General features: G+C 41.4%; 3 protein-coding genes and 1 long non-coding RNA gene across 12 annotated transcripts; 3 read left to right on the top strand and 1 right to left on the bottom strand.

Annotated features, from left to right (window-relative positions):
• Positions 1 to 11462: 11462 nt before the first annotated feature.
• LOC113747228 (uncharacterized) lies at positions 11463 to 31907 on the top strand. The gene is made up of 3 exons (XR_003463458.1): positions 11463 to 12013; positions 13902 to 14077; positions 28649 to 31907. It is a non-coding gene; the product is annotated as an uncharacterized LOC113747228 (long non-coding RNA).
• A 29294-nt stretch (positions 31908 to 61201) lies between these two features.
• klhdc8a (kelch domain containing 8A) lies at positions 61202 to 100063 on the top strand. 7 transcript variants are annotated; one of them, XM_027286294.1, is made up of 10 exons: positions 61202 to 61563; positions 64169 to 64230; positions 64537 to 64576; positions 80353 to 80759; positions 81634 to 81844; positions 84481 to 84645; positions 84744 to 84962; positions 94035 to 94136; positions 94595 to 94743; positions 98869 to 100063. In XM_027286294.1, exons 4-10 carry the CDS (start codon positions 80595 to 80597, stop codon positions 98920 to 98922), a joined length of 1065 nt encoding a protein of 354 aa, XP_027142095.1. In that variant the 5' UTR covers positions 61202 to 61563; positions 64169 to 64230; positions 64537 to 64576; positions 80353 to 80594; the 3' UTR covers positions 98923 to 100063. The 7 variants fall into 7 exon arrangements, with proteins under 7 accessions (XP_027142095.1, XP_019122797.1, XP_027142104.1 ...); XM_027286299.1 differs by lacking the exon at positions 61202 to 61563 and adding an exon at positions 62344 to 62477; XM_019267252.2 differs by lacking the exon at positions 64537 to 64576.
• Positions 100064 to 111931: 11868 nt separating this feature from the next.
• slc41a1 (solute carrier family 41 member 1) lies at positions 111932 to 136236 on the top strand. 3 transcript variants are annotated; one of them, XR_003462931.1, is made up of 12 exons: positions 111932 to 112252; positions 114010 to 115164; positions 120508 to 120615; positions 125586 to 125657; positions 126966 to 127110; positions 128593 to 128739; positions 129783 to 129930; positions 130509 to 130588; positions 130700 to 130834; positions 131034 to 131182; positions 132036 to 132385; positions 132450 to 136236. XR_003462931.1 is itself a non-coding variant. In XM_010736779.3 (11 exons), the coding sequence occupies exons 2-11, from the start codon at positions 114676 to 114678 to the stop codon at positions 132219 to 132221; spliced, it is 1659 nt and encodes a 552-aa protein (XP_010735081.1). In that variant the 5' UTR covers positions 111932 to 112252; positions 114010 to 114675; the 3' UTR covers positions 132222 to 136236. The 3 variants fall into 3 exon arrangements, 2 of the variants coding, with proteins under 2 accessions (XP_010735081.1, XP_019122865.1); XM_010736779.3 differs by having other exon boundaries at positions 132036 to 136236; XM_019267320.2 differs by lacking the exon at positions 111932 to 112252 and adding an exon at positions 113322 to 113662 and having other exon boundaries at positions 132036 to 136236.
• A 503-nt stretch (positions 136237 to 136739) lies between these two features.
• si:ch211-112f3.4 (EF-hand and coiled-coil domain-containing protein 1) lies at positions 136740 to 143470 on the bottom strand. The gene is made up of 9 exons (XM_010736782.3): positions 141996 to 143470; positions 140737 to 141181; positions 140511 to 140645; positions 138448 to 138527; positions 138114 to 138255; positions 137866 to 138016; positions 137620 to 137715; positions 137209 to 137278; positions 136740 to 137117 (listed from the first exon to the last, which is right to left on the bottom strand). The coding sequence occupies exons 1-9, from the start codon at positions 142603 to 142605 to the stop codon at positions 136948 to 136950; spliced, it is 1899 nt and encodes a 632-aa protein (XP_010735084.2). The 5' UTR covers positions 142606 to 143470; the 3' UTR covers positions 136740 to 136947.
• Between the last annotated feature and the right edge of the window lie 709 nt (positions 143471 to 144179).

The following is a 144179-nucleotide window of genomic DNA, read 5'->3' as shown; positions in this document are numbered from 1 at the left end:
TGAATATATTGAGCTTGACTGAATAAATGTGTCGGGAGGGGGGAGCATGTGCACGAGCAGTGATTGACACTGCGTCCGATTGGTTGTTTTCATCCAGCGCAGTGGATTCTTGCAAATGCCGTTGGGAGCCAAGATGATCTGACTCAGGTACTACCGTCAGGAATATAGTGACAGCTTCAGCAAATATGCCAAAAAGTTATTTGTATAAAAGTTACCTGCTGCAGCACCGCTAATGAAGCTCCTCAAGCTCAGTGACAAACACACCACATTTCCCCATAAGTTCCTAAGTACAATAAATCCCTCTGGTAGAGTGGTGTTTAGTACATGTACTAATGAATCTTTAACAACTAAACTTTAGACTGAACTCACTCTACTGAATCACCATTGTCAATGACCAAAATCAGTAGCTACGAATGCAGTTGTCAGCCCAGCAGAACTTAACTTAACTCATTAAGACTTCAAAATCCCCAGAAACAATCATAGTCTGATAACTCTGTTGTGAACAAAAGGCTCAAACACAGGAGTGAAACTAAACTCCAAACCAGAGATTCAGGTACTGTAGAAGTCACAAAAGTATTGAGAGCTGAACTCAGGGTCTGTGGAAAAACCTTATCAATCCCCTGGAACACCATGAAGGTCACAGTTGTGGTGATGGGCAGGTGGTGGGTTGTGCCATAGTGTGTCTGAAAGACAGAATGACAGGACGGTAATGATATTTAAAGAACAGCATCCAAGGACAGACTGGATCAAGGAAGACAAGCAGAAAAGTCACTGAACTGTGAATGTAAGGGAGGACGTGGGGAAGAGGAAGTGATGGGACAGATTCAAGATCTTCCCTTGTTGAATTTTTACTAAAGCTTCATTATGAACTTCAAATGGGGCATGTATTCATGGTGGCAAATCACATTTCATTAGGAGGACAAATTATAGCATGGAGGGAATGGACAAGTGCCCAGGTCACTGCAATCAAGGGGGAACTGGCCTCAAGAATGCTTGAAGTGGAAATAAATAATGACTTTTAAGACTCAATTTACACAGGAGTACGCCAACATTTGAAAAAAAACAAACCAAAAAAACAAAACATAATTATATGCTTGTATGGGTTTTTTGTAATTACATCGCTTGCTGTGCAGAAATGAAGTAATCCTAATGTCAAGTGTTAGATGCAGTTTCAATGTGTGAAAACAGGTCGGCTCACTGTAAACTTTAAAAAGAAAGAGAAGCTAAAGATGCATGTTTGTAACTGACACACATCGTCCTCTGCTATTCCTGTTACCTACCAGACAAACATCTCTATGATTCACTGATCTGATCATTTAAGATCCTTCTCTCATCAGACCTGTTGGCTCCTTCATTGCTAAAACTAACTCTGTCCTCATGGTAGACTGTATCTGATGCTTGACAGCAGCTGGGAGGGGGAATTTTATACTTTTTTCAAATGTCAAAATGAAAAATTAAGTTTAAAATGAAGCACACAGACATGGACGTGCTGACACCATCCAGCAAGTGTGATGACTTGATCGTTGAATCCTTCTCTTCACTGAGGCCAGAAGAAGCCAGTGGTCTGGATAAAACATCTGTTTTGTTCTATGTTATGCCATGGTTCACAACCTTTTGATGTTCTGATTCCTGATAGATTACAAAGCCACGTCTAGCACAGCAAGACTTGTCAGGGTATATTTATAAGAGTGTATTAGTGTATAATCATTTCGTTGCCTTGTATTTATACATGTGTAATGACAATAAATTGAGTCTCATCTCATCTCATCTCATCTGAAAATAAGAATTGTTCTGTTTTTGTTACCTTAGAATGAGTCTTTTATATCTAGAGGTCCTTTTCCACAGAGTCCGCTGTGTTACCCCTCCACATCTCTACAGTAGCTCAGAACAGGTTAGGAAAGACGAGGTAAGGCGAGGGGGTTGCAAACAGTAGCTACACTGCTAGAATTGGACACACACTGATCCTTTAAAGCTAGACAGCCAGCTCAGTTTAAATGACTCATACATTGTTAAGGTATCAGAAGAGCAGACAAGTAGTTTTAAAATGAGTAGTTTAGTGGGAAACATTACACTTTTAGTGTAAATTGTTGAGAATATTCTGAGAAAGGAGATTTTCATTTTAGAACTAATGACATAAGAAAATTCAAAAACTACTTTGCCAACTGCCTCAAAGCATTATGGGCTCTGTTTTCAACACGCAAGTGCAACAGCCTGTGTAAAGCAGAAGGTCCTGGGTCCAATGACTGTGTGCACCTGCTGTTTTGTTCACAAATGTGCAGCAGTGCAAAGTGCAAAAGAGCTGCATGAAGCTGAGCACAGATCAGAGGGTGTGGTGATTAAGAAATACACTCTCAGTCAATCACATCACTGGGGTCAGTGTGATGGCGACAGCTCAACAAATGAAGAAACGGTTTCTCCAGGAAATCACGTTGCTGTGTCATGGAGCCGAGCAGCACGATGTGAACACACAGCACCACAAATCTACAGCCAGAGGCAGATGGTGTGTGGGTTTAAATAATAAGAAAAGAGTTTGGTGAAGCAGTTTATGAGATTGCATCAGTGTGACGTTATGCTACTGTATGTTACGTTGTAAATGGTTACATCATATCTTCAAATGTTTGCTTTATCATGCATTTCAAGAATAAAACATGAAAAAGAAAGTTGGAAATGAGGCTCCAACACACTAGACTGATGAATGTCTCAGTATGATGTGTGTGTGTGGTTCTTCTGGAGCAGCCTGTTGTCATTTGTATGTGATTTAAAGGAGGAAAAGATGGTGGACGTTGTGTGATGGCACTTTGCTCTGATGAAGCATTTCTCAAATCAGACACAGAAAATTTACCAACATATGATCAACGCTGTCCTGCTGCCTTCAGACGTCTGCCAAGATTTAATGAACTGAAGAACTCTTCATAAATCAGCTGTGAAGAACAGACACTGTCAGAATCACCGAAAGACTGAAACCATATACATTTTTATTTTTTGATGCCATCCACTGGTTGACTTTAATCACCAAAACGAGGTGATGTTGCATCAGAAACAGATGTGGTCCTTGGACGTCTATTCTCGGCTCAAAGTCTGAGACCCAATTTTCACCAACCTACCAACAACTACCATTGCGCTGCCCCATTTAAGAGAACCTCCCACATGTTTGTACCTCTTCTCCCAATTGTGCACCATGCGCTCTAAGCCAGGCACCAAAATACAGCGAAAGGCAAAAACTATTTCAATGTCAAATCTAAATAGGCCACAAAGTCTTTAATATTTAACAATTCCACATTAAAACCATCAGAAACATTAGACCTATGATTTTGTTAAGTTGTGAACTTCCGACAGTGTTTAAACAGGAGATATCTGTAATTTCATTCAGCTAGTGCGTTTCCTCCTTACCTCGAGGCAAACACAGCATACATCAGATATGTCGAAGAGTTAGGGAGGAAGTCGTGATCATGACTAATAATAATGGGAATTAAACCTCATAGGTGAAAATGAGAAATAGTGGTCGTTGAATAATGTAGACCACAACTCCCATGAGTAATAACCATTATGTAATCAAACTGCATCTTTTGTTACTGTTTTTGCACCTTAGAGATTCAGAAAATGACATACAGTATGTTTAACATATGTGTTTATATATACATACACATAACATGGTGTGCATCACTACTGCTATATCAGGAAAAGATCAAAAACAAGTCAACATTAATTATTAGTCCATGATCTCATCAAAGTCAAACTTGTCACACTCTTTTCTTCACCTGCTACATAAACACTACTTTTAGGCCACTATCCTCTGTTGGCAATGTAAATTACCATTCGATGTAAATCAGGTCCAATAATTCCTAAGGAGACGTGGCCCTCTAAATATAAATATAATATATCTATCCCCTCTGGGCTCGCTGCCAACTGCTCCCCCTTGAGTTTGCGTGTTTTTGGTCATATTCTCACTAGTAGTGCTCAAAAAGGAGCAATAACCTCATGGAAACGTGCACGACAATAGATGTCTATCAGTTGGGAAAAGCTCTCTGTGGTCTGTGACAGGTTTTATAAAAGTACAGCACGACTTGTTGTCAGACAGAGAATTAGATTTTTGCACAAGGGTCCACGTAGAGTAATTTACAGGATGACATCACTTAAACTGTACAACCAATGAGCTGGTTAGTTGCTTTCACCCATGCTACGATCCAGACCCAAACCAACCACAGCTCTACTGTAGACGTAGTAATGACATGTAGAAATGATCTCATTACGTATTGGAGGACAGAAAGGAAACTGAGTGAATTTGAAAATGGTTCAGGGGGGCCGAGAGCTGAACAGGGGTCCTGCAAGCAACGTGTCTGGAATTAAAGACTTTTTCAGTTTCAGGGCCCAGACTAAGCTGTGCTAACAGGATTCAGAATGCCTTGCAGCACCCCTGGTGTTTGTATCAAACTCTCAAAAGGTAAAAAATCCTGTAATGCACTTATTGTTGCAGTGATGGTTATGATGATCCCAAACTGCAGTATTTACCGTTATGTCAGATCTGAATGTTGGTGTAGTGTGAGTGTGTGTATCGAGGTGGTTACAGCCTTTATGAAGCATGTTATGAGCCACGTAAGTGGTTGGACGGATGGCTCGGAGCTGATTGATGCTGGCTGGAGCGTCTCTAATGCTGTCTGGCTTGTAGCATACAGAATGTGACATTGGTTTGGTCTGAAGAATATTGATCTGGAATGGTTCTTGCCGAGCGTAGATATGGAGGGCTGTATTGATGTTCACCGTGGTTCTCATTTCAAGCTCATCTCACCCCGCCTCTGTGTTTGTGTGCGTGTGGGAGAGTGTGTGTATGTGTGTATGTGTGTGTGTGCGGGGTGGCAGCAGTGCCGGAGGCTACTCAAGTGTGAAATCGTGTGACGGTTTCTCCATTGCGCTTCATTTAGCTACACATCGCCCATCTCTCATTCCTGACAAGTTGCTTAACTGCTTCAAAATGCGAGCGCCTCGGGGTGGGGTGGCGATGTAGCCCTGTCAGTGTACAATGAGGTGTGTGTGCGTTTGTGGGGGCTAAAGTGAGAGTCTAATAAAGCCAGCAGCTGCCATGGAAACCAGGGCAGAGGCTAACTCATCCTCTGTGTCTAGGGAACCATCAGGGCCTCGGCCATGGTTCAAACACATGCGTGTGCACACACACAAACACATACACAATCGTGTACCAAAAGCATGGCAAATGACTCTTAGAGGGAGGCCTCTCATTCACACTCACACGCACAAACAGCAGACGAAGGGCCGTGAAATAATCTGTGGCACCACATGAAATAGGGAAGCAAGCTGCTTGCTCAACAGACACACACACACACACACACACACACACACACACACACACACACACACACACACACACACACAGTGTACTGGTACTTCATCAGCATGACATGGGAGTCAGGATGGCTTAAGATGCTTGATATCCAGCTGTAATCCTCTCCCTTTCCTTATCAAATGTGCATGTATGTGTGCATGTATATACATTTGAGTGTGTGTGTGTGTGTGTGTGTGTGTGTAAAATAGGTAGATAAGAGTGACAGCACACACAGGTTGACACCATGACAGCAACATTCTCCATGTGACAGTTTTATTGCATTTCTAATCTCTGTTTACATAAACCCTCAACATCCACACACACACACACACACACACACACACACACACACACACACACAAACCTATGTATATGTATACATGTGTGTGTGTGTGCGCGCGCACCTCATCATTCCTGCCTGTCGCTCAGACAATGAAAAGGGCAGAGGAAGTCAATCAAAATGATCTCTAATAAGAATATTACCCATCAGGCTATAGGGTGTGGGCTTTTGGGTTAGACAGCTTGCCAAGCTTCGTCTGACATTTATAAAATGAATTGCAGTGTACACTGAGGAAATAGCGTGCGTCTACGCATTATGTGATGCGGGTTCTCCCCCGGTCTCACACTTGACAAATCTCATATCGGTGCTCCGGAGCAACACGGCAGCAGAAAATTAGACGACCGCAATTGGAAGCGTGATTGAAAGGGAGATGTGGCTGAAGCTGATGCTGATCGCCACTCTGGGTGTCACCAAGGTGTCAGGAGATGAGGAAAGATGACAACAGTTGAGGTGGGTGACTGACTTGTTTCCGCACCCGGGCTTGGAGATTCAGTTAGGTCAGACGAGATGAGACTTAAACGACCCCTATGCGGTTATCAACTTGACGCGGCGGCAGAGGAAACAGAGACGATAAGACTAAGACGAATGGCGAGTGGAGAGGACAATAAAAAATGCAGCTCACAGATTGCAGCCTAGCCGTGTTTAATGGAACATGTTGCTACTTCTTCTTTCATTTTACATTTTTGCTAAACACAACAAACACATACAAATTGCTTTGTTTAGGGGCCTTTAACTTAACACCATCGTCTGTAGCTAGAAACTGAAAGCTTTAGTCTTTAGTCAGTGTTTGCGCTAGAACAAGTAAAGCCTATTGGTATAGCTCTTACTAACTGGAGGAATCTCAGGGGGCTTTGTAACGCCTACATGATGAAACAGTAAATGAAAATGGCACCCCACAGCCCTTAACCCACAATGAGAACAAGGGAAACCACCCACCAAAGCCTTATTAAGAAAGGAAGAAACTCTAGGGCAGCATTTCAGTTTGCTATCAGTAGAGTACAAAGTATAAAAGTGCAGAGAGTGGGCAAACATGGATTAATGGCAAAATGAAACAATCACATAATAAATGTCAGCTCTGCCTTGTCATCAGCATGGACAACAACATAACATGAACTATGGCTTCAAGACAAAAGACTAACTCACAATCTAAAAGTATAATAATTTTCCCTTTGGCAGTATTCTCTCAGGGGACATCACTTAACACCACTACTAACGCTGCTGAATTTACAACAACAGGATAAGTCCCGCAAGTGCTTCTTTTTTGCTATTGAGTGACATTTTTGTTAATGAAACCTGCCCACAAATGGTGCGGAACAGGCAGCCTCATGTATAGCACTCTTTGGCAACGCTGATTATGCCAATGAATAGATCTTATGAATGCACCTACTTATGAACAGGTGGCATCCATTAGGTTGAATCTAAATCCGACATGGAGCACTTGTACATGTCTTGTACATGTATGAGCAAATGTCATGGGAAAAAGTTAAAAGTGGAAAGTTGAAGATGATAATACAAATTGTGGCCCAATTTCTTAGTGGGATTTAAAGTTCTGTAACAGTAGTCAGTAGTTGCCCTTGCACAAGAAGACAAGGATAATCTCCAAACAAAACCCTGAGTTGATAAGATAATGGAAACCCTAGGAAACCTCAGGCCCCCCTCCTCAGGCTGAGGGTACACTAGGATGTAGGGGGTGGATGGGGTGAGCGTTAGGGGCAAGGATGTGGAGGTCTAGTCCAGCTTGGTGGAACAGGAAACAGAGTGGAGGCCTGGCTTTTCTAAGAGAGAGAGAACCCAACTCATCTGAGCAGGACCAGCCATCATGACACATGACCGACAACATTTAGATGCCTGACACAATCATATGACCGACGAGAGTGTTGTGCTGGTTTTATCCTGCACTTACCTGAGATTGCTTGGCAAACAGACAAGACTGTGATGTTGTTTTTCTTGTGGGTGACCTTTGGGTTCCTGTAAATATTGGGTATTGTAGCTCACTGCACAACTCTTCTATTAATTCTAGGCACAGTCCCTGGGTCCACAAACATAAATTATATCAGTCCTTATATGCCAGTGTGCTTTTTGATCTTGTGAAAAAGATTTGACACCAGAAGTACTGCCATTTGTGTTGTTTGAAAGACCAATTATTTGCAAGTGCACCTGTTTGGTCTTTTTGTGACTCTAAAAAAATCCTGCTTGCACTGGAGTTGGTTGGCGTGGCACAGCTGCGGTTGTGTTTAGGCACATCAGCTGGTGCAGAGCAATTTTGGTACTTGTTTAATGAAATGGGTGCAAAGAAGTGCAAAGAACATTTTCTTTTGTGTTGTTCAGTTGGTTGAGACACACACAAATATTTTACATGAACCCATTCCTGTATGTTACGTTTTGCCACTTTTAAAACTTTGTTGTTGTTTTTTTGTGTCTAAGTGATTAATAGGGACAACAATGCTTGAAATTGGTCCAGTATTGAGTGAGAAAGCTGCAGCCATCAGCAGCAAAACAAGGCCGAAATGTAATCCTAGGGCAGCTCTGGTCAAAGCCACCAAAACAGCATAAATACAGCATTTTTACCTTGTAGAAAACAGGACTTTCTGGTCCAACACTGCCTGTATTAGATTAGTAGTCTTATTTTGTGACTTTAGCATTTTAACATGTTGAAATTTATATCTGTGGTGTCTCCATGTCTGGTTAAACAAGAAGGGTCTTACTATTTAACAGAAATGTTTATCTCTGTAGGGTCCTTTCCGTAAGGTTGTCAAACAGCCTGTCTGTTTAATGGACATATATTTGACAGTGCCTCAGAGGATTACAATAGCAGCCCATTTGGCAGCTGCTGTCTCCAGCTTTCTCACTCAATACTGGATCAGTTTCAAGAACTGTTGTCCTTAGTCACTTACACACAAAAACATGGGAAAATAGGCTGAAAATGGCCAAAGTTTCCCATAAACTCTACATTGCATTTCAATTCCAATAATAAAGTTTAAATAAAGGATTTCAGTTTTCTCCTGAGTGATTTGTGACCATGCCTGCTTTGAGGACTTAACCTGAATTCAAACATCATCTTGTTGGTCAGTAGTTTAGAACTACAACCGAACTATCAAAACCACTATTATCACGTAAAATATTATATCTTCATTTATTGTCTTGTCTTGAAAAATAAAGTGTGAAATGTAAGCTATTGTTGATAGATAACTGGAAGTTCAAGCTTTAGTGACTCAGACTCAAGAACCTAGAAACTAAAACTTGTCTTGGATTTAACCTTAATGGCTCATTACTGAAGACTTGGAGATTTGAAGTACTTTAAGTACTTTAGAATTAACTCATTTTCATTTACTTTATTGCACTTGTTTAGATTAGATGAGGCTTCAGTGATCCCTGTGTGGACAAAAATAATTACTGCAGCAGCAGAGAATCGTGTTCTCTGTAAGTATGCAGAAAAACTAAAGGCTCTATTATTAAAACAAATATTATCGACAAAGGCTACAGTCCTAGTTTGCATTAAACTATGTACTATTACTACTACTATGTACTACTGCCAATTGTTAAACATACAGTGCAATAATGGGAAACAAAATAATAAAAACGTCCTTAAGATTTTATGCCAGCTGTCATACAATGTGCAATTTCATCAGTGTGTTATTAAAGCTTTACTCTAATTGCAATTTACAATGGACACCTGCTGGACTGAGAGAGCCGCTGGGAGTCGATCCGCCCTTTAAACATCTGAGGCAAAAAGGAAACTTAACATCCAAAGTGAACATTGAGAACACTTTTTCAAGAAAAGGTGAAAAGCTGAAGGTGATCGCAACCATTAACAGCTTAGCCATTCTTACAGCCTTTAATAGGTGCTTAACACATGCTTGGAGAGCATATTTTGCCACCAGAATTGATTAATCCCACCTAATTGGTACTTGCCTGCCAGCTATGTAATCTCATTAAAGCAAACCCGTACAGAAAAATTACATGATTTGATTTTTCACCGCATTGGAGCTGGAGACATAAATGGAGTTAAAACGAGTACAACTACATCCCAGGGTGTTATAACAATTTAGTGACATGATTATTATTCTGACCTTTCATAATGTGCCCATAATTTTGTTGATCAGAACTCCTTCATTATGAAACCTGTTGGTCTGTCCAGGTATGCTCTCCTTAATGTTGTTGTCTGTTCTTCTAGCTACTAAAAAGATCTTGTGGTGAAACTTTCAGTCTCAGTCAACCAAAAGCAACAATATGAACTCAAGTCATTGTGACTTTAGACTGGAGACTTGACTCGAAGCAAGTTAACTTGAGTTCAGTTTAAATATTAAATGTACATTAATAAAAATGTTGTGTAACATTACCCAGTATGTGAGCACACACTGGGGATGGCATTGTCATGACTAGATGACTACCCTGTCAGTTAAATTCCTTGTGATGCTACCTGATGATCTATGGATTAGATCAGGTAAGACGGTGGGCTGACTTGACTGACTTGGGATTTGACTTGTCTTAACTAAAGACAAGACTTGACTTGACATAACCTGTGACTAAACTTGACTTGCCCAAGAAGAAATGAATTTGGACTTGCTTGACACTTGAGCCAATTTCTTCATAGAGTCATATGTCTGTCTAAATATTTCAAAAACAAAGCTTGGAGAGTACATTGCTTGTTGACAAATCTTGTAAAAAATGAAGGTAAAGTTACATGATTTGATCGGTCAAAACATAAAGAACAAAGACATATCTCGAAGCTTGCCATACCGGCCACGGTATTGTGTTGTGGCGTTTTTCTGACCTCGCATATTGTTGTATTTTTATGAAACCTTCCTGTGTGTCCAAGCCATGAATGTATGAAGGAAAACTGGACACCAGGTTCAAAGGTGGCGCCCCATTCATCCCTGTGAAAGTTACTCACTGGAAGCATATGCACTGGAGTCCTACTCCAGCCAAACTGAGCTGAGTGAATGTAGGTTTGAGACTAGTCTGGTTGAGTCATCTAACTTCCTGTTGCCACCCACTACACATAAATGGAAGAACATAACTAAATCCCCACGGACTATGACAACAGTAGTGCCTGCACCATCTACCTCCCGAATGAATACAAAATCAAATAAATCAGAATAATTCCTTGTATGTGTCTCTGAGTTCATGTTGATTTGCCTTGCTTTAACTTTGGAAAACTATGACTCGTATCGAATTCATGAAAAAATCTTGAGATGTCTGTCACGTCTCACATGACGGTTTCAATTCTGTTCCAGACACCTTCTCAACTCCCTCAGAGGGAAATTCTTGGGGAAACACTGTATCCTTGTCATACATTTCCAGTTGAAACACTTTGGCTAACGGCAGTTTGAATCCCAAAATAGAATTGGAGCTTGTAGCCGAAACGTGCACGTGTGCGTCGTTTCAGTTACTTTACCAAAAGCAAAAGCTCACATGCTCGTACTCGTGCGTACACACACACTGGAACACACACATGCTCATAGACACACACTGACGGAGAACAATAGACGTAGAGGGGACACCTGCTCGCCTGATACACCCTCCTCCTCCTCCTCCTCCTCTTCATCCTCTCTCCCTCTCCTCCATTAGGATTCAGTTCAGGGCTCGGCTCCATCTCTGTGAGTAGGTTAGCCATGCGTGTCATGGCGCAATCCAGTGAATGATAATGAACTCAGCAAATGTGTGTGTGTGTGTGTGTGTGTGTGTGTGTGTAAGGAAGGGGGTGGCGTGCTTGCTGAATCACTCCCTCTATCCATCCCTCCAACCACCTATCTATCTATCCATCTATTCCTCCTCCACCTCTTCCTCGTCGGTGGTGTGTCGGCTCGAAGGACGGCCCCCGTGCTCTGACACACTCACACACACGCGGACACACACCTCCGCGATGTGTCACTACCAATTCCACCTGCCTCTTCCCGTCATTCCACGCTCGCCGCTCCATCTACCTACACTTGCTCTTTTCCCTCCCTTTTTTTTTGTATTCTTTCTCTCTGTCTTTCTCTCCACCCCTCCTTGTCCTTACACCACCACCCCTACTCAACTCACCCCCCTACGCTGTGTGTCACCACAGCCGGGAAGAAAGTAAAAATGCTCCAGCTGACGAAAGTGAGAAGAGGAAGGAAGAAAACAGAGAGAAGAGTCAAAGAGGAGAAGACAGTGAAAGCTGGAGTGTGTTTGGAGCTCAGCGATGCCTCCATCCATCATCATGAGCCGGACTCTTCTTTGATGGAATATCCCGGACAGCGGAGGAGCAGAAGGAGGCAGAAGAAGGGAGAAGAAGAAGTAGAGGAGAAGGAGGACTGAGAGAAGAAGAAAAGGACTGAGAAGGCAGGACAGCCGGTGCAAGCCTCAGGAGGGTACGGAGACACAAAACAATAAGAACAAAAAAACATATATAACATGCTCCTGTCAGTCATTTCAGCCTCAGCTCTTATGTCCCTTTCGGCATTTTGGCATTTCTCTCTCTCTCTCTCTGTAGTTCACTCTCTAGCTCACTCACTCGCTCTCTCAGTTGAGTTGTGTCCACAGGCTCTGGTTGGGATTTGGGCTAATTGTGTAACTATTCTCCGGACCTGAGCGGAGAAGAGACTTTCTCTTCCCTCCATTTCTTTTTCATTCTAATTAACTCCCCCCTGTGCAGACCCTCAAAGAGCCTCTCTCTCTCTCTCTCTAACTCTGAGTCTGTCTCTCTCTCCCTCGCTCTGTTTTTTCCCCTCTCTCCATCTGTCTGCCTTTGAGAAGCAAATAATTGGATGTGGAGATTGGCTTTTCTGTGGCTGAGCCGGAGGATTGAGACTGCACGGCACTTCACATACAAGCACACACACACAACTACACACATACACCTGGAGCTCAGCGTGTGTGTGTATTTGTGTGTGTGTGTGTGTGTGTGAGCGCTGGTGTAAGCTGGACACACTGCAAGAATCTCCTTATCGAGTCATTTTTGTGTCGACTTTAAGTCTGGTGTCAGTTTACTTCTGTCACTGAAAAGACCCAAACTAACAATGTGTACTTTCTAAGTACTCTGTCTCTTCGAGACAAAGACACAAGTCTTTCTGTCAGTACTATATAATTTCATTCAACAAACCCCACATGATGTCCTTAAACAACTGGGCACTGTAGTTTTTAGTAAGAATAAGTCAAATAGTAGTGGGGACTATTTTCTGCCGCGAATGAATACACGCTTTACAGGTGTTCACGCAAAATGAACGATACAGGAACATGTCACTGGTGGTTTTAATGGTTTAAGGACAACAAGTAAGATATATCAGGCTTCAAATTCTGTAATATTTTTGTTATTTAAGATCAATTTATTGTTGTTTTTTTCTCAGTCAAGTTTCATATTTGATTCTTCTTCTGTCTTGCTTGACATGTAGAAAATGCTTGAAGCATGCTCAATTCTACGGTGAAATGTCCTTACACCAATGGCTGATTTGTTCACCTGTTTCAACTGAACTGAACTGAACTGAAGGTTTTAGGGCTTAGTCGTCGACATAAATTATGTGATGATGTTAGACATTTTACAGCGCAAAGCTGTAAAGTGAGAAGAAACCCAAAGAGAGAGAGAGAGAGAGAGAGAGAGAGAGAGAGAGAGAGAGAATTTGGTAGGTTGAGTGGCCGAGAGACCTTTGAAGAGATCAGTAGCAGCGGTATTTCCCCGGAGAGAGAGAGAGAGAGAGAGATGGAGAAAGAGAGAGAGACAGAGATGAAGAGGACGGAGAGGAGGCTTGAGGAGCTTCTGGGACAAGAAGACATGAGATGTGTTGTAATGCCGAGCGAGCTACAGGCTAGCTGATTGAGTGGAGGACACAGACACACACACTGACACTTAGAAAAGATGTAAAGCTGCTCTCGCTACACTTTCTGCTCTGAGGCAGGGCGCCAAGTCTCAAGTGACGAACTGGAGACCCTCCAGAGCCTATACACACACACACACACACACACACACACACACACACACACACCTTAACACATTTTACACACTCAAGACACACACATACACACACAAAACCACAAATGGGACAAGGGGGACTCCGCTCCAGTGGGACCCTTTTCACGTTTCTTTTTTTCAGCCACTTCTTTTTTTTTCTTCTGCTGTATTTCATTATTCACCCAGTCTCTCTCTCTCTCTCTCTCTCTCTCTTTCTCCTCTTCACCTTCCCGCCCAACCACACATCTCCCTCCTCCCTCTCTCCTCCGCCTCCTCCTCCTCATTCTCCTCCTCCTCCTACTACTGCTGCTTAGCTCCATCCAGTCCAGTCTCATTGTCCTCACACACACACACACACACACACACCTCGCCGCCGAGCGTGTGAGCACGCACGCGTGTGTGTGTGTGCATGTGTCTCTGGGAGGACGGAGGTGCAGCCGGTCATTTCTACACCACAGCACAGCAGCGGAGCGCCGGGTTCCACTCTGAGGTGAGTGTGTGTCACCTCCTTATCTGACAAACACGCACATTGACACACTGTTTTAGCCTGTAATTGAGTTCCTAACGCTCTTTAAAGTGTGTGTGCGCTGTCTTATGTCTCTACACTCTAAGTGTAGGATGGTGTGGAGTGTGTGAATTTGTGTGTCTGTGTGTTGTTTGCGTTAACAGGGGTCAAAGGTGCTGGCGGTGACATTTGAACACTGTAGGACTGGATATGGAGCTGAGATTATGGCTTATGCTTGTCCAGACTGTTGGTGTGATTGTGAGTGAATGTGTGTGTGTTGATCCATGTGTGTATGTGTGTGTGTGTGTGTAGCCAGAGGGTGAGCTTGACTAAGTCTGTACGTGCTCTGCTTATGAATTACTGACCACGGCTTGAGTCTTACTCCCCGCTAGTTCACATTGAGCATGCAAGCACTCCCTCCTTTAGTTTTTTCCTCTTTCCTTCCTCCTCCATCTATCTATCTCTTTCTTTCTCTTCCTCTTTTCTCATCCCGTCTGATTCGACTTCAGTGACTTAATTGGCATGGCTGCGTATTGGAAACCACACAGCCAAAAGCCGTGCACCAAATGCAAATTCTCAAACCAACCAGCCAACACTTTATATGTTCAAATTATCTCGACTTCTTTCTTTCTTTCTTTCTCTCTCTTCGTCGACTCTCTCTCTGTCTCACACACACACACATATACGCACACATACCATGGCAGATTTAAATATTTCCCGGCGGGGTTGGAGGGTGAACAGAAATAGATCTAATTCTAAATCAGGACGGAGAGCTCGGCTCAGGCAGCCTCGCCACCCTCCCTTCCACCCTCCCTCTTTCCCGTTACAGCCAGCAGCTACAACACTTGCGCTCCAAAAAAAAAAAAAAGTTCAAAGATTAGCTGCAAATTCAACATTTTGGAGCTAATAATATGGAGTGAATACGCCCCAACTGTATGAAATAGCAGCTGCTGTAATGCTGCCAAACAGCTCACACTTTGGCCTTGATACTCTGGACATCGGAGGCGTGAGGACAAAAGGGCGTCTCAGTTTTAGAGATATCGAAACAATGCAGCTTTCTTGAATTAGATGGTTTTTCTCTTTTTGTAGATTTGTACTGCGCCACGGACAAAATAATAATAAATCTGAACACAGGAGATGTTAAAGTGTGTGATTTGTTTCAGAGAACATGACTTTTTTGAAAGATTTTGCAGAGTTTAAGCTCTATGGATTTGTCTGTTCCGGCTTCTTGGCTGCTACAGTAGCTGCCTGCACTGGAGAAAGCAGCCCGGATTAAGCCTCTAAGACTGGAGTTAAGATACAGATCTGGAGTTGATGAGTTCCTAGCTGCCTGTCTGTCTGCCCATACCTATCTGTCTGCCATGTCTATGTGACTCAAGAGCAGGAGCGATAGGATAGGTCTTGGCCGTCGGCTGCCTCAGCAGCCCCGGAAAGGTACAGAAAGACGGAGATGTGGAAGAGTTGGAAGAGGAGAGTCGGAGGAGGAGGAGGAGGAGGAGGAGGAGGGGGAAGACAGGAGAGCAGGTTGAAGGAATGTGTGTGTTCATATGTCAAAGTGTGAGTTTGTGGCAGCAGTGTGAGAGATAAAGCAGGATGGGGGTGGTGGGATAAGATGTGCTGAAGGCTGGATAAGCAGCACCTGGCTTGAGAGAGAAAATAAAAGATAAGAATGCACGAAGGGGGGATGTGAGGGTGGGGGTTGTAGAAGTGGGTGAAACCTCCTGTATCTACCTACCGTCAGGATGGATGTCACCCACTCTCTCCCTCTTCCTCTGTCTCCCTCACTAACCGCCCTCTTCCTCTCTCCTTTTTTTTTGACAATGAGCCGACAGCAAAGAACAAAAGAAGACATAATACATGCAAACCGTCCTCTCTCTGCAGTCAGGAAGGAGAGGAGGAGGAGGAGGAGGAGGAGGAGATGGGAAAGAGAGAGGGATGAGTAAGGCACAACATGTAAGGCGATTGCGTTAATGAAATTATATATTTTTTTAAAAAGGAATTAAAAATAAAATAAGCTGCTGCTCCAGAAAAGTCACGCTCGTGTATTTTTGAAAAGACAGCAAATCAGTGGGTGAACTTTGTGATACAAAGTGTCATTTAAAGTTGGAGTAAGAAATGACTGCATGTGATAATTTTACATTTTACACCCAGACGAAGCTTTTAACGAGCTGATAGAAGTCAAAGGGAAAAAGTCTGTCATCACTCGAACACTCATAAAAAATAACTGAAGTTCACATTCTGCTGCCTGTTGTGGTCGCTCAAATGATGATTTTCTTCTCTCATAAGCAAAGACTGTAGCGTGATGTTCTTATAGTGCCAAGAAAACCTCAGAGTTGAGGAGGGTGGGCAGCTGCTTCTGCATACGAAGTGTTGAAATCGACTGTCCAATTCCATCTTTTACCAAGCTAATTACCAGCTAATGCTGAATACTTTTACTACTGAACCAAACCTTCAAAGTTTATTGGAACTTCCTTTGTCTATGAGCAATCAGTGTACACATCAGCTTCTGAGTTGTAACTTAGAGTTAGAGATGTCGATGATGATGTCATCCCAATATACCATTTGGTAATAAGAAATACCCAAGTGGTTACAAAGCCTCTATCGCTGGCATCGGAAAAAAGACCCAGAATCAACACCAATACAAATCAGTTAAGCTAATTCTAAGAGAGCAATCATTTGTTTGACTCTGGTTTCACTGGTTAATGAACCGCTACAAATCCATGACCCTGCAAAAGTAGCCAGACAATTTAAATAATGTGACTAAGGCTTGCAGTTGTGGAAACACATCTTGCAATAACATCGCACTCCAAAGTCAGTCTAACAGGTGTTTCCTGTTCTTCCCATTCCGCCAACATCGTGTGAATTTAGCAGAATTGTAGTTCCAACATAGTCTTTCAGACAATCATAAAAATAACTTTATTTTGTAGACGTAAAATGATTACCCAAACTGTCACTTGTAACCAGTTGTAGACCAGCTTCCTGGTTTAATTTGACCCATTGTTCCTGCCATTTTTCTTACTCACAGATTATTAGCGCTGTGACTGTTAAACAGGTATTTCCACTTTCAGAATAAACTGGTGACTCACCTTACAAAACTGTTGGTTTGTAGGCAATCTGGTATTCTGACCACCTACTATTAGAGATATTTAGATGTCTGATCAACATAATATGATGATTACATGGTATGTTAGCAACCTTATTATGTAAATGATAATTACGATGAAACTGAACAGTTAACGCTATAGATAGAAAGGGGAATGATTCACAGCAGGGGAGGTGATTATGTTTGCATACAGTTTGGGATGCTGGGCTTATACAGCATCTATAGGCTCTTCCCTTTGGCTCTTCTCACTTATTCAGCCTACTCATAATTAATGGTTTCTGTGTGTTACACATATTAGAGACCCTCACACACACACATGCACGTGATCACGCTCTGGCAGACTTTAGCTGCGGTAATTAAAGAAGTGTTAGCGGTGAGTGAATAAAACATGCATCAATCCCTCTTCCCTTCATTTGAACTCCCCTCCTCCATTCTCTCCTCAGCTTGTTTTTCCTCCCTGTTCCCTTCCCTCTTTTTATCTATTTCCCTCTCTCCCCTCTGTTATTCCTTTAATCATCCTCTCGCTCTTTATCTTCTCTTTTTCTCCTGTTGTTCTGCCTTTTATTGTCTTCCTCCGCCTCCTATTATTCTGCTCCTTCCTCCTCGGTTTCTCCATTCCTGTTCTCCTCACCTCCCCCCTCTGTTTTTTTTTCCTCCTTTATAACTATCTCCTTACTCTTACTCTTCACCTCCTCTTCCCCTCTCACTTCCTCCTCTTCTCCTCTCCTCTCTGTCATTCCCCAGAGGTGAACCAATGTGTGCAAGCTGTTGCAGCAAGGGCAGCGCTGGCGTAGATAGAGCTAGCAGGGATGAGATATACAGCGGGTGTGTGTGTGAAAACTTGGAAATACACACTCTTCCTAGCACACGCACACACGCACACACACATGCGTGCCTTGTAGACTCTGCAGGTGCTGCATCAAGATAAATGAGCCGTCATTAGCCAATCAGGTCAGCCGGTGGGAGGGCGATGGAATACCAAGGAGCGAGATCAGCTAGTGGAGGTCAAGTCTCTGACAGAAGAGATGTGTGTATTTATGTGTGTCTCTGTACGGAGAGATTGAGAAGGAGGAATCCCTGATTAGATGTGAGCTCATGCAAAGTTTTCCTCTCCTCCTCCCCCTCCTTCTCGCTGCACGAGCTTCCCTTTCCCTTCCTTCCTCCATTGCTCCGTTTCTTCTTTTTTTTCTCCCACCAGCACTCCTCTGGGAAGCGGAGGAGCGCTGAAGATTGTTGTGCTGCCGTTTGACGGCCTAATTGGTATCTTCGGCCCATTGTTTATCTCTTCATCGGCGACTCGTCAGAGTGAAGGAGACAGAGGTTGAGGAGGAATTAAAAGTGTTTTCAGAAGTCTAGTTTCCGGCTCTGGATTTTCTGCAGAAGGAAAAAGGTAGATGTCATATTATGTATTTTTTGGTGGTTTTCTTTCCAAAAGCACTTCTCCAGGGAAAGAGCTATGAAACCAATTAGAGAGAAAGTTAGACTGGCATATATTCTCATTACAACACCATAATCAATCACGTTTGTGCCCTCTTAACATTTACACTACCACTATGCATAAAGTGCTCAGTCTAACCGCCAAGGTGCTGCTGGGAAGGAGGAAGGTAAATGATTAACCCCATGGAAAAAAAACCCTCTAATCTCCCTTATTCTGCCCCTCTCTCTCTATGAATGTGTGTGTGTGTATGTGGGGGGGTGGGCTTTCAGGATGGCCACTGGCTTGCTTTGATCACTAATCCTTTCTCTGGCCTGACTTTCTGGTCCCTGGTTCTTTTTATTTTTTCCTCTGCCCATCTCTCCGCTCTCATCTCCTCTCCAGCGCCCGCCTCGTGCGGCCGGTTGCCATGTCTGCATTGTGAGCAGCTTACAGGCGAATAACTAGGGCAGGGAGCCCTCTCTGTCTTTTTCTTCTCCCTCTCTCTCTCTCTCTCTCTGCCTCTTGCAACTGTTTTACTATTCTCTGTTTTCATCACTGCGTAAAGGATAGGTTTTAGAATAAAATACTCGAGTCATGAGTCACTGTAATCATTCCTTCTTTCTCAAAATGTGGCATCATTGTATACCAAGTCAATGGAAGAATGAGAGTGGATGCTAATTGATGCAGAGTAGTTCTGGGCGTTGCAAATTGCAGAGATGACTCTTCTATGTGAGCTGAGAAGCATTATCACGCTTATCCAAAAGCTTTATGAGAAATTTAAAAAAGGAGCGAGACTGGAGGACAGACAGAGCGCACACAGTCAACATGCACTCTGTCTGAAAAGTCCATCTGTACTGAATTGGTAGTCAAACCAAAAAACGTACACCTGTAGGTAGACCTACTTGGTTTAAGGTGAAAAAAAAATGCTAAAAGACCAGTAACATTACCAAACAGCCAAGTTAAGTTTCAAAGTGTGTCCCCATATTTGTCTTTTACTGGACTTTGTCTCCTTGACAGAGGAGTACTTATGTAGGTTTTATGGGCAATAACCTACATAAAAGTAACACTGTGAAGATACAGTACTTTCTAATTTGAAAAAGTGTGACTGCCTCATTTTATCATCAGCTTGACTTTAACATGATTTTTTTAAGCAAAGCTGCAGATTTTTTACAATGTCATTTCGCTACGAAAAGATCAGGAATGATCACAGTGACCAAAGAGTCTTTGACCTACATCTGTAATGTGAGTGTAGTAATAAGATATAACATCCTCTTAACACAAATCTGTTGAGCTGAACATCCTCTTTCATTCAACAGTTACTTTCTCTCTTCTGCTATTCTCCACATACCCCCCGGTTTCTTCCCTTCCCTTCTCTTTCCTTTCTTTTCTATCTCCATCTGTATTTTTCTCCCCATCTCTCCGTCCATTGCTCTGAGATCACTGTGACCTTTCTGTCCTCCTTTCTGTTGCTTTCTCTCTCACTCGCTATCTGTTTTTTTCTCCTGGTTTCAGGTAATCTGTCCAACCAGCTGAGGCGAGAAATCTCTTGGCTGCAGGGCACACACAAAAACACTGTCTCTCTTTCTCTATGTCTGTCTGTCTGTCGCTCTCTCTCATAGTTCACAGCCCCTTTAAGGCTCCTGCCAATGCCTTACACCGTTATTATTCAGAACATTCATAACTTCATAGAGGAGCTCAGTGGTTGGCCAGACAGTTGTAGTGCAAGTGAGACCTCGTAATCCCTCTGCTCTCTGGCCGGGCCTCGTTAAGCCTTTCCCCACTGGGAACCCGGAGGTTATAATTAACGTATCTCTGGTAGACCTTGTGAGTGCCTCTTTCGCTTTTTCTGTAGTCCTGGTCTCACTCCACAAGGGGGCAGGGGAGAAACCTATAGAAGCCAACAAACAACATAAAGTGTTTGTCAGCAGCCATAGTGAAGTTAAGAGCTAACTTTTCTAGTGTAACATAGATGCTGAGGCTGCATCCAAACATCACTTTACTGCAAAAAATGCTAGTCGGCTACAACATACCACTGAACAGATTTGAAAGCCAGTGTAGGCATGAGACAAACAAACTCTTTATAAGTGTCCAAACATGCCTCTGTTGTGTGAAATGACATCCAAAAAGCAAAAAAGGTGATGTGATAAATGAACCACAGACTGTGTAAAACATGGATGTAGTCTCTGTGACGTCACCCACAGGATTGTTCAGAGCTTCTGGCGGTCGCCATCTTGCCAGATCTGCCTCCGAAAACTGTTTTTTGTACCATTCTGTAAATATGTTGGACATTTTAATATGGGGGCTTATGGAAATTGACATCTTCTGTAGCCAGCCTCAAGTGGCCATTTGGGATACTGCACTTCCTGGCACTTCCGCACTGGCCTTACTTTGTCGCTTGTACTGAACCCATTACGATGCTCAACCCACAGAGGTTCAGTTCAATTCAATTTTATTTATATAGCGCTATATCATAAAAGTTATCTCATGACACTTTTCATAAAGAGCAGTCTAGTCAAGTCTAGACCGTACTCTTAATATTACAGACAGTATAATATTATTTACAACGACCCAACAATTCCACCATGAGCAAGCACTTGGCAACGGTGGCGAGGAAAAACTTCAGTCACAACAGCAACAAGTTATTCTTTAATGCTGAAACAATTTTTGATTAACGATGTGTCATCCATCGAGCAAAATTCCCAAACAGTTGATTCTTACTTCTGTTTAATAGAATGGTAAAAATAATCTCTTTGGGTTTTCTACCGTCAGACAAAGAAAGCCTGGAAAGAAACTTGTCACTGGCATTTTGTTACTATTTGATACCATTTGTATGACACTTAAATGATTAATCAAACGATTATTCATAAAGGTAAAAATAGTTGCAGCTCTAGCTTATTTAGTCCATTTCTGAGTCATAGTCAGAGTGGCACCAGATATTTTTGCTTTCCCATGCAGTCGATTAAATGGCATTTTCTCTTCAGATAAGATGGATCACTTCACAAAGTGTCTAGTCAATGCCACTTTATTCATAGAAATTAGCCAAAACAATCTGGTTTGCGATGTTAAGTATTGAATTATCTCACTTTAATATTAAAGTGACTTTTTGCGCAACTCGTCTGACAAAATGGACACATCGATGTTGAGAATCGAGTCGTCCTAGAGAGAGGGCGGATATATCCAGGAGCAGGTGGAGTGGTGGTGTGTGTATTTGTGTGTGTGTGTGTGTGTGTGTGTGTGTGTGTGTGTGTTAGGGGAATTTGGAAATGTGTGTGTGCTGAAGGGACAAGCACAAAGCACTGGCCTGTGGAGAAGAGAGAAAGCTCCTGTGTGTTAGCGAGTCAATAGACTCTTTGTTCACTGGGACTGGGAGACAGTTAGCCATGAGGACAGACTGAGACTCCAGCGCACCATAGTGTACCTGAACCCTAATACACACACATGCACACACACACAGCCATGAGACAGCACCCACACTATTCAAATACCTGAGCCCGACAGGCCGTCATTCAATCTCTGTCCATTCCTCCTGCTTTACCTTCTTTACCACCTTATCAGTTTTTTCCTGACTCTCTCCACTTTGCTCCTCACTTCCTTTCTCTCTTTTTCTATACATAAATCCACCTTTCCATCCCTCTTCATCCCACCCACCGTTGGCGCCTTTGTGTTGGAACAACAGAAACTGTTTCCCTGTTTTTTCAGCCCTCTCGGTTATCTGGACTTAGGGGGTGGGTGGAAGTTTTTTTTTTTACCTGAGAGCAGGACAGAGGGCATTTTGTGTTGGACAAGGGAGCGAGGGACAGCAGGGTTGGAGAGGAGAAAGAGAGAGTTGGGTGGGTAGAATGGGGGAGGGGTTGTGGTAGTGTTGGTAGGGGGGGTGGGTAGGGGGGATACAGGTAAAAGCTTTGTGCAGGTACCAGAATGAAGTGCAGGAAACCAGGACACACGCTGGTTTCTATGTGATGGTAAAGACAGAGTGAAACTGGGGCTGAAAGCCAGAAAAAGAAGGACATGGAGACGGGAAACACGGAGGAGAGACGATCAGATAAGTGGTAGGGAAATGTTTGTGTGTGGTGACACAATGGCAGAGTGAAGAGAACTCGGGGAACGTGTAAGTAAAACCAAAATCTGTAAGCATTTGTTCTCATTTTTATGAGCTTTCTCTGCTTTTGAAAAGTAATCTGTGAATTCTGGGAGCTGCATCGTGCCTCTTAAGTCTATCCCCTGCATATAATGACCTAAAAAAAACTGTACATGAAAGCGAGAGCTTTGGGATTCGAAAAATTCGAGGCCACTGCAGAGTAAAACTTGTGTTTTATACACCAGTTAAGAGCGTGTTGTTTCCTGCATGATGGGAAATGTTCTGGACGGGAGGGTTCTCAGTGGCAACTTATATTCCATGAGTAGAAGTCAAGCATGTCAGCATGAATCACACTCACATACAGTGTTTCTGCTTTGTATATATGTGTGTGTGTGTGTGTGTCCGAAGGCAGGCGCGTTATAAATAATGGATAAAGGTCTAATAAGCTTTCTGTGGAACGTCTCTGGGCTGTTGACCATTGGGATCAGCATTAGGATTCTGTCACTCAAACTCAAAGACACAACACTCAGCTTATCTATTGCTCTATGTACACACACACACACACAAACACAACAGCTGTTTGAGCACACACGCATATGCTCGCATACTCATACATTTTTTCGCTCTCATACAAACACTGATCGCCTTATCTCGTCATCCAAACAAGAAGATAACAAATAAACCACATTGTCTGTTTCCACAGAGGATCTCGATAAGACACAAATCAGCTTACACACACACACACACATACTCGGACAAAGACCCACACAAACATATACAGGCACGTACAAAGAAGCACAAGTTTTCACGGGAATGAGGTTGAAAAAGTCGGACAAAAACAAGGATGGATGACTTTGACATTAATCCCACCTGCTTCAATCGCTCTCTGGGTTCCCCTCTTGCTTTATTCTCAAACCTGCTTCTTTATCTCTGGTTTCTTCTTATCTCTGCATGTCTTTCCAGCCCTCTGACTTTCCCATCCCCGTGTTTGTTGCTGCAGCATGTCTCTCGAAAAGTAGTGACCCCCCCCACCCCCAAACTGTGAAATAGCTTTTTGTTCATCAGATAGTTGGTTATTGCCACTTGCAGGTGTGTATATGTGTGTTTTTGTCTTTTATCTTAAAGTATAGTAAAAGTAGTTTGGAATTTTGGGAAATGATCACATTGATACTAGAAAATGTTAGACTACAGCCAGAAGTTGGTTAGCTTAGCTGAGCATAGAGTGATTCCTGGGAAAAACAGCTAGCCTGGGTCAGTTCAATGATCCAAAGGTCTGCTTACCAACACCTCCAAATCTCTCAAATTAAAATTATACCTTGTCTGTGTGATCGTTCAACTCTAAAAGTCCATAACATGTTAAAATGAACTACGTTAAGTAATTCTAAAAGCTGTTTCCTTGAAGAGCCCAACACGGCAGATGTGGAGCATAAGGAATAAAAATGAGCATTCGGCGTGAAAGTCCTCCAATGTGTAGTCAGCCATGTCCCTCAATCAAGTCAAAGCCAGATTGTGACTCTTTAATTCTGTCTAATCGGACACAGAAAGACAAAAATATCCTGTAGGGTGTTCAAAGCATAGACGGTATAAAAAATGGTCATAGTTTCTGTGATGTTACCCATAAATTACTGAAGAGCCTTTGTGAAGTTCAGTTGTCATGAATGGGGAAATAGCCTAGAGAGTCTTTTGTACCAGGCTGTAAACATGTTTATTTCTGCTGTGAAGTTGGACATTTTAATATAGGGGCTTATGGATTAATCATTGTCTTATTCTATAGCCAGCCTCAAGAGGCTGTTCGAGGAACTGCAGTTTTTGGCACAACTTAGCTTCACTTGACAGCCACAGAGGTTGTCACTTGGTTAAAATTCACTACCTGTAAACACAATGTTTTGAGAGTCTAATTCTTTCAGGGTAGAATCGGCTCTGAAACAGAATTCAGACTACAATGGGGTGAGAGTTAAATAGATTAGAGCCAAATCATCCAGGCCTAATTCAGTTTAGTTTGTTGTTCATTGTTACAGACAGAATTAATTTCAAGCAAAGCTTATAGATTCAAGATTTATTTATTTAATTTCCTCGAGAAACAAAATGTATTATGTTGGTCAGTTTTTTATCTTCAATAAAATTTTATTTTAATGTGTTTCATTTAGAAATTGTGAATCAATACTTTGTCATATTTTAAACACTCACACAGCACAAAAAAATCTCCACTGAAGCTCATTATCATGGTTTTAATGCAGCTTGATAGAGCAGAATGATTTAGTGGTAGGGATACATGGGCACATGACTGCCTTGAAATGAATAATTTCAACTTTTTATCAAAGTATTATATATATAATAATTCAAATTCACTGCCAATTTCTGTTTTTCCTCGGCTAATCTCACCAACCAGGAATATCGGTCTGGCCCTAGTTTGGAGCCCACCATGTTTGGTTCATGCATGGTGCCACGCTGTACTCGGGCCTGTGGCTGTTCATTAATGTGTGTATTTGTGGATGCACGTGGGCCGCTTTGCCTCCCTCTCCTTCTCTCTGTTAACGTTGACTCATCCATTTTCAGCCAGTTAATAATTCAGAGGGTCTGCAGGCTGTGTTTTCATCTGTCTCATCTCTGCGCTCGCCTGTGAAAGAACCCCTAGTAATTACACACCACCAAAACAAGACACCGACTCCTGATGGCTGGCAGCATGGCTAGGGATGGAGAGCGAGCAAGTGGTGGTGCTGGTGCTGGTGGTGGGGTGGGGAGAAGAGAAGGAGAGATCGAAGGACAGGAGGGGAGGGATTGTAGGATACACAGGAGACAAGAAGGATACACAGTGGAGAGAGGTGTCTCAGCACTGTTGTAAATCCTCTGCAGGGCCTTGTAAGCTGTCAGACAAGCTGAGGGTGTTAAAGGCATGAAGCAAGAGAGCTACACACACTCACGGACACACACACACACACGCAAATCATTGTGCGGAAGAGAAAAGTTTACTCCTGCTACTGTCGTGACTGACTCGCTGCTGTGTTTTATGGCTTTCTATTCCTATGTGATTTTCTCTGGCATGTCACATAGGGTCTAAAGCCATTGGGTACAGAGTGGGAGATCTGCAAACGTGGTTTAGATGGGTATACGCAATGACAGAGAGGGGATAAAAGAAGAGCACATGGAGGTTTAATAGCATATATGTACACACACACACACACACACACACACACACACACGCTCATATACACTGCACCGCCTGAGGCGTTTTTGTCTCTGCTTGCAGGCAGCCCAGTCTAGCTCAGCTAATTGCCCCCCGTATGAGACAGGTTGAAGTGTGCATCAATCCCTAAAGCCCCACACACACACACACACGCATGAATGCAGACACTTTGTTTGGTCTGTGCCTGTGTTTTTGTCACCCACACTCTCCCACTTGCATTACACACACACACACACACACACACACACAGTATACAGTCCCCAGCCAGGCCTGCTGGTGCTGCTGACTCAGGTTGGTATTTAATGAAGCTCTCAGTTTCACCTCGCGTCTCCTAATCTCAGTGCTCCTTTGTGATTGGCTGCTAGCACGCTAGCGAAAAATGTTAACGTTGGGAGTTTAGTGAGCCTCAAGACTACTTCTGCCTGCGTGTGTGTGTGTGTGTGTGTGTGTGTGAGAGAGAGAGAGAGAGAGAGAGAGAGAGAGAGGAGGAGAGAGGAAGAAGGAGACACAGGGGAGAGAGAGAGAATAATCAAAGCGCAAATACGGATGTGAAGAAAAATGTGGGAAGGAGTGTATTGGTAAAGGAGTTTTTCTCCTCCTGAGTGACAGCACTCAATAGACCACCATGCCAATCTTTACTGCAGTGTGTGTGTGTGTGTGTGTGTGTGTGTGTGTGTGTGTGTGCGTGCGGTGTGTGTTGACTGACCTATTGACTAAACCTCAGCAACTTTCTCTGCATTGAGTTTCTTGCTGAGAGCGCTGCAAAAATGTGAAACACACATATACACACATTGTCTTTGAGTAGCGTATCGACAGCTGTCTGCTGTATACATTTACTGGATTACAGCAGTTTCCTGCTGCCGACCTTTAGTTGATATAAATGATGGTAAATGTCACACAGTTGCGATGCGGTTGTGTGTATGACGAGATGTTTCTGACGATGTAGCCTTCAAGGTTGACCATGACACCAACAAGGAGCCTTAATTCCATTTGGCCAGTTCCCTTTGTGGCTCCTTTAAATTCTGATCACAGTAGTCGTGTCTTCATCTAAATTTGTACCAAATTTCAAATAATTCAGCAACAGAAAATGGAAGTGATTGCTTGTTCCATCCACTACCATGAATATGATGAGTTAAAAGAAATGAAAAGAATGCTAGCCAATCTTCAAACAGTGAAAAACAAACATAAAACAGGCTGTAAATCAGACATTTGTGTTTGTTTCATGTATTAATGTGAAGAAGATTCCATCAGATCTATGTGGCGTGATCAGAGATTGATTATAGAGCCACGAGGCAACAGCTGATCAGTCACGTGACTTTAATGTTCGCTACGTCAAAATCTATTAAAAGGCCTGAGCTTTTTTTTTTTTTTAGAAAAGGGCAAGTAAAAGTTAAATTTTTTAAGTTTGAATTTCCATCAAGTTCCATCAAACTTCTCTCATGCCATATTTCAAAATGCACATCAAACTACTTTTTTACTCTTAAGGGTCCAGAAGTAAAAGTTCAGACTTCTTTGGGCAATCTCCGAACTTTGATAAAAAGTTAAAGGTCCATTTACATTTAGTCATTTAGCTGATGCTTTTACCCAAAGCAACTTATGCAAAAAGGTACAGTGTGAAACATTGTAGTGCAGCAGTAAGTACTACTCACATAGGATCAAGTGACAGTTCTAGAGGGGGATAGATTTAACATGTCCAGTTGTTGGTAGAAAAGTTTGGGTTGCCCTGCGTGTACAGGTGACAGAGGCAGGCTTTATTTATTGGAGAAGCACAACAGTTGGGAGGTAACATATGCCTCTATAAGGGCATTTAAGTAAGTGGGTGCAGAACCAAAGACTACTGTTTGGCATTAGCTAGGACAGAAGTCAAATGTGATTTTGACTACAAATGATCTGATTGAAGAAAACTTGACTATACGTATAGTATCATTAAATTATCATGGAGACACCTGTGTCTTTATGTTAGGGAACATTAATAAAAAAAAAATACAAAAGAAATTTACAGGTGGGAAAATATCTGTAACTACTACTACTTTCTATTATAAATGAAATATACTGATATACAGATATACACATAATTAGCACTTTTGTCTAGAGTTTCCCACTAAACAAATCAGATCAACACTACAGCGGATCACAAGTTTATATATATTCTGTGCATCATTGCTGGCTCCCTAAATAGCCGTCCAAAAATAAGACAATTATCCATCCCAGTGAGAAGAATATTGTACATATTTGTACAGCTTGAGCCGGAGGCCTTCCTCAGAGAAGTTATCCCACAATCTGATCTGATAATATGAAGACCATTTCTGTCTGTACGACTTGCATTCCAGTTCACTGGGTGAAATTTACCAATTTGTGTGCTCAAAGTAGCCACCGAAAGAATGAGATCAGTGCAAATCATTGATGCCTGTATTGTGCTGGGAGGCACTTTTGCTGAAAGCATCCGCTGCACGCGATGAAATGGCAGCTACACCCTGTATTAACTTTAGGAGAGGCCTTTAGGCAAACTGTAAGTGAATCAAATTAACCCACATAAGGCAAAATCTTGTCATCGCAAAGTTCAGTTAAAAGTTCTAATCGGGACTCTCGCTTTGCTTCAATGTGCATAAAAGAATGAAAACCCTTTTCTTCTGCTTTGATGCCGTGTATCCGTGTGTTCAAAAGAGAACGCTCCTCACCAGCAGCGTGGTGTCTTGGCAGATCACCAGATGAAGGAGAAAACGTTTTAACGCCTCCTCTCCCTCTCCCCCCTCTCTTCTCCCTCTTCCCCTCAGGTGAACGTGGATGCGGCGCTTCAGATAGGCCATGCCCTTCACCTGTGCCTGCTTCTGTGGCCTGAACGGCTTCTGCCGCAGACGGAGGAAGAAGAAAAAGGAGCAAGTGGAGGAAGAGGAGGCTGAGGAGGGAGAACAACGGAGGGATCAGGAGACAGAGGTGTGACAGCGGCGCTGTCAGCTGCAATCTCTTCACCTTCAACAGGGTTTTATCCTTTTAACAGCCTGCAATGTACAGCCCAGGTTACTGCCACTCAGTTCAGACTGTCTTATATTATGTGTTGGGATACTATAACAGGGACTTTATAGGGGCTTCAGAAAACACATGCTTTTATTGAACATTCTGAATGAATTGTGCATTTTTCAACCAGGTACTGTATCTTTTTGCAATATCTGTGACTAAGACTTTAGGATTTTCTACTTTTTAAATGTCTAAACTCTACAACCACAGCACTGTCTTGAGCCATATTCCTCAAGATGAATCAAACTGATGAAAATAAAAGCCTGTGAACTCTGAGCCCATCCACATTACCCATCCCTGCAACACTCTACTTTTTCCCTTGGCAGCTGACTGAGAACTTTGCTTCTGCTGATGTGATTCCAAAAAGAAAAAACATTTCTTTTTCATTCATTTGATTCATGTCTTGCCATAGCTGGTGTACCGCATAAGGTGTGAAAAGATGCCGGGGCCCTAGAAATCCATTATTTCTCTCAGTCACACCTCTCAGCCATGCCCCATCTCTGCCTTCTCCCCCCTTAATCGTAGTTCCACGGAGGCTGAATTGGAACCAAAGCTCGCAGGAGCTCTGCACCTCCTCACCTGCCTGCTTATGTCAGATCAACTTAGTGAAAACTTCAGCCAAGTGAGAAAGTGTGCAGTAATTTCCAAAGTCACCCACGGAGGGCTGGAGCCCCATCTCGGTTTTCACGCTGAGCTGGGCCCAATCTAAAGCCGAGCAGCTGTCCAATCAGCAGCTTAGCTGGAGTGTGAAGATAGGAGTCAAGGGTCAGAATGAGCAACAGGGTTTGCGAGAAGTCCCTCCTCTGATGCCGTAGCATCTCTGTCTCATTAATAGGCAGCCAAGTAATTACAAACGCACACTCACCGATGCAGACCCATCAATTAATGTCCCCCCCGGTGGGAGTGGAGAGTCTGTCCGTAAATGCCACTGCGGTGTGCTTCCAGCTGTCACCTGTGTGAGTGTATGACTCTGAAAGTGTATGCGCGTGCTTGTGTTTCGTCTCGGCTGCAACAATAGACTTTCAAAGCTGAAACAAGTGGTTAAGATATCCATTCAGCTGCTATAGAACCGCCTTTTCAGAATGCACATCGAGACACAAAGACAAAGACACACACACATACAGGTCTCATTAGCGTGTGTGATTATGCATGGCACGTCCAGTCAGGCAGTGGAGATGTAATTAACCTTTTCCAGCAGGAAACAGATGCCTGGATGTCACACACAAACACACACACACACACACACGTCTGCTGTCAGGGAAACAAAGCCAACGTCACGGTGTCACGGAAACAAAGCCCCAAAAGCGCCGCCTGGCACTCTGTGATAATCCCCTCACGCATATTTACATTCAGGGCTTAGAATGCTGCCGTCTCCACTCTTCCACCACCACCCCACCCGCCCTTCCTCCGCTTCCACCCATCCATCCTCTCGCTCCCCTCTGTCTACCTTTTTGGCCTTCCACCTGATTCACCTTATTCCTTCCGCTATCTCTTCCTCCCCTTCATCTTTTACATCTCCACCCAAACCTCTCCTCCTCGTCGGGGTTCATCTGTTTATTATCAGTGGATAGTACACGGCCTTGCATGGCAGCTCCCGCAGATTAGCCCCCACTCTCTCTTTCTCTGACTCTGAATATCAGGGATTTCTTCAGGCGGGCAAAAAGCTGCTTTACGACAGATTAATGGACGGCCCTGATTGTGTCTGTCGGTGTGTGTCTGTGCCTGCGTGGAATAGATTGTCTGTTTACTCGTTCTCCCGCTACAAGCGGCGAAATGAGACAAAGCTAAAGCCATTTCACAGTGTAGAGCACCTATTATGATTCACTGTGTTACGACGCAGCCCTAATGAGAAAGAGAGAGAATGAGAAGAGGGGTTGGTGGAGGATAGGAGAAAAAAGACGGTAATGAGAGCGAGAGTTGGATATGGAAGAGGGGGGCTAATGCTAGACAGAGCAGTCATGCTAATTGGCTACAGTGGATAACTTTCTGAGGCGGGGTGAGTGTGTGTGTGTGTGTGTGTGTGTGTGTGGTGAAGGGGGGGGGGTTCCACTCGTTTAACGCTCCCTCCATTTCACCTCTTTAATGAGAGGAATATTCGCTCCAGTAATGGCAAAAGACTTGAAATCGGTAACGATTTGTTGCTCACACACACACTTGGAGGTGGTAAGAAGGGGATGGAGGGGTGGGGGATGCTGGAGGGAGGATGGTGTTAGTGGGGGCGGGTGTGTGTGTGTGTGTGTGTGTGTTTTCCCTCAAGCACCACATCCCAGTCCTTTATGGATCATGGCAATTTTCAGGGATTGTAACTCAAGGACAAACAGCTAAAAATAGAGGGGTGGTGCACGACTCCTGCGATAGCGGGGAGGGGGAGGTGGGAGGAGGCGTGTGCACGCGCGCGTGTGGGTGGGTGGGGACGGCGAAAAACGAGTCCTGTCGCATTAGATTTGGGTCAGAAACGAGGGAAGAGCCGACGAAGCGGAGAGTGTTACAGACGGCGGGGAGATTCATCACTCGCTTCTCCCCATACCTCTCGCCCGTCTCCTTCAACGCTCCCTCCCCCTTCTCTCCGGAAAAGATGGTAAACCGCTGGAAAGACAAAGGAGAAGTGGCATCGCAGAAAAAAGAGCGAGAATTGAATGTATAATTTGACGGAAACAGAGACTGAACCACTGCTAGGTTAGATAATATTATAATATTAATATATGCCATTCCATCCAAGGCTCTCTTGCTGTATAATGAGTGCATACATAAATTCATACTATGAAAGATCCCAATAGGGAACAAACTCTAATGTTGGAGCCTTGGGTCCCAGTTTAAAGGAATGGTGTGACATTTTCAAAAAGACGTTTATTTGCTTTCATGTCGATGAGAAGATGTGAGGAACGATCCACTGTCAAGTCTGTACAGAATGTTTAGCATGGGGACAGAGGCATGTGGGTATTGATTAGCTTAGTATAAAAACTGGAAACAACTCTTGGCAAGGAAGCATATTTTCAGAAAATAATTTACTTTACCTTTAATCTACTTGGAGGGTCACACTTTCTCCTGAACCTCATAGCTATGTCCATGAAAGTGCATTGGGTTGAATCTCTAACACTCAACTCGTGCAGAAGACTTTTTAGACACCAGATTTTTACAGTTGCAACTGCCACCTGAATTAACTACAAGAAAAAGGTAGTAGGGTGGGGAGGGAGAGTATTTATTTGGTTGCATCCTACACCCTGGACCTTTAACTTTTTGTGTGATTATAAATGTTATTTATTGACCCATGAGTATAATCAGACCTTGAAGCTTATGTCTTTCGTTCAGGGTAGTCCACTTAAGTTCACCAGTAAAGCTAGCTCCTGTAGTAGGGTGACAGTGAAGCTAAAAGGTTTAGTCAAGTAGGAGTTCTAATGGCCTGGTGTTTGAGACAATACAGCTTCTGGCAGGTGATCACCATTGTATGACATTACCTTTCTCCCCAAGTGTCTTATGTCTACTGTCACTATCAAATTAGGGCCAATTTCAAAAAGACTAACCTGAAAAAAGTTACACATTACACAAGTGACAGCCCCCCAAACTCTCTTTGCCATTGCCGCCTACCTCTGCAACAGGGAAGCCATCAAGTTAACACTGGAACCAACAGAGGTAACCACTCACCATCAGAGGGCAACTGTACAAGCGATTACATTCATGACAGTGTTAGTACCTTTCTTTAGGGAATGGAACCCTCAACCCTGGCAGTCTCACTGTCATACCAAACAGCTCTTTCTCCCTCCGGCGTGTCCTCCCATACATCAGCCTGTTGTCCCCCCATTACTTTCTCCTTCCCTCACACACATCTGTTCTGTTTTCCTAATGAAGAGGAAAGTGATGGTCCCACCATGGCTAATTAGGGGGACCGAGATGCACATCGCTGATAGACTGGTGATAGAGTCAGGAGGGAAGCGCCAACACCGACCGCTTAGAGCTCCCACCAGCATCAGAGGCGGGAATGGGGAAAAGGGATGCCAAGAGGGGAGATAAAAATGAGTGGAGGAGGAGGTGGAAGAGTGAGATATATAGCGTAATTGAGACTGTAATGGGTTTTGTCAGGAGCACCTGTCAGGGTCAAGTTAAAACGATTTTGGTGAGAGAGGAAGAGAGGGATGAGAGGATGGGAGGGGAGAGAAGGGGCCAATTGGAGTCAGGATCCCGGTGAGGAGAGACCCTTGTCCATGCCAACCTCACTTGATTGCCAATTTGTGCCAGTCTACAGACATCAAACGCCAATACGAGCCACAAGCATACACACAAATGCCACTGATTGGAGAGTGCTAACCAGCTAAAAGCACCCATACACATCCAATCACACACATGTGCAAACCCACGCTGACAACCCACCTACGCCGGCTGATTGGACACATCTAGGCGCTTAACAAGGTGTCCACGGTGCAGTCCTAAGCTGTGTGATTGGGAGATAAAACTGCCGCTGTTAAATATCTAATTCTCCCTCACGTCTAAATAAAAATAAGGTGTAGCGCTGATTAGATTGCAGCCTGCTGTGCCAACCTCAGGTCTGAGCCATGTTCATTACCAACCCTCAACCCCCAACCCCAACAAATCCCATCTCTGTTCGCATTCTCCTGCCAGCCACAAATGCTCTATTTCTGATGGAAAAGCAATTCTGACACCCTCGAGAGTTGAGGTCGATGTCTGAGCAGTGATGAAATTAAGTGAAGTAAAATTTATTTATAAATCACTGTTAAAGCTGCACCTGGCAATTTAACATGGTGACAGCCCCGAATGGTAGCGAGACATAACTGATTGAAATTTAGGACCTCAGTACCGAGAAATTCTGTTTAGGCAGTGTCAGTAAATGTCCCGCTCTCGGACCAGAGAGGGTGGGGGTGATGAATAGGTTCAGCAGTCATTCTGGGGACAAAGCTGTCACTCGGTGCTGCTTAGAATTTTACCTTTTTCATTTATCATTTTCATGCCAGACTTTCAAACCTCAACATTTTTCACCTTGGCCGGTAGACTGAAAGTTTTACATGGTACAAATTTTAACAAATGTACTTCTTACAAATTAAAATCCATACATCTGATATAAAACTGCTTTATCATCTGGATGAACAAAAGGACAATCAGCTGGATTTTCTTGCTATATTACATCATAATTAATGCTTAGTGCACCACAGGGCCGGTGCTACTATTGAGGACACTGAGTTTTGGGACCTTGGGGGGGAAAAGATTCTACTCTTGTTGATATTTAGTAAGCTGAACAATATATTCAGCCCTGACTGGCCAATGAATAAATAAAGGATTCATTATTTCCCCACCAGATTTTTATTCCTGGCAGTGACGAATCAACAGGCAACCATTAAACTATTTAAAATCTGATTGGATTATCTGAAAACCGCCTTGTACCAAAGCTGAAATTGTGTTTGTTTTATGGAGATACATGGAGATAAAAGACATACATGCTGGGAAATAAGATTAACCCTCATGACATCATGAGGGTTGTCTTTAGAAAGCTTCCTGTGGAGCCAATAAAGACATTACACATTACACATTTCACAACAACAGTTTTTTAATAATTAACAAGCAGTTTGCAACTTTATTTTTCGTGTCAGATCAACTTTTTTCTTGAGGACATCATCCTGGGACTCGTGACCTCTTTCTAGCCTAAGTAGCTATTTCTATCTTTGGCCACTCCACTGCATGATTCTCCTTAGTTATGTAATATAATATTTATCTTCTAGAGTTTGTCATCTTCAAATCCTCAATTGAATATGTTTTGAAAGAACAAACACAGCATCAAAGCACCAAAATGAACTCTTGATTTAAATCCCTCATGTCTCTCGCGGGCCTTCAACACTGACAAAAAACAATCTTCAAATAATGTGCCACCACCTCAGCTGCCTTGGGGTGACAGTAGACTCAATTTTGTGGAACATTTGTTATTAACAGATCAAAGAGGTTTTTCAAAAAATATTTCTTTGCACTACTTGCTGCTTTTTTCCCCCTGTAAAAACTCACCAGGAATATTACTGGGACACTTTGTGGAATATAACCTGGTTCACTGCCACAGTTTAGGTCTCGGAGCAGTTTTGTTTAACTGTCTTAAGTGTCAGAATATAATAGGGGTAATGAGGACATCCTTTTAAAAAAATAAAACAGCAACAGAGTCAGCAGCAACTCTGCCAGAAAAAAACAAACAAACAATTTATGTCTATTTCAAAAAAAGTCTCCTGAAGTCTCTGATCTTAGTGGGCTGAAGGTTAAAGGAGGCGCACATCGAGGAGGACTCTGTGTTTCCCACATGTTTTCTTCATAACTCAACTTCTACAACTGCTCTGGGCTATCTGAACTCACGCACACAACACTCTCTTTAACTGTAAAGCTATTTTATATTTACCGCCCGACCTCGAAATGAAATTAAATGTATATTGAGCTCCAAACAGAGAAAAACTTTTCTAATTGGCCGGGGGCTGTAAACAGGTCAGGTGGCGCACATATCTGAAGCCAAATCACCATCATCAATGGAAGATAAATCAATTTCTCTCCCCTTTTTTTCCCTCAGCCCTTTCTCTTCGTCCTGCCCCACCTCCTGTTCTCTCTCACACTCTTTCTCATCCACACACACACATTTCTTCAGGAGCTGGTCGATAACAGAGCAGATATTGAGCAGTGGCTGTGGTCTAAATGAGAGTTTGATTTCTCAGGGGGTGTTAGCCCCTGTAACTATGGTGTTGAGTCGCCATCAGAGACCTCTTCGCCAAACGCTCATTGATGAAGTGCACATGTGTGTGTTTCTGTGTGTGTGTGTGTGTGCCACGGGCGCGTGCTTTAAACACCTTTTGATTTAGTTGTGCTGAAGAACAATACTTTTCATTAGAGGCTGATAGCATTCATTAAGAGCAATTCAGCAGGGCCACTAATGAGCTGATCTGCTCTCGAATACCTCATTCTCCTTGAAAAACAATGAAGCATGGCATCTCACAAACACACACACAACACACACACACACACACAAAGAAAAGACAGCACTTGTCCCCCGATTGCATCTTAAGTCAGTTCATCAGAGCTCCAAAAAAGTGAAAAGTAGCTGGCCGAGTCTTTGTTTAGGAAGCTGTGGTGATGCGGTGAACTTTTCTGCTCAATCTGCAAACACACTGTGTCGTTTGAGCCCATTCATAACATTTGCTAAGCCACTGATATTGTCTAAACCAATAAAAAGCATGTGCCTTCCATCCAATACGTGGCCAAAGCCAGTGAGCACATAGCAAACATCTCTGTGTTTTTCCAGATTCTGTCCGTTACCGCTGCTTCGCTCTTGGCATCCAAACTTTGATTTTGTTTGACAGGATTTGTGTTTGCCGTTTGTAGCATCTCACAAATTCTTTCACCCCTGTTAGCCTTCTTTGCGCTTCACCGCCACCCAGAAAAAACACACGGCCTGTTTGTCGGGGCCTGAGTGCGTGTAATGCTATCTCCTTTTTTTGTGGAGTTTTTATATTATTCATATCTCTGGGCCGTTTGCAGCAGGTGGGGGGGGGGGAAGCGAGTCTGAGATGGAAAGAGAAAAACGAAGGAGAAGGAGGAGGAGGGACCTTTGACAGAGCAGCATTGACGAACAGCTCGACATAGTGAGATACATAAACATGAGGTCAGAGAGTATCGCGGTGGGAGACAGAGAAGGAGGAAGGAGAAAGGGCAAGAGAAGGAAAGAGTGTGAGAGTGAGAGCGGGGGAAAGACAGATATACTGCATCAGAAAGGTTGTCTCACATTGACAAGCTCTCACTCTGTTCAGGAAGCCACCAATCAATGCTTTAGCACGGCGGGGCAGGCACTCACACACACATACACACACACACACATCAACCTGCGAGGTGTGTGTGATGGAGCAGAGGATGCGCTAGTGGTCTGCGTGCTGCAGGAGAGTGTGTGTTTGAAATGCAGAGCACGTCAAGAGTCCTAGGGAGCTCCTTTTGCAGCAAAGCCTCATTAAAGAGACACTTGCCTTAAAGCAAGGATATACTACCAGACCACACACACACACACACTTACACACGCTTGACACCAACACTAGAGATTCACTCAGGCTAACAGAAAGCGAGACAAATACAGAAGCAGCTCGGGACAAATGGAATAGAAATCTCTGCGAAGGAATAAATCTCCTCCACTCCTTTTTCTTTGCTCCCATTTCCTTTCCTTGTTCGCCGCATGAATAAAGTTTAATTCATCCAGCGGCAGACCCTCCCCCCATCTCACACTAATATTATATTCATGTATATTTGATTGTGTCAACTCTATGGAGATTGGCTATGCTGTATCTTGTGTGCCTTTTAAAAATGCATCTATGAATAAATAATGTCTGTATCCGCTGATTGAAAAAGCCATATTGCCAGAAAGCCATGATGAAATGATAATGTAATATCTGTCCCTGTGTTGAATAAAGCAAAGCACCCTTCATCCTTTTCCCCCTCCACCTTTATTTATTTTTTTTTAATTCTCTCAGTAAATGAAACCTGAAGCTCTGCAAGCGCACTTTACACTGCCTGATGACATTCTCTTGTATGGTTTGCACTGCTGCTCTGAGTGTGTTTTAATAAAGAGAAAAGCCTCTTTCTATACATCTGAGTGCCGTGTGGTTGTTTGGAGATATTAATAAAGAGAAGCAAGCCGTCTCCCCGAGCGGCTCCCCTGCTAATTGACAGTGATAGCAGAGACTCGTCTCTTGGGCTGATGTTGGGAGCCTAATAAAGATGCATTACTACGAGGATGTGCGAATGATGCAGATCGCGTGTCCCCCACTCCCTCCTCCCTTTTTTCTATCTTCTCCCCCTCCTTCTCCTCCTCCTCCTCCTCCTCCTGTCCTCCTCCTCCTTCTTCTCCTCTCCCCATGCAAGCTGATTAAACTGATAAACTGCGCCAAAAAGAGGGAGAGAAGGGGATGTAAATAATGAAATAGGACGGGGTAAAAGGAAGAGTCAGTAGGGGAGGTGAGAGGAGAGGTGGGGGAGGCGACACAGCGTTAAGATCGAGAGAGAAATCCCATTAGAAACAGCTCCATGCCTAATGAATAAAATGTTAAGTTTGATATCGCCTGCTTAATTTCACAAATTATTAATTGCCGTGACATTTCAAGCTAAAAGCTCTGGCCTCTCTGTGACCCTGTGGTGTCGCACTGTAAATAACGCACACACATACACAAATGCACTCATAACACAATACACAACAGCCGCTGCCAGTCGTGGCTTTGATATACTCTCATTAGCATAGCAACAGCGAGCTGACCATCCGCAAGGGATACAGTAACCCAGGCAACCAGAGTTGGCCAGGCCAAGTATGGGAACCAGAGGCACAAATGGAGCCTTCCTCCCCGACTCCATCCTAATGTATCAACACTCACGGGTCTGAACAAACACGGCGCAAACATTTACACCCAACAGTGGAAGCAATGTTTGCAATTGTTACCGTAAGTAAGCAGCATTTTTATGTCCGGTTCTGGGCATTTTTCTTCAATCACATTCTAGTTTGCTGAATTTTAAATAATATCTGCAGCCGGTCTCCATAATAAAACAGAAGTTACATGTGAGTAGAGAGGGCAAACAGAAACACTGGAAATGCTGTATTTATTTATGCATATTATTTTGTTGTAGTAACGGCAAATTAATACTTATTAGGCCAGAAACATTGACTGTCCTCAAAAGCCTAACGTGACCTGTCTTTACCGAACCCCGTCACCAGGCAACTACATCAGCACTGGACAGTTCTGCAAAACTGAAAAAAAAAAATTACAGTAAAGGTTTGGTTAATTTAGGTTAATACAAAGAGTCACAAAATCTTGTAGGGCAATGGTTGGGGTGGATGGTTGAGTCAACAAGGGTGTGACTTTGACTTTGACCACAGTTTTGTTTCCATCAATTGGTGTTGGTTTCTTTAACCCTGACTGTGATCGTTCCCTGACCATAACTAAGAAATTTGACAGCAGATGGCCATCTACCATTAGCCAAGTTTTTCCTTGCTGCTGTTGCTAAGTGCTTACTCATGGTTGGGATTGTTGGGTGTCTGTAAATACTCTACATGGAAAGTGTCGTGAGATCATTTTTGTTATGATTTGCTATTTAATACTCCCAAAATGACGGTATATGTATAAATATATATGTATATATAGTATTTTGATTGTTTTGCTATTAAACATATAAACTAAACTATTTTTCAAATGGTTCCCAGCCATGGTAATGGTAGTTTGTCTGTTAAAATAATTATGTGCAGGACTATTTCCTGGCTGGGAGCAATGACTTGGTCTTGGTGCCACCATGAACCTACCAGGTGGAATTACATTAAGTCACTGCTCCTACAGAACAAATAGTCTGCATGTAACCCTTGCACTTACACAACTTGCCTTGAAGGCACTGGTGGGTAGAGTTTGGTATCTTGTTCAGGTAGAGCTGGACCAGCTATTTCCACTTTAACCAGTGAACCACGGCTATTGTCAGATGATATCTGTTTGGAAATTCAGCAGAAATGTGTCTTTCTCACCATTATCACGTATCAAGGTTATTAATCGGACTGCAGTTGAAGTCTTGACCTGAACAGGTGTTGTCAGGATTTCCACTGGCTACACTAAAAACCTAGAAACACTGGCTGTTGCTGCCAGAGGCTAAATCGTCCCATATGATAGCTGATGGGTTCCTAGATTGAAGCTAAGCTAACTTGCTTGATTTAAAGGCACAAAAATGACAATGCTTATTTCCCAAAATGTGAAACTATTCCTTTAACTCATTTTTGCATTACTTTTGACAAATACTGTGTATCAGACAGTCTGTTTCTTTTTTCACCAACTTTCCATCTAAATCATTTTTCAATGAGCCACTTACAACGTTTCCTGAACACATTTTCTTTTCTCCATTTTTGACTCCAGTCCTATTTTTGTTGTTGTCTCGAGGGACATTTCAGCCAAACAGCTCTTCGAATTGACTGGGACATTGTAATAATCTCTCCACCCCTGTTTATACCCATACACCTCAAATATAGACTGTGCACCGGCAGATGGAACAGTGTCAGTCTCTCGCCATCATTTGGCATAGAAACCTTGCATAGTTTTTGAAATGCATATGGTGGATCCTTCACAGATGGATACCTCGCGCTGGCAATTTTATTCCACCTGTCAGTGTCTATCCCACCTGCTTGGCGCACACACACACACACACACACACACACACACACACACACACACACACACACAATTGAGCAGTGGAGGAGGTAGTGCTGTAGTTAATTAGAATTTAACATATCAAACTGCACTTTCTCATTACCTAGGTGTGTGTGGGGGTTAATTGTGTAGGCAGAATGACTAGCTGCATAGCTGTTTGTGTTAACTCAAAACAGAAACACGGACTATGTATGGGAGCTTCTAATAATAGAGGCACGGACAGATTGGAAAATCCTCTGCACAAGCAGAATAAAAGTGCTTTAACTACATCTCGGGGTAAGCAAGGAGGCAGTGGGAGAGAGGGAGGAGGAGGTGGAGGAAAAGTTGAGAAAAATTGAGGGTTTGTTTTTTTACTCCCTGTTAGCTCTCTTTGTGATTGCGAAAAGTGGTGCTGTTCAGTCGCGGACGGTGTTGTGGTGATACAGCAGGCTTTTTCAGTGCAGCGTTTTGCCTCGCTGTTCTTTGTGTGCAGCGTTGTGCAGACCCTCTGCAGGCCTCCCAAAGACACAACTCTTTAATGAGCATATCGATCAGTGTTTCTCACACCTTCATTTCCCCCACAGAGAGAAAGAGAGAGAGAGACGGGGAGGAAGGAGAAGAAAAGGAAAGGGAAAGAAAAAAAGAAGCTATGAAGAGACGAAAGCTTTAGAGAAGCTTTAGACTGACAAAGTGGGGCTTTTTTTTTTTCTAAAGACCGCAGGGGAGTCGGCTTTGTGCCTGTAAAATTCAATTTACCTTTTCACAGATGGGCTATACTGCGGCTGGTATTGAGGTGCACAACTCATAAGCCACTCTGAATGTGTGTGTGTGAGCATGTGTCTGTTTCTACTTGTACTGTATGTGCGTGCACACCTGTGAATATGCGCGCTTGTGTGCATGTGTACACACAGGTGCTCGTATGTTCATATGTGTGTGTGTGTGAACAGAGAGTAAAGCGGCAGTGTAAGCCACCCTGGTGTGAACCTGGGTTTTCTCTCAGAGCTCCGTCTCGCTCCAGTCGGTTCTCTGCATCACATTACCTCTCTACCTCCACCCACCCAGCACCACAGACGGAGAGGGAGGAAAAGAAAAAACATCAAAGACAACCAATGAGAGTGTTGTAGCAATTTGAATCACTGGGATGTGACTTCTTTGTTGACTTGAATGAGAACAGACAATACTGTACAGTTTTTTGGGAGATTGGGACTGTTAACTTCAGAGAAGTCTGTGTCTCCTCAATGCGGAGCTGCACTTTAGCAAACAACCATGTTGAGTGATAATAATACGCTGTGTCAGCGGAACATCCACTTCCACTTTGTATGCCACTATAGTTCTTTCAAGTGACACTCTGCAGCAACATTTTGCTCACAAAATCAATTCCTCTAAACGCCACATAGGTTACTGGGCTGTGGATAAGGGACTGAAAACGTACGCTCTACTGTAGGGTGTGTGGCAGCTTTTTATGTGAATGATCTGTTTGCACCAGAAACTTTATGTAGGGAACAAAGACCAAGCAATCTGTTTGCAGCCTCTTTGATCTGTTTGCTGCCTTATTGATGATGATCATAGATGCAGAAAGGTTGTTGCTAGTAGTACAAGTCCCATCCTATAAGGGCAGAATAACAGAGTTCACACATTCGATTAAAGGTTTGGTTCGTCTCTTGTGGGCTACTGTAGAAACATGGCGTACCTTGTGGAAGATGATCTGCAGGGTCTGCAGATGTAAAAGGTTCATTTTGAGGTAACGGAAATATAAAGATTTATATTTTCAGGTGATTATACACTAATTAAATTAATATTATATTGCATTTCTGTAAGTAGAGCCCTCTAAATCGAACCTTTAAAGTTTTATCATTGACTTTTTTCAACCCTGTCCAGTTTTTGCAGCTTTAACACAGTCTATTACTAGTCAAATACGGTTTAAACTTTATTGTCAGATTCCTCAAAAATGCATGTTACAGGACAAACTTTTTACAGTATAAAAGTATGTATGCAAGCTATGCAACATAACACAATGCAATATTAAAATGTTAATAATGTTCTACCTGGGTTGAAGCTAGTTTGGTTCATCAGCAAGTTGCCTCAGGACAAAGTCATTTATGTTAAACTCAAATCATTTGTAAAGCTTTGGGAGGATTGCACTGATTTCACTGACATATTTTTTGCCAGAGACCAAATGTCCTCTAGCATGCTAACACTCCAACTGAACTGAATGTATTAAATTCTGAGTGTCCTTTAAGCTGGTACAGATTAAAGGACAGATCCACTAACGTGTTGCCAAGCAAAAGTAAACATTCAACGTTAGCTAACATGCAACTGTTGACAGATGTTAAAAGTGACGGTTAAAATTTCACCTCCATTTCTCGCTGGAGAACAGACAACTCGTGATGACCACGTCTCCCCAACTACTTTCTCACCCAGACTGGGTCTAGCTCATAGTCTGGGTGACCACGTCAGTTCATTTTGTTTGCATCTGCATGTTGCACAGGTGGTGCATTATGGCAAGCCATTTAACATTTAATCAGTAGGGCTGACAAGTAATAGTCATTTTAGTAATTTTAGCATATATGTTATAGTTGTGTTTTAAGATACTATATATGTAATTCTCAACATCTTAATTATAATAAAATTGAATGTGCCAACATGTGAAATATTACATTTTGACAATAGTATAGATTGTTTGCTTCACTCTAGATATCTAGTATTCCATAGATATCTATGAAATCTATCTATCTAATGTAAAAAAAACCAAAAAAAAAACAATTGACATTGTGTCCACTTTTGAACTGAAAGTGCAGTTTTGATATTTTTGATTTGAGGTTAGAAGATATCATAAATTGGAATTCTTAACAGTCAAACTTACTTTATGAATATGTTGACTTGGAATGTAATGTTATAACATGTTACAATTTAAATATAGATACTAGTTGTAATTAAGTTACGGACGTCTCCAATGAACATCTCCACTAGTAAGAAGTTATTACTGATATCAGTAATTAACATTTTGACTGGTAAAAAAAAATAACTGTACATATCTTTAATCAGAGTTGAAGCAGTTAAAATGTTATTATAGTCATAATTATGGAGACATTGGCTTGGAATTATAACTAGTCAAAAAATAATTGTTGAATTGTTAAAAGGGCTTACCATAGTGCACGGCTTCCCCTGTGTTGATAACCCTATTAATGCCTTCAAACATTGTAGTGTGTGTATGTTTGAGTTTAGAGAAGAACATCTATAAAGTTTATCCTTTCCATTTCAAAATGAGTTTTTTTTTTTTAACCTAGCCCAGCTTCAGATTCACAGCTTCCATTCTGTATGAAATCCCTGCTAAACAGTTCACAATTAAGTCGAATTTGAAATGACAGTTTCAGAACCAAATTATGGATTGAGTATGGCCTGATGAACATGTGATTACTGAAATTTATCTTGATCAGTGAATCTGCTGTGTTTGATTCTCCACGTTTCAGTCACTTGAATAGAAACTGAACAGTCCAGGTGTTCTTTTAATAGTTTGTACTTTGTGTCCATTTAGAGAAAAGAACAGGCTGTAGCAGTAATTAGGAGAATTAGAAAAGTGGACAAAAGCTGTGAGGATGACAGGCGAAGCAGTGAAGGAATGCAGCAGTAAAATACAGGAGTGAGAGAGGACAACGGAAATGTGAGACGAGAGGGAGATGAAAGAGATGAGAGAGTGTAGCATGTATGTGATTGTCAGGTTCCTTTAGCTTGACTGAACCTTCAGTGTAGCTTATGTTTGTGTATTTGTGAATGTGCCTACCAGAAGCTCTTACATTCTTTTTAATGAGGGGGAAAACTCTCCTCGGCATCCTGAAGTCTCTACAAACTCAAATATGAAAAGACTGAAAGAGAGAGAGAAAATGGTAGTTCTTCATACTACAATTACAGTGACACTCTGTCTATTTCTGTGGTAGTAAAGACACAGAGCAGCTCCACGGCAACCACAGCAACTTCAATGACATTTCAGAAGCTGAAAACTGAGAGAAAAAGTATCTCAGTCATGTTGACAGAGCAAACGTCAGAGTTGAAAGGGAGCTACAAGAGCAGTGGGGAATCTGTTTCTTCTGTCTCTGCCAGTCGTTGGATCCACCTGTCTGTCTTTACCTCACACATTGTTTCTACACATTTGTGTAGCTATACCTGCAGCAACAGCCCATAAACTGCCCCAACATAATGAATGCAATTTTAATACAAACATAAACATATCTGGTTGAGATATGGATAAAAAAAAACAAAAAACATGTCAAAACCAAACTTGTTAGTAAGGAAATATCCCATTATGAGTTTCTCATTTTTGAATTTCCTCCTGGTTTTAGAGGAAACAGCAGAAATTCAAAAAAATGTTGAAATATTATAATATGAATGTTTTTTTTCTTAAATGCAATAAGTGCAATAGAAACAAATAAATCGTGATGGACTTGAACATTACTCATCAAAGTATCCGATCTGTAATGAGATGGCTGTAACCTTCCTCAAATTAATATGAAATGAACATAAAGGCCAGATTTCCATTGTGTTTCCACACAGTTTACCATTGTTTGACATTTAACATATGCAGCAGTTTAATGCCATTCAACTGGAACTTTCGCTGAGAGGGAAACACATTAATTCACATTTTCTTCTGCAGATATCTCTGAAACAAGATAAACATTTGAGAAACATTATGCTGAAAACTTGACGGATTACTCATAGTACACAAGGAGCAGAACACTCCAACACTAGAAAATGAACTCTGGAGTTCTTCCAAACTATATAAGATCATTTTTGGGGGGGTATATTAGCTATTTTTGTATTTATTTATTTTTTTAAGGATCATCTCTTATAAAGAGGCATGTTGAGTTGAGCTGCATGACTAACAAGATGTTAGATATAGATTACAGCTAAAAGGTAGAAAAGAATACATTAGAGGAGAGTGTTGGTAAATAAGGGAGAACAGGTTCCTTATTATTTATGCTGTTGTGCTAGTAATTTCATGACCTGTAGTTTTTTGTATGCTGACAAATAAATTGTTGTTCATAGAGCTTTCAAATGCAACCTTTCAACAAAGGTTTCCTTTCCCAGTAAGTGGTGTAGTACATACTCTTTACACTTTATCTTAGAATATGAGTAGTAAACCTCAAGAACAGATTCCTTTAAAAAAAAAAAGCCAAAGTAGAAACTCGTTTGTGAGAGGCTGCATTGAATTGAGGAACAGGATGTAGCTTAGACGTGACATCAGGATTTCAGCTCTGTATTTCGAGAAACACAAAATGCTACATGTATAGCACCTTAACAACAAGTCCTCACACTTGAGCAACCGTGCCTTCCAAATGTACCAATATCAATGCTGCAAAAGCAATTCCAGCTTTCTCTAACCTGCCTGCATATATAGTTGGGTTTCTGTATAGTTTTTGGCAACAAAAATACTTGGCTAAGGTCACCGAAGTTTCAAGTAAAAACTTTACTTGCCAATAACCAAACCAGACAGTCTTAAAATCCTAGTATTGCAGCCTGAATTAGCCCTCTACTACTTGGTATTTCACATTTGAGACAACTGTTAATTTAATAGCCCATGGTGTTATTTTTGCCTGAAATGTGCATGAATCTGCCACAAGTTGTATTTATGACTTACAAACTGGGATGCTGGAGCATACAAAGGGCACATTAAAGCAGCATGACTCGTCCAGTAAATCACTTTCGGGCGACCTGAGGTTTGTAAATGAGGAACACATAGAGGATAATGAAGTAAATATTGGAGTTATGGACCCACTGTGCAATCATTTAGCTTCAAGGTGTTGGCACAAGGTGTTTGGAGTGTTTCTATTCATGCTTTGCCTTGAATGGAACTCCAAAAAAATAATGGATTTGACCACTTCTGATGCTAATGCCGCACTAGATGACTATTTTCAGATGCAGATTTCACCAGTGTTTCACATGATATCTTTGTATTCTTGAGAGCCAGAAAAAACAACAGGCTTGGAAATTTGTTTAAACGCTGTATACATTTTTGCTGACAAGCGACCTTCTTCAGTTCTTTATAAAATGACTGTCCTCTGTCAGTAGCAAAGGTAAAAATCACTCTTGGGGGTTGGTTACGTGTATGCACAATATGACTTCAAGTGTTTAGAGACTGTGGTGAATCCTGTAGGTGCAAAAAAGTGGGTGTTTTTGAATCTTAGCCCTGCATAAACTGATCTTTTGATAACTTAGGGGTTGATAAAGTTGACGAAGAGCATATTATTAAAACTTCCAGCAGATACAGAGCAACATTAGCATTCATATCGAGTGTGTTTCTGTCCGCCTGATGAAATTATGTCAAATATCCTTTGGCTTCGTTTTTGTCTTCACCAGCTCCTGAAGGGAACATGTTCATGTTAGATAGTGGCAAACAGTGGCTTCAACAGAGCATTATTACTAAAAATCGCCTGCTGTGTAACACTGCTATACAGCGTCTCCTCAGTGGTGCAACCACTAAGTCTATTCTCTGGAGATATGGAGGTTGAGGGATCAAATCCCTCAGGAGGCTTTAAGACTTTCGGGGCCGCAGAAGCTCAGTCTGTAGGGACTTGGCTTGGGAACTGGAGGGTGGAGGGTGTTCAAGTCCAGCAGTATGGAACAAAACTATGGACTGGTAGCTGGAGGGGCGCCGGCTCACCTGCCCTTGAGCAAGGCACAGAACATATTATATATTATTATATTCTGTTGATGAGAGCAGTGAGACTGAAGAAAAACAGAATATATAAAGGCTGTAAAAGGAAAACAATGAACTGAAAGATAGTAAAAATCTCTGCAGAGCTGTGTCTAACTGAGGTGGTCGTATTTTGTTGGTTTGCCACTACAAGTAACCCCTTTCACAGGTTAATTACACATCTGTAGTCCATCTATTGTTTGTGAAAAATATTGATCATGGAAGCTGTTTCCTGTGTCTATCCTGCCATCAGGTTTCATCTAGATAACAACAGCCTGTTTTGTCATTCAGTAATTAGAGCTTGTTGCCCATTTGGGATATTTGGTCCTCATAATGATAGAGGTACACAAACATATACATCCAGAGCGTAGGAAAATGAATAAAAAGGAGAGCTGCTGGATTTCATTTAGACTTTCATTCCATTCACTTGTTCTGCAGACGTTCTGAGAACACAGAGGAGAAAACCTTTTCAACGGCGTCTACGTGCATGCATTTGATGTTATTGGTGGCGCAGGGACACCCAATGGTTTGCTGCAGTACTGCAACTGCCTCCGAGACAAGATCCTCACTTTGACACTGATGCAGTCAAGCTGATATAAATCCTCTGTGACTGAGGTGGGATAAATACGATCACAAACTAAACGTGTCCTCAAGCTTGACGTAATCAACCTGCTTTCATCAAACTTCTGATCACTACCCTGTGTGTGCATGTGTGTGTGTGTGTGTGTGTGTGTGTGTGTGTGTGTGCGTTTTGAATGGCTGTCAGAGTCTGAGCCTCTTTGACTGTTATCAGAAGTCTGATTTCAGCCCAGGCTGTCTCTGTTCTCTACAGGCTGTGTCAGCCGCATGGGATTTTGGGCAGACAGTGTTGTTACGTAGATATCCAGACATCAGGACTGAGGACTGAGGGTGTTTCCCTTGGGAGATAGGGGAGCTTGATGGGTGACTGAGTCGCAGCATGGCAGGGGCCAGTTTCCAGCCGCATGTAAGGCGTCTGGCTGCAAAATGTTCTTCATCTATAAAGTTGAAGGTCAAAAACTTAAGTCGTCTGGACTCAGAGGGAGATTTAATCAAAACGTGACTGAAATGCACAAATCTTTAACTGTTTAAAGGTTATTGGGGGGCGTTGTATTGCACATGCACATTATATATTTTTATACACATCGTATACTATAAGATTGTATTTATTACTATATGAGCATGTTCCTATTGACTGATTGCAAACCATATTTTACATTTACTAAAAACAGAATGTGAATCAAAATATGCATTGGGAAATTATTAATTAGAAAGAATTGTTAGTCAGGTATGCTGTTGAAGTCATGTGATCTATAGAGTTTAAATATATATAGTTTATAGCCCACATATGGATGAGGTTGGGTTGGATGGATGGGTCAAACAAACACAAGACTTTAAGGACCATTGTTTTACCATAATCTTTCCAAAACTTAACAAAGTAGTTTTTGTGCCTAACTTTACAAACTACGACAGTTTAACACCCAGCAAGCTTAACATGTACATGTGTAAAAGTGGCATTAGAATCGTGGTTAAGTGTTCCCAGTTTGAAGTGTAAGGCCACTGACCAAGCTGACATTTTTGATGAGCTGGGAGTGGGAATGTGCTGGAACATTATAAGCATCATACTCTACTTGTTAAACAGCAATTTAGCATTGTCATTGTTCCCATGTTAGGATACTTACATTAGCATTTAGCTCAACACACTGTGAAGCTTCACAGAGCTGCTGACTGTAGACTTTTTTTTTTAATGATATTCATGATTATAGTAAGGATATTCAAATGACTTGGTGCATATGAACCAATGGAAGGATTCCAAATGTTGAATATGTAATGAAGTGTGAAGAATACGAGTTAGGAAATGAATGGATTTCAGCACTTTGTTCTGTTTTGTAACCAGTGCAAACACTGTTTCCATGGAGTCCATTATATTTTGTAATCATGTACATAAAAACGACATAAACACTGCAGACTATATCAGTTTCTACAGCTACTCATGCAAGAACTTTGTATCTAATAGCTCCGTCTGAACACCAAATCCTCAGCAAGTCCTCAGCCTGAGGACAAGGCTGATATTTGGATTTTATAGTGCTGATATTCTCACAGCACTGTGCCTGCTAGATTTATTGGAATGTTTCACCACTCGTTACACTGTGGATTCACACTTCCAAGGACATAAAAAGACAGAGTTGGTAATGATACATCCCTTGTCTCATAGCAAGCAGACAGGAAGGTGATTTCACTGTCTTTCCCATTCTGATGCAATGTCTTATTCATTACAAGCCTATTGCAGCCTTTGGAGTGTCTCTCTTTCTTTTCTTTTTTTCTTTCAGACCCTCGAGGGAAATGTGCATCTGATATGGACTGGAATTGGAATTCCTTTTTCATTTTCAGGAGCTGACTATCTCATGTATTGGTATGTTGTGGTTTGGCATACCTTTAATGCTTTAAAATGGTAAAGCTCCCTATGGTGCTCACCGATAGAAACAATTCCCTGGTGTTGCCCTCATGCCGGCTGTTTGATTTTCCCTTGTTTTTCACTCTTTCATCCACCCCTCTCTGGTACATGGTGTGTACCCCATTCTTCCACCCTCATCTCTGTTTGTTCTGATAACGAGCATAGAGGCACACATGGCCTGCCCACAGAGAGAGCGACAGAGAGACACGGAGAGCAAAAAGACAGAGTCGAGGAGTAGAGAGAGAACGCTCTGTTTTCATAGGAGACTCCTTGTGTTCCACTTTTGCCATAATGGCCTATTTGTGTACGACAATCTCGCTCCAGCACCTCGCCCCTGATGCCTGGTTTATTTTAAACAATGCACGGTGCGCTTCCCCAGATGTAGTTATGTGTGCATGTGTTTTAACATGTGTATGTGTGTGTGTGTATGTGTCTTTCCAACTATGTGGGAAGCCGGCTCCCGCGCATCTCATCTGTCAGCTCAGCAGGGTTGCTATGGGAACAGCAGAGGACCGACAGAAGTAATGAAGACGTTCTGAATTGTTACGAGGTGACCTTGAAAAAGCAGGATTGGCCTCGTCTGCAGGTGAGACGCACGAGATGCAACGTTGTCCATCACGTACACGGTCGTAGTGTTATTTTGAAAAGTGGCTGCTGTGAGCCAATCAACCCACAATGCACTGCGAAAAATTGTCTCTCCCATGATGGGTGGAAGATGTTCAGCCATAACCAGCAAATGCTTTCCTCAAATATTCAAAATCTTCCTCCTGCGAGGGGCCTGGTTTAAACTCAGGAGTGCAGCAGATCACCAGAGTGTCGGTATTAACACTCTGCTTTTAATCAGAGGCTGATGGAGTGGCGCTGGATGCCAGGTGGTGGCTCTTTCTGGGAAATAAGTGCCATTAACTGATCAAGTAAAGCAGCCGAAATTCACTACGACAGCAGCTGTACTCCCTAATGAAGAGAAACGGCTAATAAGCCCGTGCTTGTGTGTGCATGTAGGTACGTGAGTGTGTGTATGCGTGAGCATACAAAAGAGCTACAGTAACAAACAGGTCTCTGTTCATGCATGTGTGTGTGTGTATTGAGGAAATGAGGATTTGAGGTCAGAGGGAGCACAGACCTACTTTGAGAGATCCTCTTCGTTTGTTAATGTCAAGCAACCACCATTTAACAGTGATCCCACCTCCTCATTGTCTTGTTCAGATTGACCTCGATGACCCTGCCGGCATGTTCGCGTGGGTGCATGTGTGCGTGCATGCCCCCCCCCCCCACCTCCACACCAATCAACCACAGTACAGCTATTGATTGCACTGCACTCTGCTCACCTTTCCAGCTGTTTAGTGATTAGCCTGCCTCTCTCCCCCCACAACGAGCATCATGGATGCTTTTCCACTTGAAATGGGTGGGGCATGCATAGAGAAATAGTAGGGTGCTAGAAAGTGGTGTGATCAGTATAGGTTCATGAATACATTTGAAAGCCACTTGTACACCCTTTGTATCAATTGTCTAGTTATAACTTAGCAGGCTTAGCAGCTTTAGATCCATGTGTATGGATCTCATTAATAGCTTTGAGGTACTTTTTGTACCTTATTCAAAACCAAAAAAAGAGCAGACGTCTTTGAATGGATTGAAGTGTGTGTTTGTCTGCTCTAAGCTGCAGCATGTCAGGTGACTGGCTTATATATACAGTAATAACTGAACACAGCATGACTTCCAAGGCCAAGTAGCATTTGATACAATTAGTTTGTGGGCTTGCAGGTTCATTTAAAAAAAGTAAATCAGCCACACTTGTCACTGTAAACTACATAAGTGCCAAATGAGAACTGAAATATCAACAGGCGTAGCAACAATAACTAAGGGAGACAATTGCTTTTATGTAAAAGAATCACACAATTACAAGAGTGTTTTTCCTACAAGTGTATTTTATTTGTGGTATAAAAGCCTCTGAAATGTAATTCAAAACTGCACTGAAGCACAGAATTATAACAAAAAAATGCAGATTGACGACAAACAAACTAAATTTAAGTGGTTTTCAGTGCAAATTATTTCACTAATTAAACAATAAAAAATAATTACGTCAATACATTAATTATAAGGTCAAGAACAAATCTAATTTTATAATAATTATCAATTAAACACACTAACTAGTGTAGCATTTTTGTGAAGATAAATTTCTGTAGCTCGGTGTGTACCCTTGTAGTTTAACAAATGTGTCAGGTAAGTGTATTTCCTCATAAAACATTTGCAAAACATCAGGTCCATGTTTTCTACTTTACAGTTCTTTTTCTGTCTCTATTTGTCTTCTCTTTGTGTGTAAAGCAGTGGAATAGTGTGATTATTAGGACTGTGTATCATGTCACCCACATGTATGTGAATCCTCATTCGTAATTTGTACAAAACAGGAACACACACAGAAAAACAGCTCCATCAAGGTCCTTAAATCCAACAGGGAGCCTTAAATAATTAAATAGATAATAAAGATGAAATCAAAGGAGAAATAGGAATGACATGTTGATGGTTGGTTAGTTTGATGTTCTCTGTAAAATCCTTTGAGTATTTCAAGGTAACTGAATTCCTTTTTCATGTAAATGTTACTTTGCCTTTTATTTTAGCCTTTTCTATACTGTCTCATTTAATTTCAGCAAAGAATACAGTTCAGTCCTGTCAGCTGTGGCTCTGCTTTGACATCAATTCCTTTATGAAATATTTAGAAGACAAGACACTCCACTTTCAGTCCATTTCACTTAAGACCTCCCTCCACACAAATGTGTAGGAAAAGTGAGGATCAAGCCAAACAATTAGAACACATATTCCCACTGGAAACTACTGCACACTGAGTCCATCTTCCAAAACACAGCTGTTAGCTCTCTATTTTGCTCTTCACTTGTGATTCATCACTTACTGTAGGCAGACAAGAGATCATACCCGACATCAGAAATTTGAATTGGACAAGCAGGGTGAATTTATAGCATCTCATTCTTTTGTAATGGGGCTCCTCTCTGTTGGAGCACCTCTCTGAGATGCCAAATTTTTACATAATAATCTACCTTGTCGAGCATTGACAGAGACTGTGGTTACACGGTGCATGTTGAATTGAACAGTTAAATTATGAAAAAAAAAGAAAAAGGAAGCTTGTTGTAATTTCTGACAGATCTGTGTTCAACAGAATATAGCTTAACATTCTGAACAGTGCATAACAACAGATGGTAACCAATCAGCAACGCTACATCAAGCTGTTTCAGTGCGGAGTACTTCGGATGACTTCAGGGTTGATTAGGATGCGTGATGAAGCATCTTGGTCATTTCAAGGTAGCCATGGTTATTTCTGCATGCTGAGAACATACATGAGCTTGACGGGGTTGCGTCTGATTGACATTCATCTACAACCCACTGAGATCACATGACAAGCTGCACGGATTATAACAATTAGGCAAACCGGCAGTGATGTACTGTGAAGGTACATGGACCAATTCAGAGCAGAAATCAAAAGCATCTTAGGTGTTCATCTAGTGCAGTTATGTCTCATGTAGAATAACTACTTCTTTTTTTGTTGTGTTGTTTTTTTTTTTGTCTCTTAAAAAATAAAGCATTTGGAATGTGAAGCACTGCCAACCTCTTCCCACAAGCACAGGAAACTGAACTTTTATGTACCAAGAGTTTGAAAATACTGTGTACTGTGTTGACTGTTTTATGCTTTAGTGAATTTACTAGAGGCCTTGATCCCACATGAAGCACAAAATTTAGTACAGATTGAACACCACCCAAAGAAGGTCATCATTTCTGCAGCTCCGAGTGAGCCGAGCTATAAACCTGTGAGTAAGATCAGATCATGAAGCATGGAGACAAAACTCTTTGTGATCAGATGATTGTTGCACTAAAAACAAAACTAATGTAACTATCACAAGTTGCAGCAGGTAGAAATATGAAATGAATGAATAATATAAAACCATAAACCACAGGAAATGGTGACCGCAGGCTTTTCACCCCACCTGTGGCCATTAGAAAGAACTCTCTTCAGACTTGTTTGGACAACTTGACACAGGAGCTGGTTTTTTAAGACCATAACCTGGCCTTAAGAAGCTATATGACAGCATATGACACAAGCTTTGGCATAGCTCCATGTGTCACGTTAGTAATGGACTTTAAACTTTACAGGGCGAAACACAAATGCTATTTTTCTACCTGTTATCCAGCGGTGGTTTGCATCTCCTTCTAGGGTGTTTATGTGCTCTCACAGAGCTAAACCTGGGGTGAAATCTGCATTTAAATCCAGCGTCCGCAGACCTTCCAGCTACAGCACTACAAATACGGCCCTGCTGTTCTCTTCTTTGCTATATTAGCTATATGCTGCTGGATTTAAACGTTGCTGTTGCCCTGGGCAAAGATCATCCCGGGCAGACTGTAAAGCCTGTGAGATCACCAAAATATCACTTAAGATGCGAACTGCTGCAGGATGAGTTAGTACAGAGTTAGTAAAGTCATGGTAAAGGTCACAAATGGAGCTATGGCTGATCTGTGCCAATGGTTCTAGTGTGGGCCTCTAATGCCAGTTTACGCTCTGGAGAAACTGGCAGTGTCGTTATGCTATGTTTAGAGACTATAATTTGCATAAACTTATATAGTTATATTTAATGATAACACAACCAAGAAACTAAACGGATGATGTGGCTGTCAACAACTTTCAGGGCCTCTCAGTGTGAGCACAGCTCATAACGCCTTGTAATCTGAGGCTGAAATCTCTGCACATGATATCTGAAAGAGGTGAGATACCCAGGTGGCTGTTGTGTAATAGAGGACATCAGATCCCAGCCTGCCGTCTCTGTCAGTCCTCACAGGGAAAGGCAGAGGATTCTCAACTGTCAAATTACTTTCTCAAGTCAGACTGGAACAAAAGCTGTTTGACTCAAACTTGAAGGTCATAACTGAGGAATTTATTCATTGTTTCATCTCTGCCTGAGACAGAACAATTACTCCTGTATATTCTAATCTCACTATGCATCCATGTACACTCATGGCAAGCTTCAAAGCGTTCCTTTGAAAAACAACCCTCCCTTGCCCCCCACCTCCATAACAAATTACCATACAAAAGTCTCCCAGCACATGACGCTACACTACGCTGAGTCTCTTCACAGACGGAGCTCCGCTGGATGATTGAAGTTGAGCTCTCCTGAATTTCCTCAGCTCGCCTCTGTGATCAAAGTGGATGAAAGCAGGCGGTTAGAAAGACAGGCCCAGAAGTGAAGCTCTGCCTGGGGCTCATGCTGTTCTGTGCATGGGGAAAGACTGTGTACCCTTCACTCTGCAAAATATGCATTGTCTAGAGCTCACAAATGGCATCCCTTAGCTCTCTCCAGATTTACATTTACTGGTTGCTGGGCTGAGTATAGTTGACTTTTATTAATGTTTTAATGTTTCCCACACAGACAGATTATATAGTGTATGCTTCTGTAATAAATAATAATGTGAATACATTATTATATGTGTTTAAAATGCAGAAAGTGGCAGTAAGAAGTCCCCTCCTGCCTCGTCTTGGTTCCCACAATAGTCCCATCTGAGGCATTAAATATGACTGTGACATCTTTTACATTTTATAGCCTGATATTAATATTCTGCAACTTTGCAGAACATGTGTGACCTTTCCTTTACTACTTGTCTTTTTTTTCTATACTGCTGGATCTTCACTTTGTTTTGAAAGTGACACTACATGACCAAAAGTGCACAGACACATCAAGATTACACCCATATGTGCTGGTTTAGTTTCTCATTCCAAAATCATGTGTCGCTATAACAACCAGCGCTCTTCAGGTTTCAGGCTTTCCTCCAGATGTTGGAACCTGGCTGCAGGGATTTGTTCCCATTCAAAAACATGAGCATTAGAGAAGTCCAATATTAATGTTAGGCAATAAGGCTGGCAGCGTTCCAGCTCATCCCAAAAGTGTTGAATGGATTTGAGGTCACGGCTCTGTGCAAGTTCTTGTACAACAAACTTTGAAAAACATTTCTTTGTTGTCCAAAATTGAAACAACACTGGTCTGAAATATCATTGCATGGTTTTAGTGCTTTTCCTTAAAGAAATAGTACAACATACATATTTGCTTACATGCCGAGTTATATAAGATCAAAATCCCTGAAATCCCTGAAACAGATTTAAGATTGAAAGCAATGGCATAAAGCTATCCTGACCTAATAAATAGGCCATAAACCTACCTGTACCTCTAAAGCTCAGTGTTTAACTCCTTCTTTCTCATTTGTTCAGCCTGTACCCAAAAAGAAAATTAAAACGGACAAATTGGAAGCTATGCCTCAACCACACCTCTAATCTTCACATCCAGAAACAGAACCTGACATTAGAGACTGAACCATTGGGCCTCAACAATTCTGAAAGTTTCACCTCTACTTAGTCTCTATCACCTTTCCAGCAACAACAACCACTGGGCCTCATGCACTTCTGGCTACCTCGCCAGGACCACTTCGGGCCTTTCTGAAGAGAAAATCTTAGGGCCCAACACCTCCATCAAAATTCTATTTCCTTTCAGGCATCTCTGCCCTTAGTCTAAATACAGTGCATCACTCTGTTTCTGTCGAACTACCTGCTAGAAGACATATGCACCAGCTAATAGTCTTTCCTTGCCACCTCAGTTATTCCACAAGCAAAAGTTTTAATTTTACACAGACACAGCTCCTCCCTTAGGTTCCTGTGTCTGCTATCGAGGGAGCTGGCAGAGAGTCCTACTCCCTTTCATCTGAGCTGTATCGTATTATCATAGCTGTCATTCTTTGGGGGCATGAATGCCGAAGAAGTCCAGAGTCGCCCACTCTGACACCACAGTTGTAGAGATACTAAACAAAGGTGGTTCTCATTGTCCAGTGATCAGGCAGTTCCTGCACAGACTCACAGTAATCCCAGCTCAGCACCAGTGCATCAACAGGCCAGCTCACATTCCTTGTTCACACATCAGTATCACTGATTTATCACTTTTCTTCAATGTAGAAATGTAGTTTCTTGGCCCCAGAATCAGATTTTAATCCCATACCAGTCCAACCGTTTTCAGACACATCATTCAACTTGCTCCACAACTGGGAAATCATCCTAAACAACTCTTGCCCGAGTTTTCTCTCATGGATGGATGACAGCTCCCTAAAAGTGAAGCCAAAACATCTCGATCACCCCTTGGTGGCTGGCTGCAGTATAGGTCTATGTTAGCAGATGGAACCTGGGACTTCGGGACAATTTGCCAAGGTGGCCTCTGTCGCTTTGGGTAGTTCTTATCACAGTGATGTTCATTTATGAAGATACATTTTATTTCAGTTATTTGATGCTATAAGAAGGGGGTGTCATGTCGTGTATGGTTGGGACCTGGATAGTCGTAGATGCAACCCCAGCTCACTTCATCACAGACTCTGGCTCCAAAAGATGTCAACAGCGTAAGATGGCAGTGGCTGAAATCCATCTTTATATACAGCACAGTTGGTCAACAGGCTTTAACAAATTTCCACTGGTGAGTGTGCCCTGTGTGTCTGTTAAACCGAATGTGGCAAAGTACTATGAAGCCTATAAAAATGTGTTGGAACTGATTATTGTATTATTCATACAAGACGGTTGGCTATATGGCCTGGCTACACTGAGCCTACTGTATATGAGAATACAATCCTGTAAAGTCACTTCCCTGCTTGGTGAAATGGATGTGTACTTATGTGCACATCATTGTCTTTCACATGTTATAATGTTTTTTCGCTTATATATTAAAAGAATTCAATAAACCATTTAAGCTACAGTTTCTCTTCCCATTTCCAACATCTGCCATCACTACAAGCGACCACTGAAGCATTCAGCCAAAGACACAAGTTGTAACATCGGAACAGGTTTTATCCAGTAACAGAGAGTAGCTTAAGATGGAACTGGAAACACTGGTGTAGACAGCTCATGGAGCAGGCTGTCTCAGTCTAGTGTTTGCTAAAGTGACAGCACCAGAGCTGCTGATCTGCCAGGGACAGATGGATCATTTTGGCACTTCCATCCTCATCATTTAACAGGTAAGTTGACCAACAGGGCATTTTCTTGAAAACTGGGAATATTCCTCTGAGTAAGGGTTAGCAATTGGTTTGCACAGTCCAAAAAGAACCACCTTGGCCCAATTACTGCTCCTGTTGACCTGGTATGAAACAAACCCTGCAGTAACAGGGTTTGTTTCCTGGCAAACCTCACACCTGTGCCAAGTACTATAAGCTGTAAGTTTTGCCAAGTAAAAAGTGCTGGCTGTAGACAGTTTGGGTCTCAGTTGAATTATAGATGTAGCAGTGGATTCCTTTCCCCCAGACCAGTGTTCTGCTCCAATGGAAATATCAGTGATAGAGAGTGACATGTCGACAAGCCAATTATGTGACTGGCCAGCTGTCATCGGCAACAATATCTCCACAGTCATCTCTGTCTCAGACTCAGGCACTTCAGAGAGCCTGAAAATACAGTGACAGGAGGCCACACAGATTCAAGGCTCTTAGAAAATAATAATGCAGTTGAAAAGGCATATTCAATGAGCTGCAAAGTACAGATGTGCATTGAGAGCAGCGCTACAACTGCGCGTGTGTGCGTGTGTATATATGTGTGTATATGTGTGTGTGTGTGTGTGTTTCTATGTGTGTCCAGAACTAAAAGAGAGAGAATGATGGTGCTGTAATCAGGCTAGGTCCCAGGAGGGCAGACAGCAGTGCTGACAGCGAGTTGGTACCCATCTTCAGAGCAGGATTTCTGGGCCACAGTCCCTCTGTCTGGCTTTTAAAAAATAGCAGGGGAGCGGAGGATGTGGAAGCACAGACTGGAGGCAAAAAAAAAAAAAAAGATCCGTGCAGAGAAAATAAGGGAGGCTTGATTTTTCTAGAGGCAATGACAGTAACACAAAAGCTGGACTGTCTATCAGACTAAATCACACAGCCTAATTGACACGGTAGATTCTGGACTTGGAATGATGTGTATGGGGATGATAGTGGCCATTACTCTCTAACAAAGGCAGAGACTCACAGAACCAGAAGAAGGGGTTTGAAGTTTGAAGGCTCTTCGCCAAGCTGTGTAGCATTCTGTATATAAATTGCAAAACTTTAACTTTACGCCGCTTTAGGCTAAAACTTAGATACTTTAGGGAAATAAAAAATCTACAAACAAAATATGTTCTCATTTCTTCTTCAGCTTTCTTGTCTGTTTGAATTAACGGACTACTTTAATAAATACATTTAAATGAATTCCAAAAGATTCAGAGGCTTCAGTTATTGCTTACGTTGCATTACATTTAGCAAAGGTTGTTTATCTGGTGTTTCGTTTTTTACTCCCTTATGTTTGGTTTTGGTTATGGCGTATGGTGTAATAAACATAGTGGCTAAGATGTTGGAACATGAAAATGTTGAAATAAAGGGTAAATAATTTATGTTTAGCCTTAACAAACCACAGTGCAGTCACTACAGTTTGATTTTTACCTCTGTTCGCTTGTTTCTGCAAATTTGTGTGCATGTGCATTTCCCCAAAGAATTACACATTTCTGTCACTCTGATGCATCTGATCCATGGTGAAGGTTTGTAACTGAACACAGCACAATTTACATAGTTTAAAATTAAATGTGTTTTCTTTGTACATTTTCCAAGCATCATGTTGTAGATTGAGACCCATTTTATAAACCCAACTCTGTTTAACTAAGGAAATCTAGTGTCTTGTGAAAATATCTATTACCTTTTTTATATTTAAATGCAAACATTTATGTATTCCCAATCATGATAATTACTATAGAGTAATTAATAGAGAAATACCGACTGCTTTTATATGCTATATGTCTACAAGAAACTGGGCAGGTTGCATAAGGTCAATAAGCTCCATCTGCTCCAACAGCAGCACTGAGACTGTATGAGGTACATGGCCATTTGAAGCATAGACACGCCACCAGCTGGAGGAGCACTGAAGGGGAAGAGAAACTGTTAAATGTAAGTCTACTTTTTAAAAGTCGTTCACAAGCAATGCACTACATAGACTACATACACCTGATGCTGAGAGGAGTCTGCAGGCTGGCTATGTGAGGGGAGGTCTGACACTCGCTGCTATTGTCATGCTGCTGAGTATGAATCACACAGAGATATGACTATCCAGGTTTTATCATCTCATATGGTTATGATAGAGAGGTTATGATAGTTATGACCTTTTTCACTAAACTACAAACCGTGTGCCATCAGCCATAGAGATGTGATTTCTCTTGAATATAATAAGTTAATAGAACTCCCATTATATTCAAGATAAGTCAGACATCTCTACAGCCGATATCTCAAAAACTCTGTAAGTCATGCCAAAACAATCTAGATGGATTAATAGAATTCAGAGGTAAAATATGTATTTTGTATTTTGCCATGAATCATCCTTTAACAATGGCTCAGTGACCGAGCATGTAAAACACCAAACCCTGGATCTGGCTCACTTAAATGTAATTCAGCCTTCATTAATATTATTAACATTAATATAACACCTCTGGTCACCAGACCAAATCTGAGGTCACAAGTCTTGGTGTCATTTTGGACTCTAAGGCTTGAAGGCACACATTAGCAAGGTGACCCAGATGGCATTCTTCCACCTGAGAAATGTTGCCAATTTAAGGCCGTTCCTAACAAAGCAGGATGCCAAGAATTTGATCCATGCCTTCATTACTTACAGGTTGGAGTACCTTAATGCACTGTACTATGTCTTCAAGAATTGATTTTAAGGTCCTTTTACACACAAAGTTCTTATTAATATAGCACCTTTTTACATTTCACACTTGTTAACCCGTATCAACCTACAAGGTATTTGAAGTGTTCTTAAGGTAGCCCACAAAAAGAGCAGTGAAACTGCTTTCAGTTACTACACTCTGAGATTGTAGAACACCCTGCCCTGTTAGGCTGTATTAGAAACACAAGCTCTCCTGCCATTTTTAAAAGTCAACTGAAGACCTACTTATTCAGGCAGCCTTTCACTTGATGTAGTACTACTTTATCTTTGTTGATGTCATTAATCTCTGCCTTTCTACGTTTTTATATATTTACATTTATGGTCATACATTTTATTTTCTCGTGATAACAGGTTAATATCATTTGTTTTCTCGAGATTGCTCGTTATTTATGTCATTATGTCGAATGAACAAATCATTTTACGAGATCTCGGAATAACAAACCTTTGTTTTCCCGAGATAACAACATAATTCCTTTGAGATCTCGAGAAAACAAAAGCATTGTCTAATATATTTAATCAATTACAACTTTCTCCTGCTCCTCTGACATTGCTACACTGAATGACGTTGCCTGATTTAATATACTAGACTATCCTTTTATTTTCTCAAGATTTTGAGTTAACTATGGCATCATTTCAGGAAAAAAAAATGTTTTGTTATCTTGAGATCTCATGAAAATGATCCTGTTATCTCGTTATCTCTTGGTATAATAACATTTATTATTTCAATAATAACATACATAACTAGAATTGTCAAGAAAACAAATTAAATTAACTCATCCAAGGAAACAGAAAAGATAAAATGTATGAATGTATGACTGCTTGGGGCTTCTGTAAATACTTGTTTTAACACCGTCTATTGTGTTTGCCCTTTGAAGAGCATTTCATGTATTAAAGGTGCTAGATAAATAAAAAATATGATTGTCATGAATTGAATGAAATACAAGAATTACAATGATCACATAACATAACATATGGGTTGTGTATATGTGTCAGTGTGGGCCTACATCTGGCCCAGGGCACCGAAATAATGCCTCTGCAGTAGAAGTCATAGGATGATCTGAGAATACGGCTTGCTGCTGTGTTTCCAGGATAAAAGCTCTCAAAAAGTATGTCATTCCCAAGTCCTTTTTTTTATCTATAAAATATTCATACTGCATCCTCAAATCACCTGAAACACTCACAAACAACACACTGTAATATATAAGATAAGATAGATATTTCATGAAATAGTGTCTGTGGTCTCCTCTTTACTATATATAGGTTATCACAACACACAGGCTCCTTCCCTCTCTCTCTCCGGATTGTACCATCGCAGGGATGCATTTTAACTTGTGTGATGAAAGCTGGAGATGAATACTTCATCTCTGACCCACATAATGGCGATATATCAGGCTGCTCGGTAAGCGGAGCTCTGTCGTGTAACAGCCCGCACCTCCGCCGTGCGCTCCCGGTGCGGAGGGAAGCATCTGCGGCGCGCTTCGCCTCCCATCTTCCTCCGCCTGGATCCTCTGACTTGACTTCTCTGTCCATATCGCTTCCAGGAAGAAGAGAGGAGGGAGAGGGAAGGAGAAGCGGCACACACCGAGAGAGAGGCGACGGAAACGGAAAAAGTAAGTAGCTGGAGAGGGGGAAATAAATGGAAATTTCACCGCTCTGTGTGAGGGGCGAGTCACTTGAGAGGTGGGTTTACATGACTCCTGGCTCAGTTGAAAAGTAATGCTTTAGCTACGAGTATTTCGTTACTCGTTACATTTGACGTCAGGAAACCTCGAGAAAGTTCCTGTTTTCTACTCCAAACTTCGGCTAGCTTAAAAGACACACAAACAAAAACGAAGCCAGTGGCGTGGTGAGGTTGTTGCAGGTTAATATTACAACTATTTTTTAAAGGAGGTGACACTTTATTGCTAGCTGTGTCTTTAATTAAAGTACACTAATTGATTACAATAAGCCTTCATGATGCCAGCCACTTCGGTAGGGATATAATATAATGTAAATCTCGCTCCTGTTGTTGGGTTTGTTGTGCAACACTGGGATAATTAGCCTCATAAGAGCCTCCATTACAAATGCTGAAACTAGACAACATGCAGCTGTCTGAATGGGTCTTAGAAAAGAGCAGAAACCTGTGTTCATACACGAGAGATATTGGTGATGTGAGTACCATATAAGCAAAAAAGTAGGAGCACTAACATCAGGACAAAACCATACGCTCATTTGCCAGTTTATTAGGCACACTAAGACACAACTAGTAGACCTTTTTCACAGCAGCCATCTTGACATGAAATAGTCAGGTCAACACAGGTGTTGCCCATGATACTAATTAAGGTCCTGTTCCATTTATTGCAGCAGAGACTCTCCAGTGAACCACCACAGCAGCACCCTGCCTCTGTCTGACCTGAATGGAACTGAACCTTAATTAGTATCATTGGTAACACCTGTGTTGACCTGACTATTTCATGTCAAGATGGCTGCTGTGAAGAAAGGTCCACAATGCCGCAGCCAAGCAATAACTCCTACATGCACGAAGGTTATATATTTTTGTAAAGTTTCTAGTATTGAGTCTATTTTCTGTCATGGAGTTGATAAAATATTAGTACTTCTTAGGATAAAACCATGCAATTCAACAGCAAATTTCAGCATCCATAAAGTTGAATCGACACCCTCATTCAACAAAAAGTCATCATTAGGAGCTTCATTTATTGCAGGTCAGGTTATTGCTCTGTCAAACTCATAAACTGGTGACTGAGTTCAAGTCCCCGTTTGAATATTATTGGATTGTTTACATCATTTGTCACAGTTCAATAGGTTTTTAAACTCCTTCCCTAGCGCGTGAAATGATGATTGATGATGATGGATCTATTGTTACAGTCCTCATGACAATGAAGACAGTGAATATAAAGACCAGACAGGCCTTATCTGAAAGGTCACTTACTCAATATTCAACACACTCCAGCCTTCAGTCCGTCTAGGCACAGATGTACAGGAGGAAGAATGACATTTCTTTCCCTTCCATTCTCCCTGGGGTAGTTTCTCACTCTCTTCTGCTTTCACACATTGTTTCAAAGTTGGAAATATTCAACTTAACTTAGAATTGCAGAATAATATAGGGTAGACACTTGACTCCAGTGGTGCCCATCAGAAACCCAAGGGGAGAGACATGGATTACAACTTTGTTCAATGTAGACTACTGTTTCAACTCTTCAACTATTACATCAGTGACCTTTGGTAAACTTAACTATTTAGTGCAGAATCTGAGAAGCCAAATGAAGTTATATATTTAAAAGCTGCATGAATCAATTTTTGACAGATGAGCTCCAAAACAAGATGATAGACACACAAATGTAACATTTGGAAAGTACTGAATGCATGAATATTAATTTCAAATCCAATTCAAGGGCTAAACCAGAAGTTAGCAGCTTGGTTGGTGGTTATGGTTAGTTTCTAGTGCACTTGCTCCATGGGCCACACAATGCAGAAGTATATGATGAAGATCTGGGTAATTTTATCTCCACGAATCAAACTTTTGTTGCTTCTTGAGCCACTGCTCGTCATTAGTTCAGCTCTCTTTGTATTGACATGCACCAGACAAACAGCAACATTAGCAGTCGTTTGCTGTTGTATTTTTGTCCATCTGGTGCATTATTGATTTATTCAAGTATTTGGCTCTGTGGCTGCCAGAGCTTTTCTTTTGCTTGCTGGGTGCTGTGCAGTTACCATGCAGTCATCATGCAGGCATAGTTTGAACCGATACTAGTGCCAATTTAATACCAGAATTTTCCCACAATACCAAAACCACAAGTCTGATATTGAACCGATACAGGAATGAAGAAATATAAACATGTTTTTCTACAAAATCCCTTTTTCATCGTCGTTTAAACACCAGCAGATGCAAAACAACTCAGTAAATAAATAAAAACAACTCCAAAACTGAGAAAATTCTGATTTAAGTAAAAGGATCAGATCAAAGGATAAAAGAGGAAATATTTAATAGCTGCTTTACTTGAGCTTATCCTGCAGACATATTTTGAACTAAAAAAAGAGACGAGGTTAGATACCCAGCCTCTAGTTGAAAGCGGTGAAAAAAACATACAGTACATTTCTGGGCCAGAAGAGCAAAACAGAAAGCTAAAAGAGGCTGAAGGGCTCTGTAGAGCTGCAGCGTTGGCTGATAATTCTCCATGCTTCAGACTTTATGATGCAATCTTCTTGACTTCACAGGTAACCAAATTGTAGTGCTGAGAATTCTTCCAGGGTCTCCTGCCTGGGATTCCAGCCTGAAGGTACAGTAGTGTCATTGATTTTCTAATACCTCCTCTACCCACACTTTTCCACCCCCCATCTTTACTTCCTGTTCTCATTCTTGTTCCAGCAAGCATTGATCACTTTCTTCCTTGCACACTCATTTATACAATTTCAGCCAGTTGCTATGCACAGGGTGCAGTACTTAAGTTAAATCAATGTGGTTCATTGCCGGCCTCAGTAACGTTAGCCTCCTCACTAGCTTTTAAGACAAACATGATGGAGCTCCTTCCTGTCAAAGTTAGAGGGACGTTAAAAACTAATAGAAGGTACTGTTTGTCTGTCAGTCGGTGCTGTTAGGTTGATGGGCCATCACTTCCTGCCAAGGTGAGTGACATTTGCAAATTCAGAATTGGCAGCAGTGCTCTGAGTCACAGTTTGATTGACACACAGACTTTTTAATACAAAACAGTAAATGACATTTATTTATTGTGTCCTTACTGAGAAATCAGCACTGCTTATGTTAGAAAGTGAATACAATTTGTATTTCTGTTACACAGAATACACACTATGCTTAATATTACAATATCAAGTGATAATAGGGTCCATGGTAACACTGTAGCATGTATGAGTAGTATAAGTAAATGAACCACTAGCATTATGAAAAACTTACAAGTTAAAGCTGCTTCGTGCATGGATTTCAATTAATCAGTTCTTGTTTGTTCCTTTGCAGATGACAATTAGATTTATATTAAAAATTTGTATGAGGGAGTAGTAAAATTGTGTTGAAAAGATGATACAGTAATGTATTATCTTATTTGAGCAGAGATTACCTTCCATGTTTGTACAGAGTGCTAAAGTGACTCTGCAGCTAAAATTGATTGCATGGTTCATAAATTCTTGGTTGCTCAGCAGGTTGAAAAAAAAAAGGCCTGACTACATCAGCTCTAACTAATAACACATATTATAACAAACTAATTACAGCATATTAAAACATTTAAAAAACTTTAAGTGAAAATCACTTTTATTTGTTTTATTGATTGAATATTGTCTGTGATGAATACCAACAGACTAATCCATTTTCTAGTTGCTCTTCAATTAGCTGCAATACCAGCAGTGTAAAATCAGGACCAAGGATAAAAACGTCATCAAAAGCTGTGTGTAGTTTTTGTGCCTTTGTTATTCTTTTAGTGTGGATGGTATGCTGATATTACAGAGCTAATGTTAGCTGCATCACCAACTGAATGCATGTAGGTTCTTAAGGCAACACACTGTCACTGTTGTTAGGTCAGACAAACTTGACAAAAAGGAATATGGCGACACCGGCTACATTTATTTTTTTAAAGCAAGAACTACAGTATGCAACAGAAGGATATATTTGCAATGTTAACTTGTATGAACAAAGCTAAATGATGCAAATTGAAAACCAATTGTCTTGGTGCTGAGGATGATCAATGATTCATCAACCTATCCGTCCTATTCCACAGAAATAAGGAGGAAACAAACCTAGCTGACAAATGTGATCTACATTACACAAATCCTAGCTAGCTTAATGTTAGCAAACTAGTTAGCTAACACTTGGCTAACATTAGTTATCTTAAGATGTGACTGTATCCAACGTAATGTGTCTGTGAAGGAACAGTTCAACACAGACGAGCCTCACACACGGCATATCTCAGCACAGGAAAGGGGAAAGCTGACAGAGGTCCCGCCGGGTAAGCCTCGAGCCACGAGCCTAAACTGTTATTGAGTTATAGAACAGATCGATAACAGGCGGGACATAGGAAGGGTCAATTAATAATGTGCAGCACAGCAATCCGAAACTCAGGTGTGCAGCATAAGTTACCATGGTGATCTAGGTGGGTTAAAAGAGAGCTAGTGAGTGTTAGTGAGTTTTCAACATACCTCACTAACCCATTAATCTTGCTTCAGAGCACACTCCAGGTCAGTCCCAGTGGCCTGTTTTTACTCACATGCTACGGTGTTAGCATGCAGTACTGGACTAGACGTTATGTTCATACCAGAATCAAGGTGAACAACCTGGTTACAGTGTATCTATAGAGCAGGTAGATAAAAGCCAGTCAGTCTGCAGAATACAGTCTGTTCAGACCTGCTGCTGTCTCCTGATCCACACACAGAGTAGGTAAACACACCCGTTATGTTTTCTGTAAACACACCTAACCCATCTAACTCTTAAATGCCCTCACTATGCACAAATGCTCTCACTTTGAAAGTCAGCCACTCAAATCTTAAAAGGGTGGAAGTGTGGCTAACACACACACACACACACACACACATATATAGACACACATAAAAGCATGGTGCAGTGAAAGGACCGTTAGGGAGTTAATTCCAATTCTGCTGACAGTAGATAGGTCTTACCATTCTCTCTCTCTATCACATAGTAATTACTTATAAGGCCACAGGGATTATGATGTCCCCAACTCCCCTCTGTAATAGAGCTCGTGCTCCATATAACCCGTTAGCTTTCCTACCCAGTCTCTATCACCCCCCTCATTACGTTCTCCCTCCCTCTCATTATCCCCTCTATGTAATATCCTCCATCCATTAACTTAGCCCACTTCTCCCACTCTTCCCCATAACTCCCCCTCCTCTTTCTGCCTCTCCTCCATCTTCCCTGCCTTTCCTTGCATTTCTTCCTCCTCCTCTTTTCTCCACTCAAGCCTTCACAGCACTGCCACACTGGATCAGCTCACTCTAATTTGACTCCTACACAGCAGTCAGTGAAAGGTAGCAGAACCACTATGCCCTGAATACACTAGTGGTTGAGCCAGGGTGGGGGGCTGGGCTTCAGGGAAACGATAGAGCATAGTGAAAAGTGAATATACATTGTTCTTATGTAACTGAAGCATGTTCTTTTGTGCAGGCGCGTAATGTCTGTGCATACCTCAAGCTTAGTTTTTCTCAGCTCTGATAATGTTGTCTTTTTCCTAAGCGCCTGTATCTATTTCCGTCTTGTCGCCATGGTTCCTGGCACAGCAACATGCAAAAAGCAGCCACGTCTTCTGATTAGCTCCATGGCTTCAACTGTATCCAACTCGCACATGAAAACTCATTAGGATGTTTGAACATCAAAGATCAGGAATGTGCTGTGATGTGTAAATGTGCATGTTTGTGTAGAACTGAGAGTGTTACGAAACCCTCAGATCACTTTTTTTCCGGCTGAATAAGCAATGTGCATGGGTTTTTAGTCTTGACTTGAATTCCACATCTTGTGTTAGAAATATGCATAGCAGCCTCCCTCTACTGGTTGAAACCCAGCTACTGCAATTGAATTTCACTATTGGCTGATCTAGAGGCAGGTGACGTACGTGGTGGTGGCTACCGCCCCCCGATCCTGTCTCCTCCTTTAAAACTGTCTCCCTTGTCTGCAGACTGTGGCTGTAGCCTGCTACGTAGCCGTATGGACACTCCCTGACAGTCACACACACACCGACTTAGCCTCTCTGAGTTGCTGGCTAAAATTACAAGACGGTACCACAGAGAAAACCATCTGTGAATGTGCTTCAAGTGACTGTCAAAGCTCCAGCAGACTCTCTGTGAGAGAGTCTGACAGCACCTGCTCATGTCTGATAAGCTCGGTTAGCTTTGACTACTGGCAGCTGTATTCCTGCTACACTGAGCGGTGGTCAGTCTGTCACATTGATCACTCCTGCGGCACAGGCTACGTAGCCATGAGGTCGCGCCTTCTACAGTGATAGTCTGTTCAGTCCTCTGCTGCATTTTTAAGAACTTGCTGGTAGAGAGGCAGCTAGCAGACTTTGGTGGTGTTTGGGTGACACCTGATGGAATTTTGGTCATTTAAACAGGTGACAGTATGTCAGGGGAGAAGTAACTCCCCTGTCCAAAGGGGATCTCCGATGACTGATGTGAATGTCCTCCTCTCCTGCCATCCACCTGCTTGATGACGATTTGTTTTACCAGTGTAGTGATCCCCTCAGTTGTTGTGATGTGAGTTTCAGCTCATTGGTTAGCTGTCTGATTACCACTTTTTCCACTGCTTCAGTTCACTGTCACAACTGTCATAGTGTCATTTACAGCCACAGAAGGCAGCTGTTTTCAGAACAAAGCTCTAAAAACCCACCGTACACCACCTGTTCAGCATCAAACAGCAGACAGACTCAGTTAGTGACTAGTTGGTGAACATAGTGGAACATTTAACAGCTGAAGAGACAAAACTGTCTTTCAGGAGGTGGTAGAGTCCAAACTCTAAACTAAAAAAGAGTCAATATTGGATATACATTCTCATGGGATCATCCTCTTCCTGGCAGCTAACCTATGTGTTGCATAATCAAGTGCTACTTGCAGATTCTTTGTATTTTATATGGAAGAAATAAAAATTGACATCATGTGAATCTGTAACCAAGATAAGATGTTTATATGTGCAACTCATAATTGGGATACTACAAAAGCCAGATCATAACAGAATACTAATGCACATTTAAAGACACTTAGAGAAAAGATCATTTTGAGTTTTTTTTTTCTCTCACATCATGCTCAAGGTGAGAAGCTCAAAGGTCGCACAAGTCATATAAATGTTGTGATTCTGGCAAATTGTTACCCATTGATAAGCAACTGAAAAGACAATAAATAGTGAACATTCAGACGCACACCAGACAAGGTAAAACAAGATATTTTATAACCCATTAGCTAGAGTTAGACAGCAGCTTTATCAGATTCTCTATGTTCCACACTACACACTGGAACAACCTGGAACAAAGCAGTACGATTTGAGCCTCCCACCCTGAGCATGACGTCAAAGAAAATGTCTGCAGTGTGAATATGATGAATAATATGTCCTATCAACATGGTTCTTATATCAATGCAACACATTCCGTAGACACTTTTATAAATAGCTAAGATATTTGCTCTGTGCTGGGAAGCTGTTGATGCCAGGCAAAACCAAAAGTATGACAAAATGAAAATAACATCATGTATGTCTAGCAGTCAGAGTGAAAAACAGCCTTGGATTCAAAGGGTTTATTAGGATGTGACACTTTTAGATAGGAGGTGTGAATACATAAAAAAACTGTGAAAACCTGTATTTATGCAGCTTTAAAAGACCCGGTGCTTTCATACAGCTGCTGTTGACTGTAAATTCAAAGCTTTCAAAGTGAGGTTAGACTTTTAATGGTACATAAAATTGGCAGGTTATCTTTAGATAAAGTGTATTTACCCTCCATCACTTTCTTGTCCTTTTATGTGTGTTTCCCAGTGGAACTTCTCTTTTTATTGGCTGGTAGATGTTCAGTGAATGAACTGAGCTGAACCAGAGAAGGAGAAAGAAATAGGTGCTCTATTCTTTCCTCTTTAACGTGACACACATGAGTTGCTACAGTGACAGCGTGCTCACTCAGCTGAACGTGGACACATGCGCACACATACACACAAATAAAAAACACATGAGGACAGCCACTTCAAGCAGAGAGATGGGTGGGGGGGGCGAAGGGACAGAGTGAATTGTTTGCCATTTAAAGGCAGATAAGAGAAAAATTCTACACAGCAGCCTCGGCCAACAATCAGCCACAACTGATTTAGTCTCAGCTCTCTCATTATAGGACCTGGAGCCTGCGCTGCCAGATTCAGCCTGCTAATTCACTTCATCAGTACCAACATGGACACAGGAACAGCTGGGCTGGAGCATTTTGCCATTTCAATCTTGTGTAAAATATGTAAATGACAACATTCACAGTGAGGTGGCCAGCCGCAGCAGAGGAGCTAAGAGACGCTCCAGTTACAGCAGTAGGTAATTTTCCTGCTCCGGGTTGTGGCAATATTATTACGCTGCATTGTTCCTTCTCACCACAGAGTCTGTGTGCATTGAGGGTGATTTATTACAGATAGCACACAGTATATTTATGTGTGCACAGTAGAGATAAGATTAGTGGAGAAAGCAGCCATTGGCTCCATTTTCTCTCTGAAGGCTGAGGGATGCCATTTCGCCCTCTAGCCTATTGATCCAGAGGTCAGCTCAGACTCAGTGGAGAGTCTTGGTTGAGCGACTCTCTGCAGCCCACAAACCTTCAGACTTTAGCTTTCTGCCCTACTCTGTTAAGGCGGCACATTCACCTAATCCTGTGCGGGCCATTAGATCAGTTGGAGCTGGGCAGCCAGGTAACACAGAGCCTCATCTAATCTTGGAGCTGACCGGCGGCAGGATGTCTGCAGCTGCTGCTGGAAACAAGGCAGTGATTCAGTTGGCTGAGAGGAGCCGAGCTGTGGATCTGTCAGCCAAAGAGGCTGAATGTGATCACGCTGGAATGTGCTGTATGTTCACATGGTAAGGAAGAGTTCTCGTGCCCTGAGGTATTACAGCTAAGAGGCCGTCTAAACGTCATGTACGCTATACTGTGTTGGTCTGAAGTGAAGCAGTGAAAATGAGGCCTGCTGTCCTGCAAATCCCAACCAAAAGTACTCTAATCTCTGTTCCTAAGTTCCTCCTTCCATCTTCACTGTTCAGGTCTCTTCCTGGAGTGTTTCTGCTCTGCGTTTCCCAGACATCACCTGTCAGTGACACTGTGTGGGCAGTACTTCTTTTCTTTGCATTTTCTTCACATAAAGTTTGAGTTTGCTTATTTCGGTTTCTTCACTTTGTCTGTTCACCCGTGGTAGCTCTTACTGGGTACCGAACTTCGACACTTTTTTGGCACAGACAGAATTGTTTCAACACTAATGAGAATCGAAACATGTCTTGTCATTCGGCACCAAATTTCAGTACAGAAGAAGTAGATCTCATTAATGTCAGTGAGCCAATAACCATGCAGCATGCTCATACCAAGAGCTAAAAATGCTGGTGATTGCCTGTCTAAAGTTACACGTCTTAAAAGCATGAAGGCAAAACACTAAGGGGGCGATCAGATGCATCACTGCAGGAGCACCTGCTTCAAAAAGCCTTAGCAAAGTTTTTAGGGCAAAAATAGCTGGTGGGTCTGTGGAGCAGGGCTTGCAGCACAACCAGTCGATCAAATGTGATGGGCTGTTGCAGTGCCACTGGATGAGGGGGAGAGAAATGCCATAAAAAGCAGAGATATTAGTTGAACTTGAACTTTGAACCTTGAACCTAGCAGTGCAAAACTAGTTAGCCAGTACCAGCTAACCTGTGTCTGCTCATCAGTGAGTACATTTCTTATTGCATGTTTAGTGTAGCTTACAGACCGACAGGTAAAAGGAGAAGTTGATAGAGAGTTGAGACTACATGGTCACTTTGTGCTGTGTACGGTCCAGTACTGTACAGATATTCCATCAGTTTCTTCATTTTAGCCCTGTTAGCTTCATTAAGGCACACAGAATATAAACAGCTTCTCCCAGGTCTGAACAGCTTCCTTCTTTGTTTTGAGTAACTGTAATAATGTTTCATCTAATTGCCTTTGGTAAAAATTGATTTTATAAAATTGTTATAGAAAAAAATAGAATTGAAGAACCAGTATCAGAAGTCAAGATATCGATACTGGTACCAGTATAGCCAGCCCTAACGGAGCTTCTGTGCTCCTGGAAACCCTAACCTGAGATAAATGATTTGTAAGAATACTTTAAGAGTAGAAGCTTTTGCTGAAGGACTTGCTGAAGTGCTGCCGTTGACTGACATGATACTTAACATTGCTGGCTTCATCAAGCTGTTACTGTTTGTAAATGTTTATTCAGACATGACATGACATTTGCAGAGAGGGGTGATGCTCGTGCAATACTTGGCATCTTATGCGTGAGAGAGGGCAGAGGGAGAGAACAGTGTGTAAACAGTTGAAAGTAATTATATGAAGGATTTCTGTTCTCTCACATGCTGCAGCAGTGGCCAGTTAGAAATATGATTTTGCCATTGAAGCTTTAATTCACGACCCCCCTAATACATTTTAATATCAGTTTCATCAATTATTACGGAGAGAATTCTGCTGCTTAATGTCAGACAGTTAATATGCATAGAATAACAGGATGTGAAGTTGGGACTCAATCAGTTTAATTACCATTTGCTCATCCTCTGTATGTGAAGTGTTTTGCTGGATATTAATTCATTCCATTGATTTAATTAAACCTTGAAAATATAAGGAGGGAGAAAGCTGCTCTCATTATTACTGTTGTTTGGTGTTTTAAAAAACCTTTTTTTTTACCTCTTTGTCCACGCACTGCTTTAGAAGAAAACTCCTTTATTATAAACTGATTGGACATTTTATGCAAAGAAGACAATTATTTAATGATCATTCACTGAACTCTCTGTGTGCTTGTTTAACCTTGTGCTGCATATTAGACATGAGCTCAACATGTTAAATCACCATCACATTTAAGCATGAAGGGGTGTACGTACCAACAAAAGCTGCGTTAATGCATTAATACTGACAGGTAGCTCATTCCACATGAGATAGTCTGTTGTGAATTTTCAGTGTGCCAGACATGTTTTGTAAGAAGACCTTCACATGCAGAAGAGGTGTCAAAGCCAGGGTTTCTTCAAATATCATTAACATCACAGAGATTTAGGAATATCAGCATGTATATGTACAGAGGTGGGGACAGTACTGCATTAGAAGAACAACCAAGGTACACAGCATCCGGCACCGTCACATTCCCACTCTGGCTGCCAGAAAGGATCCACACACGCCATTTTAGCTGCTGTGCATGAAGCTAAATTCCCAAAACAGATGCTCTGACTGACGGATCTTTCACTGAAGGAGTGACATCATCGTGGCTCATAAACACTATGTTGACAAGCAGTTATTACCAAGCTGCTGAGAGCTGCAGATAAAATTATTATTTATTTTTTGTCCGTATCGATTACACAACAAAATAAACAAAAATGAAGGTTCTTGACAGCTGCTGTGCTGTGAGATTGTCTGTATTAATGTTGAAAATGAGTGAGGACAGAGAAGTTTTGGAACAACAAAGGGTTGTGAAGTAAAGCTAAAACGTGTCTGTTAGTCCATCTTAAGGAGCTGAAGGTATATTTATGCTTGACAAAAATGACTCTGAACTATATCATTATTTTGATTTGAAAAGGGGATTGTTCACCAGGTTGCTGAATCTAGACATTTGAGCAGAGACATCAGGGATGAACTAACAATTAGTTGTTTGATCCGTAAAATGTCAGTACAGACGTCATGTATACTGTACATCTTTCTTATGTAATCACTGTATCTCTCTGGCTCAGGTGAGCTCACTGCAGGACCTCAGCGGGCTGGACCTCAGTTGCATCAGTGAACAGAGGGAAGTAACAAAACACATTATTTATATGAGAATGTCTCAGGTTATTTATTCAGAGGCCTGTAGTAATAAACAAGAACTGCTGTGTCCACACTTTTCTTGTGTTTATCTTTACTTTGCGAGGACTTTTTCTCGCTCCTAAACTTAAATGGATTTGTATCAATAGCGGGTTGTCACCATGAAGTAGCTGGCCTGCTCTGACCTTTACCAGATAAGGCTTGTTTGAGCCAAAGCAGTACTGATTGTATCAGACCCAGGGAGGCGGAACTGCCATTGGAGCTCTGGGGGACGAATTCAGCATTGCTAAAACCAGGCCAGTGTGAAAAGCTGATAAATCTCAGGAACCTTCTTTGGCTTTTTTTAATACACTGTCACACACACACACACACACACACACACACACACACACACACATCCAGTGAAGTGCACACACATTTGCACGCCCACATGCACGAATTAACAAATTTTGGCAACTTTGCTGGTGTACTGAGGTCAGCTACAGACTGCAGCACAGATGCGCTATTTGAATACTGCAGACTAATTAAATACAAGTCAATAAATGATCCCTTGCTGAACTGCCTGTACCCACAGAGACAGAGAGAGAGTACAGAGCGGATCAGCTTTAGACCAAAATAAAGCACACCACGCATTTTATATGACCTCCAAATAATGAAAAATAGGTTACTGCACTAAAAACAACCTAGTGTAGGAGGTGCCTTTTCCCAAATCACAGCCCAACCTGTAAGACACACTTGAAAGGAAGATTAAAGGAGGCTCAGGGATGGAGGTTGTTTAAAAAAAAAAAAAACAGCAGGTTAAAGATTGCTGCTGTATTTCAAGCTATAATGTGGTGTTCAAAGCAGCAGCTGGGATTATGGCTCTTTTCATCCTTAATTTTAAACCTTGGTGCATTGTGATGTCCATCAATACAGTTTTTTTACCCATTGGCAAGATTTTCACCTGTAGATTATCCTGTTGGCTCTTGTTTAGGCATCAGATTGGATTCCACACTCTCAGACCACCTCGTACTGCAAACAAAAGTGCACACAGCAGTGTTTTGGTTTTTGTTGGCGGTAGTGCTCTCAGAGACCTTTCCAAAATCCTTTAAAAGGTTTTTATGTGCTGTGTGTTGAGTTTTTCCTCTTTCTCTTTGACAAGCACTGTTTTGTATGAAGTAGTCACATTTAAATGACATTCTAGTGTTTCCACTCAAGGGACATGATTAAAATAAGAAAGGTTCAAATTGATGCAGCAGGGGCCAAGGTATCCTTTATTTTAGTCTCAAAATGCTGGGTCCTACATTTCCCATAATGCAACTCCATTGCATTTTTCAGTAAACACTCATTTCAAACTCTACACCTACAGTTTCTAACATACAGTGGGCTTCCTGATATATATTTGTAGTCTACAAGCTTATGACAACATCAACATGTTTTTTCTTTATTATTGCAAAGATGAGTTGATCGGTGATTGTGCCTCCTCACAGTTTGAGGAAATGATCGGCCTCACGCGGTGTTCAGACTGGAGGCACATCATGTTTTTCCGTTTCCAACGTAAAGACTGCCTTCCCAGAGTTGTGTGTGTGTGTGTGTGTGTGTGTGTGTGTGTGTGTGTGTGTGTGTGTGTGTGTGATCACGTCAGATATGGTCTTCCAGGCGTCTTTTAACTATCTGCATTGGTTGCTGTGGTAACGACCTAGATGTGTGCATGTATGCTAACTGATGGTGTGATTTTCCAACATAGAATGAAAACAACAAGCTGCCATTTAGATGGAAATGTGTCCTCTCAGTCTCCTTCACAGCATTATGTTGCCACAGAGCAGGAACAACATCAGTGTTTCCACTCCGTAATCACGGTCAGCTACCTGCACTGTGGTTATCAAAGGTGACCAGAAATATTGTATTTTTTATTCCAGGCTTTCTCACGGTGTAGTACTCCCCAACACCTGAAAACAGACTTTGATGTAAAATCTTAATTTTAGCTAATGCATCTCAAAACTAGACTTGGTTCAGTCAATTTAGTGTTGTAGCATTTTAAATGGAAAACCCATTAGTTTAACCTTCTAATAAGGAGCGTATAGCAATAATGATGGTAATGTGTTAACATTACACATATGATAATATTGTAACCCAGCGCATCTTAAATCTTAAATTATGAATTATTTTGGCCACCAAAGTCTGACAGTTCAAATCTTGACAACATTTTTTCAGTTGAACTAATTAAATTAAAATGTAGCATTAACATTTACTTGGAAATTATAATTCATGATACTTTTGAAAACAACACCATGAAACGTTAAAATACAAGACTATAAATGTGAGAGTTAATTCAATCTGATTCCCTAATGTGAGTCTTTCCTGGGGAAGAGTATTGCGGGATTTCTTCCTTCCAGGTCTGATTAATAAGGGATTAACTCACATGGTGGTGCAGTTGGATCCAGTTTAGTCATCTCAAATATTCCAATTTGTTGTATCAAATGTTATTACTGGCTGGATTTGTGCCTTGGCTTCAGGTTAGCTTTTGCAATCTCACAATTTGCATATTGATGTGTCTCAAGTCCATGAGCAGAAGAACCAACAGACTGAGTTCAGATGTTCCTCCACCACAACCTGTTCATCATAACTGATGTTTATTGTCATTCAAGCTTGGATGGAAGGTTGATACGACACTAATCAATGATAAGACATGATATAAAATTAACATGCATTTATCTTACCTTATGCTTCATTTAATGAATTAAGCTTAGTATGGCTTTACATTAAGAGATGGTGCCTACATGGAGGGAGCTGAGGGAGATTGACTACGCTACCTAATTAAAAGTTTCAAGTTGGAGGCACACTGATCGTAAATGACTTCAGATGATGCTGGTGGGCTTACTGTTGATCTCAAGCTGTTCAAGCAGTTAATTAAAAAAAAACGATGTGGCGAACCAAATCGGTTACAGATTGCAATTAATGCACTCTGTGAGTCGGGCCGGGAGTGAACTACTCTGCCTCGTTAGCAAGCGCACGCCTGCCAGGGTCAGCCTATAGGAAAGCAAGCGCTTTTATTTGTTTTTCATCCTTTTTCATAAGCCATTATTAACAGCAAACCAAGCGATAAGCAATCATGTGCGAAAGAAATGAAAAAACAAAAAGTTCCCCCTTGGGAAAACCCTAACTGTTGCTATGGCAACCCCCCCCCCCCACACACACATTTAAAAAGGGGGGGTGATTTTATTTTGAAGCGCGGTGCTCTCTTTATCTTTCCCCTTTGTCCTTTTAGTGAGATGATCAAAAGTATGGCAGGTAGATAAAGCGTGGCAGTAAAGCAGAGGGGGTCGGACAGCGAGGGGGAGAAAAGTGGGAGAGGGTGGAGGTTTGGAAGGACGGGGTGCGTGTGTTAAAAAGAGATGTGAAGCTTCAAGGGATAAACTGCTGGGATAGTGTGTTAAATCACAGCTGTAATAAGTAATTTAACAGCAGTTACTCTTTCACTTAAATCTCTTCCCTGTGACACACCTGACTTTGACAGTAATGACTGCTGTTAGTCCTCCCTGTATGTCACACAAGGTTGTGATACAGGGTGCATTTAAGGTGATGTAGTCTGTGATGTGGTCAAGAAGGTTGGCAGTGCATCGTGGGTTTATTCTGGATGCTTCCTCCCACTTCGATTATTTCCTTGGTGGAAACCGTATGTAGGCAGGGGAAGTGGGTTACACGCAGGAAACAGAAAGCTCCTGAGGAATGACACATGGTAAAACAGTGGCGCCCGACATCACGGTGTCAAGGAAGGAGACTTAAACATGATAGACGCCACGTCAGTTTAGTTCCAGCACACTACAGCTGCTACTTATCTGAGTGGAGCGTGGAAGAGGAGGTTCTGATTTACAGTTACGCATAGACAAAGTGATGTCGTGTTATGTCACAAAGCAATTAGCATTATTCTTTACATTAGAAGCTTTAGGGCTGGATGACTCATTTTAATGAGACATGTCTGTCTGGTCAAAGAAATTAACTTTGAGCAACATAACAGGTGAATTCTTACAGTTCAACACAGGATGCTGGAAATCTTGTTTCCTACTGATTTAAATGATGATCATGATCATGACGATGATGGAGATTTTCTTAGAATTTTGATTTCATCTTTGGGCCACAGAATAAATCCTAGCAAGGTTTTGAGTGAATATCATGGTAGATCAGGCAATGAGTATATTCCTTCAAGCAGCCCTTTCTCAAATTGAACATGCAGCAGAGCGATGTTTATATGATTTAAGTTAATTAAAGGGGTATGACTGAACCAGTAGGTAGCATCTGTTCTGCAAATCATCTTAAGTGTGTTTGCAGTGTACTCTCATTTGTATTTGTGCTTGTGGAAGAAGTAATCAGAGCTTCTATGATATTTATGTCTCCTAGATGTCCTGGACGGGTATCTGATGTCCTAGATTTGATTCAGTCTCGGGACTTTTATTACATGTCTTCTCCTTTGCGCTCTCTCTCTCTCTCTCTCTCTCTCTCTCTCTCTCTCTCTCTTTCTCCATCTTTCTCTTTGTTTATTGTAAAGGTATGGAAAATATATCCAATTGTAATTAAGTAGTATTGTCATCTAAACAGTGTAGCTAGTTGCAGTGGAGTTTCTTTTTCTTTTAACTAACTTTAGTCCACTCCACATCATTATCTTTTCATAATTAACTAAATTAACTGTGTTACATCTTGGTCAGAAGCAACTTCTACATCAATCAAGCCTCATAAGATGAAATAGATATTATACAATTCAAATGTTTGGACAGGATGATGTTGCAGGTAGAAATAAATTGTGTTAAAAGATAATTTTGGTATTTCTCAACATGGATGTTCACCTTTTAAAGTGCTTGATTTTGCTACTGAACAGTTCAGATGGTATTGTGAGAGTCTAGCAACATTATGGAAAGGTCCATACAGAAAAATGGAACATTTTCTACCTTTCACTTGATCCACTCTGTGAAATCTCCTCTGTGGGCATAGGATCACAGCTCAGGATCACAGCCAAGGGTCACAGCACCCACAGGAACACCACCAGTCTTCTTAGCTCAGCCTTGCAGCAGCTGGTTCACCCTCCTCTGCCCGTTGCCTCTCTCTCTCTCTGTCTCTCTCTCTCTCTCTCTTTCTCTCTGTATCTATATACTCCGGCTCAGCAGTGGTCATTGGATTTAAAGTCCTCATCCACATTGTGGAGCCATGACATGGAAAATCTTTTTACATAACACTAAGCCATTCTTTCTGTACTCCAGCACAACACACTCTTCCTGACCGGCTCACATAACCACTTCACAGAGTTTAAGTAGCAGACACATCTCGACATCAACTGTGCAGAGGAGACTGTGTAAATCAGGCCTTCATAGTTGAGTTGTTGCAAAGAAACCATGACTGAGGGAGACCAAGAAGAAGAAGAAAATAGTTTGGGCCACGGAACACAAGGAATGGATATTAGACCAGTGGAAATTTTTACATCACAGCTGCGTTTTTGTAAGACGCAAAGATGATAGGAGGTTATCTGCATGTGTGGTTCCCCCAAGCATGGAGGAAGAGGTGTGATAGTGTGGGGGTGCTTTAGTGATGACACTGTTAGCAGTTTATTCAAAATGCAGGCACATTTAACCAGCATGGCTACAGAAGCCTGCAGTGACATGCCATCCTTTCTAGTTTGACCTCAGTGAGACCATCATTTGTTTTCCAACAGTGCAATGACCCAAAACACACCTGGCTACTTTGAAGAATCTAAAATAGGCAAAGCTAAAGCATATTTTGCTTAGTTTTTTTTTTTTTTAACACAATTTAATTTAACATAATTCTATATGTGTTGTTTATTAGTTTGAAAGTCATCAGTGTTAATCTACAGTGTAAAAAGCTCACTGATCTAATCAGATAAGTAACAAATACAAGCACTTTTGATGGACATACTTTGACAATGTGCAGTTGCCCATAAAGATTATACAGCAGCTTGTTTTCTGGCTGCAGGCTGCAACACTTTCACTCAATACTTGACCAATTTCAACACCTGTTGTCGCATTTGTCAGTTTGACACAAAACACGGCAGAATAAGGTCCAGATTGAAAGAAAATAGTTAGCCTTTCGGGTTTAATCATTTTATTGAATTTGCTAATAATAAAGTAATGTATGCCTAAATAACCAGGCTCCTAACGTGCTCAGTGACCTGGTGGTACCTCTTAATGTTTGAGTGGTGTCGTTTTGTAAATCCTCATTTAGATTCACAGATTTTTCAATTTGTGCAGCTCCTCGAAGCTCAGAATGAATCACTTTAAATTCCAGTTCAAACTCTTTTTAAAGAGGGAACAATCATGTAGTTATGAATGATGTGGTACTTGTAACTGAGGTTCATGGTTATTATATTGTGTCATCACTTGGCTTTGTGCTGTTTTGTACGTATTTTCTGAATGAAATGTGTGTGTATCATCATCTACAGATAGACATTTCAAACCAACTTAGGGTGTTAATGCTGTGGTATAATAATGAATTGTGTTGTAATGTTTTAAATGTGCAGTATTAACCAGCAAAACAACTTGTGAGTGTAGCTGTCAGATTAGGCTGCTATGTTTATTTTCATGTCATATTTATTGAATAACCTGCCAATTATTTTCCAATGTAATTGATTAATTGTTTGGTTTGTAACGCTGTCCGATAATTATGGTGCTGTAAACACTGTCATTAAACAGAAATACTGAAGTACACGTACCTCAAACCTGGACTTAAATACTTGAGTAAATGTACTCAGTTACTTTGCACCACTGCTGGTGAGATGATTCCTCTGACTAACTCATCTAAAACATACTAATCTATGCTTCACTGTGTGAGTGTTAACATGTTGACTACTGTAAATGTTCACTCTTGTAGCTTAACAGAGAACGCACTCACTGCTCTCCTCTGAAGAATATATTCATACCGCTCAATCAATTCATTTTCATTTTATATCTTCTGCAGAGCCCTATGTGAAGCGGCAAAGCATCCCCGGGAGAGGAGAGCTCAGCCTTTAACCGATCCGACCCTCCCACTGCTCAACTCCACTTCATCTCTCCAATAACGAACCTCCCCCTCATCCTGGAGCCCTGACTCCAGTTTCCCAGCTCTCTCACACCTCCATCTTCTCCGCTACCCCTGATCAATCCTCCACCAAATCTTTCTTTTACTCTGGCCCTTTTTCTCCCTCCCTGCCTCAGTGTGCCATGGCACTACCTTCAGCCCACGAGTTTCACTGGCAGAGCCTGGCAAGGCTGTCCAGTGGCCGCGTCTACCACACTCTGTCTGAGGTGGGGGGGCAAATGTACATGCTGGGGGGCTGCGATGCCGGAGGGAGGCCCTGCCAAGCCCTGGAGCTCTACTCCCCTGAGGTACTAAACAAATTAGTGCTGTAGTTATTTTCATTATTGATCATTTCATCTATAAATCAATTTAGAAACTGGTGAAAAATCACTGTTCGCCAAGGTGATGTCTGCAACCCAAAGATAGTCAGTTTACTGTCATAAAGGACTGAAGAAACCAGAACATATTTACATTTGAGAAGCTGAAATTGGAAAATTTGAAAAAAAAAAAAAAAAAAAATTACTAAAACAATTAATCAGATAAAAATAATTTGATTTCCTTGAATTTTATACACCTAACTGACTAATTAGCAAACATATTTTACTTGATGTCAGGTCAACAATAATTTGCTAAAATATTATTATTAAAAAAATAACCTGACACACGTGTGTTCACATGATATGTTAGATTTCCCCAAAGCACTGAATAGACTTAAAGGGGGAAATAAGCTGATATTTTTAAGCTCGTAATTTCTTGGCAAATCAACAGGAAAGTGCTGCCTGTACAAGAGCTGCAACCTCCACTGTGTAAATGTATCATGATTTATTTAAATCCCCCTGAAGACACTGTCACAAATCAGTTGATTTAAATTGGAAATAAATTGGCTGTATGTGTAACGTAAATCCCAGCACTGCAGAGAGAAGAGGGAAAACTAAAACCTAGAAAAAGTTCAACGTCTAAAACAGAAAACTTTTTGTGGCTGTGCTGCAATCTGAAATTGATGTTAATGTTTGAAGAATGTTTTTGTATTCAGTATTTAGCCTCAATCGAACAACTCGACATATTTAGCATGTTGAATCATGAAACATTAGCAGATGTTTTGACAGCTGTCCTGTGCTTCATCATTCGTGGGTTTGTCTGTAACTGCTTTGCCTGAATGCAGCTGCTCGTTCCTGTTTGCAGGGGGACCGCTGGATAAGTTTGCCCCCCATGCCCACCCCTCGCGCTGGTGCAGCCGTGGCAGTGCTGGGGAAACAAATCCTGGTGGTGGGAGGCGTGGGAGAGGACCAAAGCCCCCTGAAGGCGGTGGAGATGTACAACACAGAAGAGGGGAGGTGGAAGAAGAGGAGTGCTCTGCGGGAAGCCTTGATGGGTGTATCCATCACTGTGAAAGGTATACAATGTATTGTTTATCAGACAAAAAAATAACCAGTTACCACACCAAGAGTGAGTTAAGTTGTCCTAATTACTCATAAATACTTAAACATATAGACCTCTAGTCTCACTACAGTGTTGTACGGTGGTGTGTGCAAAGCTGGCAATAATGAGACCAAAACTGTGTGACTTAAAAATAATTAGCTGTGTGGGTTGAATCACTTTAACAGTACTTCTCTTTAAACATGAGAACTGTAAACTGTGAACTATAAAATTACAGTCCACCACCGAAAATAACGCCAATTTCAGAAAAGCATATTATTTATCAGCAGCTCCACACAGAAACCAGAAAGGAGACACTTTCTCAATCATCTTAAAATAAGTGAATGTGCCCGCCATCCTGTCAGTGTATCTCATTTTATTAAATAACTTAATTCCAATTTGATGTACATAGAAATATCAAGCCTAAACATAAAATGTGTTGTGTGTAGATTATGCCAAATGTATTTCATGAATGCGGCAGTAGGACTGCGTGAAAAGTCTGTGGGAGAGAAGCACAATCAACAAGAATCCAGAGCCTGTTATCAGTTTAAGCTCTGTATAATATGGCCATATTTTACATCAGTATACAATGAATGTTCTATTCCTCTCTTATCTGTACTGTATTTGGCTACTGTAACCAACTTTACAGCATACATTCTGTTGTAGCTTCTCAACATAGAGTTTATGGTATTTTTCTGATATGATATCAAACTCTAAGGACAGGTATCCTGTCCAGTCTCTCTGGGGAAGAGATTAGTGTACCAGTTACAGAGACTGTGAGCCAAAGCTGAACACAATGGGCAGAATATTGATAACAAATCCACATCAAGATCTCTGCACCCTGCTGCTGTTAGCACCAGTTTATGACAGTGAGACTAGAGGCTGTAGTTTGTAATGGAAGGTTAAAGTATGCACTGATGTTCATAGAGTAAAGAGTGAATGTACTGTAGCATTTTAACAAGAAATAAAGCAAGGCCTATACTAAATAACGTCAGTCAAACTGCAAATTTGGAGTCATTCAGTTAAAAACACAGAAATTGAAGTAGTATTTTTAATAATTTTATATTTTTACATAATAACACAAGTGAGAATTGAGCCTCTCTGTATTTGTTCTCTGTGAGATTCTGTAAACCCTGCAAGTTCTCATTAAAAACATTTTTACTGTTCTAACAGTAATTAACCTTGATCCATGTCTCAAACAGTGCTGTGTTTGGTCCTTGAATTTGAAGGGAATTGGGCCTGAAAGCCCTTGAAAAGAGAAGTGTACACAGAATCAGTCTGGTCACAGTGAGTGCAGCATGTATGTTATGGTGCTTTATAGAGGTTATACAACAAACCTCAGCCTTTAATTTGATCAATATGCATTTACTAACTACATGTTGACTTCATAAGACTATAGCTATAATATATATATATATATATATATAGGGGTTTTTTCAATATGCACCAGTGTCTGCACTCCACAGTGAACTTCAGATAAGTTCAGTTCAATACACTTTCAAACAGGAAGTCCTCAGTAAGTTTTCCCTTTTCATGTCAATAGAGCAACTTTTTGGCCCTGGCACTCATTTTGGGTTGAGTCCAGCAGCATAAACGGTCTTTTCAGAGCGCATCTCTTCAGCCTTGGATGAGTTTGTGTTCAGTCCAGCGACACATCCGTCAGTGTCTGCCTGAACACAGATAGATGCTGTATACACACAGACTTATTGGTCTCATTTCGGCTTCATCGTGTTGGCCTCTCCATCTCCCTGACCAATCTTCAATCCTCAGCCCTTTGCTTGCACTTTCATGCCCAAACTCATCCGCAGCATCTGAAAAATGACAAAATGATCAATAGGGCCAAATTAAGACAAATACAGTATTTTTACTAGCTAGTCAGTCACAGAATTGACTAAATGATGCCATTTTTATTGACATTTCTGGAATCATTATTTTCCAGATATTAGATAACGAACTTTAGGTAATGGCTTTTTCTATTTCCCTGAAATTAATATAAAGTGTTGGGGGAAACTTTTTACCTTGTGATACTTGTAATGTAATGTAGATGCATTGAGGTTAGAATGTGAAGTAAATGACTTGCAAAAACATGAAAAATTATCAAAGGAAAACACAGTCAGAAGGCAGCTTGTTTAGCTGCAGCTCTTTTTCTTTTCATCTCTTCATTCTGACGGTTAAAGCCGTACGTTCCCATGTGAAAACGCTCTCACCCACTGCCATTCTTATGCTAGAGGTGTCATGCCAAAGTGCCAGACATGGACGTCTGCATTTTTATTCTGCTGCTGTACTCGCTGTCCTTCCCATATCTGTCACAGTCTCATGCTTTGTCACGAACTTCTCATCCAGCTCTGTAGCTTTGCAGATTTTTAGCACTTCATAAAGTAAAGTGTCAATGAGGTTTCTCTGTCGCTGATCTTTCACACGCTGATCAATCTCATTTTTTGACAGATTTTAACTAAATTTATGGGATGGTTGTAATGTACAGATATTCCACAGGCTAAACTCAAATCCATAAATCCGTGCATTTGATGAAACCTGTAACCTCACAACATTATATATGCATTATAAATACAAGGAAGCACTCAGATTGAAACTTGCTGTGTGTGCTGTGCGCAGATGGCCGGGCTCTGGCCGTGGGGGGAATGGGTGCCGACCTGCTCCCTCGTAACATCCTGCAGCAGTATGACCTTCGAAAGGACGTGTGGGCGCTACTTCCTCCCATGCCGACCCCACGCTATGATGCCAACACACATCTGCTGGCCAACAAGCTCTATGTGGCAGGTACAAACAGACGAGTGTGGGTGTGTTTATACCACAGCAGTTTTACTTTCTGTCTCACAGTTATAAATGATTTGTAATCTTTAAATATAATGTTTCAGGCGGTCGTCAGTGTAAGCGACCAGTGAAGGCCTTCGAGGTGTACGATGCAGAGACACGGTCCTGGACTATGCTACCCATGATACCTTGTAAACGATCATATGGGGGTGTGATATGGGACACATCTGGAAGGTTGTGTCTGCTTGGAGGACTGCGGCAGGGAGGAGGACACCAGAGTTCCAAGTTCACCAAGAATATCAACATTTTCGACACCAACCAAGGTATGAAGACACATTTGACTTAAGAGGTAACAGTAAGCTTTAATCGGCCTTGTACATGGAGACAAAAGTTTTAACCCATACTGCTCGTCCCCTCTTGAGCCATAATCCATGAATTAAAACACATACACATACTATGTGACAAAGATGTTCAAACCAGCCTGACACTCTTTATTTTAAATTCTCAAACATGTCAGGATTAATTGCACTGAAGTGTGTATAAAACAGTCCAGTTGGAACTGCAGATACTGAAAATGCCATCTTGACTTTGAATACTTCACTTTACTATTTTAAGCAGGATGTAACTTTAGTGAAGAGTTCGAAACGAAGACAAAATATGAGGAGGACTTGAGGACTGAAGGCATGTATACATAATACTGCTTTATTTTCAGCTCTGTATCCAGAACTAGAGATGAGCATTTTGTTGACTTGTTGGAAAGGTGTAGGTTGTTTTGTTGAGAAGATTTTATACTTGTCATAATACTTACAAAACATAGTCTTGGGTAGCCTTGCTAAGCATATAGGCTGGAGGCATAAGGAAACAAATAGCCTGGCTGATACAAGGTTAAAAAATATACCTACTAAAACCTCTTTGCACATTTCTTGCTTGTTAATCGGTGTAAAAGTTATGATTTGTGAATTTTGGAGGTGCGTTTGGAGGATGAAGAAAAAGATTATATCCCAGGTTCTGCTACATTGTCAGTTTGATAATGTTACAGGAGTAATGTTTCTCCATGATCCAGTCTTTATGCTAAGCTAGACTAAATACCTGCTGATATCAGATATGAGATATGTGTCAATTTTCTTATCTCACTCATAAATATGAATATAACTTAAAACTACTTTTAACATTTTTAAATCAATGAACAACCTGTCCGTCACCTCTGCAATCCAAAAATAAAAGATTATGACTATCCCTCACAGACATTTTATTTTTTGATATTATCAATTCTCTCATCAGCTCCTTTTTCTCTGGCAGCATTCATCTTCATTCTGACTTAAGTGTCATACACAGCATCCATTAACATCAACCTCACCATGGAGAGAAATGGTTTTCCACTCAAACAGGCTCATTCCTCTCTTCATTCTGTGCACATTCTGTGTCCCATAACACAGTGAAATGACTTATCCTTCCACCCTGCAAAGACACCCCAGAGTAACAGGTGAACAAATTGAGGAGGGACCGGAAGGAGAAATGGGAGAGCAAAAATCGATAAGTCATTTTAGACAGCTGGATATACGGTCACACATCAGGATCGGTCGAATGAAAGCCAAATAAAGCAGAACATGGGTGTGATAATGTTAATGTATGATAATGGAGAGAAAGTTTGCCTTGTGTGTGAGAGACAGAAAGGAAATGTATTCCAACACACACAAACACAGGCCTTCATGTGTGATTCACATCCACACACTCGTGCACACACATACTGGGAGAAGGCAGCCGTACCCCATTTCTCCAATCTAATTTTGGTGGAGATGAGATGGTAGATGAGCTGCGGAGGGAGGGCTGGGGATGAGGAGCGCTTTAAATTACAAGATCCAGAAACAGATTGCTTTATTATCCATCTGCAGCAATATCTCCACACACACATACACACCCACACGCGGTCATGCAATCTGCTTTCACACAGTGATATTCTATTACTGTTCCATTCCATATCGCCTGTATTAAGACACACGGCTGTTAGGTGTTGTTTCGGCATCGTAGGCAAGCTGCAACAAGTATGACTGAAATCACAAAGAGATGTGAAAGAAAATTTTCACAGAAAATGAAAAATTGAAAGGGTCAGTTCTCCCAGATTAATTAAAGGAATTCTCTGTTTCCTCTCATGGTATCCAGCCCCAGATAGTTAAGTATCAGTGTCTGCCACAATTCAATGGAGGTTACAATGCTGTCAGCACCACAAACAAAAGCTGAAGAATCACATATCTCTCAACTAGGATAAATAAAACAAAAATTATGCATTGCTTGACGTTTCCACAGCAACAGCTTTTCTAGGGGCCCTTGAACTATTTTATAAGGACTCAGTTCCTCTACTGTACCCTGCTCTGAGGGTTTTACTTTCTAATGGCTCATTTTGGCACAGCGTTTGCATTGCTGGGTGCCACCACTATAAATACGAGAATGAGGGACAGGCGTTTCTTGTTTGTTGACATTTATCAATGTTTAAACATACACTGTGACCTTCTGACAGGTCTAAAAGCAACGTAACAAGAACATAAACAAGAGACACGGAGAGAGATTACAGTCTTGATCAAGAAAATTGCTCTTGATTTTGTTTTGTTTTTTTATTACTAATTTCAATACTCATTTTGTACTAACTAGACTATTATGATTAAAATTAATTATAGCAATATGATAAAATAATTTGAAATTCTAGGGATGTCAATTAGCTAAGTTGGTAGAGCATCCGCCCCATGTACGAAGGTTTAGCAGCGGCCCAGGGTTTGATGTCCCATGTAATTCCCCATGTCTCTCTCCCCACATTCCTGTCACTCTTCAGCTGTCTCTGTCAAAAAATAAAGCTTGAAAAAGGCCAAAAAAAAAATCTTTAAAATAAATTGTAGATAGATCACTGCATCAATCTGCAAATCCTGTGCAAAGCCGTGAAGCTGTGTGGTGACTCTGGCCTTCAGCATCCTCAGGCAGCCTGTCAATTCTAGTGTCATATTATATATATATATTATATATTATATATATATATATATATATATATATAATATATTATATATATATTATATATTATATTATATATATATATATATATATCTCACAGACATGCAAGAAGTAAATAGACACTTTTAATTTGAATTTGAATGAAGGTGTCTATTTACTTCTTGCATGTCTGTGTATGTATATATATATGTTCAATTTTACATAACTTTAAGCCTTAATATAATTTGGACATGTTAAAAAAAAAAAAAAAAAAATCACCCATAGTACCATTATCATGAACGAGGAAAGAACTATAGAAACCAAAAACATTTTAATATGGGGGCTTATGGAGTTTGTCTTGTTTTGGATCCAGCAAAGTGGCCGTTCAAGGAACTGCTGTTTTGGCACTTCTGCATTGGTTTCACTTCACAGCCACAGAGGCTGCTGCTTGTCCTTGACTAATAATCATCAGCAGTGTCTTTTCAGGAGATTTAATTATTAGCTATTTATTTAATTCACTAATTATTTTTCTGTTTAACTGAAAAACATGCAGTTGAGTAATACCTGCAGTCTTCCTCTCGGGCTGCATACAGCCCCAACAAAGTCCACCAATAAGATAAGGCACCCCACCACCCTGTGTTTCCTGGGAGGAGAAAAATGGGCCAAATACATCCACAAATCACTTGCTGATGCTCATAAAGGTTCATCGCTTAGTGCATGGTAATAACTGAAGGCAACTCAGATGTGTGTGTATTTTTATCAACTCCTGCATTCTCTCTTCTGGAACATGGAAATTACTTCCTTGCTTACAAAGGCAGAAATAGTATCCATGTGTGAAAATTGCGTCTCAGTGCATTTATTTTTCAATCTGTTGTCGGACTAATTTACCTCATCTTCGTGGTTTTTCAGATGCTGTGAAAACTTAAACAGGAACGTGCAGAGGACACTCTTAGTTCCTAATTTAGTTCCTGACTTATTATCCTGTGGCTCTTTAGGACCTGGAACTAAAGAAATCTTTTTGTGATTTGCATGAACCTTTAAAATTCCAATTGCTTTTCTGTTGCTGATGCTAGAAAATGAATTCTACTGCTTTCATTGCATCCATCAAAGACACTTTCATCAGACGCTTCTGTGAACTAGGGGCCAACTAGTAACAAATGTATTCCATGTTGTTTATATTTGATTTATATACTGCTTGAGATAGTAAAAACTACCCAAAAGTCTACAAAGCAGATGAGATGAAGCAGAAATGACAATAGAGCAAATGACTGTGGGCCACTATGTAATTATTAAAAATGTCAACAACATAATGGTGAGATTCTTTCCAAAAGAATCATCTCTGTGGTCAGCGGTGTTTGAGCTTTCAAACATGACAGACAAACAAAATCCATCAAAGACTGAGAACCAATCACCATCCTTTTCTAGTTTTAATCACGATGGACAATTACAGAGGGGAGCTTTGGACGAAATTACTCCCACACAGACTACAAAGCCTAGTCTTCAGAGGATCGCCTCATCTCTCTCATTCTATTGTCACTGTCACTCTCTGTCTATATTCTCCCTCTCTGTATTTTCTCTGTCTCTCCATCTCTTTATTCTCCTCTGCCATCTCCCTCAAGAGTAGAATAATGCATGCTGGTGTTTTCCCTGCATCCTACAAAGAAAATCTTGGCACAAACACTTGTGTAATCCCTCCAAAGCAAATAGGAATAAGGTCTGCAGTTGAAACTTAGCCTCAGAGGATTGGACCATAAGTCTGTAGAGTGATGTGTTGACACAACTGTGATTTAAAGAGAGAAAATCCAGCCCGAAACACAGTTAGCACTGCTTAAAAAGAATTACAAGTGTTGTAGCATGCTTTCTGCATCGACTTTGTCCCTAGATGTTGTGTTTTGTTTTCCATTAGTTGATAAATTATTAACTTAAAGCTTGTGATTTTATGTGAATCCACCATTTTGTATCAACTCACAGCAATCATTAACAGATAAATACATTACAGTACAGGAAGACATTCTGATGTGTCAATGAATAGTAGCCTGAATAGACCAGAATACAATGCAGCCACTAGACGTCTGTGCTTTTACTTGCACTTTAATGTATAACTAAGAGTCCACGGCCATGCTAGCAGCTCTGTGAGGAACAGCTTTGAGCTAATTGTCACACTGCCAATGCTAACATGCCAATGCTTGGCAGGTATAATATTTACACTGTTCATCATCTTGGTTTAGAATTAGCATGCCAACATTTTCTAATTAGACTAAACACAAAACACAGCTGAGGTTGATGGCAGTGGGCATGCAGGTATTTTGGTAAGAAATCAAAGTATTGAGAAAGGAAGGAAATTCTGAACCTTGACGGTGGTGCTAGATGAAATGTCAGAGGATTAACAAAGTTATTACAAAGCTAGTTGCAGTGGAGCCAGTTGCACCAGATGTCCAAGTTTAAACTTTTTCCCCCTATAATGCAGGCGTTAGACCGGACTATGACTTGTCAATCACAAAGTAGCCATGTCCTAAAGCATACAGCACAGGTGATGTTGCTCTGACATCCTGCATCCTACATAGATAATTGCTCAACAGGCTAAATAATGTTAAAGAGGAACTTTTAGAGGAACATTTGTATGAAGGGAGATGAGCATTGCCCTTTGGAGAAATGGCTACATTTCTGCAAAAGAAAAGGTAATAGCTGCTTGATTGTTTACATTTGTACCATTAGCACCAAGTTATGATTAGGCTAGGTTGCAGCACGTAAGCCACTATATCGAAGGTTATTGTTGTTGTTGCTGTTTCCTGTAGCAAAGGAGAATGTCACATGTTGTTGTCAATGGCATGGTTTCTATGAAACCTTGTAGACTTGTAGAGGAACATGGAAGATGTAAGAAGTCTCCATCCGCTGAGATAAACTAAATACTACAGACACATTTTAAGAAGTATAACCTTATTCTCGACCACAACATAACTTGTGGAATTTTTTCAACATCTCAGGTTTGTGTTACATATTAGTGTGAAATATCTGACAGGAGGGTTTTCCTCTGAGAGAACAGAGCAGAGTGAACAGCCAGCTGTGATATCTATTCTGTTCTCTTCAGTGTAATTTAACCAGGCTGGAAAGGAAAACACAGCTCTTCATTACACACTGCTACAACATGCAGGAAGGCTCACCATCTGGCTACTTATCTCACTTTCATTCTCTCTGCCTCTATTTGTTTCTCTCCACCTTGTTGTCTCGGCCTCTTGTTTGAGAAAAAAATTAGAGAAAATGAGGAGAAGAGAAAGAAATAACAAAGCAAAAGGACAGAGGTTAGGAGAATGAAGAGAAAGAAGTCAGTGAGAGAGAGAATGAGGAAAATAAAGAAGATAGAAGATAGAAAATATAAAACTAAGCATGAGAAAAGATAAGACAGAGAAATCCAGAAAAGAAACACAAGATAGACAAAGATAAAGAGCAAGACGTTTCTTTGTACCCTTTTTGTCTTGTTCTGTCTCTATCTTCCTTTTTACTTCTCCATCCTCACCCTCCCTTGCTCCCTAATGAAGTTATCTTTCTTCCTCTGTCACGATTCTCTCCAGTCTGGGTTTCCTTCAGATAAACAAGATTTGGCAGCAACAAAAGCTAAAAGTAAAAAAAGAGAACTTCTGCAGAATCTGCTGGGAAAGAGAAAGATTTGATGGGTATGTTTTCATTTCCACTACTCCAGCACATTTTATATCATCTAAGGTTTTTAATATACTGTCTTCATTGTCAGTCTGGAGTGTTAGATAATTAGGGTGATTATTTAAATTTGTAATGTCTTGACTTTTTGACTTTTGAATTTTTTAAATGTTGTTTCCAATACTTTGAGATTAAAGCTGCATTGTGTAGAAATTTGCTAACTGTCAAACATCAAACCAGTGTAACAACACAAGACATAGTAGCTAATATTACTTACTAGTCCAACAGCAAGAAGCCTGACTCAGCGTCTGTCTTTCAGCCTTTTATTTCACTGAGCTCTCACCAACGACTAATAGTTAGTCCCAGATTTACTCTTGTTCTGCAGCTTCTTGCTGGGTCACTCTCGTTCTTTCTCCCTAGCTTACTCCATCAATGTGCTCTTCAGTCTCTTTGGCTTTGCTAACATGTCCATCGAGGCTGCTGAACCCAGTTACATTGCCCGATTGCCTGGTTCTGGCATGACACTGCTCCCATCAGCTTTCCCCCTCGCTCTGGGCCTGAAAACCTCCTCTTCCAAGTGGTCCAAAACACCTGTGATACAAACTTAACACTAACACCCCCCGGTGCTCTGAGCTCACACTCCGGGCAGCTCAGCTAACAAACTGAGCTAACGGCAGCTATAGTACATAGCAGGTTGCTTTACTGTCCATCATGAAACTCACAGAGAGTTGAAGCAGAGCAGCTGGAGGACATCAGAGGGTAAACCACGAGACATTTTCTCCATAAAATTTGATCCAGTTTCACCAAAATCAGTGAAATAGGTTGTACGGTGTGACTTGTAAAAAGTTAAGTACTTCTCGTGGCAGATTATACACTGAGCCAAAGATACATAGTTCAAGAGATTGGGAATGACAGAGACACCATTCACCTGATCACAAGTCAGTGTAGCATCAAAATTATTTCAGATCTTTTTGTTTCTTCATGTTAAAAAGTTACACAACTTCACAAGGTGGCAAGATGTTTCTGTGGTTGATTTAGGAAAAAAAAAAAACACTTGCTGCTACACCTGCCTGCACTGAGGTACAATTCTCAGCAGTGGGGCTTCCACCTCAGCAGTAGCAGTGTTATCAGTGGGAAGCTGTTGAGGCATCATGTATGCCTCACTGTACTAGCAGCTCCTACTGTTTTGGTCAGGATATCTATGCAGGGTGGTGGGATCTGAGGGAAGAGTGAGAACTTTTTGTGTTAACAGAGATTCGACAGCCTTGTGTTGGTGGGGCATTTGGCGAAACAATAAAATACCATCCAGGATTCAGAGTAGCAGATTTATGCTGGCAATAAAGCAAAATTATCAGATGCCAAAAAATTACAGAACTGTCTATGATATGAGACAAAATGTTACAACTCTGGAATGTAATGTCAGCAATGATTTTATCTTTTGTCATGGAAATTGGAGCTAAACAGTAGAAATACAACATTTGCATTACGAACAATCTACCAGGATTGTGTGCATGTGTTTGATTGGCCTGCCTGAGCTGAGCCAGGTTCAACTTTTTCACTGGACGACCTTGTGTTGTTTTTCAATCTAATGCAAATTGTAACATATCAGAATAAGTTCTGCTTGAAGCTGTGGTGAATCATGACCACTGGCCTAAGTCCTGCTATCCACCCACCGCTCAAAGTAAAGCACACAGCTCTTATGGCCACAAATAAAGCCTCCCACATCATAGCACAATGCATTGTGTCCTCTAATTTAGTGTCACAGAGTTTGCAGACAAAACTACTAATAAACTTTGTATGTAAATATGTCATCACATTAACAGTTATTTTACTAATTTATCACTGCATGAATCAACACACAAACGCCCATATGAAAAGAATCTAAGTCTGCGTCGTGTCATATTGTGGACCACACTTCGCAGGACTGTCAACACTTAATTGCCATGCACCATATCAGCAGCATAACCCCCACCAGGAACCCTGCAGATACAGACCGCTCTTCTAATTAACAGATTTATGCATGAAAATAAATAAGTTACACCTCAAGAAGTAAAAATATCTATACATTCACTTCATCCTTGTTTAAACTCATGGCATACAAAGTGAAAACACTAGAAGCAAAAAAGAGAAAAACGTGCACAAAGTAAACAACACTCTGAATACTCATCTGACAGAAAAATGTATAAATTGTACATTTCAATATATTTACTCCCATAAAAGTAAATCCAAATACCACCTGGAAATTTACAGGAATTTATAATTTATAAATAAAACAACTACACTCACAATCTGGCTATTATACCTGATCTCGGCGAAGGTTTTTAGATGTAGCTTCCAGGTGACTAGCAGTCTATGTTGTGCAAACTTTTTTTAAAACTAAGTTTAGTCATGAAATGTACGTGCCAACAGGCTGACAACACTATCCCCTCTTTCTCTTCCTGAGAAGTGACCCTAACTCCAACCTTCCTGTCCACACTCTGTCTCTGTTCGTTGTGCGTGTTTGTTATAACCCTTGCATGTCCTTCCCAGGTGTGTGTGTGTGTGTGTGTGTGTGTGTGTGTGTGTGTGTACTGTACATGTCCTGGCTGCAGCTGGCTTGTGGGTGACCTGTTTGTACAGGTCAGAGTCTGAAAACAAGCTCAGCAGCATCCTGTCCAGCTGAAAGGAGGACTAAAGCGCACCTTACTTCACCTTCATCTACTTCATGTTGTGCACACTCATGCACACACATCTGCTAACTTTGTCTGCCATTTCCCCTTCTTCTGCAGGAGCCTGGTTGAAGTCGGAGGAGACAGTGGCGATGAAAACAAAGAGAGCTGACTTCGCTGTTGCTTTCCTGCGTGGCCGGATGGTAGTAGCCGGAGGACTTGGTAGGAGCGGTACTTTGTAAACTGAACTTTCTGGTTGCTGTTTTCAGCCTGCAATTTATATTGATTGGATTTTGCTGCATCTATGTTATACAATTTATGCCAGGACAATCCAATGGGTTAAAATACCATGTCTTTGACATCTGTGAGAAAGAAGAAGTCCAGCAAGAACAGGCTCATGATCATAAAATGAAGGAACACTGTTGAATTCTTTGTTTTTATTTATGTGCACTTGATTGCCAGTTTGATGATCATGTCTTTTGTTGTTGATGTCTAGACTAAAACAATGATTGGCTGCAGTGTTGTGAGCTAAATGATTCATGCATTTGCGGTATGTCGTTACATTTTCTGTACAACAGGGGCTTGAGAAACACCCTGTATGCCAGTCAGAACACATGAGGGAATGTTCAATGCCTTTACTATCTCTGATATCTTTGGGTGTGTGTGTGTGTGTTGTCCAGGTCATGAGCCCTCAGCCCTGGACACAGTTGAGGCCTTTCATCCTCAGAGAAAGAAGTGGGAGAGGTTGGCTCCCATGACATTCCCCCGATGCTCCACCTCCTACATCGTCATCAGAGACCGGCTCCTTGTGGTGGGAGGGGTCAACCAGGTACACTCATGTTTAAATTAACTGTTAACATTTACACACGCATAAACCGTACTTAATTTCGGGAGCTCAACAGCTAAACGAGCACAACATCTCTTAGTATCGATGGTTTCCAATCTTACTGTTAAAAGTGACCATTGTGTCCCACAGTTTTATTTATACACTCCACAGCTGTGAGTGTGATTTTATTCCCTCGTGAGGAGTTAGTAAGTAGGATTGTGTTTGTAAAAGGCCCTCATCTGTCTGACTACCTGCTCACTGCATGTCTGTTCATCAGCATCACGCCTACGCAGATCTGTCCCTGCCTTACACACTCCACATGACAGTGTTGTCATGTGCTACTTTTCCCAGTAATGAACAGTGTTGTGAAATACTCCCCAGTCTGCTGTAATAATTGCATTTACAAAAAACAAAATGACCAATTCAAGGTTAAAGGTTAATTTATTTTTTCTTGAATTAAACATTCAGTTGAGTTGCACAACTGAATGTGAGCTGTAGTCTCAGATTTTTTTAAAACAAAGCTTTTTGTTTCTACGAACATTTGGTTAAAAAAACAAAAAACTGTGAAAACCTTTATCTGACAGTAGCAGCAGTAACTCAGATCAGATTCCTCCTCCTCTGAGAATTGCCTTCACGTGGTGGAGAGGCTGGTGGAGCGCTGTGACCCTGAGAGCTGTGTTGTCGGGTCCAGTAGCTTCTCGTAGGGTCTCCTAAGGGGAGAGACGAGACTAAAACTGATTCATAAACTCCTCCAAGAATCTGCCAAGAAGAAACCGCAGCTTGCAGCTCATACACTGGGGCCCCCTCCTGGAGTCAGACCAATGGTCCAGGGAAGCTGCCTGTGTCTTGACCCATGGCAGCTGGTGGGGACAGCCTGAAAAAAAAAAATAGAACCAATATACATAGAACCATTGCCCTGTGGGCCCACCCCCTACAGTGCCTTGTCAGCTGAACAGCGGGCAATTGATTGGGGGGAATGGTCTGCCTGACCTCAGCTTGAGTGGTGCTTTATTATTTTTATTGTTATTGGGTTTCTGTGCTTGTAATGAATTGGCCAACACCATGTTCAACCATATGGTGATTCATAGTGCGAGAACATGTTAGGTCAAGATCGATGAGGGCTTAGTGGTTAGTGAGACTTAGTGGGACTCCTGGACAGTCCTGGAACTCCCACTTTTTAATACATCGTGGGGAAGGTTGGAGACAGGTGAGCCATGCTCAAAGCCTCCATTGTGCAGCATCTGCTTGCAGTTGTGGTCAGAAGGTCGTCTCTGCCTATCATTGTGGCAAACAGAGTTTGCTAGTGGACCACAGTGGTAAGAGAGGTTGTTAATCTGAAGGGCACCTTTCAGGCTTGATTGGCTTGGTTGGCACAGGGGTCCCCCGAAGCAGCAGACAGGTACCCAAAGGCCAGTTCTGGCACATTTAGGAACTCCTAAGCCTAACCAACATGTCCTCTGTGGAGGAGGCACAGTTTGAAGACTCACTGGGAGCCTCACCAATATCCCTGACAGAGCTTTTTAGCTATAGTTTTCTGGGCATGTCGAACTCGTAGGAGACTCCAGGGTAGACCCAGAACATGCTGGAGAGATTATAACTCTCATCTGGTGTGGGAACACCTCGGGATCTCACAGGAGGAGCTGAAATGTTGCCGGGGAGAAGAACATCTGGTCTGCTTTGCTTAGTCTGCTGCCCACTACCCAGGCCCAGATAAGCAGCAGAAAAATGAATCGATGGGTGGAAATTCCTCCTCTGCCAAACATAAAAGCAAGACACGGCTATTGTTATCATCACTAGATTCAGTATGAATTATTTCAAGGCTTTACCACCTCCATCCACACAATTAGTTCAGTTAGACGTCTTAGATCATAATTAACCCTGATCTATGATTTTACACATAATGTCATTATTTATAATAAAGTAATAAAAGTATAATATATATATACATATATATACTTACAACTTAGTTTTCAAAAGTTTTAAAAATTCACACATTGAATCCTTCTCCAGCTGTAACATTTGTCTTTTGAGGGGAAAAACTATTTATTTCTAATCTTAAAGTCTCTGGGATTAAATATATATTGACTCTCCAAACTCCAAATCGGTCACAGTCGAGCTCAGCTGCCATATATTGCCTGATATTAGGCCTGGATATCAGAAAACAGTTTTTGCTGGTATCATACCAGTTTCATATATCTATGTGGATAATTGGAAAGTTTCCAAAAGAAAAGAATTGCCGTGCAGTTTGAACCAGTTCATTTCCTACTGCATAAAGGAAATAGGATTTGGTCATTTGCATACTTAAAGAGTGCAGCTGATAGAAGTAAAATTGCCTAAGGTGCACATTAAAGCAACATTATGTAACTTTTCTAGCATAAAATAAGAGATTTAAAATCATTTTGCTGTCTGTTATCAGCACTCACAGCACCCTGTACACCTGTTGTCGCACTGTGTAGCTTTGGGCTCCAGGTATGATCTCACAACGCCTTAAGGCACTAAGTTACACCCCGCCAACTCTTTCACTTACTTTTGTGAAGCTGGATCATATTTTATGGAGAAAATGAAAATGTTCTGGTTTTCTCTCTTTTCCCTCGAAACTCTGTGATTTACATAGTTTCCTGATGGGCATTAAAGTAAACTGCAGCAAACTATAGCTGCTGTTAGCTAATGCTAACTCTGTTAGTCAGACTATGCGCACTAAATCACACAAATACCAATTTCTGTATAACGCTGCTTTCAGTGACGGTTCGACAAACACCTCAGCAGAAGAAAATAAAGACAGTCAGCACTTGGAACCAGGACTAAACACTATCACTAGTTACAGAGCCACAGTGTCAGCAGTTTCAGACCTCCTGCTTTAGTTCAACCTGATCCACCTGTCGAGAAGAAAAGCAAGAGCAGCAACATTGCGTATATAAGGTCCAGAACTGGTCAGTGAATGAAGTGTTTTTAAAAAGAAATGAAATGTAAATGTAAATTCAAATGTTCAGGCTGGATTATATTATGTTGATTATTTAAAGCCCTTGAAAACTTAATTTAAGAATGTTATTTAATGAATAACAAGTTAAAGCAGAATGTAGGTGTTATATTAATAATCTAATGTCAGCTAATCGGCTTCATCAGGACTGTGTGGGTGTCCTAATCGAATTTTACTTATAGCAGCCTGGCAACACCACACAACTGTCATCACATTTGTCATCATTTTGATTCAGTTCATTCAATATTACAAAACACTGACTGGTGTACAGAAGTATGTGACATCACCCTTGTTTAACCTCCCCCCATCCTCAAACCAGAGAGAATACTGCAGACGAAAACTAGTACAGAAACCTCTCTGGTGAAATAATCAAAAGTGTTCTTCACAACAACAAAAAAACTCACTCATTGTAACAAACTTTAATATTTACTGAAGCTTATTGTGACACAAAATGTTAAATCGTGAAATATATACACAAATGAATCAGCAGCCAGAACTAACAAAAGTTTGCCCGTAGGTGGCAACCAGATTGATAAACCTGATCAGAGAATGACTGAACAGCTCCACCTCATGGACAGTCTGCATTATGTCACAGTCACTGAGTGAGTCTGTGAGTTTGTGCACCAGTTTCAAGCCATTTTAAAAAGGTGCTTTATATTTAATAATGGACAACACTGTACATTTTCCATATCAGTGTGCATTATTATTCATATATTACGACCACTTAAAGGAAACAAAAGAAGGCTGTGTCTATATGGTTTTGTTCTTCAGTCAGTTAAACCCTTGGTAAATGTTACCACTGAGTTATTGTTTCTATGGTTACCAGCCATTGAAAATATATATCTATATTATATATATATTATATATATATTATATATATATATATATCTATATATATTATATATATATATCTATATATCTTATAATTACATAATACTTAATTCTCTCTTTTAGAACAGTAGTGTTAAACCTTTGTCAGAAACTATGTGAGGCTGAAATGCTGTTTTAAGGGAGGGACCTCCCAGCCACTCAGATGCAAGACTTTTCATTTATTTATGGTTTCACATTGAATTAAAGTTCAATATGGAAATGTTTTTTTAAAATCTTTGACCAATCTTTTCTTTATTCTCCCTCTCTCTCTCCCTCTTCAGGTTCCCAGCTCAGCCCACGAGATCCTGTATGTGAAAGAAGAAGAGTATCTGTAGCCTGTAGTAACGGACACCAGATGAATGCAGCACATCAACGTTCCACTTCCTCTTCCTCCTTACAACCCTCCTGAATCAGACTGCGGTGTAATATGTAGGAAGCATGGCAAAAAAACAGAGATGGAGTCTAAGTGAAAGGCTCTGACTTTGTCATGTAATGTAACAGATAACACTGCCCCCTGCTGGACTGGACTGACACTGACACCCATATGGAAGCACACGTTCACAACGGAGGAGCTGGCTCTTTCTTTATACCAAGTTATGCTTCTTGATACTTTTAGTATGTGACACTTCTGCGTTGTACGTTGTAGTGCATACATGGAGAAGAACTTTTGTAGCTTATATGTCTAGTATTGTAGACAGAAAATATATGGATGAGCTGTTTGATGTTTGGGTTTGTGTCTTTGTTCATGTGTTTGTGTGCAGCTTGCTAACAGGTTTGTACATAGTGTGATTTTCACATGAGATTTTAATTAAGTTTACTGACGTGACTGCAATATTTCTATATTGTTTAATATCATCTAGCAAAAAAAGGAGGTGGGTAATGTGTGTCGTACTGTACTGTAACAGAATTTGCACTGAAGCAATTAACACTGAGTGGGAGTTGATTCTACCATCAATAATTTCTAGTGTAAGTTATTGCAGTAATTACACTGAGACTGCTGTGCTATCACTCCTCTATGCTGTACCAGTGCACATTAGTCAGTAGATATTATCTAATACCTTGAAAACATGATAATATGTGAAACTGTATTAAATGACGGCATGGTGTTTAAGTAATGACCAGACTGCTGCTGTAGACAAAGGAACAGATCCAGGTTGATTTTGTTTGATTGTACACATTTTATTCCTGCAGCAATACAAGCTCTGTTTTTGTCGGTGTTTCATTTGTGCAAAGCGTGCTGTGCCGTAATTATTCATTAATAACACTTCACTCAGGTTGTGATGGTACAGATGAGTTTTTGTGACTTCAGTTAGTCAGAGCTGTTGGTTGTTTAGGCAGCTAAGCTGTGATATATTTCATTGTGTTTAAAATTGTGTAGATTTTATTTCATAATTAAATATTACACGCCATGTAATATTGAAGGTATGAGTAGTCATGTTCAGTGGAATAAATTGGATTTGTTTGTATTGCATTCATTTTCCACTAGATGGCAGTGATTGCACACATGAATCCACACAAGTACTTGCGAGGCCTTCACTGACCCGGAACACAGTTTCAGATTCTCCACAGTGAAGTAGTATAAACTGATATAAACTGACATTTTATTATTAGTCTAATCAAGCTAAATTTCATGAACTTAGATTTGATTATAATTTTTAAAAAAAAACAGTAGTTATTTTGTTCATATAAGCAGTCCTAATGATGATTGTGGACATTAGATAGTATACTCCTTTTATTTTATCACATACTTTATTTCTTTTTTTTCTGAAATCATGCAGAGCTAAACTAGAGGTATTATTTTGCACTGCACTAATAACAAAAGTAACAGATGGTAAATATTCAATATCCCATACCAATTGTGCAGCTATTAGCGTGCAGTGATCTGGTCAGAGCCCTGGATTTTAATAATGCAGTGGATGTTTTGCACAGTATTGCCTTTCATGAGCCTCCGCTGCAGCTGATAAATAACACATATTAAATCATGTAGCTTTTTTTTTAAAACCTTTATTTATTCAGGGGTGTTTCACTGAGTCTTTTTCAGGAATGCCCTGATCACATTCACACCTGGGTTCTGCTGGGTACAACCGTTACTTTCTCATTAAAAAGACCTTAAATCCCACAGACACAGTTATGAAGTCATAAATCTGTCGCTGAATTATTAACCTTATAAACAGTGCTTGAAGAGGTCTCGTGGAACCCAACGTCACAACTAATATACAGAACTAGTGAGTTGACAACTTTGCAAACATCCAGCAAGTGCAACAACACAAGACATAGGAGCCAGTTAATATTACTTACTAGTCTAACAGCAAGAAGCCCAGCTCAGTGTCTGTCTTTCAGCCTTTTATTTCACAAAACTCAGTCTCAACCATCCATCAACATCCTCTTTGGTATCTTCACCATTGCCATTACATCCATAGAGGCTGCTGAGCCTGGTCACATTGTTTGGCTCCGGTTCTGGCACAACACCGGCTCCACTCCCCATTAAAATACCCCAGACCCCAGGTTTGAAAACCACCTGTTCCTTGTTGGTCCAAAACATCTGTGGTATAAACACTAACATGCTCGGTGCTCTGAGCTTACAGTCCAGGCAGCCCGGCCAACAAATTGACCTAACATTAGCTAACAGCAGCTATAGTTTGCAGCAGTTTACTTGTACAGTTTAATGTTTATAAGGAAACAAAAAGTAAAAAGTTACAAAAGGGAGCTTTAAAGCAGTACTTTGGTCCGATGGCGGTTATCTTAGATTAGCATGAAAGCTGGAAATCGGCAAACAGCTAGCCCGGCTCTGTCTAAAGATACAAAACCTCTAGTGATCACATTATATGTTGCTGTTGATGAATGCATGGCAATGGCTGCAAACTAGTTACTTTAATAGACTTCTCTAATTCCTGTTCCTTGAATCTCGTTTTTCTCCTGCCAAGAAATACAGTAATTTCCAGCACATAACCACAACAAATTTGTCCTATCTATTTCAGTGGTAGATATCTGGAAATAGCTGTTAAAGTTAATTGGCACTAAAAGGTCCTTGACTATCAGAAGTGACTGATACACTGTTTTAATGTAATGAGCACTACAGCACTCACGATTTTACAGCCATCTTTAGTGATGGCTGAGGCTTGTAAGGTATAATGCTTATTCACTGCTTGTTCACCATCTCTGCTGATTTCCTCTAGGGGGCTTTTTTTTTTAACCGCAAACCAAGGATTGAAATTTTTTCTATAAATGACTCATGCCCCCGCCTCACCTCCCCACACCCACACACACACACATACTCATTTTAGACATCATTCAGTCTAAAATGGGTTGATTGCATTCAAGTGGGGCTGGCTGCGTGTTTGTGACCGCTCTCTGTGGCTGCTGTATTCCTCTCTGTGTTTTTTCCACATTAACTCGCTCAAAGTAATTGCCCTGGCAAAGCAGCAGATAGACACAGAGGGGGAGACGGTTATTAGCCTGGACTAGTAACTCTCACTTAACCATTCAGGTAACAGGAGTATCAGTCTCCAATGGAAAGAAATGGCAACTACAATGAGAAAAATAACATACCACTTCAATACTGAGGCCTGTGATCATGTATTTGTCACAGTAAAGGACGCTGAGGGGACTGAGGTAATGGTACCTACTCAAAATATCTATAAAAGGTTGACGCTCACTGTTCATTTCCAGATCAGTTGTATCATTTGAAGTGGAAAACACTCAGAAAGGTGTTACATTAGATGTTTCCTGTCAGGCGAGTAACAACCAATCAATAATGTTATTGGCAAAATGCTTTGCAGTATTGGCTTTTTGTTATGTTACACATCCTGTTGTGTTTTCTTGGGCACTTCAAGCCTTGGCATACTGCGATCTCTTCTTCAAGTCAGCTCTGAGTGTCTTTTACACATCTGTATGCATTACTGCGAGTGTGACACACACACACTCACACTGGGAGGAATTTCAAAGAATGACTTTCACCACTGCAGTGCTGCTGAATCATTGTGGTCTGGTTGTCTGTCTAACACGTTGATTTGTTTCCGGTGGGTGTACTTGCACCTTCAGATATTTGCTTGTTTTTCCTTCACCAGGAGGTGTGTGTATGTGTGTGTGTGTGTGTGTGTGTGTGTGTGTGTGTGTGTGTGTGTGTGTGTGTGTGTGTGTGTGTGTGTGTGTGTGTGTGTGTGTGTGCGTGTGTTTAAAACACTTGATTCAATTATTAAAGAGTTATGTTACTTTCGTCCGATAGTTGTCACCAAACTCTACACACTGGTTCTTTAAGAGTAAAATTTTACATCTATATTGTTAATTATCGTTAGTTTTACATTGTAAAGACGTTAACATATTTTTAAAATTGTTTGAAGTGTTCTATAGAGGCTGCTGAGCCAGGTTACATTGTCCAGCTCCGGATCTGGCACGACACCAGCCTGAAAATCTCCTCTTCTTCCTGGTGGCCTAAAACACCTGTGGTACAAACACTAACACTCCCCCAGTGCTCTGAGGTCACAGTCTGGGCAGCCCAACTAACAAACTGAGCCAACATTAGCTAACAGCAGCTATATAGTTCATAGCAGTTTACTTTACTAGCTACCACGAAACGCTGTAAATGAAAGTGATTTAATAATCTACATAGTGCAAGAACAGATGTGTGAGCTACAGAGTGGTATTGACAGAGACGCCATTAATTTGATTACAAGTCAATGTTGCACTGACATTATTAATCTTAATGTTTTACATTTGATTTCACCACCAGCAAAGGCCATCTTATATTGTGATCCTGTCTTTCCCTTGTTGCGTACTACATTTTCAGTACGCAAAGGAAATTCAAACCTGCTTGAGTTACACTCTTCATAGAACGGGCAAAACCAAAAGTGGGCATGACATTCACTCTAATGGATTATCTAACTCAAGCAAGTCCTTGCATATTGATTTTCTTACTGTAATCTAACTAATAAAGACTAATGGTGTCCAAGAATGGTTTGTAGCAAACTTGCACAGGCACTGGTTTGGTCCTTTAATAGATGAGGCAGGTCCTGCTTCACACTCCTCTCTGACCTGAAACAAACTATTTTCGTCTCCGTTCTACAATTTTCCATCTCTCCATGATGTGATGATGATGTTTTCCTTTAATGGGTGAACCATGTGCTGCCCGCGGGAGGTTACTCTTCACCCACCCATACACCCATACACACACAAACACACACAAAGCAAGGCAGTTAATCGGTAAGGCTGCGGGTTATTCTCTAACGCCCCACAAGTTGAATTTTCTTCCATTTGCAGCAAGTTCTCAATGATACGGAGTTTCTGTCTGAATAAGTAACTTTTATAATCATCACACCGGTTCTTACATGTTTCACTGACACATCTCTCTACCTGGTACAGTCATTTGGAAGGCCACAGCTCATTCATTACAAGAGCCAGTGTTCACAGGTCAGGACATCCACTTTTCATCTGCACTCTGTGATCCCGAATGAACTGAGGCGCTAGTTTTGATCTGAAAAACTTGCAACTTTATTTTCCAGCAATCTCCTATTAGGAGTTTTGATATGCATATGCATAATAAATGAGCTTGAGGTTAACTGTAAATAACTGATATTTGGAATTCCAATAACTTGAGCCTTATTTTTATAGTTTTGGCCAATCATTTCTGTTCGTCACCAAAGAAACTGTAAACCAACAGTTTAGATGATCAAACCCCTTTATTTGGAAAACTTCAAGTTGTGCTCAAAATGTTGCTAACAATCAAATGCACAGGGGGAAAAAATAAATGCTGTGTACAGCAGAGTTGAACCAGTCTGGAATCTTTAAATGTGTTTGTCTATCTACATCTGTAATCTATCATCATATTTTGGTGTTAGTTTGGTTTGCTACATGTCACTTGTTTGTCTCATAGACATTGTTTTAGTAACTGAAATGTTGCTTCTTCACTGCTTATGTTCATCTATTGTAAAAGGTTAGTAATTAAGTAGAAAAGAAGCTAGCAAAAATTTGCCTACTGATGGCTTCGAATGTCACCATCAGTCACGTACAGTAGCTCTTACAGCAGAGAGTCTCCAATGACCTACAAGATTAAGTTTATATGACGTACAGAGACAGACAAAGGCATGATACACTACTTGTAGGCTACCTGTATGCTATTTGTGCTGTATTAACATGGGTGATGCCATTTTCCTTCAGTTTTTCTTTTTCTTTAAAGTTTGGCTAACTCTGGGTTTTGTGTTAATTCTTGTGTTTCACGCTCTATGTGACTTTGCTTCGTTTCCAGATCTCAGTAAGCTTGTTGAGATGGTGATCGAACTAAAATGAAATAAGACCCCAAAAAGCTAATTTATTCAATGAAATGAAGCAATCGGATGATGTCAGTGACAGCGCTCTCCCCGGGAGATGTAATGACTCTAATGAGACGAAGAAGTGAACACTCAAATTGAAACCCGTCACAGTTTTCTGCTTCTCCTCTGTGTGTAGAGGCGAGAGGTTGGAGGGGATGGGAGAGAGAGTGGGGGAGTGTGTTCGGTGGACAGCCATTCATCCTGAGCTGAGGGAAGGTTTCCAAATCTCCCCCCTGACATTCTTCTGGGCTCAAAGAAGCCCCGGGACAGAAGTGGCCCAAAACTGGCACAGACCGCCTTGATGTTGCCAGGGACAGCCACTCTGTCGAGGCGTTGCTGGGGCCCAATGCTGTTTTGTGTTCCGTTCTCACCTCACTTCCTGGTTTGGAAGAGGAGGCTTTAGGATCATTAACCACCAGAAGGACCCCATACTACACTGTACGTCCACATGTAACTTCAAGACAGGCTTACACATCTTCTTTAGTTAGTTATTTCTGCCTCCACTCACAGGTGTTCTTTTTCCCCTCTAAAGAAAACATCCATTCAGGGTCGTCCTCAGGTAGACTTTATAATGAAAGTTATTCATATCTGAAGTAGTTACACTGATCTTTGGACAAATGAGTCTCGCACTGTTCCATGGCCTGCCTCTACAGCTGTGTAATGTGTAACTTTCATTTCATATTATCACTTATAATAAATGTATGTCAGCCTTTCAAGTACCAGTGAGTAGGATTTAGTGTCATCTAGCGATGCAGTCATTGCAGATTATTGCAACTCCCTCGCCTCCACCTCTCCTTCCAGTGACTGTGAAAAACACGGAAGGTCTAAAGAACCAGTGTTAGTGTTAGTCTGTGTGTTCTGAGCCATGGAAGATGATACACAGTGTCTGTAGATATAAAAGGTTCCTTCTAAGGTAACAAAAAAACACAATGATTCTTATTTTCAGGTGATTATACAGAAATGAAACGACAGTTATTGCATATTATGTTTCAATTTTGCCATACTGTGAACGTACTATGGTGACCCTTAAATCTGACATATTGGATCACAATAGACCAGGATGGACTTCAGTGCCCAAAGGACGAGCTGGAGTTTGAACCACAGACCTAGAGATTGGTGTTTGACGCAGCTGCTCCTTTAGCATTTCCACAAAAAGGAAGTGATTCAACCCTGTTTTTTTCTTCTAACTTCCTGTCCATGCTGGAAGTACGGAAGTGTTGTGTTGTGTAGGTCGACATCGGCTGCTTGTGATCAGCTTGAGTCTACATTTGATCAAATATCTGAGCGGTTTTATAATCACAGTGTGAAGGATTGACAGAGCTGGAATAAAAAAACAAATTAGTCTTTTTAGATCAGCTCTGCTGCACAGTGCTGGTATCATGTTATAGCCATGGTGACTGGTCAGAATGTGTTGGTATTTGTGTTATTATGTGTTTGTAACAGCGTGATATCGTAGCAACAGTGTGGCCATTCAAAACATGCTCAACAATATCGCTTAAGCCAAGTGCCATTAGTTACACTACACACAGTTCAGTTTTCTATATGTGTTTATTATCGTGTAACAAATGAATTCATTCAAAATATATTCTTAATAAGATATATTACAAAGTTGGGTGAAAAGTTTTGTTTTATTTCATGTCGCTGAATTAGATTCTAGAGTTCTAGTCTTCCTTAACGATGATGTGGTGTTGTCAGGTCATATTAGGCTCCTCATAAATATGGACATGGACATGGTATTCCCAACTCTAAGAAATATATAGCAGGCTGTGTGGACTGTGACTAGCAACTAGTAGTTAAGAGACACAACGAGAAACAGAAACAAACAAACAAAAAAGGTTATTAAGTGTTGATGGGAGCTTTTCAGTAAATCTTTAAAACTAATTACAATTTCATAATAGCGCCATTTTTTAATCTAAATTCAGACTGAACACCATTAATTATAACTGATAGATTACATCATGTGTTCTTTTGCATCCTTTCAGGCTCTTTTAGTTTGCTCAGGTTTGTAGCCAGTTGCCCGAGCCGTGTCCCAGGAAATCTCTGAAAAACATTAAACTGCCCAGTTTTCATGCTTTGAACTGGAAATGAGCATTGTCCAAGGATTCTTTAGTGGTTTTGGAAACTGTTTAACTTCTATTTACAAAGCCAGATCCACAACAAACCGTGCAAGGCATGAATCCATGTGCATACGCACAAGCACGGGAATAGTATCTGAGACTGAGACTGAAAACTCTTATTATTTTTATAGTGAAATACATTTTAGGACACATCTTTTCCATCCACCAGGATCCAGTCTTACTTAGTTTATATAGACACAAAGAATACCTTCTTAGAAAGACACACAGAGACATCTTATGTTTTAAATACTGTATCATGTGTGCTGAATCTCAGATAGCTCCTGAATCCTCTTAAGGACTGTGGGTTTACCACAGTTGCTGTGTGGCACCAAGCCACTGTAGCACATCTACAAAGGAGGTCACATACAAAGACAAAGCATCAACTCCACGAGGATCGTCACAGTCATTGAAGTATCAATTTCATTTTATTAAAGAAAGCTCTGGAAAATGCCAAAGGTCCACCTAGTAAGGTAGCATGGTTGCAAGTAGCACCAAGAGGAAACTGTTTGAATCTTAAATAATAAAATGAATGAAAAATTCAAGTAGCTAAATTCCATTTAGCTACTTCAGTTTCAGGGTCCCGGTACTGGTTCACTCTCATGCTGTCATGACTTGCTGAGACACACGAACAGAGCTCTGAGGTGTTACATTAAATCAAATTTTATTTATATACACCAATATCACAATTTTCCGTCCCCCAACAACACCCTTTGCCCTCAGATCTTTGACACAGTTATGGAAAAACCCTTTAACATAGACAAAATTGAAAAAAAAAAAAAAAAACCTGTCAGGAAACAGCTGAGCCATCATTTTCCCAGGACGGACAGATATGCACAGATATGTTGTGTACAGAGTAGACAAAATAACATTTAATTGCAATTTGGATTATACATTTTCTGATACATGTATTATAAAATGTATGTGAAGAATGTGGGTGACATGGCGCTGCTCTACTTTAGAAAATAATGTTCATCTTTCCCCCTTAGGTTACACACTAAGCGGCCATCGAGCAACATCAGCATTTATTATAAATAGTGTATTTTGCCACATGATGAGTGTTAACTGACTTGTGTTTTTTAGTTTCCACTAACGCCGTAGCTGCTAAATGCTCCACTATGTTCAGCAGCTGGTTTAATCTAGACAAAAAGATAAAAGGTTTAAGAGGAAGTAACGGTTAGACTTTGAAACACTGACAGTAAATGTACGTTTTTGGTTAAGTAATACTGATATGCTGCCAAAACCATATCCTGTCCAATCAATGAGTGACAGAGTTCAGAGCTCAGATGTGTCCGTGACTTTTCATTCATATTTGTTCAATGATTCTGTGTGTGCGTCTGTGAGTGTTTGTGTGTGTGTGTGTGTGTGTGTGTGTGAGAGAGAGAGCGAGAGAGAGAGAGAGAGAGAGAGAGAGAGAAAGAGAGAGAGAGAGACATCGTCTGATGGATGAAACATCGTTGCTATTGTTAGATTTTATGAATATATATATGGTTTTTAAAGTCTTAAAATGGTAAATGAAAGTCTTTTTTTCCAATTAATTATTGATTGATTTATATTTTTTGCTAGTTAAGTAAATATACACTGTTAAAATATTACAGAGTAGAGTATCTAATCTATATTTCAAACCTAACGTTCTGTAGAAAGTACAGATTTTTGTTTGAGTAACTTACAGCAGATTACAGACAAGTCTGTCTATAGTCTTTGTCTATTACCATAAATATAAAACATTTAAATGTCAGGATCATATCCTGTCTCAACACTGTGTTGTTGCAGTTGTTACAAATGTAACAACTTTGATCATTTATGAAAACACTTGAATTGTTCTTTAAGATGTCATTAATGTTCTTCATATGGCATATAACTATATAGTAGTTACAGTTTTATCCTGTTGCACCGTGTGAACAGAGATCTGATCCAAGAAGACATTAGTCAGAAATTTTTGAAAACCAGAAGAAGACACTCAAATCTAGAAAGCGGTCAAATGTAAAAAGTTCCTGTTTCAGTTTATCATCAGAGATCATCAGATAACTGAGTAAACCTACTGCTTCGTCGCTGCATGTATGCATGAGTCATGCATACATGCAGCATGACATCTTTTAGAGAAGATAAGGAAATCGAAAGAAAATATTAACTCATGTAAACAGGCGTGGCATAAAAAAAACAAACAAAAAAAACAAGCTACAGTTCAGCTACATGTCTGTTAAGTCTGATCATTTATCACAGGGCACAATATTACACGCATTTCATGATTATAACCAAAATTTGTGTTCATTACTCAACTCAACTCAAACTTTATTTATAAAGCACATTTAAAAACAACTGAGGTTGACCAAAGTGCTGTACAGGTTGATACAAATAATATACATATAATACATAAAGTGCCATATTTACAACGGGTTAGGACAAATGCTAAGATACTTAAGGAGGATTTAAAAACCTCAAATGATCCAGCAGATCGGATGTGCCAGGGCAAATTATTCCACAGCCTAGGGGCCGCTGCCACAAAGGCTCGGTCACCTTTGGCTTTTAGTTTTAATTTAGGGGCAACCAGTAGCAGCTGGCTAGAGGATCTCAGTGTTCTGGCGGGGGTGTGGATGTGGAGAAGCTCGGTTAAATACTAGGGGGTAAGCCATTACGAGCTTTAAAAACAAACAATAAAATTTTAGAATCTATTCTAAAAGCGTTTGCCAGTAAGGAGACGGGCAGCATTAAAGTGATGGGATGAAACTACAACTAGCAGGTTATCTTAGCTTAGCTTAGCTAAACTGATTTAGCTGTCTGCTAGTAGTAAATTTATATTTATCAAAAAGAGAGAATGGTATTAATTTCTACATCTAACTCAATTAAGTGTATTCCCCAAAATGTCAAACTATTTTTTTTATATATTTAATTGTAAATAAATCATCTGATTTGATTTGTTAGTCACTGACAATAAAACACACTCATTGCCTGCATTAGCCACAGGAAGAATCCATTAGTGTCTTAAAGTCCCTGCACTCCAACCTGCTCCACCAACACATACTCTTCCAGACCTTTTACTCTCATTCCTCTCGTGCATATATATATATATTAGATGGATCAGAGGTATATGCAACACCATAAAAGACTGGCTGTGTAGGCTATGAGTCTGTGTGTAAAAGCAGCTAACAAATCCACCCAGAGACCACAGTGTGCCACGGTGTGACTGACTCTCATTCCCGTGTCATTACTGGATGTTTACACTGTGTGCAAACTGCCCCAGCTGACCACTTTGCCAGTGGGTTGAGGGGTGGGGGTATGGATTGTAGCCTGTGCTCTATGTGCGATGCTGGGGCTGCTGATGCTGAGCCGAGCCGAGCGGCTGTATAGCAACAGGAGAGAAGCACAACAAAGCTGCAGGTTCTCTGGGGATGTTGTTAGTGCTGCTGCTCTCCTAGGAACAGCATTAGGAGGACTGAGGCAGCATACAATTTATCTGTCAGATAACACACAAAATACACACACACACACACACACACACACACACACACACTGCAATCCCTTGATGAAAACCAGCATCCAGTATACCTATAGTACATTATATTATGCAAATATGCAGCTAATCAAACACTCCAACATTATAGAAAGAATTTTAGGTCAGGTTGGGAAGACAAATATTTTTAAGCTGTAACATAAATAAAGATGTAAATGTGCGGTGAAAATAATAAGAGGGTGTCATGTGAACTCCTTAAGGCAAATGAGTAATTTGTGATATCTAGCTATATAAATAAAATTTGCCTTGACCTGACATGACTTTCATCAAGCAGTTTCCAATAACAGTTGTCAGCTGTTTTTGTAAAAAAAAAAAAAAGGCTACACCTACCCACCACCAAAAAACACGAACACAGACAAAGTTAGTGAGCTGGTGAACAGTGTGGAGCATTTAGTAGCTAAAGAGTCGGTTATTTTTCTCAGGAAATAAAACCATAAAAACTTGTCTAAATGTTGTGTTTACACATTGTGCTGCTGCCCCCATTTGGCCAAAAAGTCTATTGATACAGGTTTGTTAAAAAGAAAGAGAAAGATTTGGACTAATTTGTATCAAAGATTAAAATTTCAGTTCCATCTGTTTTTAGATGAGAGTTATGGCATCTGCACTTGTGTATAGACTATACTTGCCTGGTAACAAAGCTTAAATATGATTTTTTGTTTGTTTGTTTGTTTGTTTTATGTAATTGTAACTTAATGAAGCATGACAATGTTAAATGAAAGAGTTCCAAGAAGGGAGCCTTGGGGAATTCCACAGAACTGTCTAGAAACCCACGTAAACCAGAAAAACAAACAAAAAAAAAGTCCCTTTATGATTAATACAGGAAAGAACAGATCAAGAAAACAACACATGGTGCTATGTATCAAGTCATTCTAGATCTCTTGGATAAACTCACTGCTGCATAAAGGGGGTTAGGGTTAGAGCAGCATAGGTCTAGAAAGAAATAGTAAAATAATATTCAAATCATTCCATTCACATTGCCTGTGAATATTAAGTAATTTTAAAAACATTCTATTCAAATTCTCCTTTTCAAACTCTTGTGTGTGTGTGTGTTCAGGTCAGGTTCACAGATTTTGCTTATGTAACATTCATTTTTTTGTCCGTGTTGGTGGATCAGTGACTAAAATCCAAGCCAGCTCAGTTAGACTGTACTGATATGCGTGTGTACCCATTCATTCAGGAATCTAGGCCTATTGTTAAATTAAAACTTTCTATCTCAGCCCCCTGGTAGTAAATTAGTAGGCTTGTGGAGGAGACTGGCACCGCACGGGCACAACTTTCCACACACATGGGGGGCAGAGGGAGGGGACGTGCTTGTGCTCACTGGACGGGAGGGAGGGCTGTGGGGTTGGAGGGAGGGGAGGTATGTATCGTTAGCTGAGAGTGTGGAGGGAGGGCCCGCCTTGTGGCTTCCTGGCCCCCTGCACCGGACGGGTGTATTATAGATGCGCATCCAAGCAGCCGGGCTAGCGGGGGCCACTGGGCGGGTGTAATGTGACGGGTTTAGGGAAATACTGGGACACAGCCTTAACCGCGCAGGGAGGGAGGGTTTAACCATTAACCACCATTAACCATTAAGGCATCTGTGTGGAGCCGGTACCGTACATAAGGCGTGCGCACCGGCGTCCACGCCTCAGCCTGAGCGCGTTTCCAAGAGGTGGAGGATACATTCAGCCAGCCACACCGATCATCACTCCGGTTTGTCCGCTTCTCCTCGCCGGACCTGCTGACTGAAAAGGTAAAAACACCTTCGATGAGCTTTTTATGTGAATACCTGCTGGACGTTTTAGCCGCTATTTCATAAAAGAGAATGAGCGACAGTCACGTTAGATAATGCCGTTATCTAACGGAATGTGTCACTTGGCGGCTCAAAAGTGCCAAATCCGAGCTGCTGCTCTAGGTGTGTGTGTGTGTGTGTGTGTGTGTGTGTGTGTGTGTGTGTGTGTGTGTGTGTGTGTGTGTGTGAGGATAAAGAAAGGAAAATGTGCGGTGCCTTTGCATTCATGTTCATGAGTTTAATACTCGTGGTGGTAGTGACAGTGACATGGGCTCCAGCCCGGTGTTGGAACAGAAAGCCCTCTGCCCCTGTTTAAATGAGCAGTAGAATAGAAAATGAGGGCTAGTCTATTCAGTCCTGACCAGGGGAGCACTAATTTACGCCTTTGCCATGTTGGGTTCGGGTGGTATTGGTCCTGACTACTAAATAGAGGATTGTTTCAGCGGGGAAAGCCAAAGTCTGTGTGCGGATGTCGCAACATGCAGGCGGAGGAAAGCTGCGTCAAGCCGGCGGCAATAAGACGGGAAGCGGGTAGAGTGGCCTTCAGAATAAAAGTATTTATTTAGTTAACGTGTAACATTTGTGTGTGTGTCTGTATTGTCAGGTATGATGCAAACAGGCTAAAGTGAGTTCAGATTTTGATCTTGTAGCAATAGAGACCAGAGATCACACTTACTTCAATTTTAATATTTAAAAAGGCATATTCTGTATATTTTTTTTAAAGTTTGAATCACGAAGGCAAGGTTTTAGGTTTTTGTGGTCATTTATCTTAGCTAGCTAGCTAATAAGATTATATTTCCCCACATATGTTTCCATGACGAAGTGAAACATGGTCCTGCTGTTAAAGTCCAATTTCAGTTCAAAATAGGTCTCGCAAATGTAGTGAACATTTCATCTTTCCTTGTTGTTAGTTTGAATGTGAGACTACGTTTTTTTTTCTCTGACAGATTGCACACAGTGTATGCTCGTGTTAGGGCGGTGTTTTTTTTTTTTTTTTTTACTTTGAAAGGCTTAACAGGAAGCTTTGTTCTCGCCGTGGAGCTGTATTGACGGTGGTCTGACACTCGGTTTTCCAGAGGATGTACGCAGCACCTCTGTTAATGGTAGAATATTTTTAGGCGCCGGGAGGAAATTTGGCGCTGGATGAAACTGTTTTTAAACTCACTGTTCGTCTCTGCTCCGCTGTCATAATGTCAGTGCACTGTGTTTCTTTTGCCGGCCTCAAATAGAAGGCTGTAACAGTGTTTTATAAGGGAGAGCTTCAGCCTGCTGCTCAGACTGGAGTTATGATGCTGAAGGAGTTTTTATCATCCACTGACTGTTTGTGTGCAAGCTTCTAGCTGTTTTGTGTATTATTGTGATGCTTTTGTGGTGAGTTAATATCAGTTTTCTTCCTAGTGTTTTACATTTACAGAACATTCCTGTAACATTCAGATTTGTTTGCTGTAAATTGTTCGCCTATAGGATTGTGATAAGAAAAATGATAATGGATCATATTTGCATCATGTTATTTTTCCAAAGATGGGCGCTTGAACTCCACCATGCTTTTAAATGTTTCTGTCTTTTGGGCAATTAGAGCTGAATTCATTCAGTTGTCTTCTTACATGTTCTTATTTTTTATGTATGGATAATATCATTTGAATGACACAGTCAGGAAACAGCCTTAGTCAGTGCAGGACAATGTTTACGTTTAAAAGTGAAATGATTTCTTTTCCCAGGTGACCGTCCACTCTGGTTGGAGGTACTTTTCGGCAGTCGGTAATTCAATCCTCATACTGCAGACCTTTAAATATCTCCCCTGAAAACCTGCCAGCAGCCACGTGGTGTAAGGTGAGACATTCCCAACCCGGTACACCGACCAGTCTTACATGAACAGTGGACTGAGAGCATGACCAGTCTGTACTGCATCTGGCCACTTCAGACCTCTGATTTTGCTCTTCCTTTAGCTTATAGTGAACTTTAAAGGACTGTTTACAAGTGACCACGGGGGATTTCTGTGGTGAGTCCCCAAGCCTCTTGTTTTCTTTTCTCCTCTGTTTTGAACCAGTATGCTTTCTTCTTTTTTTTGCCGGCCTACCCTGAGCACCTTGCAGTGAATGGAGAACATACTGGTTCTGCTCCCGAAGCACCGACAGGAACACGGGCTCTGCAGACGCACGGCTGCATGTGCCTTGCAACAGTTTTTTTCTTACAGAGCAGTTTTCTCGTGGTCTTTAATACCGACCCCCACTCCCTGTAAGCCTCTTTAATGGGATAAATCAATTGGACTGATCAGGTTCAAAACCAGATCAGGTGGCCAATTCCATTCTGACTTCCCCAAAACTGTTAGGCCAAGGCAACCTGACCTTTTCCTGTCAAGCCCACTGTCTTCCAAAGGCTTCCGCATGGTACTTTGGTCGAAAGAACAAGACAAACTCCCCGACATCGACATGTCCTCCGGGGCCATTGAGATGAAGAAGGAGGGAGGCCCCCTGACGCCGGCCTTCCTCAACTCCAACTGCACCGTTCACCCGGTGATCCTCACCCAGGGCCCTGATGAGGTGAACCCCGGGACCGGGGGGACTGAGTTAGAGCTCACAGAGGTCACAACATTCACAGAGAGGGCCAATGAGACCGGGGAGGATGAGGAGAGATCGGAGATTGTGGTGGCGATGGACTGCCGGGCTAATGCCAAAGGTCAGCGGGAGGAGGACGCTCTCCTGGAGAACGCAAGCCAGAGCAACGAGAGCGACGACACCAGCACCGACCAGAGCCCAGAACCACCGGTGCCTCTCAAGGAGACCTCTTTCTCCATTGGCCTGCAGGTGGTCTTCCCCTTCCTGCTGGCCGGGTTCGGGACAGTGGCAGCGGGAATGGTGCTAGACATTGTCCAGGTGAGTGATCCCCACATGTTCTTTACTGTATGTATACACACTACATGTATTGTGAAAAATGTGCTCGGTTCTGCAAAGTTCGAATTAGAAAACGGCTGTCTGATTAAATATCTTTTATAAAATGAGGTTCTACTTGTATGAAGGTGGAAAGGGAAACGAAACAAATTTCAACCAACATACTTTCATCTTTATTTGAGAACAGTATCACAAAACGCATTCAGACTCTAATCTAATTACCAAATGATGTGCAAAACAGCAGCTCCATCTTATTTACACCCAGTGTTAACAGTTTCTGTTCCTGAGCGGAGCATGTGCTCCAGGCAGACCACGTGTACTGTGTCACACTGTGGGATGGGCTTGCCCCCTGGAGCATTTAAATGAACTGGTCTAGCAAGCCCGCTTCGCCTTGGCATGTGTCTGTCATTGTGCTGCTGGCCTATCTGATGGCATGTCTTTGAGGATGGGTTGACAAGACAGTTGTGTCACTCCACACATATTTACATAACCTTACATAACTCCTCTGAGGGCGGCCTGCCTGTCCCCCAGGGCTGGCACATACTGGAAAACTCTGTGTCTCCTAATAACCTGTCACACACCCTTCTATTTGAAATCTGCGCCCACAATAGAGACCAGAATAGAAGGTGACTATTGTAATACAGCATGTAGTCAGACTGCTGCTGGATCAACTCTGCTTTTATGAAAAAATATAACTCAATTTAGAATTACTCTCCTTCTTTCTTATCCTGTTGACTCACTCTGGTTGCTGTCTCTCTGAGTATATCTAATGTGCATGTGCAGTGTAGAGATGCAAGCCAGAGTCATGCTGACAGGTCATATATTTCTTTAAAAGTCAGCTTGTGATGCAGATAAAGCTGGAGGTGTCAGGCTGCAAGGAGACCAGTCTGGGCACATTGTGTACACACATACTGATGCCAACATGGCGGACCCCAGAAACTCAGGCACAGAGAGGAGGGGAAGAGGCAAGCGAATAAGTGTACTTTCTTGGAGCACCTGAAATGGCAGCGCACTTCAGTTGGGTTAGAGTCGGAGTGAAAACAAAATAACAATGCGGTGTCAAAGCCTCTATTACCGTGTGGTTAGGTATCCTCACTAAAACCAGGAATGCAGAAGTTTGAGGTCAAAAAGTTTTCATGCTGCCTCAACTTAGGCACCATGCTGCTGCGGTTTCTCCAGTTTCCAAAACACTCAGCGCACCATTCCTTCGGAGGTGAGGCTGGGAAAGAGGAGACATATAAGGTACATGGCCTTATCTTTCCCTTCCTGTCACCCGTGCTGGCTTGTGCTTGCGGGCAAACCTTAGAGAAGTGCTTGCAGCGAAATGCAACGTGAGGCTTGGCGGTCAGTCTTAAACGGCTGTTCCGTTGAGTTGGGCTGAGCACCTAGCAGGTTGTCCCGCCGCCTAATTCCTCCGTCCATGACACCGTGAAATGCTAACTCAGCTAATCCCTCCTGTCCTTGCAGGAAGGTAATTGTCTAACTCCCCCTCTCTCTCTCTCTCTCTCTCTCTCTCTCTCTCTCTCTTTGCTTTGGTCAGACTGCAAGAGTTCTCTGCTAAAAGTAAGCATGAAAAGAAGCTGAGGTTTGACATTGCTTTTTGCGTCACACTCTCTTATAAGGCTTCTTTGAAATGTGACCTCTTGCTTACTTTGACTATGTACAGCATTCACGCACACACACAGAGCTTCTGGCCCCATTCCCACTCGAGGCTGGCCCAGAAAGGACTGTCCAGGCTGGTATAGAGGACTGAGACGTCTGCATAGTTTTGCTTAGTGACTTGGCAGCAGAATGACCTAAAACCGTCAGTCTCTCACAGCCAGGGCCAGAAACAGGACTCTGAGGTTGACAAGCTCACTTGGACTAAAGGTTACGAACAGTTTTTAAAGGTCATGTAGTGGTAGTTTTCCCGTGAATGCCAGCGTCAGAGGCCAAATGGGTAATTTGCTATAGGTCACAAGACAGTTCCATATTCTAAACGCTATGGTTCTTTCCTCTGTGCAGTCAAACTGCAAACCAAGAATGCAAATAAAACCTTAACCCTAACTTGGTACTACAGTAAATTGCCATTATCATCTGTGTGTATGTCTGCCTCAGTGTCTAGCCGTCCGTCCTGCGCCGTGTTGTCCATAGACTTATACAGCAAAATATCATAAAGAGGTGGGTCACAGCTTCAGCCTCAAAAACAAACAGTCTAAAAATACAGGCACTAGTAAACAGGAAATCGTAGTCAACACAATGGTTTAACACCAGCCAAGCACTCTCTGCCCACCAGACACCATTTTGGTTCAACCACATCCACTTGCCTGGTTTTCACACAGGAGCCACTGTAAAACCAGAGCGTGGGCTTATTCCCTCAAACTGAATCATCGTTCCAGCTGCTGGACTCAAACCCCAGCTCATGCGTGCTTCATTACTAGTCCATTCATTCCGGGATTTTCCTAAATAATGCCACTAAAAATAAATTATGTGATGTAACAGCCAAAACCAAGTGTGCTTATGTAAACTTTGCACTGATTGACAGCCTAGACCTTCTAATGGTCGTTTCCATCAGCCAAAGATGTTTTGATGTCCTGAGAATCATTATCAGCTCACCTGACAACATCCCAGACTGTTATGTGGTCAGGACCTGAGTGATAGAGAATGAAAGGATTAGTAGGTTAGAATGCTTTTGTGTTACCCTGGCTAATCTTTTACTCTGTCCAGGAGGAATCCTAGTCCCAGGTTGCTTATTTGCATTCCCTCTGGCTTTTTCCACCTTCATCTGGACAACAGTCCAAATCTCCGGCTTCTTTAGGGCTTAACTTAAAACCCGATCATGCTATTGTGGGTGTGGATGCTTTAATGGTTCTTATGACAACTTCGTGTCTGAAAACTCGTGAGCAACTATGGCACTTCCTCCCAATTTGGCCCCCAGCCATGTTAGCTAGGACCCAATCCCTATCATCCATGCTGGAGCGCCAGAAAAATGAAACAGACACAACTTGTGACGCTGCAAGTTACGTTGACATTGCATGCCATCAGGTTCAGCTTCCCGCTAAGGACAGCAAGTACAGTGATCACAAATAAAATGGGGCCATGTTACTCAACTGGGCAACTCGACCCTTGTGGGCCTTGCATACCAGAGCTCCTATAGGTCTGTACACAGTGGTACTGGGGTTGTCCAGTAGAGTTCCTAGAACCGAGGAGGTGGCCATGAGGAGGGAGGGCTTGTTTGGCTCAGAGCCAGTGTTCCATGGAGACAACAACATATATCACCACAGGGGAGGCAAAGAGGGAGATAGGGGAGTGAGACAGAAGTAGAGAGGGAGAAGGAGAAAGCTTGAAAACATGAGGCTTTGAAAGAAGAGAGGAGTGCTCACAGAGGTGCTCACAAGGCTGCTGGGTTGGCAGAAGGCAATGAGCCAACCTAAGGGGCTGGCTGTTGGAAAGGAGCTCTGCTTGGCTTGATGACAGCAAGTGGATAGACAGAAGGAGTTTAACCCACACTGGAGTTTTGATGCCACACCTACTGATACAACACAAACTGAAATACAGACGATAACCTTAATCAGCTCTGTACATCTGGATGCACAGCAGGAGCAACACATTGAAACAGAGATGCAAGCTTGTTAGCGTGAGAAATTTGGGCCAAACAGTGTTTGTACATAGCTTCAACGTCAGCTACTCCTCTATTTTCCTCCCCTTGTCTATTTTCTCCTCTCCTTCTTTCTTTTCTGTGTCAGCCTCGGTGAATATTGATTCAGCTCTGGGCAGACTGGACTGTAAGTGCTTGGAAGGGGTGGGAGGGGGTGGGGGGCCTTAGGGGCTGGCTCCAAAGATAAGCACTTTTACTGGAGATAGATCGATGGCCTCAGCCTCAGCAATATCTTTGTTTCTGGCCACATTAAACCACAAACTTGCTATCACTGCATGAACTCTAATGGAGGCACTGCCGAGAGAGGCACTTCAACCACAGTGACAATCCCAGGGACCCCCACGGGGGAACCCACCTCTCAAGGGCTGGCCAGCAGCCAAGTAGAAGGTTATCGAGGGTCAGGTCGTGTAACACCAACTATAAATTTCATTACAAGCCATTAACTCGGATCTGGACAGCTGAGCAGACATTTTCACTTGCACGTGCTTCACATTATTTGAGATTTTTTCAAGCATGCCCACCGCTTGCCCAAGATGTCCTTTAGATTTAGCTGGCCTAGCTCCTGGCTGACTTTGCCTTTGGTTCTGGGCAAATGCTTATAGCAAAATTGAGCTTTTTTATGCTTTTTCATGCTAAGGAAGAAGCAAGGCCATGCAGGTTGATGATTGTAACTGAAGCCCTCTGAGGCTTTGGAGACTCACCAATAAAGTATTTCCACCATGATACATACTATGAAACTGGACTCTCTGCCATCTGCCTTCGTTCATTCAGCCTGACATTGTATTCATGTTAGCCAGTTTCAGCTTTGGAGAGGTCGTTGGTAGTAGTTGCTAGGACCAGTTTCTAGCTAAGTAGGAAGATGATGTTGCCATTTTTAAAGATTTGTTTAGTGATCTTTGATTTGGTTGGGGAAACAGTCATAAAATGTCTTGGCACAGTGTTGGTACACCAGACCTTTGAATCACTAAACAAATCAAATGCTTGGGCAGAAATTCTGGAGGTCTGGAACCAGGCCGGAAACTCTACACAACTCAAAATAATACATGAAATGGACTCATATATTATATTATTAACTTATATATTTACATGAAAGACAGTCTGATTTAATTTCAGAAAACCATGCTGTATAAATTTAAGTTGTCATTGTGATGTTTGAGTTTCTCGTAAGTGCCGTCCACGTGTACTGACAGAAATATTAGTATTTCTTAAGTAATATTATCTTAGTAACATTATTATCATTTGCTGCCCCAATGTACCATGTACCATTGTTCCACTGTACCATTTGTTGAAAGTGACATATGAGGCGCCTCGGCCTTGTTGTGTTTAAGGTGCAGTAGATGAATCTTGGTGAGTAAAGGTGAGGGAGGGGGATCACAAGGGAAAAGGGAAGAATGGAAGCCAAAAGAGGAGGATGATAAATCATTTCATGAAATCCCAGTGACCTTGTTCTTGTAAAGGCAAGCAGAGAGCTGATATGATACAGAGTGTTAAGGGTTTGTACTGACAGACTCTCTGGTCCATCATATGGGTCTGGTTTCACCACTGAATCAATATTAAAGAACAAGGTCACAGAGACATTGTACTCCCAACTGAGGATAAATTCTATGTAGGTGACATTGTACAACTGACATAACACAGTGTGTCCATTATGTTGATGTTGTATTACTGATATTACATGGTGCTTGTTGCAGCACTGGACGGTTTTTACGGAGGTGTCGGAGGTGTTCATCCTGGTTCCAGCACTGCTTGGGCTCAAAGGCAACCTGGAGATGACACTGGCCTCTAGACTTTCCACAGCGGTAAGTGATTTGTGTGTTTTTGTTTTTGTGTGTGTGTGAGTGTCTTTATGTGTGTTGGTGTCACCAAAACTTTCTATTAACTTTCTGTTATTATAAAAAGGTATTTTATCTATAAGGTAGCCATGTCTAGGGATTACTTAGGTTCTTTGTCTTTACATACAGTAACACTGTAAAATCATCTTAATGTTAGCCTGGAGAATAATTTCACTTATGTTTGTGCAAAGTGTTTCCCCCTCAAAGCTTACCCAATCTATGTAATTGCCTGGCAATTGTTCTTGGAGTCAGAGGTCATATTGCCAAATGTGACCTGGGTTACGGACAAACTGATAGCAACATTCCTGTCCCATTCTTTGTTTTTGAACATTTTCACTGACCCTGCCCAGCCGGTTCACCTGAACACGCAGGTTCTCTTGCTGTTTATAGCTCAGCTAAAAAACACATCCAAAATCTCAAAATCCACTCAGTTGCACGAAATAATTATGATGTCTGTAGCATGTATTAATCTGAACTTACTTTGCTGGTTTAGTCAGACCAAAGGCTGTGGTGTTGTAGCTGACGTGACAATATATGAAGTAGAACATTTTGTAAACTTAAATGCTGTTTTGGCTGCTGGTTTTCCACAAACGTAGCATTTAATGCCAAAGGTGCATCTATTATCTGAAGCTTATAGCTCACTGATCTCTTGGCTATAATGCTGTTCCCTGAGCTAACATTGTCCATTGTATAGTCTGAGTGGTCAATGACCCAGAGGTTAGGAGCACAACCTACAGTTATAAAGGCATCGAGAATTAGCCCAGTGTCGCTCTTAAGCGCACCAATCCTCAAATTCTTTCCACTAGAATGTGGGAAACGTGATGAAGCTGATTAGCATAGCTAGCAGCGGCCCAACACAGCGTGTGAACTCAACCCAGTCACACTAGAAAATAATCTATTCTAACAAGACATTTAAGATTTGATCTGACAATTATGAATATTGAAACTGAGTTAACAAAGAGATCACATACTGTACATTCATCTTTTCCAAAAATCTGTCTGTTGTTGTCATCTATCGTATTTGTGTACGACAAATCCAGTTTTTCCACCAAAACTCTACTGCTTTATAGACACACAATAGGTTGCTCAAATGTATAAATTTCAGCTTGCGTTTCACAATAAACACTAAATGCTGGCTGTGACAACATCTGAATATTTGATGAGACACAACTTTTTTTTTGATTTTCTGGTTAGTGTTTTGTTTAACTCTCCATGTTGTTTCCACATTAAACAACGATGAATCAGTTTCAGACTGGGAGGTTGATTTGACAATGTTTCACCATTGTTTCAACACTGATTTAACAAACTGTCAGTCATGTGGGGCTCTTTACAAATAGATTATGGCATACATTATAACAAAACGTTGAAAGAAATCACTGCAGCAAACAACAAACTTATGATAGAAGCTCATTTTACAAGGGACCTTTTGACAGAACTCGTTTTTGAAGAAAGTTAGATTTGAATTTAATATGATGTATTTTTTACATCAGTCCCACTTGTTAAGCTGCATAGTTTTCAGTTCAGCATGAAATCATTCATACATCCATCATCACAAAGTAGGCCAGAGTCTGGTGCTTGTCCTAAGACATTACTGTTAGCTCTCTGCTGGCTGGCCCCAGCGGGACCATGTTTCTTTCCACGCTGCCGCTAATTATGAGCAGATTAAGACCACTGTAAATTTCCTAATGCGCTTATTACTGAAAAAAATAATGTAATCCCTCGTACTGGCTGGCTGAGGGACTTTTCAATTCACATGACCGTGTTTCCTTTGGTCTTTTTAACCTTTTGTCTTTGAATATTTCACTTGAGTGAGGCTCAGCTTTCTACTTTCTCATTGTTGTTTATCTGACTAAGCAGATGTTGTGTCAATTCTGTCTCATCCCTTCTGGTGTTTTTGAGTCTAATTGATCGCACGTATTTGGATAAAGATATTTTGTGGATTACTGGAACTTGGCAGTGCCTGCATTGCAACTGTTTCCAAGTTTAAAAAAATGACAACATTGACCACTCTGTAATCAGAGATTACCGCCACTACAAAAGCCTTCTTTCTTTATCCTCATTTTATGTGTATTAGATGTTTCAACATGCGCTCCATTCACGTATGTTCGGGTTCCAGTCTGGTAAACAACAGATTTTCTCCGTACTTAACGAGCTGAAAATGAATGGTGTTATTATTCAACTGGAAAAAAACGTAGTAGTGCTTTTGAAACTCAGCCTCTCTGGCACTTTATGTTAATCATGAATCACTTTGACAGCATTCATCATGCTCCATCTCTGTGATGATTAAAACACCCCTAATCCAGCCGCCCACACACGCGCACACACACACACACACACACACACACTCACACTTACACACACCCAAAGCTGAAGACTCTGCATTGTCATCGCACATCATCACATAACACCAGGCAGTGCTTCGTGATCTTGAATCTGAATCAGTTTGCATATTGAACTTTGCAGAGTTTTGCAGCTCATGCCAAAATGAGTTGCTCTTTTTTTAAATGAATGTCATGGGCCTCTTTGCATCAGGAGTTCATCGTGAGTCCATGATGCCCCCAGTGCTCTGCACAGATGTTTAACTTTCTCTTATCTTTCCACCTTTAACCTTCTTAGTAGTATTCGTGATGACGTTCAGGAGGTGTCCATGCACAGTTTCACATGGCACTGATAGACGAGGAGTATGGGTGCGTGGCTGTAATCAGGCCGAAACACAAGTTGTAATGACGTCAAGTCAGTCAGGCTTGTGAGTTGTTTCTGTCACGCTGCCAGTTATATTCTTATAAGTGGGGATGGTGTTAGATCGTGAGAAATTTGAGAGGGAGAGAAAAAAAAACACACACATGCAGTCTGATATGAACACCCAGTCATTGAAACCATCTCACTATGACTCGTCATTATTAATTAGCTTTTTACTTTAACATCGGATTATCTTTATAAAAAACAGTCATGGTGCAGATAATTTTCAGACTGTTTCAGCATTTTAAAATATTTTTTTTACACATTAAAGTATCTCTAATAATTTTAATGTTTTTCTATTATTTGCATATTATGCAGTTTTGGATGAATACAGTAAGTATTCAAATACTCAGAAAACATGAAAATACAAGTCAGCTAAGATGATTCACTCAAAGTTTCTGCTATAAAATCAACAATCTAAAGCAGCATTAAGCAGTACGAGCTAACAGATATACAGCCATAATGTGTTGAAGACACAGAGCAACATTTCTGCTGGATTTTGGATTGTTGATGAATGTTTGTTTCCTTGTCAGCTAATCGATAACTGTGTCTGTTTGTTGCTGCAAGGTGTAAAGTGGGTTTATCAGAGCTTTCTTGTGGCAAAACAGCTGTAAATTGTAGTAAATTTAAAGTTGTAAAAACAAAACAAGCTAAAAGAGGCTAAGTTATTTTGCCATCATCCCAAGTTTATATTGAACATATTGATTAAGGTTCCATATTATACACTTGTCTGATGTTGATGTTGATGTTTTTATATACATAAGAAGATGAATTTGTGGTTTTTAAGTACAAAAAAACACCCACAATATAGATTTAGTTTCTCACACATCTTTCTGGAGCTTAAGCAGGCAACAGCATTTTGGCTTATGTTTTGTTTCATTATATTAATTAGCCTCTCTTCTGATTGGCTGACTGTTTTATGAGTGACGCATGGTCAGGCCAACCATAAGTAAAGGACTGTAGCCTACCTAGATGGTGCGTCCAGGTGGGCTCAGCTGAGCTGTGTGTATTTCTCTGTGAATTGTTTTGATACGTTCACTGTATTTATAAGGCACTTTGACCTGCTTTATAATAAAAAATAGAAACCTCACTCTCTACAGTATGGGACCTTTAATTTTTTTTACTAAAATAAAATACATGAAATCAAGGATGAACTACCAAGATCAATTGATTGAGACAAGCTTTTCAGATAGCCATTAGCAAATAGACTTTGAGGACAATTCCAGTTTATTATAATTCAGGTTAATATTTGTAGTATAAGCTTGTAAAGATTGTACTTACCAAGTGTATTGCTGACATATTTGCGTCACTAAAAAGAAGTCAGATAGACAAGAAACACGAGCAGTCACAGTCAGACAGGGTTTAAATAAACCCAGGTGAGCCAAACAAAGGTTTTGTCTCGTGTTTACAGAATGACTTCTTCCAACTTTGACCAACTATACTCATCTAAATTATGCACACACAGTTTTACCTCCAAATAAAGCGCCTTAGATAATTTGGCTAAAGGGTTGGATTGTTTACAACCTGTCTGGCTGCTTCTGTCTCATCGACTGCACTGTTGGTCATTGTTGTATTGTTGCTGGCTGTGTTTCCAGATCTTTTTTTTATTATAACTGATCAAATAAGAAAGTTAATAATATTTAAACCCCATAAATGAAACTTTATATGTGTTTATACATATTTACATACATAAACTTATACACACCTCACCTCCACCTGTTTGTATCACTTCTTACACCACCTTATCAAAGCCGAACATGAAGCGGATACTCTGCCACACAGACTTGTATGTGTTTGGATGTGTCCAGATGTTTCCCTTCCCTCTGTATATGTAAATGTTGAGAGAGAAAAAGGAAGAGGAGATCCTCTGTTTGTGTCCTCTCACTGTGGATGAGCATTAGGATCATTGCTCTGGACACACAGTAGCCCACTGTAGCCACAGCCACTTGACACTTGAGACCATCAGTATGTGTGTGTATGTGTATTGTGTGTGTGCGTGTGTGTGTGAAAAAGAGGGGAGGATGAGATAAGTGGAGTCGGCCGCAGGGTGGGGGATCAGATCAGAGTGTCTTTGTCCAGAGAACTGACATCTGATTGTTCTGACAGGACAACAGCATCCACACTCTGTACACACACACACACACACATACACACAGATGATAATGCGTTGGCCCTGTGTGCTCTTGTCTCCCTTTCAGGCTAATATTGGTCAGATGGACACAGCCAAGGACATGTGGAAGATGATCATGGGGAACTTGGCCCTCATCCAGGTAAATGAAACACATCTGACGATGATGATGAAGTGGACTCTGTCACAGAGCATCACTGAGCACGCTCACGTCCACTTAACAAACCAGATTACACAGAGAAATCAGGTTAAGGCAAGAAATCAAATAATGTGTTTACGTGGCACTCAGTTCACCAATCAGATTTCACTAAAACTCTGTTTGCAGTAAATCACTAAGCAGATTACTTCCATGCATCCTTTTTTAAATTTTGACTGATGCTGCAGAGACTTATTTTGTTTTTAATTTCAAATTGAAAACTTTGCATTAATTTATTTTGGAAGCTGCACAGCTACTAGTAACTAGTTTTTTTCAGTCTGACACATATCAAAAACCTGATGACAGTGTAACATGACCAAAGAATCAGGTTTCTAAAACAGAAATCTCTCTTAATCTCTTAACCTGATAAAAGAAATCCACTTTTTTGATTTACATGATATTCAGCAAATTAAATTACTGTCAAACCTGGGAACAATCTGGGTTCATAAGTGTATTGTGTACAGTACACACAGCGACTGATGGTTACAGGTCACACTAATGACACATAGTGACACACAATTTTTAATTAAAGTCCATACACACCGATTAAACCTGCTTATTGTGTTTCCACCTGTTGTCTGATCTGTCTGCACTTTCGCAGCGATAAAGGTGAAACTAGTCTCACTTCAACAGGTGTAAAAACACGGAGTCACGGAGATGTCAGAGTAAAGTCTGAAAATAACTTGGCAAAAAGCAGGTGGGACAGAAAGTAACAAGAGTTGCTATGACTAGCGGGCTAATAACAGCACTGTACATAAACAAGTATATTGACAAACATTATTTCCAGAATGTGAGTCCCCCTCTATGGACAGACTGATATGTTTTCATCTATTCAGAACATTTGAACAATTTCATGTCCCAAAATGAACTCTTCATTTGGTCAGTGAGTCTCATGAGACCTCTCATGAGAGTTTGAAGGCTTGTCATTATGTAATATCTTGTAAGGCCATAGTTCCTGGAACACTTTAAAGCCAGCTGGGTGCTGACATAACCTCCTATATAGGGTCATTGTGCATTCACACTGGGTTATGCTGGGCTCCATTAAATCCATGAGTTGTGTTAGAGATTCGTATGTTTTGGTGGTTGGGTCACACTTTATGTGCCATAATCTTCGACTCTACAGATTCTTGTGTACATTTTGTATACATTAACTGTAATCAGTAGCTACCTGTACATTTTAATGTATATGTGGATGTGTGTGTGTGTGTGTGTGTGTGTGTGTGTGTGTGTGTGTGTGTGTGTGTGTGTTTTCAGGTCCAGGCCACGGTGGTAGGGTTCCTGGCCTCCATAGCTGCTGTGATCTTCGGCTGGATCCCAGAGGGACACTTCAGGCTGGGCCACGCAGTGTTGCTGTGTGCCTCTAGTGTGGCTACTGCCTTCATCGCCTCTCTGCTGCTAGGTATGACCAGCACACAGGATGTGAGGGATATTCACAGTGTAAACAGGCACTCGTCAGGCATGTCGGGGTAACGTTTTACACCCTGTACAAGTTCTTTTCTTAGCTACTGTTTACTGTAAATCGAGCTAATGTAACTGATGTCATGAGTGTTTAGTTACACAACTAGTTTAGATTAAAGTACCAGTGAGTAAAATGTAGGGGGCTCTACAGAATATAGCAGGAATGGAATATAATAATAAAGAAGAATAGTTATGTTGTTGTTAACTCAGGGTGAGCCTTTAATATTAACAGGCATGTGTCACATGACAGATGTGGTCCTAATCCATGAAGTCCGCCATGTTAGACAGCTGTGTTTCTATGGTAGCCCAGAATGGACAAACTAAGCACTGGCTCTAGTTAGGGCATTTCAAGCTTTCTGTGGCTACATGGCTGTATACCACTAAATCCTTTAACTAGCTAAATTACACAGACAAAATGGCTCGATAGCATAGATTAATGTACAATTTAGAAACATTTACTTTTAGCCAAAACACAGTTGTTTACGATATCTTGTTATTAGTTTTAGCTAGCTACACTGTCAGGCTGTACTTGGGCTCAGTGGTGCTTTGCGCTACATGCTAGCATCACCATGCTAAAACTTACATACTAGAGTTTAGCAGTCCACCATCATAGTTTAGTTAGCATGCTAATTAGCAGATGGTGGGAATGTCATTAGTTCTGGTCATAAATTAAAGTACTTGACAAATTAAAAATTGGACCTGATGATGGTTCTAGTTGAAAAGTGATTGATCCTGATTCAAATTTCATGGAAACGTAACAGTAGTCATTGAGTTTGGCCTTATTTCACTTAAAAAGTAAGGGGATCACCAAAAACCTTAGGATTCATCTTCTGGGCACCATGAATGTCAGTACCAAATATACTGCCGGACTGATCAGGTGAAAATCTGATAATAAAAATGACATCTGTAGTGCAAACATTCTGTAGCTTCACCATTTATTATGATGTTTGTGGCTTTGTTTAACTCACCAACAGTTCTCCCTATAGATTTGCCCTTTCTATGAGCGAATGGATATTTTTAACTCTCTTTGCCATGAGAGAGCTCTGGTTACCTTTGTTTTGATGTGTGGAAACATGAAAGCAATTTAAACCAGTCGATTCCTTTTAAAATATCTTCTCTCTCGCGTGCGCTCTAACCTCAGCCTCTCGCTCAAGCAGCTCGTTATTGCTGCAGCTTATGTTTTTAAGCCAACCTTCAGCTTTTGTTTTTGCCAACTTCAACTGTCCAATCCATTCCCACTGAAAATACACCTGCTACACCCCTAAAATCAACATGATCTGCTCTGTGTTTTTGATCCTTACGCTTGTTTGAAGTCAACAGCCAATAAGAGCCCAGAACCCTGATGATTGATGTTACACTGAACATCATTATAACACAGAATATTACACATATAAAGACGTGACTCTGACCTAACACCCTGCAGGGCTCATCATGATCGGCGTGATCATCGCGTCCCGGAAAGTCGGCATCAACCCTGACAATGTGGCCACGCCCATCGCTGCTAGCCTGGGAGACCTGATCACCCTGTCCCTGCTGGCAGGCGTCTCAACAGGACTGTACAAGGAACTAGGTAATAAACACACACACGGGGCACAGAATAAATGTGCTACATTTTAATATCTAAAGTAATGCTCAGTTTTTTGGTGCTTCCTGGTGCTCAAATCAGACTTCACAATTTACTTGTTTGCTAATTTCATACAGTGTAGACTTTAGAGCTGAGTGCAGGAAATAAATATACAGAGGGGACAGCATGTAAAAATTTAATTTCAGTGCAAAATATTGCTTCAGTTATAGCCTGTTCTTTTATGGTAGGAAAAAGAATAAAAATATATATGACATACACAACAACAATCAACCCTCCAAACAAGTTTAAGAGGCAGAATCATTTCTACAGAAGCAATATTTTAGTGATGGTGTCATCACACTTCACTTCTTCAGGTGTTACCATACAATTGAACAACATGTGTGGAAATGTGTCTACGTCTGTCTGCGTGCAGTAAATCAGGATTATAGCCACCCACACCAAACCTCACTGTGTTTCAAAGAGGGAAATGTCATAACATCTTTACCGCTGACCAACCCCACAGACAGACGGACAGACAGACAAGGAGGCAGGCAGACAGACACTGACCCACACAGCAACAATGAAACCGTCCTGACCCAGAATGTGGAGTAATCCCATAACTCCTCCTCTTCGTCTGAGAAGAGTCTTTAAATGCCACAGTCAGGCACTATATTCAGCTTTTTTTTTTTTTTTTGGCTCAAACACACGAAAACACAGCCGGTGTCTGGGTCTGTCCACTTAAATGTTGTGTTTGTGGTGGTTGTGTCCTCTAGTGTCAATTTAGTAGTAACACTGCCCCCTACAGACAACATAGGGTACCACCTGTCGGTTCTATTACTAAAATGTTTTATTATTGTCAAGATGGAATAAATTGTAAGGTGGTGCTTTAATATTTAGCTTAAATATTAAGTCATCTACGCCATTTGAAGCGATTTGGATTGTATTTTTATAAAGTCTAAGGTGCTTTCAATGACATTCAAATTATTGCGAGTGGTGGTCCGTCAACACATGCTCGGTGTGTAAACCCACATGCCCTTCTTCTCATTCAGAGTACAACGACTATGCCAACCCTCTGGTGTGTGCCGTGTTTGTGGCATTGTGCCCCCTATGGGTGCTGATAGCCAGAAGGATCCCCTCCACCAGAGAACTCCTCTACTCCGGCTGGGAGCCAGTCATCATCGCCATGGCCATCAGCAGGTAGAGCACACATTTATGCAAATCTATTTGTTTTATGATGATGCATGTTCCAGCTTGTCAAGCAGGGTTTTAGTCACCTTGTTATTTAAAGCTCACCAAAGTTACACAGCAACATCAACAAACTTCTGGTGGCTTTGAACAGAGCAATAAAACAGCTGTTTCTGGTTTTAAAAAACAAATCCTAAATGATTATCTCTGTAGGGTCCTTTCTGTAATGTTGCCATACAATTATAAGAACTGTCTTAGCCTGCCAGTGGCGAGAACAAAGACTTTTAATGGGAATGGAATTTCAAAAATGATAGTCCCCATTAGTCACAAGACAAAAAAAAAGGGAAAATAAGGTCCAGGTTGAAAGTAACTTTTAGAGATAGAAAAAAAATTTACTTGCACCTTCAGTTTATCATAAACTTTCAAAATCTAACTAGACAGGAAGGGCTTGAAAAATTAAAAAGTAACTTGTAACTTTAGCTGCCCAGATGTCTCAGATTCTTAATTGTCTAAAATCTATTTGCTGCCTGATGACAGGTTGTGTAGTGGAAAACAATGACTTCAGCTAACCCCTTTCGTCTGTCCTTTAGTGTTGGTGGTTTGATCCTCGACAAGACTGTCACCAACCCAAACTTTGCTGGCATGGCTGTCTTCACCCCGGTCATCAACGGTGAGGAGTCATTAAACCTGTACATGTATGAGCGTGTATTTTTATATGGGGCTCAGTACAGTAATATTGAGCTTGTTTTGTTCTGTTCCACCCTGTGCGTGCGTGTATCAGGTGTGGGAGGTAACCTGGTAGCGGTTCAGGCCAGTCGGATCTCCACCTATCTGCACATGAACGGTCTACCCATGGGGGATCCCAACCCCACCCCCAGGAAGTGCCCCACACCCTGCACCTCCTTCTTCGGCTCCTGTAAGTTGACGGGTGGCTGTGGAACATTCCACTGTTTCTTTCTTTGGTTTTTTATCTCATCAAAGCAGATCTTTCCATGACAGCCTGTCAGCGGGATTTGGTCCTACATTTCCAGTTTTAGTTCCAGCATCTGTCCTAAAAGAGAACGGCCTTCATTTTTTTTTTTTTTAAATATGCGACTGTCCTCTTTCTCTTCCAGCTGTGAACTCTCGTTCTGCTCGGGTGCTCTTCCTCCTGGTTGCCCCGGGTCACCTCGTCTTCCTCTACACCATCAACTCCCTGAGGGGTGGGCACACCACCCTGACACCCATCTTCATCACCTTCTACCTAGCTGCTGCACTACTGCAGGTACTCACACACACACACACACACACACACACAACACACACACACACACACACACACACACAAACACACACAAACGCACACAAAAAACACACTTTTTATTCCTTACTAGTATTTTATTACTTTTGGTATGAGCTGCTGCCATACACATTCAGCAGAGCCAGAATGAGAAATCAGTCTCTCTTTCTGAAGATCTCTTTTTTGTTTTGTGATTTATCTGATTTATTAGATTAAAATACATGTGCAGTGACTTCCTTAAAATACTGAGCAAAGATTTAATGGAAGTGGAAATGGAAGTCAAAAATAATTGTAGACTCTTATAATTGTGATTCACTATCTAAATAATTACACGACATACGTAACATAATATTACATCTCCATAATTATGAGTGAAAACTTCATAATTACAAGAGCAGGATTTCATAATTACATACACTATATTGTGTGCTCCGTCAGATTCTGTGACCTGATTAGGAAATTCAGAGTATATCACCAGTGCAAACGTTTCTACTTTTAGATGAGGTCAGTAATGTTGACAGCTTAGATGCATTTCAGATGCATCACATTGTGTCTGTGACACCTCTCATACTGGTTTAACTGGTCCTGAACAAACACACTGACTCCGAGCAGGTCAGAGTGTCCTTTGTCTGAACAATCCGGATGACTTCAGATGGACCGTGTTGACTAATTGTTCTGAGACCATGATCTCATAATTTAGACTTAGTCAGACTTAGGAAATGCAACAGGGTATCCCACTATTGACCTATGCAGTCAATCAAATACAGACTTCCTGTTGATACATTTTGGGAAGTGGTTCGTGAAATTGAAGGTTTTCCTCTTCTTCGTCTTCCTCCAGGTGATAATTCTCCTCTACCTGGCAGACTGGATGGTCCACTGGATGTGGGGCCGAGGCATGGACCCCGACAACTTCTCCATCCCTTACCTGACGGCTCTGGGTGACTTGCTGGGGACCGGCTTCCTTGCCCTCTGCTTCCACATGCGCTGGTTCATCGGAGACAGAGACGCTAATGCGGGCAACTGAATGCATGCAGACACACACACACAGACAAACACACCACAAAAGGACAAAAAATGAATCACATACTGTACGCTTGCACGCACGGACAGTGACGAATATCACCCGTATGCCTAAACATTATCTGGAAGTGGACGTGGTCTACAATAAAAGGGCTAATCTCCTGTAGGGCTCTGGTTTATGGTATAATGGACTTGTAGGGCAATAGTGTTTCATCATCAGGATTTCACAGCAGCAGCAGCAGCAGCAGCCCAGAATCCAGACAGCAACTCACACATATCTCCACCTCAGTCACTGAACAAAACTCCACCTGATGGATCCAGCCCCACAGACTACACCACTGCTTTATCTTACTTAATAACTGAGTCCTACTACTTTTGCTATTATTATACACTTGACAATGATTATTGTTGTTGGTAAATGATGAATTTGATATGAGTCGATATCTCTTCTACGTACAGGGCCAGTTCTCATTATTTTCAATGGGGACGTTAGCCTTCCCGTCTTTAAAGATCAAGTTTGAACACTTGAAAAGAAAAAGTCCAAACAAGTCTAGAATACTTAATCACCAAGTGCTATACCATACATACAGAATGAATATCATATGAAATGCAAATTTAATGTGTCTCTTTTCTGATTGAGTAGAGTTCATAGGGCTAGCTTTGCTCTGTTTTACATTGGCCTGGTGACAGTAGGGGACAGGGTTGGGAAGTTTTACCACAAGGGGACTGGACCACGATCATAACGAGACAAATCCCTTTTGGCGTTGCTCCCGTCAGCGGATGGCTTAATTTCCATTGGGACAGGAACAAGGTTGTAATTCCTGGGCTTACTTCCACTTAATTTTGGGCTTGAGAATTACAGATATCCGATCTGAGGTCAGAGCAGAACAAACGCATACATCAGCCAACACCAGAATGATTTGATTTTGTTAATGGTTGAGAATCGTCTAATTATTCAAAAGCTTTCGGTTAATGAGAGATGTTCCATACAATAGCCTGTACTTTATTCCTCAGAGGTTACTTCCAATTTTTTTGTGCCAAATCTACTAAAAACTGCCATTATGTAATATCCTGAGTAAGATTCTCCTTCTTTGTTTGAGCAAACACACAGAAACAGTGGGAAACAGTATGTGGTAAAAGGCAGCACAACTGTCAGTCAGGAATGTGTCAGTGTACCTGACACATGAAAACACACCTCACTGTTTGTTGCAGCTCATGATGGGTTTTTATATATTTGCCAAGAGGTTAGAGAGGTCTTAATTTGTAGTGAGCTGTTCCAGGCGAGAATAACACCAGTCCCCGTGTCTGAAATCATCTGCCAACGCTCTACTGGAACAGGCTAGTTGTTGTTGTTGAGTTGCCCAAGTCAGGCTTATAGTAAGTGACAAGAGGCTCAACGTGCTGCAGTGCACTGGAAACAACCTGCAGAGCTCGTCCAACTAACGGCACAGTGTTTACACGTGGTGCAGAATTGTGAGAGTCTGTCAAGTCGCTTTAGCCAGGATGTGCTCGTTCAGTTTCAGTCTGACATCAGGTGAAAGGTACTGATTGCTGATATTTTGTGTTGATATTCAGTATCTTTAGATCTTTCATTTCCCGTTAGCGCTGACACCATGTTGGAGTACTGAATCAATGACAGACAGGCCAATGAAGTTATTTGATGTCAACAGTTAGGTCACAGAAGCTGCAGGAAGTTGTGGCAAAGCTTTTTTTTTTTTTTAGTATTTTAGTCATCTGTATCCTTAGATTCAGACTCGCCAAAAGATCAGCGTATTTCTTAGAGTTGTCTGAGCCCCGGTCACAATCACAAGAATGATTTGTAGACATTTAATAGACAGGAGCTGATCATAGAGACACATCTTTTAAATGACCTGTGTGAACTTGTAGTCGCCTTAGGTCCCCTTCAGTAACTCTTTATCAATTACTGAAGGGGGATAAAGGTCAAGGAAACGGGGAGTAAAAGGCAGGTCAAATAGATTCTGTAGAGTGGAGCAATTTATTTTTCTCTTGTCACATAAAAATGATAGAATAACTAATAATAATCTGTCTGGTCATGGAGAACCTGACCTTTTGATGAATAAACGACTGGACGATGTTTAATCAATGGGCGAAATTTTAGCCACACATCGGTTTAACCCTAATGCATACACACACACACACACACACACACACACACACACACACACACACACAAGCTATCTGCCACCAGACTTTGAGACCCAGCTGACCTGAGCTGACTCTTTCTTTGAGGGCTGACAGGCGCGGGAGGGGGCGGGGAGGAGAATGCAAAAGGAAGTCGTGAGCCATTTTGACAGACTGTACCGAGTACAGACGTTGGCCCAGTGGTGAGGCCCAGTGTCTTCGGAGAAACTTGCATGTGATGCTTGACTTATCCAGCGCTTGTCGGACTTCTGTGCTGTTTCGAAGGGGGCCAGCAGAATGCATGTGCAGGGCACATAGTGTGAATGTGCAAAACTTGATTACTTTATCTGTTCAATTATTTTTATTTTATTTTTTTTTGGTCTGACTGATTTTATTTTTTAAATGTGTCGATTAAAATTGCGATTTTCTTTTTTCTATTCCTTTCCTCCTTTCCCTAATCTTTTTAACTCTTCACGATTATTGTTTTGTGTCATGGATTTTTCATCAAACAAACAAACCACTGTAAAGATGAGGCAACTTCTCGACGCTGGTCAAATGCACAAATGTACTGTAATCTGCAAAACGGACACCAGAGGGCACCGCAGGGATTCCCGTACAACTGTACAACTTCTCAGTGCATCTCTGTGTTCTCTGGATTCAAACCCACGCATGTCCACCTTCAGTGACATTTATTATGTCTCCTTTTCTAAAGCGTTTGACTCGTTGTAAAAGTTGCATCCTTCCATCTGTTCACCTTCAGTCTGTATCGTCCACTCTCTTACTGAGCAGGTGCCAGCGTTCTGCCTCTGTGTCAATGGAAAGTTGTGAATACTTCTATAAGGGGGCAAGTAATGCTTTGTCTATTTATTTTTAGAAGCACACAAAGCAAATTGTACATACTATATTTATTCTATATATAAGGTTGTTTATTTTGTCATTTCATTTTGGCTCCGTTTCGTTGTCACCATGTTGATGTCATTTTTTTTTCTTCTCTTTTATGTGTTTTTTTTTCTTTGCAAAAGGCCAGTAGAGCTTTTTGGTGCATGCCGCAATAGAAAGGCGGTGAGGCTAATGAATAGCACAGTGCCTAATACCAGTCTTTACACACGTCACACATATGCGCACACACCCTGTGTCAAACAGGGAAAAAAACATACTTATAAGACATAGAATGGCCTTAACCTACCAGAGCCAAGCTCAACTCAGAGTAACCAATCAGGAGCTAGGTTCGCCACAGAGTAGCGTCTCTTTAATTAGCTTTGATTAATAAAAGATGTACAGTAAGTTGATTTATGATGATGTGTAATGCAATAATGACTTTATATGATGCAGCGGTGGAGAGGAGGGCTGGTAGCGTCAGTTACAAACTTGAATCTGCAAAAAAACAAAAAAAAAAACAACATTTGGACTTGGAGGCTGAAAAAAACACGAGGCTGGTCACACAGGGCATCTGAAAAGTCTGGAGTCAAGTTAAGCACCAACAGAAGTAAGATTTGAACCCACAGACACCAGAAAACCAGAATACTTCTCCTTATGAATCCAGATGTTTCTCCCTGTGTCTGCCTTTAAAATCCTCCACCCACCTACTGCCTTGTTAACCTCAGTGCTTCAAACCCCTCTCGAGCCCCTGAACTCACAGGGAACCACACTGATCCTCAGGCTGCCAGCATTCACATCCACATCGAGACTTTGATTCAAACTTTCATCTGTCCCAGTCGGCTCTGCTGCCTCTGAGAAACTGACACTGGGGCTGAGATCTTTGCGTTCTCTGTGTGTTCTTCTTGTAAAAGCCCTCCCTCTGTGAGGCTGGAGGAAGGCTTTCTCCCTGCAGGACTTTGTAAATTGCTGGAAATAAAGGACTATATTATTTCATACCATTCCTCAGTCTTAAGTGTCTGCTTTTGTTAGTTAATGTGGATGTGTCTGACAAGATCGATGCTGATACATGTTCTGTTGTCAGAAGACGGGTGAGGCTCATGAAGTTCTGGCTTTATGAGCTTTTCAATAAAATATTCTTCATTAGTCCCTGAATGGAAAGTTAATGTATTCATATGATAGACTACTGTGACAGGACAAGTCAGTCACAAGGTGTTACCTCTTGTGGGACTTCTTTATGGACTGTTAAAATATAGATTGGAAAAGAAAAATGATAATGTTTGCTTTTTCTTGGTCCAGTATTGACATTGTGTGAACAGAGATTTTATAAAATATTCCTATCAAATGAAATAAGTAACACCGTGAGACTAAATATAGTATGATATGACTTTACCTCAAAAACTATATTATACCAAATACTGGATTAAAAACAACAGTTTGTATAAATTTGATATTGAATACAACAACAACAATCAACTCTTACACCAGGAATAAAAGAGTTTGGATAAAAATATTTAATCATTAATTAAAATTAAATAGATACAAAATAGAACGAAAAGAGTAAAGAAGTTAATAAAATTCATCATCTTTAAATACACTGATTCACGTTTATAATCTGGGATACAAAACTGGCAAATGTACATGGGTGCAAACGGGCCAATAAAACAGAAGAAAAGGGTAAATAAAAAAGGAGAAGTACTACAGTAGCTTATTTAACAGGAGATGAGCAGCGGGTTGACGCTGCTGGTTTGACATCCTGGAGATGGAGCCAGAAGTTTCTCTCTGCTCTCTCCTGCTTCATCGTCCCCTCCATTTACAAGGAGATCCCTGGAGGACAGCCGGAGACATAGAGCATCAGCAACCTTCAGGACCTGAGAAGGACCTGAATGGAGAAAGTACAGAAGAAAACTTAAGCAACGAGCAACCCAAACACATGAATACATTGCCGACTGAAAGATGCGGAAGAGACCTACCGTCTACACTCCTGCTGCACACATCCAGAGTCTCCATCACAATCTTCTCCAGGGCTGTGCGGGACACGTTCTGAAAGGAATGTTAACTTTACTTTAACAAACATGAACAAGTACAACAATAAAGGCAAACAGGCTAAATCTGGTATGAGTTGCTTAAGTTTGTTTAAGAGCCACAGGCTTGACTTCCAAAAGAAATAATATACATTACAGTATTTGAGAAGTGTTGGCATTCATTGGTGTTTGTGGACATCAGTATCAGGTCTTGCCAGTCTCTATATAAGCCTTGTGATACCCTAATATCAATAAATCCTGTGCACATCCAACTGGGATGGAATAAACACTGGATGGTGCTGAAGAGGTACATGTGTAGGAGGTGCAAGGTGTGTGAGGGTGTGTTGTGTGTGTGTGAACCTTGTTGCGTAGCTGCAGCAGCAGTGTGAGGGCATCTGTGACTTTCTCCTCCAGCAAAGACAGACGTGTCTTTTCTTTCTCCTCTTCCTCAGGCCTCTGGCAAACAGGAGCGGAACACATTATTGCAAAACAAAGACAAAGACAACTGAAGAGTTTCCGGAGCATCTGTGGAACATTTGACACAGGAAGCAAGCTGCTTGATGTTGCCCCAGTGGTTAATATTTCATTCAGGTATCGCTCTCCTACCTTTTCTTTTTCAAACCCTCTGCTTCTCTCCGACTGCTCTTGGTTTTGTCCTTTCCAGCTGCAGCGCCCCCTGCTGTCCTTAAAAGTGCTGATGTGATGTTTATCACGTAGGTGATTCTGAGAGGGAAGTTGGTTCTGATGGTTCTGACATCTAGAAGTAAAAAAAAAAAAAACATGACATGTGACATTCACAGTAGGAAAAAAGTTTGTGCACAGCGGTGGTGTATGTGCATTGGGTGTAAGCTAACCCTTTGCCACAGCCGTGTAGCGGGCTGACATGCTTCTTCACCTCCGACAGGCTGCACTGCCCCTCCTCCCCCATCCCCCTGTCTTCCTCTTCTTCATCAGAGGCAGCTTTCCCCTCCACTGCTCTCTGCAGACACTCCCCATCTGCAAACAGGAGAAGTGGTCACTTCATTCGCTCAGTGAACTTTCAGTGTCCTTTTGCAAAGCAACCTTTTTCACAACAGACATTTTCAGTCGTCGTAGCAGGAACAGCATGTGTAATCGATAACAAATGGGTACGGTTCAGTCAGAACACACTCAGTTGCTCAGTGATTCATCAGTTTTCCAGTCACTCACCTGTCTTGCTGCTGGCGTCTTCTCCTCCGATTGGGTACATTTGTTGACGGGTGGGGTCAGGGATGCAGGTGCAGTGGGATCTGAGGGTGGTAAAGGGGAGAAGTGAACATACCTCAAATATACTGCCCGATCAGCGGATACTGTTCTGTAGTAACTCGTTTGTGTTTTTGTATGTGGGTGATTGAACCTGGTATGTATTTTTTTTCACTGGCTTAGACCTGTCTAATGAAAGCTTTGTTCTCTCTTGCCACCTACTGACCAAACACACAGAGCTGATGTTTCACAGTGTAATAGTAGGGTAGTGCCAAGATCAGACAATACATTAATGTCTTTTGAGGTGGTCATGTTAGATTTAAGTTATCAGTGGTGTCTGAGAGACATGTTGGACATGTGGAACCTCTGATGGGTTAGAACTTGTTTGCATGACATGCAAAGGTAATCAAACAGGAGAGACTGAAAGACTTCTGAAATCAGGTAAGGTAACAACTATGGTCCATGAAGTGTCACAGAGCATGTTGTAGGCGCACGAACCAGGTGAGAAAGGACAAAAACATTCTAAGTTGCCAGTTTTCCCATTGGGGTTGCATGAGGCATCGTAGATATAGAATAAGTCATCTTCCATGTGACACACACTTCTTGGGATAAGACAACAGACTGCCAGACAGTCACCTTTGTCCCTGATAGCCTACTTCTGTTGGATCAGGGTACTTTCAGACTGACATTGTGTTGCCTGATCCTAGCTTTCAGAGAGGGTACGCTGTGATGGAAAGTTCCCAGTTTTAGGCTTTAAAACATAGTAGATGCTGTTGAAGTGTCCTTAAGCAAGACACTGAGCTGTCATCTCCTCAGCGACTGTAGGTTACCCAGGTAAATGGACTTGTTTTTTATATAGCACCTTTCTGCGCTTTTACGTCACTTGTCACATTTACACATTCATGCACTGTTGGTAGAGGCTGCCATGCAACGTGTCAGCAGGAGAGATACAACACTTCCTATGCAGCAGCTTCTATGGACATATTTACAGAGGCAAAGAGAACTAAGAGGACACTGACAGAGGACGCTAAGAAGAGAAAAAGAGTCACTGAGCAAGAGACTGCCAGACAAGAGTAAATCTGGGACTTTCAGCCTTTTATTTCACCAAAGTCTTGGCTCTTGTTGTCAAGAGCTTTCTGAAATAAGAGGCTGAAAGACAGAAGTCGAGCTGGGCTTCCTGCTGTTGGACTAGTAAGTAATATAAGATGGCTGCTCTGTTGTGTTGTTGCACTTGCTTGATGTTTGGCTGTTGACTGTCGACTCGACATGTGTACAGCTGTCCATATATGCAACAGCGGTATTAGACTCTGAAGCTGAAGGGGAATTAAATCGCAACAAATGACATAATGTTGCTTCAAAACCATGATAATTGATTTCTTTGGCCAATTTGGGACATCAGAACCATGTGTATGGCATTTTATCACATTATATATTGGTAAACAGTGACCTGTTTGCACCTCCAGCAGACACAGAGCATAAATTGGTCAGGTAGCGTACAGTCGGTTTCAAGCAGTTGCCTCTGGCTGTTCAGTACAAGGCTGATGAGAGCGGTGCACCAAAACAGTAAAGTTGTAGGCCGTAAAACCAAAACAATGAGCTGAAAGACGCCCCTAACATGCTATAGATGTGAGAGGAACTGATCTTTTTCACATTATACAAAGTCATTTCATTCATATCTAATAGAAAATATGCAAAATGTTTATCTGACAGCCATCAGAGCAGCTTTGAACTATCTCTGATGCATTATAGGTGTGACTGAAATGAATCTGAATGAATGAGTACAATCTGGTCATTGTGGAGGCTCAGAGAGGGAGTCCTGTTTAAACATTAATGCAGTGATGTTTGTTGAAAATTAACCCTTCTACTTTTACCCAACTCTGATTCAGACTGAGTGTAACTCAAGCTTTAGTGGCTTTAGTGCATTGAATTTCAAATCAGCAGAGCACAGAGGCAAATGATGTGTAAATGGATACACAAACGTGCCTGTGCACTTTCCTCCACTCGCTCACGACCACACACAGTGTTTGTACCTGTACTGTTGTAGTTCAGTCTCCAGCTGGGTGATCCTGGACTGGAGCTGCGGCAGAGACTGAGCCTGCTCCTGGATCATCCGAACCCTCTGAAGGCCCAGACTCAGAGCCTCCCTGGCCTCCTCCGCTCGCCTCCTGGTGGAGTTCATCCAAGATCATGAAACCGCTCATCTAATATCTATCAATTCAAACATCATCCAGTTAACTGGGAAAAAAGATCTCCAACCTGATCTGCGAGTTCTCCTTCCTGAGAGCAGACTCAACCCCCTGGAGCTTGTGCACCTCATGGTACGTCCATCGCAGCTCCTCCTCCAGACGTTCATTGAACTTGATGGCCTCCCCCAGCTGCCCATCACGCGAGGAGCGGATTAGCTTCAGTTCCCTTAGAAGGGGGTCCCTGATGTCCCGTCTTCTCACCGCCCTCCTCGCCCCTTCCCCTCCAGCACCACTGCCCTGTCCTTTAATTCTCTGTGTTGGTACCAGTTTCCCCTGTATGAGGGTGATGGAAGTCGTGGGTTCAGTTGAAGCTGTGGATTTGAAGCCAGACGGTGAGGGGAGGCTGTGACTCCTCTCCCGTCTGAGAGCCACCTCAAGGGCCAGGCAGCGAGCATCGCTCCCCTGCAGCGCACAGCGAAGGTCCTCCACCAGCTCCCTTAGAGCCGCTACCTCATCTGGAGAGGAGGAAGAAGAAGAGTACTGCATTTTTAGTCAAACTAAGAACTGTACTGTCAATTTAAGGCAATTCTGAGTTCTTGTATTTTACTTTTACTACTATCATTTAATGTGCTACTTTATACTCCACTACATTAATCTGACAGCTGTAGTTACTAGTTACTCTACAAATTGTGATTTTATATAAAAACAAAAATAATTTTATTATTAAATACAATACTTTGTTAAACCAGTCACTCCAACCTTTTTGGCCTGTGACCCCCTAACAGAAAAAGCATTTCTATCTTCTACGTGTCTATGAGTTGTTCACAGTCCCCTCAGATGGTTTCATTACAATAACTGGCAGGAGGAGCCTAAAGATCAGTAGAGATTGAATATCAGCACTTTGCTTTATTCCCCCATTAATCATCTCATTTAGATTCTTCTTGTAATCCTGAGGAGAGGCCTGGCCCCACAGGTTTGGAGCCACTGAAATGAACTCTATAAAGACGTTAAACTAGCTCCACCTCAACCAGCCACAACAGAATTGCATTGGTACTTTTGCTCAAAGGTTCTGAGTTCTTTTCCACCACTGACTGCGGGGGAATAGGAGGTGTAAAAGGTGTAGAATAAACCAGGTGTGAAATCACACTAAACAGAGTACAGTGAGGACGGTAGTCTAACCACACACTGTCTCTATAAAATTATCACTGCTCTGTGTGCCTATGTAGATTAGGGGGTCGAAATCTGTAGGTGTGTACAGTTATATCTAGTTATAAGGTGACACTAGTCAGGTTTAATCAGACATGGGACAAAGACATCCTGGTACGGTACCTGAATCGCGGTCCTCATTGGTTCGACCTTTAATTGGTCTGTTCCCGGGTCCATCCTGATCCTTCGTTAGATCAAAGCTCACACATTTCCTCCGCCTGACGCGCGGCCACCGGAGACGGATCTGTCGTTCCACCAGCTCCGTGTCCTCAGTAACGGGCAGACGCCAGGCACTCTCCCCGGTGCCTCTACGCGCGCTGCGCACACGGAAATACCCACAAAGCCGCGAGTGGAAGTCCTTAAATGACAGCTGGCACGGCAGCCCAAAACATACACCCTTAAACTCTTCTTCTTCATCTTCTTCTTCTTTTTCTCCATCACCGGTTCCTCCTTTCACTGTCCTCTTTCCTTTCTCTGCTCTGTTGAGTCCCAGCACGGCGCACAGCGCGGTGAAATCCTCCGCCGACACCGTATCGTTCCGGTTGGGGTAAGCCAAGTGGTGGAAGACCTCCTGCAAGTATTGGTCTATCCCAGTAGCCAGGACGACAATTTCGTTATCCACACCGGGGTCAGGGCAGTGGTGATGGGCCAGAGCGCTCCGGAGCCACTCGCTTTTACGCGCTGCTCGCGGCGAGGGCTGGACGCGTGGAAGTGCCAGTGCGGTGCGCTGCATGGCTAAACCAAGTTTTGCTTCTAGATGTTGCCAAATGAAAATCGGAATTAGAATCACAGTCGATTTTAAACCGGAGTGGGGCTAAACATACATCCCGGTGTGGTTTGACGCTGCGTAATTAACTGGAAAACCACCTTGGATTCCGTCCTGGCGCATCAAGTCAAGATCTGATCCCCTCCGGTAAGAAAAAAAAAGTCCCACTGCACCGGCTCCACCCTCCTCTGTGCACAGAATGACTGTACCATGATGTTTTTTCACCACTTACAGTTAAGTAGGCAAGAAAGTGGGGCCAATTTTGGCTGTTTGATCTCCATACAAACGCGGATCATATATCAAGTATCGCCAAAGTTTCTGAATGGAAATGAGATCATCTGCAGAGACCTGTCATCCAGTGACAAAAACAAACCACAACAATCCAGAGTGAGCCATGGGTGTCAGCTTTCACCACGATGAATCTTAAGTGGATGTGACTCACTCCTGTGTGACAGCAACAACAAAAAAGTCAAATGAATCCTGATGCCCTGACAGCAGGTAAACATACCTTGGAAGTCTAAAGTGAATTTGTTTCCAGGAAACTTAGCAACCCTCAGCGGAAATACCTTTCCCCACCCTGACCACCACCTGACAGCCTAATAAAGAGGGCATCTTGATTACACTCACCTAGGCATGACTAGACATATCACATGAGTTAGACAGGAATTACACCCCACTGCTGCACTTAACTAAGGCATTACACAGCAAAAACATCATTTGGTACATCAGCGCCAGCGCCAAAACAACGTGTTCATTCACAGAATATTAGTCATTTCATTTAGATCATCTATCAAGCCAAAAATATGAGCTGAGCTGGTTTCAGCTTGTGTGGAGGGTTATGCTGTAAATTCAATATCTTTGCTTTTGAATTGATACTAATTGAGACAGGATTTCCTTTTTGGCTCAACTTTAGATGAGCAATTTTTAAAAATTATTTTTGTATACATTTATCAAAACCAAAGACAGAATGAGAGCTACACTGTCTGGAACTGCAGTCAAACCCCACTCACACAGTTCAGAGCCTCTGCAGGCAGAGCTTTCTTTAATTCCCTGGGTGAACATGGAAACTTTGTAGTTGTTGATCAAACAGTATATTGAAAAATCACATGAACATATTCAGTATTCTTGGATTTGACTGTTAAAAGACAAAAAATATAAATAAATGTACAAAAAATCCATTTTAACTAGTTTTACATTTTGGGAAATTCACTTTCTTGTTCAGAGTTAAATGACACGTCCAATGAATTAAATGACGAAGCTGCAGCCAGTTATCTTAGCGTAAAGACTGGAAACGGTGGAAAACAGCTAACCCAGCTCAGCCTAAAGGTTAAAAAAAAATCTGGTACAGTCGCTGGTACAAAAATCTGTGTACCAGTGACTCTAAAACTCACAGAATTCTATCCTATTTGTTTAATCTGTACACAAACCAAAGTGTATAAACATCATGTTGTGGTTTTATGAGGGGATTATGTGCTGGACTATTTCTCTGGCCTGGAGTCTTGCCATCGCCATGAGGCTGCCAGACAACCAGCAGACTTTTT

Source organism: Larimichthys crocea, chromosome I, assembly GCF_000972845.2.
Source record: "Larimichthys crocea isolate SSNF chromosome I, L_crocea_2.0, whole genome shotgun sequence".
Taxonomy (NCBI): Eukaryota; Metazoa; Chordata; class Actinopteri; family Sciaenidae; genus Larimichthys; species Larimichthys crocea.
The sequence above is the reverse complement of the archived record's forward strand: the minus strand, read 5'-3'. Positions and strand labels throughout refer to the sequence as shown.

What these genes read in the sequence shown, in the direction of transcription:
- klhdc8a (XM_027286303.1), top strand. Translation starts at nt 80,595, where the DNA reads ATGGCACTACCTTCAGCCCACGAGTTTCACTGGCAGAGCCTGGCAAGG. An exon ending in TGTATCCATCACTGTGAAAG is followed by an intron (nt 81,845 to 84,480) that starts GTATACAATGTA and finishes TGCTGTGCGCAG; the next exon opens with ATGGCCGGGCTCTGGCCGTG. An exon ending in TGGTGGGAGGGGTCAACCAG is followed by an intron (nt 94,744 to 98,868) that starts GTACACTCATGT and finishes CTCCCTCTTCAG; the next exon opens with GTTCCCAGCTCAGCCCACGA.
- si:ch211-112f3.4 (XM_010736782.3), bottom strand. Translation starts at nt 142,605, where the DNA reads ATGCAGCGCACCGCACTGGCACTTCCACGCGTCCAGCCCTCGCCGCGA. An exon ending in AAGGAGAACTCGCAGATCAG is followed by an intron (nt 140,646 to 140,736) that starts GTTGGAGATCTT and finishes GAACTCCACCAG; the next exon opens with GAGGCGAGCGGAGGAGGCCA. An exon ending in GAGGGTTTGAAAAAGAAAAG is followed by an intron (nt 137,716 to 137,865) that starts GTAGGAGAGCGA and finishes CCTGTTTGCCAG; the next exon opens with AGGCCTGAGGAAGAGGAGAA.
- slc41a1 (XM_010736779.3), top strand. Translation starts at nt 114,676, where the DNA reads ATGGTACTTTGGTCGAAAGAACAAGACAAACTCCCCGACATCGACATG. An exon ending in GGAACTTGGCCCTCATCCAG is followed by an intron (nt 125,658 to 126,965) that starts GTAAATGAAACA and finishes GTGTGTTTTCAG; the next exon opens with GTCCAGGCCACGGTGGTAGG. An exon ending in CACCTCCTTCTTCGGCTCCT is followed by an intron (nt 130,835 to 131,033) that starts GTAAGTTGACGG and finishes TTTCTCTTCCAG; the next exon opens with CTGTGAACTCTCGTTCTGCT.